General features: G+C 48.4%; 1 protein-coding gene across 1 annotated transcript; it reads right to left on the reverse strand.

Annotated features, from left to right (window-relative positions):
- Positions 1-28,624: 28,624 nt before the first annotated feature.
- On the reverse strand, positions 28,625-98,525 carry LOC147659619 (protein FEV-like). Its single transcript, XM_086951601.1, has 3 exons — positions 98,378-98,525; positions 94,525-94,599; positions 28,625-31,666 (listed from the first exon to the last, which is right to left on the reverse strand). Exons 1-3 carry the CDS (start codon positions 98,466-98,468, stop codon positions 31,131-31,133), a joined length of 702 nt encoding a protein of 233 aa, XP_086807727.1. The 5' UTR covers positions 98,469-98,525; the 3' UTR covers positions 28,625-31,130.
- Between the last annotated feature and the right edge of the window lie 45,654 nt (positions 98,526-144,179).

The following is a 144,179-nucleotide window of genomic DNA, read 5'->3' on the forward strand; positions in this document are numbered from 1 at the left end:
GGAAGTAATTACAGTGCATGGCCACCAAGTGGAAGTGATTGTAGTGCGTGGCCACTGAGTGGAAGTAATTACAGTGCATGGCCACCAAGTGGAAGTGGTAATAGTGCGTGGCCTCTGAGTGGAAGTAATTACAATGCATGGCCACCAAGTGGAAGTGATTGTAGTGCAAGGTCTCTGAGTGGAAGTAATTACAGTGCATGGCCACCAAGTGGAAGTGATTGTAGTGCGTGGCCACTGAGTGGAAGTAATTACAATGCATGGCCACCAAGTGGAAGTGATTGTAGTGCAAGGCCACTGAGTAGAAGTAATTACAGTGCATGTGCACCAAGTGGAAGTGATTGAAGTGCAAGGCCACTGAGTGGAAGTAATTACAGGGCATGGCCACCAAGTGGAAGTGATTGAAGTGCAAAGCCACTGAATGGAAGTAATTACAGTGCATGGCCACCAAGTGAAAGTGATTGTAGTGCAAGGCCACTGAGTGGAAGTAATTACAATGCATGGCCACCAAGTGGAAGTTATTGTAGTGCGTGGCCACTGAGTGGAAGTAATTACAGTGCATGGCCACCAAGTGGAAGTGATTGAAGTGCGTTGCCACTGAGTGGAAGTAATTACAGTGCATGGCCACCAAGTGGAAGTGATTGAAGTGCAAGGCCACTGAGTGGAAGTAATTACAGTGCATGGCCACCAAGTGGAAGTGATTGAAGTGCAAGGCCACTGAGTGGAAGTAATTACAGGGCATGGCCACCAAGTGGAAGTGATTGAAGTGCAAAGCCACTGAATGGAAGTAATTACAGTGCATGGCCACCAAGTGGAAGTGATTGTAGTGCAAGGCCACTGAGTGGAAGTAATTACAGTGCATGGCCACCAAGTGGAAGTGATTGTAGTGCGTGGCAACTGAGTGGAAGTAATTACAGTGCATGGCCACCAAGTGGAAGTGATTGAAGTGCAAAGCCACTGAATGGAAGTAATTACAGTGCATGGCCACCAAGTGGAAGTGATTGTAGTGCAAGGCCACTGAGTGGAAGTAATTACAATGCATGGCCACCAAGTGGAAGTTATTGTAGTGCGTGGCCACTGAGTGGAAGTAATTACAGTGCATGGCCACCAAGTGGAAGTGATTGAAGTGCGTGGCCACTGAGTGGAAGTAATTACAGTGCATGGCCACCAAGTGGAAGTGATTGAAGTGCAAGGCCACTGAGTGGAAGTAATTACAGGGCATGGCCACCAAGTGGAAGTGATTGAAGTGCAAAGCCACTGAATGGAAGTAATTACAGTGCATGGCCACCAAGTGGAAGTGATTGTAGTGCAAGGCCACTGAGTGGAAGTAATTACAGTGCATGGCCCCCAAGTGGAAGTGATTGTAGTGCGTGGCAACTGAGTGGAAGTAATTACAGTGCATGGCCACCAAGTGGAAGTGATTGTAGTGCAAGGCCACTGAGTGAAAGTAATTACAGTGCATGGCCACCAAGTGGAAGTGGTTGTAGTGCGTGGCCACTGAGTGGAAGTAATTACAGTGCATGGTCACCAAGTGGAAGTGATTGTAGTGCGTGGCCACTGAGTGGAAGTAATTACAGTGCATGGCCACCAAGTGGAAGTGGTTGTAGTGTGTGGCCACTGAGTGGAAGTAATTGCAGTGCATGGCCACCAAGTGGAAGTGGTTGTAGTGCAAGGCCACTGAGTGGAAGTAATTACAGTGCATGGCCACCAAGTGGAAGTGATTGTAGTGCAAGGCTACTGAGTGGAAGTAATTACAGTGCATGGCCACCAAGTGGAAGTGGTTGTAGTGCGTGGCCACTGAGTGGAAGTAATTACAGTGCATGACCACCAAGTGGAAGTGGTTGTAGTGCGTGGCCACTGAGTGGAAGTAATTACAGTGCATGGCCACCAAGTGGAAGTGGTTGTAGTGCGTGGCCACTGAGTGGAAGTAATTACAGTGCATGGCCACCAAGTGGAAGTGATTGTAGTGCAAGGTCACAGAGTGGAAGTAATTACAGTGCATGGCCACGAACTGGAAGTAATTGTAGTGTGTGACCACTGAGTGGAGCAGTGACATTGCAAAGGCCCCCGTAGCACCTGCATTGCGTGGGGAGCCCCGAGCTCCAGGGGGCCACTTCAGCACAGTGCCCTGGCCAGAAAGCTTCTGATTGAGTCTGGAGGGGGCCTCTGCAGGGAACTTGCAGGAGGGCCTTCTCAAGTTTCGCTACGCCTTTGGAGTGGAAGTAATTAGTGCATGGTCACCAAGTGGAAATAATTGTAGTGCATGCCCAGTGGAAGTAATTGTTGTGTGTGACCACTGAGTGAAATAACTGTAGTGTATGGTCACCAAATATAAATAATTATAATTCTTACTACCGAATGGAAGTAATTGCAGTTCATGGCCACAGAGTGGAAGTCATTGTAGTGCATGGCAACTAAGTGGAAGTAAATGCAGTTTGTGGCTACAAAGTAGAAGTAAAGTAGTGTGTCAACAGCGAGTGGAAGCAATTGTAGTCATTGGCCACCAAATGGAGGTAATTGTAGTGCATGGCGGCCAAGTGGAATTAATTGTAGCGCGTAGTGGACGTAACTGTAATGCGTGGCCACTGATTTGAAGCTTCCATCTCACAGCCCTGAATGAGAGTGCAAATGTTCTCCATCTGTCACGAGGGCTCCTTTCTATTCCCTCTTCCTGTTTTTTTTCCAAATTCTCAAACTTCACTCTTTGTGAAACTGGCAAAGTAAAAAAAATGCAAAGTTACAAAACACAGTTAAGTATGCCTCGGGGAACAATGGGTATGCCCAGACATAGGTCTCGTACATACTATGTCACTGGAACCAAGCTGTACCCAGCTGATGAGCCTATAACGTGGTTTACCCCAGCGCTTAATTCCAGCCGAAGGCTATGTAAGAAAGCCGAAAGAGCATGGAAAGCAAGCTATTCGGAACCTTTGAAGGAGGCCTATAGGTGCAGTATCAAGGCTTATCATAGGGAAATCTATCTCGGGAAAAAAGCCTACTTTTCCAGAAGGATTGAGGAGGCCATTTTTACCAGTAAAGAAATCTTTCTGGTGGTGAAGGAGTTTACTTCACCGGCTGCCATCACGCCTAAGTGCTCCTTTTCGGAACCATGGGTGTCCCAACTGGCAAGCTTCTTTGCGAATAAGATCAAAAGTATCCAGGAAACTTTCCCTGCTGCTGTGGTAGGGGGTGTGCTTAACCCAGGACCTCTCATTCCTGCGGCGGCCGTCGGGCAGCCCATTCTGTCATCTTTTCCCCCATGGAGCTTCAATTCTCTCTGGAAGTTCTGTCTAAAATGAGATCCGGCTCCCCACTCGATCCATGCCCCGCCAAGTTTCTAGCTAAAACGGCATACATCTTTAACCCTATTGTTAATCCGATTTTAAATCGGTCTTTGGAAATGGGAGTTGTGCCGCAAGCATGGAAACAGGCGATGGTTCTCCCCCTTTTAAAAAAAACGTCCCTGGACCCCAGTATCCATGCAAATTATCTGCCTATATCGCTGCTTCCGGTCCTGGCCAAGGTGGTCGAAAAACACGTGCATTCTGTCCTGGTTGACTTTGTAGAGTCACATGAGATCTTGCATTACACCCAGGCCGGTTTCAGGCAAACTTGAGTACTGAATCGGCACTGTTGGAGGTGTCAGAGACCATCAAGGAAGTTCTAGATAATGGAGGGAAAGCACTGCTTGTGTTATTAGATCTATCGGCTGCGTTTGACACCGTTCCCCATGACCGCCTCCTGGCCAGACTCTTGGAGATCGGTGTTCGGGGAACGGTGTTCAGATGGTTTGAGTCGTTTCTATCCAACCGACAACAGACACTCTAGGCGCCTCTGTACTCTGCTGCAGTGCAGCCTCTGGAGGTGGGAGTTCCTCAGGGGTCGATTTTGAGCCCCACTCTCTTTAACATCTACATGTCCCCTTTCGCGGCGCGGCAGAGTCTTTTGGCGCCCAGACCGTCTCATACGCAGATGACACCCAGCTTCTATTCACATGCGGACGGAACTCGGACTTTGATGGAAATAGCATTAAGAACTGCTTGGGTGCGGTATTTGCCTGGTTTCAACTTAACCAGTTGAAATGCAACTCCGATAAGTCTGAGCTCCTCTTCTTTGGGTGCCCTCCTGTCCCCGGATGGAAGGCCTGGTGGCCAGCTGGGATGTACCCACCCTCCACTGATTCCACGGTAGCGAAGAATCTTGGAATCAAGATGGACAACTGTCTCTCACTGAAACCACAGATTCTTGGTCTGGTCGGACAGTGTTTTGGGATACTAAAAATGTTAAGGAAATTCCTCCCTCTCCTTTCTATTGCCCACAGCAAAATAACGGTGCAAGCCTTGGTCGGATCGAGGCTGGATTACGCGAATGTACTCTACCTCGGCCTGCCGGAATATCTCTTATCTCGCCTGAAGGTAGTGCAGAACTCGGCGGCGCGAGCAATCTTTGGCCTTGGCCGCAGTTCTCATGCCACTGGACTGTTGAAGTCCCTTCACTGGTTGCCAATCCGGAAACGCATTTAGTTTAAGGCTCTTACCACAGCGTTTAATGCCCTCCATGGCTCTCTATTTGAGGAAGAGAGTTGGCTTTCACCATCCATCCAGAGCCTTACGTTCGGCCGCCTTGTCACTGGCCACGGTCCCGGCAATCAGACGTGCGCGGACCGGGGGTCGGTCCTTTAAATATCTGGTGCCGCGGGCCTGGAATGCTCTGCCACTCACTCTGAGAAAGAGCGAGAATTTAGCCTCTTTCAGGAAAGAGCTTAAAACGTGGCTGTTCTGTCTCTAATTCCTCCTCCGCCGCAGGGGTTATGCTGTGTTAGGTCTGATAGCGCCGGGACACTCTTGCCTGAGTAGCTGAGCGCTCAATAAAACTCCCGATAACATAACATAATATAACATATAACTAGGGCGAAACCAGTTCTTGGTTGCTTGTTTTCCGGTTCAAAGAGGAGCTGGCTTGGAAGTTCTGGCTGGATTGTTCCAAGAGGAGCATGGTCAAGACTGATTTGCATATAGCTAGTTTCACACCAAGGTGATTCAGTGTATAACAATGGATTGGGATGCTGCCTGAGTACATACCAGTAGCTGAGATTAATGAAAAGCCTTCCATTCCTCACTTTTTTGTATACTTTAGTGTATTGCCCTAAGTGGGGCGGGTATGACCAAATGTGGATCCTTGCACACTGTGTCACTGTCTGGAACCAAGCCGCACCTGGCTGATGAGCCCATAACCAGGGAAAGAATAGTCCTGGGTTGCTTGAGTTCATTTTAAGAAAGGACCTGGCGTGGCGGGTCAGGCTGGACTGTTCTGACTTGAGGAGGGTTGAGTCTGCTTTGCGTATAGCTCGGTCCAAACTGAGGTGACATGGTGCGCAAAATAACGATGGATTGGGATGTGGTCCGAGTAATTACCAGTGGCTCAGTTTAATTCAAATATTCCATCCATCACTTTTTGTATACTTTCTTGAGTGAGCAGCAGGCATGTGAGCCTGTTTTCTGCACTTTAGTATTGTAGGAGAAGGTGCAGACGCGTGTGCACCCTCTTCTGTAACACTGACAATACTGTGCGGATGCCGCATTTTTTGGCACTGATTGCTCTCTACTTTCATATCCTCTTCATCATTTGCTGCATTATTTTTTTAAATCTTGTATTTGAACCTCTGGTCTGCCTGTGAAGCTTCAGAAATGTCATGTTTAAGAAGTGGTTCGTGGTCAGAAGGTGGGGAGACTGTAAGTTCTTTGAGAAATTGTGGTTTCTTTGAGACTCTCACACTTCTCTTTCCCTTGTTTGTTACCAGAATCACCACTCATCACATTTCCTCTGACATTTTCCTCCTTTTCCTCCTTCACCTCGACCACACGTCCCAAAATTTACATTTGATGGTCCTCAGTTCTGACAGCATTCCCAAACACTTTGATAACTTTCAAGGGAGATGCATATATGTTCGAGGCATGTGGGCTGCTGAATTCATATCTGTGCATAGATCGCCGCCTAGTGTTGGGTCCGGATGATTGCACATTGTTGTCCTGGAAGAGTCTTCAAAGTATCACAAGATAGGTGGCTCCTCCCCTGGACTACAGTGCGCATGGGCATCGACTCCATCCCCAGATTGTTTTTTTCCGCCATTGGGTTCGGATGTGTTTCGGTTCCCTCTGTCGGAATCGATAATTGTTTAACTTTCTTTACTTGAGACCAAAAGGTCTGTAGGACTCGCGTCGGTATTGTCTATCGTTCGGGTTTGTTTGTTCATCGGCTCCGAACCATTACTACCCTTCGGCGTGCTTTCGGCACGGACGGGCCTACACGACGCTCCAGACTACTTCATCATGGAACGAAGTCCATTTAAGAGATGCCCGGTGTGTGCCTCAAAGTACCCGCATATCGACGTGAACCCAGTGTGCAATAAGTGCTTGTCACCGGACCACGACGAGGCCAAGTGTATGGCCTGCTCCAAGTTCCGGTCGAAGAAGACTCTCAAGCTCCGCCGGGCCGCAAGACTGCAGGCCCAGAGTTCGGCACCCCCTCCAGCGAACATCTTCGAGGAGGATGTAGACGACGACACCATCCAGAATATCTCAGACTCTAACCCGGCGTCGGAGGTCGAGGAGGACTACGACGCGGAAGACGAGGACTTCGAGGAAGTCGTCGAGGAGGTAGGGGACGACGACGGGGCCATTGCCACCGTAGAGGATAGCTCGGAGGATGAGCTTCCCCACACTGACTCGGGGGGCCAGCTCACATTCTAAGGCCCAGGCCAAGGGATCGCCTTCGGGCCTTACCCAAAGCCTTGATTCCCGTCCCACGGCTCCGCCTTCCGGCCCGGCCACGGACATTGGTACGGCACCACTCCCGGTGCAGAAACCGAAAGTGAAACCATCGGTGTCGACGCCACCCGTATCGAAACCGAAAGCGCAAGTCGCACTGGTCGGGTCGAAGACTTCGGAGGCCTCGGCGCCGAAGAAATCCAAGATGGCCGTCGAGCTCAAGAGCCACACCAAAATGGCCGATCTGAAGGCTACGGTGTCGAAGCCGAAGGCGAAGACGCCCGACGCGGCTGCGTCGGCGCCGAAGTTGGTCGACGCTCTGAAGAGTCGCATCGACACCAAGAAGGTCGACGGCCATAAGTAGGCCCCGAAGAAGCGGCAGGACGTCCCCAAGTCCCTAACTGCACCGCTTCCACTTGGCAAGGCAAAGGGGGGAGCTGCGTCGGCTCCGAAGACTGCGTCCTTGGTTGCCGACCCAAACCCGGCTTCGGAAGACTCTCTCGAGCCGGTCCGTCCCTCCGCCTCGTTCACCAAGAAGGTCATGGAGTCCCTTCAGAGTATTCGGGAGGGGGCCGCGGCGGTCGAGCCAAAGGACACTCTGCCGCCCAAGCCTCTACAGAAACCGGCAAAGGCGCAGACGCCGATTCTCTTCACGTTGCCGCCGAAGACGGCGCCGAAGGCTTTCACTGCGAAACCTGGGGCCGGAGTGCCCTTGAAGTTACCTTCGACGCCAAAGGCATCGTTGGTGGTTCCAAGCTCGCGACACCAACCACTGGCGGAGGAGGAGCGTCGAGAGGTGATCATCGACGCCAACACAGGCAAGCTCTCTCTCCTTAAACGGAAGATCACCCCGGAGCCAGCTTTGGAACATTTCCACATCCCACTTAAAAAGAAGTTGGACTCTGCGGGTGCATCTGCCCCTATGGAGCCTGCATCTCCACAAAGTCAGGAACTCTCACCCACTCATTATAATGTTGAGGAGGGCGATGGAAACGATGAGGATGAGTATGCTTATCCAGTTTACTCAGACCCAGAGGATGTGACTGAGCCATGGTCTGCCGGGGGCGACCCTGGGGACCCTCATTCGGGACAGGAGCCGCAACTTTTTGCAGCAAAGACTTCCCCAACAGAAGACTCTGCGGCCTTCAACACTCTAATTGAAAGAGCTGCAGCCAATCATGACGTCGATCTCCATGCAGACCCAGTTGACGTCGATTTTCTTTTTGACACCTTTTCAGTGGCTGAAAAAACTGTTAAGACATTGCCAATGCTCAAAGGGGTGTTAAAACATGCGCCAGAGGTTTTCAAGGAGCCCACCCAGGCAAGAGACATTAATCCTCGTATTGACAAGAAGTACAAGGCAGCGCCAACTGATCCAACATATATCAAAGGACAGTTGCCACTGGACTCTTTGGTTGTCTCCAATGCACGCAAAAGAGCCAACTCACAGACTACGGGTGATGCTCCTCCCCCAGACAAGGAATCAAAAGTATTTGAGGCTTCGGGGAAACGTATTGCTGCGCAGGCAGCCAATATGTGGCGCATATCCAACACGCAGGCGCTACTTGCACGCTACGACAGGGCACACTATGACACTCTAGAGACCCTTCTACAGCACTTACCAGATCAGTATAAGGAGGCAGCTGAAATGTTGATTCAGGAGGGGAAGCTTATCACCAATGCTTCAATTAAATGTGCTCTGGATGTGGCTGATACCGCCTCAAGAGCAATAAACACTGGCGTTCTACTGCGTAGACATGCATGGCTCAGAATATCAGGCTTTAAACCAGACATTCAAACTACCATCCTGAACCAAACTGTCAATCCAGACCACCTGTTTGGCCCAGAAGTGGATGCCACCCTCGAAAAAATGAAAAAAGACACTGACACTGCTAAATCTATGGGTGCCCTGCAGTCCCAGCAGTTTCGGGGTGGTTCCTTTCGCCGCTCCAATAACAGAGGCACCTCAAGGGGTCAAGCGTCACAATCCACACAATTCTATAAGAGTAACACCCAATCCTCATATACCAACAAGGGTCGGGTGGATACCGTGGCAACAACGTCAAAGGCAGAGGACGTGGAAATAACAGCTCCAGGTCCTCCACCGCCAGCAAACAGTGACGCCTCGTCACTGCCCCCCGACCACGCAACACCGGTCGGGGGGAGACTCCAGCAGTTCCTGCCCGTGTGGAAGTCACCACGGACAGGTGGGTCAGATCTCTTATCCAATACGGTTATTGTCTGGAGCTCACATCCACTCCACCCAACATACCCCCAAAAAGCCGTCCTATGTCCGGCGAGCACTTGCACTTGTTGCAGCAGGAAGTAAACGTCATGCTGCAAAAAGGAGCAATAGAGCTCGTTCCCCTGCAGGAAAGGGGTACAGGAGTTTACTCCCTGTACTTTCTAATTCCAAAGAAGGACGGATCCCTCAGGCCCATCCTAGACCTCAGACCTCTCAACTTTTAAATTCTGTCAGAACATTTCCATATGCTCACGCTGCAGCAGGTTCTCCCACTGCTTCGGCAAGGGGACTTCCTGGCGACTCTGGACCTCAAGGATGCGTACTTTCACATTCCCCTGCATCCTTCACACAGAAAGTACCTAAGGTTCACCATTCAAAACCAGCACTACCAGTTCAAGGTTCTGCCTTTTGGGGTCACCACAGCGCCCAGGGTCTTCACAAAGTGCCTAGCAACGGTGGCGGCGCATCTGAGACGTCAGAACATCCACGTCTACCCCTATCTGGACGACTGGCTCATTCAAGCAAAGTCGGCCCAGCAGTGCGCCGACCACGTGTCCCACACCATTCACCTTCTGCACGATCTGGGGTTCTCACTGAATTACCCAAAATCCCATCTCCAGCCCGCCCACATACGGCAGTATCTGGGTGCGACCATAAACACTCTGGCGGCCACTGCGCAGCCAAATTCAGTGAGAGTCGACAGCATTCACTGGTTAGAGGCGGCAGACCCGAGAGCAGAGGACGGCCCGGGACCAGGGTTCGATTCCCGGCGCAGCAGGTTTCTGGACCAGGGTCAGCGGACTCGATAATTCTCTCGCCTCGGTGCCCACTCTGATCAGCGATCACACTCTGCAACTCTGGGCATTAGCTTGCCTCATCTTCACTAACGGCCCCACCAGACCGCCGGGGATGCCTGGTCTCACCCTGGAGATACCCATTAAGGAACCATCTCTCAGGGAAGCCAGGAAGGGTTTCGCAGCGGTCGAAGCGCCTTGGGACCCTCCGGGTAAGTAGTGCGCTATATAAATGCCTTTACATGGTATACATGGTACATGATACATTCAGTCGCTGATCCAAAGATTCAGACCTCAGCACTCGCTTCCAGCAAGAGTGTTCATGCAGTTGATAGGCATGATGGCCTCCTGCATGTCCATAGTCCCACACGCGAGACTACATATGCGTCCGCTTCAGGAGTGCTTAGCACGTCAGTGGACTCAGGCTCACGGGCAATTGAAAGACCTAGTGTTGGTGAGCGGTCGGGCATACAACTCTCTGCATTGGTGGAATCCACAAAACCTTTGCAAGGGCCAACCGTTTCAAGCGCCTGTGCCTCAGATCATCCTGACGACGGACGCTTCTCTCCAGGGATGGGGAGCGCATGTACTCCAATACACAGTGCAGGGACTATGGACACTACAGCAGAAGAATATGCACATCAATGTGCTAGAACTGATGGCGATCTTCATGGCCTTAAAGGCATTCAAAGTACATCTGTGCACCAAGGTCGTGTTGATCCGGACGGACAACATGACGGCCATGTACTACATTCAGAAACAGGGGGGAACACACTCTCCGCAGCTGTCTCATCTGGCTCAGAGCATGTGGAAGTGGGCCATTCAGAGGAACATCTTCCTCATGGCAGAACACCTCCCAGGCAAAGACAATCAGATGGCGGACCTGCTCAGCAGGCACAGCCACCAAATGCACGAGTGGGAGATACATCCATCAGTACTCCAGCCGTACTTCCAAAGATGGGGTCATCCAGAGATAGACCTGTTCGCCACAAGGGAGAACGCAAAATGCCAAAGCTTCGCCGCCAGGTTCCCACACCCGCAATCGCAGGGCAATGCGATATGGATGAACTGGTCAGGCAGATTTGCGTACGCTTTTCCCCCAGCACCCCTGATACCGCTGGTGGCGCGCAAGCTCAGGCAGCACTTGATGACTCTCATCCTAGTTGCTCCAACGTGGGCTCGCCAACCATGGTACACCACGTTTCTAGAACTTTCCGTGGTACCGCATCAAAGGCTTCATCTCACACCCAGCCTTCTGACGCAGAGCCATGGCGACATTCAGCACCCAGATCCGCAACAGCTCAACCTGGCGATCTGGCTCCTGAGGTCCTAGTGTTTGGCTACCTTAACCTTCCTCCCAATTGCATGGACATCATTCGGGAGGCAAGAAAGCCCACTACTAGAGCATGTTATGCGGCCAAATGGAAGCGGTTTGTCATTTATTGCGCAAACCACAACATTAATCCACTAGATGCTTCCATTCAGAACATCATCTGTTACCTGTTCCATCTGTACCAGTGTAATTTGGCATATACTTCCATCCGCATTCACCTGTCTGCGATGGCCGCATACCTTCAGAATAGACAGCACCTTTCACTTTTCAAAGTGCCTGCTATCAAAGCTTTTCTGGAAGGACTCAAAAGGGTCATTCCACCACGGACTCCACCAGCTCCAGAATGGAACCTCAATGTGGTTCTTACAAGACTGATGGGTCCTCCCTTTGAGCCACTACATTCTTGCGAACTTCAGTTCTTGACTTGGAAAGTGGCTTTCTTAGTAGCAATTACATCACTACGGAGGGTTAGTGAGCTGCAGGCCCTCACAATCCAAGAGCCTTTCTTCCAGGTTCATGCTAACAGGGTAGTGCTCCGCACTAACCCTAAATTTCTACCCAAGGTTGTGTCTCAGTTCCACATAAACCAAACAATTGAGTTGCCGGTGTTTTTTCAAAATCCTGAGTCACTGGCGGAGCGGATGCTCCACACCCTTGACGTTAAAAGGGCCCTAATGTATTACATTGATAGGACCAAGGATTTTAGAAAGACTAAGCAGCTTTTCGTTGCCTTTGCGCCACACCACAAAGGTAACGCTATTTCCAAGGCTGGTATTGCTAGGTGGATCGTGAAATGTATTCAGATCTGCTATGCAAAGGCAAAACGCACTCTTACAATTCCACCAAGAGCCCACTCCACCAGAAAGTTGGGGGCCTCTATGGCCTTCCTTGGAAACATTCCCTTAGAGGATATATGTAGAGCAGCCACATGGTCTATCACACATACATTTACTAAACATTACTGTGTAGACGTGCACTCTAAACAGCAGGCAGCTGTAGGGCAGGCTGTTCTCAAGACTCTTTTCCAAATGGCTGCAGCTGGCACGGGCGGCCGCCGCTAATGGAGGGACTGCTATGTATTCTATGCACAGATATGAATTCAGCAGCCCACATGCCTCGAACTGCAAATGCTACTTACCAGTATGCATCTGTTCTTGGCATGTAGGGCTGCTGACATTCATATTGCCCGCCCTCCTCCCCGGTGCCTGTAGCAGCTGCAGTGTTTACATATCATTTCATGGCATGGTCATCATTCACTGAGTTCACTCCATCTCGGCCACAATGGCTAAAAAACAATCTGGGGATGGAGTCGATGCCCATGCGCACTGTAGTCCAGGGGAGGAGCCACCTATCTCGTGATACTTCGAAGACTCTTCCAGGACAACAATGTGCAATCATCCGGACCCAACACTAGGCGGCGATCTATGCACAGATATGAATGTCAGCAGCCCTACATGCCAAGAACAGATGCATACTGGTAAGTAGCATTTGCATTAGAAAATGTTTTAGCCATTTCTACGCGGGGATTGCTAATTTTCACCAAGTACTCATTTTTGAACCACATTTTTCTTCACAGCCTTAGGTGAATTAATCCACACCTTCCATTCAGACACTTTCTCACGTTCTCTTTGATCTTTTATTTAATCTTTTTGACTTATACAAAAGTTGTCACATACCTTGTCATTAACCCACCAAGGACATGCCAAGGTATTAGCCTTTCTTTCCTTAAATAGTTCAAATGGAGAAAACCCCATGGTGGAATGTGGAGTGACTTTATAATTTCTTATCTTGCATAACACTTCATTATTCCAGCATACATATTCAGGAATAACCCTCTGTATAATCTCTTTGAGAAGTTTGTTCAACCTTTCTTCCATACCATTAGTTTAAGGATAATAGAAGGCTGACGTTTTGTGCTTAGTACCCCTTTTACACAAACATTCCTCCATCTCACGTGAAACCAATTGCTCCCCATTATCGGGAAGTAATACCAAAGGAAATCCCTCTTTCTCAGACAACTACCCTAAAGACCCTATAACATCACGTGTTTCAATGGAATTAGTTATTGCAACTTCCGGCCACCTTGAATAAAAAATTTTTTTTGTGGTTTGTGATGCGTTTGGCTCATGCAGTCCTCGAGGCCGTGGGAACCGCACGATCATCAGTGTGTGTAAAAACGGCTATTTCAATTTTTGGGCAAATTTTTGAAAGAAGAAAGTCTCATAACTTTAAGTCACAAAGTTTAAGGGGCTTCCGAGTACTCACCCGAGATGGAAATGTAGGCTCAGTGGTGTCCAGGGATCCGTTGAGTGTTTTGTGTGTCCGTTGAATGCTTGGCTCTAGTTGCGTGTGAGTTGAAGTGTTGCGTCCTTTCTCCAAATGTGGATCCCCTAAGCACCAAGTTGTCAGCAATAAAATGAGGTATGGAGGCTCGGAGTAGTTGCACACATCAGCTCTTTATTAAAGATACATATCACTTCAGCAGCCACCACTCGCCGTTACTCGCCCCGACCAGGATGTCCAGTCGCAGCCGCTCCAGCTCACTATGGAATCTGGAGGTTCGCATTCCAACATTCTGCATAAGCCTAACAATGGCTGACACTACAGGGTACTACACCTCCATATACAGAGACAGTGTGTGGGAATCCCTACATCTGGAAGAGGTGCCTGTTGAATTAATTCCTGCAATGAAAGTGGTGGGTGTTCCATTTAAAAAAATGCAAGAAGGAGGAACCGTCTGACTTTGGAGCTGTCATAAGAAGTTTAGGCTTGTAGGATCTATGATGGAGATCCCATGGAGCAGCTGGTACAATATCAATCCAGAACAAGTATTTTGTTTTAGAGATGTCGAATTGCAAAGCCTTTAAGGGAGACTTGGCGACCTAGCTAGGGACAAGAGGACCATAAGTTCTGTTGTGTCCTACATTTGTCAACAGTTGGGAAGTATGATGAAAGTGGCATTCATGATACACCTCTGACTATTGGTCAGAAATAGGGTCATCAGTGTCAAATAGATGGCAGGGTTTAGCAGAAAGGAACATATCTTTGGTTGGGTGGTGATTCACCCAAGTTCAGCTTAAACTAGAGGGTGGGTTGCTGCCCAATTATCAACTGAGACAAACCTTCTATTTTGGGGATTTTCCAATCCCTAAACTGCCAAGCTAGTTCTCCTCAGTATCTGCAACAAGCATTGCACAAACTCCAGCTACTTTTGAGCGCTAACTGGATTGCAAAGTACCTCTTATTTAGACTTTGACTTTCTGAGGGAGCTCCCTCTTCTGGATGGTGGTAGAATGTTAACTTCAAGTGGCACATGTATCACTCACAATAAATCAAAGTGGAGGTGTTATTATGTTCTATTAAAACAAGAAATAATTATTTACATCTATTTATTACCAGTGTTATTTTTCTGCATCAGACATTTACCAAGAGCAATAGAGACAATGACACACAAAGCGGCAAGACAGAGGAAGAGAACAACGGAAATCTGTCGTAACGGGAGAAAGCAGGAGCTGCAGGAGTAATGTAAAGGGACAGGGAGTATCTGTTAGTGGATTAAAGAGGTATAAGGTGGGTTTAGGACTATGCAGCTTTAGTATTCGACTCACCGACATTAAATTGCACCTGCCGCGTACTTCTGCCCAGAGCTTGAGGCACCGGCACTCTTTCTTTTCCGCATTAAGCACTGCCCATAGTAATAACAATAAATAGCCCAAATCCTACCAGACTGATTGTAGGTACATTGGGCCTCATTTATGAGGCTGTGCGTCACTTTTACGCCGATGGTGCGTCACTTTTCGTGACGCACCAGTGGCGTAAAAAATGCGTCTTGTTGCACCCTATTTACAAAGTGACTTATCTAGGTAGATGTGTCACTTTGTAAACCCCTGCGCCACATTATACCTGCGCCAGGGATAATGTATGCAAGGGGGTGTTTTGGCGCAAGAAAGGGTCATGGAAGTGACGCAGTAACTCCTTGCAACATGATGCGTCACTTTTCATAAATGAGGCATATTGTATCATCCTTTGTTGTTCTGTAATAGAGGAATCTCTACATATTAAGAAATAGTCTTACACTGCAGTTCATAAAAAAACATATCCAAAGAACAGTGCACGTTTACCGAGGAGACAAATGGTAGCAACGTTCAATTCTTATTTAGTTTTTTTCTGGGCATGTGCTGCGTGGGTTTCGACCCCTGGCCTCACAGATTCAACTCTGCAGACCTCAGATGTTGTGGCTTTAGGTTCTTGGTTTGACAGGTTCTTGAGGTGATCATCCATAAGATGTTGTGGGCTTTCAGGAAGCAGCAAGGAGAGAAGGTGTGAAAGCGATCAAGCCTTATCGCGATACTGGCACTCTGACGTCCTCAGTCTTTGGGTTAATAGGATGCTCAAGGAAGGTACATTGTTCTGTAGCGGATGTTTGATTTCACACAAAAATCGAGAAGATCAGGTAGTGGATTGAAGGTTATTGGATTTACAAAGATGTCAGAATCAGAAATGACCATTGTTTCTGCAAATTGATGGAGTAATGGCCGGGGAGACAATCACTATCAATCAATCAATCAATCAATCAGTAAATTTGTAGAGCTCTACCTGTCACCCGTGAGGATATTCAGGTGTGGGTATCACAGGCCTCCAAGGTACCGCTGATAGCAGAACACTCTTGGGATGGTACATGCTTCTTGATCAGGAAAAGACAGAAGTTTGGGCACATCCCCCTCCCCCAAGCAAGCGGTAAAGAACAGAGGGGTTTGGTTGGACTCCTCTTTAACCTATCGAGTCCAAACCCAAAAAAACAGCAGGGTTCTGCTTTGGACTTCTACGGGGGCTCAGGCCACTGACAGGCTTCTTTGATGCCTCTATACGTCAGGTCATTATTCAAGCGATGGTCTTGTCCAGACCTAACTATGCCTGTTCCCTCTACTAGGGTCCAACAATGCAGAGATCCAGAGGCTGCAAAGGACACAAAATGCAGCAGCCAGAACACTTCTCGGCTTGCGCAAAGTCCTGCTCCGTGTCTAGTGCCATCAGTCACCTCCATTGGCTTCCGGTGGCCAAGCGCATTGAATTTAAGGCCTTATGTATCTCTTTTAAGGTTTTGAAATTTGCCACCCCCCCCCCACCCTATTTTGGCCAATCTTCTCTCGCCGTATGTTCCATCATGCCCTCTTCGGTCAGAAGGCCAGCATTTGGTGGTGGTCCCTCGGACTCGAAGAGTTCGGGCTGGTGGCCGCTCTTTTCGTTATAGAGCTGCCACGTTATGGAACACACTTCCTGTGCCGATTCGGGGTCTTAACAACTACCTGCAATTCAGAAAGGACATTTACCCTCTTCTTTTCTCCATTAACTAGCTGGGGTTGCTTAATGATATGTCAGCCTTCCTTCTAGCGCCAGGACGCCCTTTCGCTGGGGCAGCTGTCGCGCTATATAAGACACATTAACATAACATAACATGTCTGACGAACGTCACTCTATCAGTGCTCTGCCCCAATATCTTCTTACCTCTCTTGTCAAGGCACTGATACATATTCTGGGAGGGGCTGTGCAGCAGTCTCACACCCCAGTTTTGGCAGCACAAACTTTCTCATGGCAGCATGTGGAGCCACCAGACCTTTGGCATGGGGCAGAATCCATGCAGGGTCAGTGAACACAGACAGCCCGTCTCCTCCCTTCATTCAGGTGGCAGCAGAATCAAGTCTTTTTGACACCCTGGAGTCTGCTCTTAACTCCTTTAGGGAGGCAGCCAAGGTATCCAACTGGTCCACCATTTCTCTGCACAGGTGCATAAAGCTTATTTGATGTCAAAATGTAAAATGTGAATTTGCCAAGGGGGCCATCTTGAATTCAGATCACAGCTAAAGGTGTTAAGGGAGAACATCATTTTAAAGTTCTTTTTTTATAGATTTCATTTCAACCAGCTACCAAGGGTGAACGGTTATTCTGATTTCCCTTGGGGTGGCAGTATTCCAAAATATGCACTGAGATTGGTGGACTTGAGCCAGATTACCTCCGGCCAATCTAATCACTTGCTTTTCCAACAGCTCAGGACACAGAATGTGGTGGATGGACATGCAACCTATCTCCTTTGCGAAAGTGTGCAGTTGGTCCAAGCTCTTGCCACAGTCCTTCCTTCAGCTGTTGATGAAGCATGTGGGCGAAGACTGACCTGCTGGAACTGGCTTTCTTATCCACCCAGGTTATTTGCATCCAAACCAGGTACACACATTTAGCTTTGCTATATGGGGCAGTGGGATGAGAGCATTGGGGGGATGCATGGAATGGGAGATGCAGCTCGTACTAAACCTACATTTTATTAAGTACCCTACAACCTTAGCGGTCATATGCATGCAAGACATGCCACTTGAACCCAGGGAGCATTGGGAAGCACAGTTATGAGCAACTGCACAAAACCTACGCAGGGTGGACCAGTGAGCCATTGTCCCACTGAGGTGCCAGTAAAATGACCTGTCTTCTGTGGAGAAGTGTGGCTCAATGGTTAGAGCGTCAGACCCTGCTGCAGAGGTCTAGCCTGGGACCAGGGTTCAATTCCACGCCTCGGCGGGTCTTGGGCTCAATTTCCTCGGACCTGATAATTCTCACCTCGGTGCCTATTCTAATCATAGAGTCCCACTCTGCAACTCTGGGCAATAGCTTGCTTAATCTCCACAACAGCCCCCACAATGCTAAGGATGCCTGGCCTCCACCTGGGGGGTGCCCAGGAGTGGACGCCTCACAGGGAAAGCCAGGATGGGTTCCGCAGCGGTATTCGTACAAGCGCCTTGAGACCCTTGCGGGTGAGTAGTGCGCTATACAAGTATCAATTTATTTATTTATAAAAACATTTATAAAGCGCGAACGACGGCCCTTGGGCATCTCGGCGCTGAAGTATTTATTTACATTTTTCCCCCCATATAGACGAAGTGAAAACAACTGTTAGTCATGCCAAGGCATAGTCATGGGGATGTAAAATAAAATGTAAATCCGTATTTGTAAAGCGCGAACTACTCACCCTTATGGGTCTCAAGGCGCTGGCGGCCATCGTGAAAATTAAGTGTGCTATGCCCAGAGTCACACGGTGCTGAGCTGAGCTGCCGCCGGAGCCGGGGATCGAACCGTGAACCAAAGTCAGCTGTTCTGGCCGCTGCACCACACCTCTCCAGGTGGTAGTCACCCTCCATAAAAGAAGCACCTATTTGGGTGTAGCACTCTTTGGTGATTAATACTAAAAAATACGTAGAGCCGCACCTACCAGAAGAACCATGACATGAATCTCCCCAAAAGAACCCACCTTAAGAAACTACACAGGCTCATGATCAAGAAGAGATGTCAGTTCAAGATGCCGACCCATGCCTACAACACCCTGCATGATGAAGGACAGGCAAACATCAGCAAGCAACATCAGACCAGACACCTTACATCGGCTTCCCACTCCTTCGTAGACACTCGCTGGATCTGCTGAGCCAATAGTGGACGTCGCTCTTTCTTGCATTGGCCGGCCAAGACACCTCACGACAGCCCCGTCACTCCAGCAATTCAGCAAAGAGCTCAAGGCCTGGAGTTTGGATGAGCCAACCACCGCGCAGCAGCAAGCATCTCCAGCACCTCGAGACCCACACGGGCGATTTGCCGTGTTTTATACATTTTAGTTTGATTGGTTGATTATATTGAACAAGAAATGCACTGGGTTTATCAGAATGAGGAAATGAGGAACAGCATGTCATGGCTACTGAACCAGGAAGGTTTGGCCTAATACTAAGTGTGATCCAGCACCCATGATAACAGATCTTCTGATTTGCTGTCACGTCCTCTTTGGGTAGAGGCTGATAGAAGGATCCCTATTGATAGATTCCACCAGGTAAAGCCCCATTGGGGGGACAGCCATTGGCAGGAGCACAGGGGAAAGAGGCCCACTGATGGGAGGCCCATTGGAGCCCTCTCTAGAGAGGCCCATTTCCCATCAGGGACCCATTAGTCCAACCAAATGTAGCACTAATATGTCATGGAAAAGTATACTTATTTACTCAAAATAAAAATGGGAACAGTTCTCAAGGGTGCTTTAAGGCTGGGTTTAACATTTTCTATCATGTACATACATGTAGACTCTGTGATGGGTTCTAGTTTATAATAACGAAAAAAAGACTATCCTGTGCTCAAAGAAGAGGATGAGAGAATGTGCACTCACCGCTTACATCATCGAAATCTCAAAATGGCGCCACTAGCTAACGTGGATGCTGGATGTTTTTCATATCACATTAATATTCATTTTGAATGTATTCCTTTTGGTTTCTAACTGTAATAACTGTGAGAGGGTGAAATTAAAACATCTTTCTGTGCTGTAGGCAATTTAAAAACAATGTATACTAAGAAAATGCAAAGGCAGTAAGATTTCGATTCCCTTCTGTTATTGGTTGTGCTCACCATTTAGAAAGGTTTGGTTCATGTTAGTTTCTTTTCATGTTAACTTCTTTTAAAATTTAAAAGAAGTTAACATTTAAAATTTAAATGATTTCTTCTGTTTTTGCAATTTAGTGTTTATTAAATACTGCATTGCCATTCAACCTTATGTTTAGCTTTATAAAGTAAACACAAATATTAGAGGAAAATATCCAAGAACATGTTGCAAAATTAAATATTGAAATGGATCCTGGAAACAGAAGAAGAGGATTTAATTGGGTGAACAGCCACAGTAAACCATAAACTCACAGGACCGAGCTAAGAAGAGAAGCATTGAGTATTTACACATCACTTTACAGCGTTTTATGGTATATTATAATGAAATTGAACCATCCCCCGCCCCATCCCCTCTCTATGCATGCATCACCAACCTCTGGAATGTGTGTATGGGTGCAGAATATACCTATGGAAATGTTAGACCAGAGCCTGGCCGGGCCCTTCATTCTTTTGCCCTCTCTTCCTTCTCTCTCACACGCCCTACTTGCCTGTTTCCAGTTTACTTGTGCCATTCCTTCTTCCATATTCACCCTGCTCCTTTCTTGATTTGGTTTATTAAATATGTTTAGTTACACTTTGGGCGAAAGATAAACCGTGCATATTTTGTCGGTGTGCAGTGACGTCTGCCATCTACACATCATTACTTTCATTTATATTCACAGATCTCCTGTTTCATTATTAAAATGTAGAAATCACTGATCACATCCTGTATCTCACTCAGGCCCCTGTGACCTAATATGACTAACACCCCAATCCCCTTTCCGCAGCAGGAGTGGGTCAGCATACTTTCTTGTAGAGGCAGATGAGCCCGGGCATGGCGCCCAATCCTTGGCGATGGCTGCAGCATCGTCTTGCTTTGCGGATAGCCCTCAATGTCTTTGTTGTTCAATACGTTTTATTGATTTAAATGATGAAAGCAATACAGGGAGAATGAGGAGGGAGAAGAATAGATCGATCCTCCAACATCCGACAGCTACACGAGGTATACAATAATGTGGCCCATACAGACGCAAATGATACAGGCATGAAGTAAGAATATACATAAATCCAGAACATAAGAAGCAACAGAAGCAGTGGGTGCCTGGTTATGTGGATCAAATAGGACCGGGTGAAGTGAGACTGTCAGGTGTATACCTTCCGCGAATGTGCCAATAAGGGAATTGAGGAAAATGAGAGAAAGGTGGAAAGAGAAGGGAGTGGCGGGAGTAGTAATAGCCCTCAATGTCTGCCACTGAAAGTGGGAGCTGCACTATCTTTATTCAGAAGAGATCCTGGCAGAGGTTTCTTGAAAGTAAATTCGGATTGAACGTTGACACCACTGAGGCAGCAGGATTTAAGTGAAGGGGTGGGTGGTAAACTCCGCTCCGCTGGCGGAGCTTACAAAGTTTCTTCCACTTGGTGCTCCGCTTGGAGTGCGGAGTTTGGCAAAAAATGCTGCCGCCTACGTAGCATAGCAGAGTTTACCGGTGCCAGCCTCCAGCCCAATCCTAACATAAATGTATTTCCTACTTTTGTTATGTGAGGGATTTTTCCATTGATCTTCATGAATGAGGCACAGTCTGTTTTTTTTCAGTGTTTTGATAAGCCATAGGATAAACTTGTGATTCCATATCACCAAGTTTTCATCCTTGGTAGGGTGGCAACAGTAAAACCACAAGGAAGTAGGTTACTATTCTGGTTATTACATTTACCACCTCAATGCCCTCTGGGAATTGTAGTCTTGGTTTTGTCCAAATGCGCCGTGCGAGCCTAGATGGTACGCGATCCGTAAAAGGGAACTGAAAAGCATAGACTATCTGTCCACTGTGACTAGTGTACCCATCTCCGAACCCTGTTCAAGGGCTCTCATTTAAAAGGCAAATTGCATCATGGGTGTTGTGGTCTTGGGTCACTTTAAATAGCCATTTCACCCAACGTCCTGGCTCTGTTTGAAATTAAATTTTAGGTTTGGAACTTTGTCTCTGTTGAATTCTGCGAGTTTTGTTTTTTTCAGTATCTAAAAAAAACGAAATTGTGAATATAAAATAACAGTTTCTGCTTACCGGCTTTGTCTAGGGCACAGAAGCACTCAGTGAATCCAATCTGGACTCTGTCACCAGATGAAAGGCACCGCGACTTCTGCTTCCAGCTCAATGTTTACGGGGACAGTTAATTACCACCACCAAAGGAAACCACCGGAAAAGCGTTTTGGGTGGGTCATCCTTTGTCTCTCTTACTGTACTTTGGGGGTCAGAATGGGTAGTATTTCTGGTTCCAGGTTAGCAGAGGCAGCGCCAGTGACGATGCTGGAGAATCAGTCATATGACACAGTCTTCCCAACCCGCGGAGGAGGAAGGGTCCCTTCCCTGGCCCTGCAGTCATTTTCATTATCTGACCAGCGATTGGGCCTACAGACCGCTCGTGTTCACCAGTCCGAAGAGAGTCTGGGAATGTCTGCACATGCTGCTGCGGAGGGGGGCTCCTGCAAGGACCGACTAGAGAAGTGCAAGGGTCAGCCGTCTATCTTGGGGGGCATTCTGCATCTAAATGAACCCTTTACTCTTGGCCCACTTCTCCAGTCTCTCGAAGAGTCTCATTTGACCCACTTAGCCCATCACCCTAAGCTTCAACCTACTGAGGAGCTGCCAGGTAGACGGGAGCAAGCCCAGCAGTCCTGCTCCTGGCTCCAGCCTGGAGAGCCGACTGCCCCCCCTTCTGGTTTCATCCTGTTCGTGCGCACTCCCCCTCACCCACAGACCTTGCAGCTGCTGCATGGGGGGTGCAGGGAGCCTCAGGAGCGAGCTCAGCTTCCCAGTGCTGCTGCATTGTGCCTTCTTTCTCATCATCTGCTGTTGAGACGAGTGATGGTGTTCTGCCCTCTTATAACACCTTCGCTGCGGCAGCTATTCCGCCCAGCGCTAAGGGGGCGAGGCGGCTGCGTGGCGCGTCCATGCTGGTGACGGAACCGCTCCGTCACCAGCCTCGGTTGAGCTGTGCTCATGACGGAGCGGTTCCATCATGGCCCGCCCACTCAATGGAACGCCCAGCAAAGGCGCGGAATCTGCGCAGGCGCGGCGAGTGGGTCATGACGGAACAGCTCCGTCATCAGCACAGCACTACCGCAGCTGATGACAGAGCGGTTCCGTCATCAGCGCTGAAGGAGTTAAACAAGAAGTATGTAAACTTGCCTTCAAGCCCTGCTTCATATACACTAGCTAGGTGGAGCTGAACTACACATAATTCTATGGAGTTTTTATGCAACTCCGCGGAATTCCGCTGAATGCAACTCTGCAAACTCTGCCCACCCCTATTAAAGTACCATCACATTGACATTCTAGCAGAAAGTGAAATTCTTTCGTGCAGCACTAAAATTAGAATATAATTCATTTTGAGAAAGTGCTTTCAATGCAAGTTATATTTAAACTTCATGTGATAATTAGGATAAAAGCATAAACATTTTAGAATGCCCCCCTTGAAGTTTACTCGCTTTATCAGATAGAGGACTGCAGTAACTCTGCCCAGGCTGCTTTCAAGTTATGTCAAGGTGGGTCCTCTCTAATGTGGTTGGTGCCTCAACTTTACATGGCGTCTTCTCAATGTCGTCTGATGAATTGTCATGGAGTATATGGTAAGACTCAATACATTATTTGGTCACTTTTTCCAATATTTTAGTGATTTCACCTCCTTGAGCCCAATCAGGCGGGTTTCAGAGCTCACCACAGCACGGAATTGGTAATGCTGTCCGTGCTGGATGACCTGAAACTCAAGGCTGACAAAAAAAAAACCTGTGCCCTGGTCCTCCTGGACTTATCCGCGGCATTTGATACCGTTAATCACTGCCAACTCCTATCGCGGATAAAGGACCAGGGGATTCAGGGCACAGTCCTAGCCTGGCTGACGTCCTTCCTTGAAGATCGCTTGCAGCGAGTCCAACTTAAAGACCTTGTGTCAAAACCAGCTAAGCTAACTTGCGGTGTGCCCCAAGGGTCGGCTTTGTCACCCCTACTTTTTAATATATATCTTCAGCCTTTGATCACAGCATTGAACAGGATGGATTGTAGAGTTTATAATTACGCCGACGATACACAAATCCTGATCCAGATTGACGACACAGCTAAGGCTCACTTGAGAATGCAAAACATCCTCAAGTTTACAATCAGCTGGATGTCGGATAACTCTTTAAAAATAAATCCGGACAAGACGGAAGTCCTGGCAATTACGACAGCTGCCAATCCGTGGAGTGATGAGTTCCGGCTGGCCGAATTAGGGCCACTTCCAGAACCAGCATTGGCAGTAAAAAGCCTAGGCATTAAAATTGATGCCCTGCTATCCTTGACACAGCAGGTATCATCAGTAGTGGGCACCTGTGTTAGCTTATTACGCCAGTTGTGGAAACTCTCCCCTCTGCTGTCCTTTTCCACACTTAGGCTGGCGGTCTCCGCTTTGATTCTGGCACGGCTGGACTATGGCAATTCTTTATACTATGGCCTCCCAAAAAACCTTTTGGCCAGACTTCAGGTTGTAATGAACGATGCGGCCAGGCTCATTTTTAACAAACCTAGGCAAACCCGAGCTACGCCTCTTCTATGCAGCCTACATTGGCTGCCAATCGCTCAAAGAATGACATTCAAAAGGCTCTGCATCGCACATAAGGCAATCTATGGCTCAGCCCCCAAATACAACAAGGAACGGCTACTTAAGTACAGGCCAAGTAGGACCCTTCGGTCTGCTGAGGCATGTAACCTGATATGCCCACGGTTTAATCTTGCATCCAAGGGTGGCAGAGCTTTTTCTAGTACTACACCCCTGGCATGGAACTATCTCTCAGCAGAACTTAGGAAGGAAACCAATCTGCTAGTGTTTAGGAAGAAGCTGAAGACTGTGCTTTTCTGTGAGGCTTGGGGGCCCCTGTGATTTGGCAGTCTGGTGCCTACTGATGTTGTGTGTCCGCTGATAGCGCTTAGATACCTCTGGGTGATATAGCGCTCAACAAACTTTTAATAACATAACATAAGATAACTTTTTCCAATATTTTAGTGATTTAAGCCAAGTTGGACATTGGCTAGTAGATTGCAGGGTTATCTGGATTTTCCATGGGTTTCTTCAGGAGGGAGAAATAATTACATGTTCCAAATTTCAAGAATATTTCCCTTAGATTTGGATGACTTTATTACATGTGTGATGTCAGTCACAAGCAAAGAGTACAATAGCTGTAGGAAGTTGTCTTTATCTCTCCGTTATCTTTTCTTTTCTCTTCTTTCTCTTCTTCCTCTTCCCTCCCCATCGCCCCATCTTACTGTTTCAGCATCTTTCCAGCTAGCATGGGAATCCATGTGAAGCCTTGCCTCCCTTGTCCCCCACAATGAGGTACTTCTAGGTTATACTTTACCAAGGTTTCGTTTTTTTTGTTGGGGGGGAGGGATTTTATCCTAACAAACAGAACAGTTTTGGGAAATCTGAATGAGGACTGAAAATGTTGCCAGCCCTTAGATTGGACGAAGGTGATTCCTCAGGGATGTAACAGTGTGAAACAAGAAGGCCATGTGGTTCCTGGGGTCGCCTCAACATTGGTAATAAGGAGGAGATGTGTTGCATTGATACTGTCCTTTGCCAAAAAAAGGAAGATTTTCTTTAGACACAGAAGACTTCTGGAGACAAATACCAAAGTGTCTTTAGCGTTCGCTAGTAACACACTTACCTAGGAGTCCCATCAGACATGGACCAGAGGGCTACTTGAAGTTGAAGTTGAAGTTGAAATTGAAATGATTTGTAAAGCGCTCGGCCACCATGCGGTTTCTGGGCGCTATGGGTTGACAAAACGGGGGTGGGGGAGAACACCGGGAAGTTACTGCAATGGGTAGGCTTGAGTGAAGAGATGAGTTTTAAGGGTTTTAAAAAAGTCTAGATAGACCGTCATGGACCTGATGAAAGGAGGAAGGGTGTTCCAAAAGCGAGGGGCAAGGATGGAGAACCTCATGCCACCCAGCTTAGACCTCCGAAAGCGAGGGACATTCAGAAGAGCCTGAGTAGAGGAACGAAGGGTGCGGCTTGGAACGTAGGGGGAAATCATGGAGTTAATGAAAACTGGGGCCGAGCCAGCAGGAGCCATGAAAATCAGGCAACCCATCTTAAATAGGGTACACAGACAAAATATCGATTTTTACATATCGATATACAAAAATATCGAAGTTTAAATATCGATGGTACAAAATATCGAAGGTAAGTAATATCGACAGTCTTAATATCGATATTGGTATGATATCAGTAATATCGAAGTTGTAAATATCGATGTCAATAATATCGAAATTAATAACTTTGATGTTACTAATATCAATTTTTAAATAAATTTAGTGTATATTATATTGTATTTATTATGTTTTATTATTTATTTTTAATGTAATTTAATTAAATATTGTCTTTTACTACTGTAGCGGGTTGTGGGTTTATAGGGGAATAGGGTGGGAAGTAATTTAATTATGTTAAATTAATTTTTAATTAGTAGGAATTATTAATTAATTAATTGAGAAATAATTTTTAATTATTTTTAATTAATTGATTAATTGAGAAATATATTCTGTAGTGGGTTATGGGTTTATAGGGGAATAGGGTGGGAAGTAATTTAATATTAATTAATTAATTGATATATGTTTGTACATATTTTAATTAATAATTAATTGGTAATTAATTTCTATTAATTAGTTTAATAATTAATATAATTTTGTACATATTTATAATTATTAATTAGTTGGTAAATAATTAATATTAATTATTTAATTACATTAATTATAGTAATTTTTTTATATATAATTATTGTTATTATTAATTAATTAATTGGGGAAAATAATATTAATTATTAAATTAAATTAATTACAGCAAATGTGCTAATATATTTACTTTATTGTTATTGTTAATTAATAATTAATTGGTAATTAAATAATATTAATTAATTTTGGGTAAAGGAGTATTTTTAGGGTTCAGGGTCAGTTTTCAGTTTTTGGGTAAAGGGGTATTTTTAGGGTTCCTGGTCAGTTTTCCGTTTTTGGGTAAAGTGGTATTTTTAGGGTTCAGGGTCAGTTTTCAGTTCATGGGTAAAGGGGTATTTTTAGGGTTCAGGGTCAGTTTTCAGTTTTCTGGGTAAAGGGGTATTTTTAGGGTTCAGGGTCAGTTTTCAGTTTTGGGGTAAAGGGGTATTTTTAGGGTTCTGGGTCAGTTTTCAGTTTTTGGGTAAAGGGGTATTTTTAGGGTTCTGGGTCAGTTTTCAGTTCATGGGTAAAGGGGTATTTTTAGGGTTCAGGGTCAGTTTTCAGTTTTTGGGTAAAGGGGTATTTTTAGGGTTCTGGGTCAGTTTTCAGTTTTTGGGTAAAGGGGTATTTTTAGGGTTCAGGGTCAGTTTTCAGTTTTTGGGTAAAGCGGTATTTTTAGGGATAAGGGTCAGTTTTCAGTTTTTGGGTAAAGGGGTATTTTTAGGTTTCAGGGTCAGTTTTGGGTTTTTGGGGTACAGGGATATTTTTAGGGTTCAGGGTCAGTTTTGGGTTTTTGGGGTACAGGCGTACAGGGTAAAAACAAAAAAATATTACATTAAATCAAATAAATTACATGATAAAAATTAAAATTACATTAAATTATTAAGTGTTTTATTTATTTTAAATGTATATGTATTCGTTTTAATTTTGTATTAATATTTTTATTTAATATTTGTAAAATTATATGTATTTTAAAATTATTTTTACATTATTATTAAAACATTTTAAAAAACGATATTTTTGATTCCGATATTTTTGTACTACGATATTATTTTTTCGATATTTTTGTACTTACCTTAATGAAGATAGGATTCCGATATTTTTGCTGTCGATATTTTTGCTCCGATATTTTTGCATTTCGATATTCTGTCTGTCGATATTATGTCAGACATTCCTTAAATAGAGATCTCTGCAGGATGGGAAGCCAATAAAGAGACTTAAGCAGGGGAGTGGTGCGATGAAACTTGGGAAGCCGGTAAATGAGACGTGCAGCTTGGTCCTGAATTGATTGTAGGTGCCGAAGTTCATAGGCCGGGATGCCTACGTACAGACCATTTCCATAATCCAAGCGAGAAATGATCATGGCCAGGATGATGAGGTTAAGGGCATCACGGGAAAAGAAGTGGGAGGTCTTTCGTATGACTCTGAGGGACAGGAAACAGGATGATACGATGGAGCTGATTTGGGGGCGCATGGAAAGGTCTTGACTGATTTTAATGCCCAGGGCTTTAACAGAAGCGGACGGCGCCAGTGGGGGACCAAAGGCAGGTGGCCAAAAGGCGGGGGTCCAAGGGCTAGAGGAGCCGCAAGTTAGGACCAGCTCTGTCTTGTCAGGATTAAGTTTTAGATGGTTATAGTTCATCCAGTCATAGATAAAGACAAGAGTGGTCTGAAATTTAAGAATAGAGTCTGGGGAAGAGGAAAGATTAAAGACAAGCTGGAGGTCGTCAGCTTAGTTGAAGACAACGACCTCCATGTTTTGCAAAGAGACTATGAGGGGATAGATATAAAGATAAAAAAAAGGGGAGAGAGGGAAGAGCCATGGGGGACCCCACAGGAAACCGGACAAGTGGGGGCAGTAAAGCCTTCCAATTGAACCGCCTGCGTCTGACCCTGAAGGAAAGAGGCGAGCCAGGCAAGTGCAGTCCCCCGGATGCCCGCTGCTCCAACACGGTCGAGAAGATGGAATGGTCGACCGTGTCGAAAGCAGCGGACAAATCAAGGAGGACCAAGGCCTGGGAAGCATTGGTGTCGGCACTTCTCCTGAGCTCATCTGGGAAGGAAAGGACCACAGATTCCGTCGAGTGGGCTGGATGAAAACCGGCTTGGTGGGAGGCCAGAAGGTGGTTGTCCTCAATGAAAGCAGAGAGACAGGTATTGACATAGCTCTTAAGGATCTTACCCAGGAAAGGGAGCAAGGAGATAGGCCTGAAGTTAGCCAGAAGAGTGGGATCAGCCCCTGTTTTTTTTAAATGGGGATGACTGTGGATGATTTAAGGAAAGCTGGTACCATTCCCTGGATGATAGAAGTATTGAGAAGGATTAAGGGAGGGTCGCGACAGCTGGAGAACACTTCCCTCAGAATGTGAGCCGGACAGCAGTCGGAGGGAAGCCTGACTTAACCTTCTTTAGCAGAGTAAGAAAGGCCTCTTTGGAGATCAGGGGGAGTTGATCAAGAAAGATGGACGTAGGATGCAGAGGGGGAAAAGAGAAGGAAAGGGATGGCAGGGGAATGTTGCGCTTGATGGTGGCAATCTTCTCAATGAAATAGCCATTGAGGTAATTGCAGAGAGATTGAGAGGGATCAGGTTTACAATTGACTCTATTGGATGCAGCTAGGTTGTGTACAATGGAGAAGATCTCCTTGGGCTTGTTTGCCGCAAGGAGAATCTTCAGGGAGAAATATTCCGTTTTGACTGCCAAAATGGCTTTTTTGTAGTCATGAAGAAGGGCAGAGTATTGAGCCTTCAGAATAGGGCAGTAACTGCGCCTCCAGTGCCGTTCAGCCTGTCTAAGTGCCAATTTAAGGACTTTAAGGTCGTTGGTGAACCATCTATTGGCCTCATGAGAGCGACACGTCCTAACCAGTTTAAGGCGAGCAACAGAATCACAGGAGGCAGAGAGCCAGCTGTTGATGGTGGCCACCTGGAGGTTAAGAGGGACATCGACCATACAGGGGGGTGAGGCTGCCAGGGAAGAACAGAGTGCGCCCAGGTCTACGCGATTCCAATTCCGAGCCCAAACGTTCTTGGATGGGGGGGCTTGTTGGTAGCCTCAAGGTCAAGGGAGAAAGAAACCAAGGAATGATCGGACCATGAGCAAGGGAGATCTGTGAGGGAAAGAATAAGTAAATTGGCTGACCAGATATGCTCCAGAATGTGACCGTGCAAATGAGTGGGGAGGTGGATGTGAGAGATAAAGTTAAGGCAATGGAGAGTTTCAGAGGAGTCTTTAGAAGTCTGATCCTCCCTAGGGTCACCGGGCCAATAATTGAAGTCACCCAGAAGCAGGACGGAGGAGTTGTTGACCACCAGAGTGGCCAATAGTTCCTGTAGAGCTGGGATAAAGTGAGGCATGGCTTGGGGTGGACGATAAAAGAGCGCGTGGGTGAAGGGAGCCGCAAGGTTAACAGAGCGGACAACTAAGAAATCAACTTCCGTAATGGAAGGGTAAGAGAGGAGCTGAAACTGAAGATTGGAGCGGGCGATCACGGCCACTCCCCCTCCGGCCTTCCCGTCGGGGAGGTCGACTCGGAGAGCATAATAAGAGTCGGGGAGTGCCGCTAAGACATCAGGCAGTGGGTCTGAGGAAAACCATGTCTCAGTGAGGAACAGGGGGTCGGGTTTGACAGTGTCGAGAAAATTAAACAGTTCCAATTGGTGCTTAACCGCTGAGTGGGTGTTAAGGAGGTAAGCTGTGGCCACGGCAGGAGGGCAGGAGGGAGGCTGAGAGGGCAGCTCGAAGAGAGCAGTGGGCGACAGGGAAGGCTGGGGTTTAGGGAAGGGGAAGCTTGATGTCAAGCTTTGGCAACGCTGGGCTACGCTGGTGCAAATAAAAGTTTGCCAAAATGAGGACATCTTGTGGCATTTCTTATCCTCATAGGCCTATTTAAATCTGTTTCAATGAGCAGTTGTATGCTCTTTTTTGTAGCTGGAGGTCCGGATTTGTCTCTGTGATGCCAACATCCCTGTACAGACAGAGGAGCTCATTTTAGAGTGGGTTATTTAATACTTGACATCAGTTAGCGTCTTCCTCACAGAGACACCTCAGGGAGGGCAGGAAGCATCAAATCATGTGTCATTGGGAACTTCAAAAACAAACTCTGAAGTAAACATTGCCGGACTTTTTCTGCATAATGACAGAAAATAAATATAATCAATGATGGGCTCATATACAAAAGATCTACCTCATTGTCTCAATCAAGAAATACAACAGTGACACTATAAATGCAAAAACTATCACTTAGAACATTGGTCTGTTAGGAAATGTACCTATTTCACGTTGGCAAAATGTTTGTTTTCCTAAAAATCTCTTGCATTTTTACCCAAAACTGGTCTTAAAATGTACTAAGTTCCTATAAATCAGCCCCAAACAGCAACACATATCTGTTTAAAAACACACTTGTGGGACGTACATTTTTTCTTGTAAAATAATTGTCTTTCACTGTTTTAAAACACTCTACTGATTACACATCATGAACATCTAAGAAAAAACCTTGGAAAAAACTTTTTCTCCACCACTAAAGTGCACTGAAAATCAAAGGTGCGCAGCTTTTTTTACCTGCTCCTTAAAAGAATGATTTTAACAAACCAGGAAGTGGATAAGGTTGCACAGAAAGCAAATTGGAACCAGTGCACCAATGCTAAAGTCCAAAGAGGGATAAATAGGGCATTTTGATTATCTGCATTATTTAGGTTGCATTGCTTGTTTTGCCCTAGATGAGGAACAGAAAGCACTGCCCTCTGAAGAAATGTCCCCCATGGCTCAGTACACACTGTGTCTCACAAATGTCCATGAAATAGTCAATTGTGGCGCCCCCTAGTGGTAGTGGCTGCTCATGTTGCTGATGGAATTGATTGTGCCCAGGTGTGAGGCCGACACAGCGCTGAAGGGTGTTGACGGCTGAAGCCCATGACTGGGGTACAGAGCCGGTGCAGATCCTGTCCAATAGGAAAAGCTGGTGGGGGTCACACCGGAGGTCATCAGGTTCAGCTTGGAAATTCCAGAGAATGGCAGTGGGGCCAGGTTGCCTTGGAACTTGTAGAGAGCATGCTCAGTGGCGGCGGTGGTGGGCTGGCACACCTGCGCCAGGCCGTGGAAGTCAAACTTGTAGGCGTAGCGCTTGCCGTGAACCTTGGTCATGATGCTTTTGTCATAGTAGTAACGCAAAGCCCGGCTCAACTTGTCATAGTTCATGTTGGGCTTGCTCTTGCGCTCGCCCCAGCGGCGTGCCACCTCGTCGGGGTCAGTCAGCTTGAACTCGCCGTTTGTGCCCTCCCAGGTGATGCAGTTCATGTTGGCGCGATCAGAGAGAAGCTCCAGCAGGAACTGCCACAACTGGATCTGACCACTTCCTGCATGGAGAGAGAGAAGAGTTACATTGCTTTATGTAGTACTATGTATACCTGGGTGTCTGAGGACTGCAAAAAGTTACACAACTTCAGGGGGTGGTGGGTACTAGGGTGGACTTTAGATTGGAAACGGAGAAGAGGGAGGAAGAGGGGAGCTCAGTATGATGGGCTGGGTGAGGCAACACTCATTGCTAGCCAGTGCTTGTTTTTTTAACAGAGCCACAGATGCATGGGAGAGAAGGAGAGGGGCGGTGCGGAAGCATTAAGAATGGGATCTGTTACTGGGCTATGTCAGGTTCTTAGGTGGAGGGCTCTTAAAATGAAAGTTCTACTGGTAAAGTTTGGTGATGTTCACAACTTTTGCACATTTGAAAAATTGAAGCATCAAGATTTTCCTTCACAAGTAATTTCTGTGGGAGAACACTTACCCTACAAGAAGATTTTGCTTGTTTTCACCACAAAAAATCTCCCTTTAGCAGATTTTCAAGTTTGTGAAGCGCCACTGCATTAAGGAAGCTAAATTAAATTCTCGTATTTTACAATCCAACACATTTGAAGGGGTGTTGAAAATTTGCATTATTTTCTTTCACTTTGACACAAAATTATGCATAATTGAGCAAAATGCAATCTATAATTTTGAGAAATATTTTAGAGCGAAATACGGCTTTTTGTCAATTTTTGACTCAATGATGCAATAAGTTCAAAAAAAGTTCTAAAAACCAAAAGGGCTATAAACATCGAGTAATGGCATAGGTTTGGGAATTTTGCATAACGAGAGTAATGCAAATTTACCAAAATGACGCTAATTATGTTGTCATTTAGCCCCGATCTGTGCAGGTAACAGCGGTGGGGCTGGATGGGGGTGGGGGGGTTCGCATGTCGTGGGATGATACAGAGGAAAAATGAATTATTTATTTAATTTTCCCTCTGCATCGTCGCTCGAAACACATCCCTCCTCCCTCTCCCCCCCCCCCCCCCGCAACCCCACCCCACCGCACCACCACTGTTACCCTCACAGACAACAGGTGATAATTTTAGCTCGGCTTACTTTAGGGCAAACACACTCCCACTATCAGGAGTGTCCACAGGAGTCTGTCTTCTATTTTTCTCATGGGTTCCATGGTTACTAAACCCTACGGACTCAGGGGCATATTATCAGGAAAGGCGATAAAATTATCGCCGCTTTAGCGGCAGGAAACTGCCGCTAAAACGTCAATATTGGCCTTGATAATATGCCCTAGAGAATTCCCATAGCAGCCCAGGTTAACACGAGAACCTGAGCTGCTATGGGAATTCACAAGGACATATTATCAAGGCCATTATCGTCACTTTAGCGGCAGTTTCCTGCAGCTAAAGCAGCGATAATTTTACTGCCTTTCTTGATAATATGCCCCTCAGTTATGGTTGGGACAGCAATATTGTGCTACAAAAGTATTATAGTCAAAACATCAGACACCAAGAATAATATGAAGGTACTTATATATAGGTGAGTGTAGATTTACTATACTTAGTTCAACGTCTACGTTCTTCGACGATATGCCGCTCATCGGCGTCAATAGATGCAGAGTTGAGAATAGCACATCTATACTTACCCAACGGAACAGAAAGTACTTTTAGAGTGGAGGGAGGAGGCAGTACCGTCACCTCATTGTAGGGGCTTTGAAGAATTGTTTCATTACCCAGCGAATATGTGTAATAAGTCATTTGTGTGGTACAACGTGTGTAGAATAAATATTTGAGAAAAAGTCATTCATTTATGTGCGAAAGTGCTTTTTTGAAAATGATCAATCTAGCAGTAAATGGCAGCTGCTGTGCCCTGCAAAATAATGGACAAAAGATCAAATCAGGACCGGCCGTGGGGAAGCATTATTGGGGCAGCTGGAGGAAGTCATCGCGGGTAGTGAGCGAGGAAGCAATAGAGCAGCTTCAAGTGGGAAACAACGTTTACATCGCGGATTTTACCCCGCCATGCAAACACAACGCGGTTGTTACAACGACTGCGTTGTTACAACGCAGTGCCATTACTACACAAGTTGTTACTACGACGATATAGATGACGCTCTAGGATAAGGAATAGTATGATTTACTATTCCAACACTTTCACTAGTGTTGCAGACACTGGAGTTGGAATAGTAAATCATTCTATTCTAAAGTCCAGCGCGCCATCTAGCGCAAGTTGTTGTAACGACTTGAGTTGTAAAGGTAGTGCATTGTGACAACACAGTCGTTGTAACGACCGCGTTGTGTTTGCATCCTGGAGTAAAATCCGCGATGTAAAGAGATATATTCCTTCAAGTACGAGAGAGAGTAAAATAAAAATAAAAAACGAGCCGGGGTGAGGGAAACAATAGATAAGATTGGTCTAGGGAGAGGAGAGAGCTACATGGAGCATGCGCCGGTGGGCGTGTTTTTGAGGGACTAAGCAGCACCCAAGGAAGAGAGAGAAAAAACACATGCACTCTCACGGAGTGCTGAAAGAAAATGAAAAAAATTAGTTCCCTGGATGAGAACAGTGGAAGAATACGTCATCCAATCAAATTGTGCGGGAAGAGACAAAAAAAACGAGGAAGGAAAGCCATTGAATAAGAAGAAAGCAAATGAGATCAACAGAGCAGTAAATGGACGGTGCACAATTTGCTGGCACACAGCCCCATTACATGGACTGGCCGAAGCGGGCACCGGGCGCTTCCCGGTGGGCCGTCAGTGTGGGGGCGGGGGCGGTTTTGGGTCCCAGGGGGCCAATTTTGTTACCCGGGCCGGCAATATTGGCCCCCTGTAACAAAATCGGGCGAAACCGGCCCAAGTAAACAGCACTGCCGCGCCCCGCCCCTCCTCCATGGGGGGCTTGTTGAGCAGTTTGCAAGGGCCGATTTCGGTTTCCAGTCCGGCCCTGAAGTTTTGGTGCATTCCACAAAAGATCTTTTGGCAAAAGATACCTACAGTTGTGTTTAGTTGAGAGCCAAAAACATGTCAAGTAACGCCATGTCATGTCGCTGCGCTTTTAATTGATCCGCACTGTCATGGGCTGGGAGCTGTAGTTATTGATAGTAATGATGTGAAGATAATTACACTGCATGGCACCTCTCAGTGTTTCTGAAAGAAACTTCCCAGCTTTAATTGAGTCCCGCAGTGCTGGGCAATTAAATGTGAGTGCTGAATGAGGAGGAATCCTGTGTGTGACACCCACGCCAATTGCGGACCGGACTGTATGGCCACTTTTCATTTATTTCTCAAAGGGTGAACACAAGGTTAGCAAACTCATATGCTGCATTACAATCAAGGCCCGGCCCTCCAGCAATGACGGGGGCAAAATAAAACATGTGGGTTGACGCCTCCATCCGTCACTGTCGCAAAACACAATGGGCACTATTCACAAAGGTATCTTTATATGCGAGTAAATATCACCTTTGAGCCTCATGACGAGCTCAGCTCGTCATGAGCTAGGGTGCTCGTGTGCTGGGCAAATCCCCCTGCTGTGCGAGCGCACTAAAGAAACGGGCGTGGTCATGACAAGCTCAGCTCGTCATGAGCACACAACCACCGTGCATAAGAAATCCATCCGCATCTCTACCAGCTCCGACGCCAACCTCGCTAACTCCGAACACCTTCACTTCCAGATCCACATCGACCCCAAGACAACTCTCAGAGGCACCCTCCTCTACAGACCACCAGGACCCCGCGCAAAATTCAGTGAAGACATCACGGAATTCATCACCCCACACGCGCTCCCCTCCAAAGACTACATCCTTCTGGGAGACCTCAACTTCCACCTTGAAAAGGTCAACGACCGCAACACCGCCACCCTCTTAGACAACCTCGCCAACCTCGGACTTAAACAACTGGTCACTTCCCCCACCCACATCGCAGGTCACACACTCGACCCCATCTTCACCTCCAGCAACCATGTCTCCTTCAGCCACACTACGGATCTCCTCTGGACTGACCACAGCTGCGTTCACTTCACCTACAACAAGCCGAAACCCATCATCCACCTCCAACCAACTCTGCAAAGAAACTGGAACAAAATCACCACGGATCAGATCTCCACATCGCTCCTTCGAACCTCCCCAGCCCTCTCTTCTAACGCCAACGAAGCCGCCTCCAACCTCACCCTTTGGTTATCCAACACCGCCGACACCTTAGCACCACTGAAAAAACGTCAACACAAACTTGGCAACAAGAAGGCCTCATGGTTCAACGTTGATCTCAAGAAGTCCAAGAAACTGTGCCGCTCCCTTGAAAAGGCCTGGAAAAAAGACCCATCCACCAGCAACAAGGACGCCTTCAAAAGCGCCACCCGTACTCACCACCAACTGATCCGAAAAGCCAAGAAAACAGCATTCAAGGATCGACTTGACAACAACGCCCACAACAGCAAGGAACTTTTCAACATCGTCAAGGAATTTTCCAACCCCTCGGCCAACTCTAACGACATCACCCCCTCTCAAACCCTCTGCGACTCCCTAGCCTCTTTTTTCCACAACAAGATTGCTGACATCCACAACAGCTTTGACAACCAACCCGGAAGCCAACCCTCCCTACCATCTGCTGACCATCTTCCCCCCGTAAACACCCTTAACGCCTGGAACCCAATCTCCACTGAGGACACCATCCGCCTGATGAATTCCATCCACTCTGGATCCCCCACAGACCCATGCCCTCACCACATCTTCAACAAAGCAGACTCCGTCATAGCTCCGCACCTCTGAGACGTCATCAACTGCTCCTTCAACTCCGCTACCTTCCCAGAAGACTGGAAACACGCTGAACTCACCGCCCTTCTGAAAAAACCAACAGCAGACCCCACCGAACTCAAAAACTACCCCCCCATCTCGCTTCTTCCATTCCCGGCCAAAGTCATCGAGAAAGCCGTCAACAACCAGCTCGCCGCCTTCCTCGAAGCCAACAAATCACTCGACCCCTCACAATCTGGCTTCCGAGCCAAACACAGCACTGAGACCGCCCTCATCGCAGCAACAGACGACATTCGAACTCTACTGGACAATGGAGACACAGTCGCCCTCATCCTCCTCGACCTCTCTGCAGCCTTCGACACAGTCTGCCATAGCACCCTTTTACAACGCCTCAGAAACATCGGAATCCAAGGAAAAGCACTGGAATGGATCACCTCGTTCCTCACCGGAAGAACACAGAGAGTCCGCCTCCCACCATTCAAGTCCGAGGCCTCTGAAATCATCTGCGGCGTACCTCAAGGATCCTCACTCAGTCCCACCCTCTTCAACGTATACATGAGCCCCCTCGCGGCCATCGCCCGCCAACACAACCTCAACATCATCTCTTACGCGGACGACACTCAACTGATCCTTTCTCTCACCAAGGACCCCAGCACCGCCAAAACTAACCTACACGAAGGAATGAAAGAAGTCGCCGAATGGATGAAACAAAGCCGTCTGAAACTGAACTCAGATAAAACAGAAGTCCTCATCTTAGGTACTTCCCCCTCTGCATGGGACGACTCCTGGTGGCCGGAAGCCCTCGGAAAAGCACCCATCCCGACAGACCACGCACGGAACCTTGGCGTCATCCTGGATTCTTCACTCTCAATGAACAGACAAGTCAGCGCCGTATCCTCTTCCTGCTTTAAAATTCTTCGCATGCTCAGAAAAACATTTCGCTGGATCCCCTCTGAAACAAGGAAAACAGTCACCCACGCTCTAGTCACGAGCCGACTGGACTACGGAAACACCCTCTACGCAGGTACCACCGCTAAACTCCAGAAGAAACTACAACGAATCCAAAACGCCTCAGCCAGGCTCATATTAGACATCCCACGCAACGAACACATCTCTGGTCACCTTAAAGACCTCCACTGGCTACCCGTCAATAAGAGGATCACTTTCCGACTGCTTACCCACGCACACAAATCACTCTACGACATCGGACCAGATTGCCTCAACTCTCGACTGTCCTTCTACACCCCCTCCCGCCAACTTCGCTCTTCCAGCCAAGCCTTCGCCACTGTACCTCGCATCAACAAGACCACCATGGGAGGCAGATCCTTTTCATACCTGGCTGCCAAAACATGGAACTCACTCCCCGCTTACCTTCGCCTCACCCAGAATCACCTAGCGTTCAGAAAGCAGCTTAAAACGTGGATATTTGACAAATAATCCTCCTCCCCTTCCTAAGCGCCTTGAAACCCTCTGGGTATGTAGTGCGCTATACAAATTTTATGACTTGACTTGACTTGACTCATGACAAGCTGAGCTTGTCATGAGCACGGGGGCGTTAAGCGGGCCCCCGCACCCCAGCACAGCAGGGGAATTTGCCCAGCTGTGAAGGGGTTAAATGCATGGAAGTTTACTATTGCATCTTGCCGTACATTCTACTTTTGGCTAATCACCATTAAATAGTGTAAATCTACTGCAAAGTGTAGGTTAACTTGTTCCCAACCCCGGAATTCAAGAGGTGGAGCCTAATTTATGACTGTAAAGTTACTACAAGTAAATGTTCACACATAAGCGCACTGGGACGCTGATTTTCTGATAGTAAAGTGTAGAGGAAAGTTTAAAAGTTTCTTTAAAAAAACTATGGGGCAGATTTATGAGGCCGTTGCGCCTCTTTGCGCCGCAATTGCGTCACTTTATTTGACGTAACTGCGGCGCAAACAATGCGCCCTATTTACAACGTGACGCATCTCGGAGATGCGTCACGTTGTAAAGCACTGCGCCATAAGGAGGCGTTCCTGCGCAGGGGGGGCGTTCCTGCACAGGAACACCTCCTGAAAGTGGCTGAGTGAAATCTATGAGATTTCACTCGGTCACTTTCAGGGCAATGCTGCGTCAAAACCCTGCGCCTGCTTAAAGCAGGCGTAGGTCTTGACGCAGCATTAGTTGAATGGGGCAACCCCGAGCCTTGCTGGAGCTGCGTCGCGCTTGCGACGCAACTCCAGCAATGCGACACATTTCCGGCACAGATGCGTCACGCATCTGTGCCGTTTTTGCACCATGGTGCGCTGCATTGTAAATACAGTGCACCATGGGTGGCGGAGCAGTAGCGCACTGTGGCGCATGTTAACTGGCGCATCCCTCGGGATGCGCCAGTTAACATAAATCGTAAATTCATTTAACATATTTATTTTAAATGTAAAGCAAAAAAAAACTAAAACATTATTACCTTCATTGAAAATTAAATGTTTTGAATATATTAAACTAAGTTAAAATTATTTTCCTTAAGATTGAAATAAAAAAATCCTACCTAAAAATGTTATGTACAGAATTAATTTATTTTATGAAAAATTGAAATACATTATTGTTTTTTTTTTTTAAAGTATTACATACTAACATACAAGCTAATAATAATTGCATTATATATATTTTTCTTCAATGTTTAAGGCTTTTATTTTAAGTTCCTGCGATTGGTGGGTGTTACAGTACCCGTGGTTAGCATTCTGTTATGATGAACTTACAATAGCTCTGCTCTGGAGTACATTTATGACAGTTTTGGGTCTTTTTTTGGCTGTAGTAACTATAGAGGTGCAGTTTGTCGATAGGAACACGTAAGGGAACTTCTGGCATAACTCTGATGGCATGGAGGCATGGCCAAGTTGGCAGTCAGGACGGACACTCTGTAAAGGCCCAACCAAATCCTGCAGAAATATCAACCTCCCACAGCTCTTTGCACTGCTGAGGTTCAGGTTGATTATCTTGTACCCGGAACACCCAGCGGGGTCGGGGACTGACCAGGGGTAGCGTGGACACTGCGATCCGTTAACCGTGAAAAGAGACCGTGCATATTGTAACGTGAAGCCGGTGCAACCGGGGCCTGAGCTGCCCACCGCATCCCACGGAGGAGGGTCCCTGTGACGAGGCAAAGAGACGAAGCTGCGATGGGGTTAGATGACAAGAACTCCTTATCTCTCCCTTCTGACCTCCATAACAACCGAAACCACGCAGAATCACAAAAGACACTCCGCGAATACACCCACGCGGCTCCCGGGGAACTGGTGCGCACTGTGGAAGTAGAGCGGAAGCTCTTGGTACACTTTGGGAAGTACCAGCATTGGGCCCTGGACGCGATCGAGGCAGATGAGCGTCGGCGGATACGCTGACCCCGGGGGCGGATTGGAGAGCAAGTGACGCAGCCCATAGAACCGAAGGGGGTCAGCAATAAAATGACTTTAATGAAAATCGGATGACAACATAGTAAGGGGCGACTTTCCTGTTCACCTGGATCCTCGATCCTCCCTTCACCTCCTCCCTCATGCCTACCGAATTATGGTATCGGCAATAGCTGAAGAGGGATAAGCAAGAGGCTCTCAACTGGTAGCGGAATGCCCAAAAGACACTCAATAGGTACCAAAGAACCAAAGGAGCCTGACGCACAATTTGACTGAGAAGCCTTCAAAACCAACCCCTCTTCTACTCAGGCTCTCAAGCTACATTGTGGGTAGTAGAGGCGGGGGATTAGCGCCTCCAGACATAGTACAGACAACAGGGATATGGAGTAGACCCCCTGAAAGGGCAGGAGGAGGCAACCAGAATGGATCAATTAAGTAAACGAAGTTTCCCTGCAGACGACCACGTCAGCTAAGTGTAACCACGCAACGTGCCAACTTGTGAAGAGGGCATTACCCTAAACAGCAGGATCCCCAAGCAACACTATGCACAAGGTACGGATAATGTGCCCGAACTGACAGGGCTGCCGGACATCTGTTGTCTGACTCGCTCACTTCCCTCCTCCTAACACACCACAAAGGTCTGAGAAGTAAACTGATAGCAGCAGCTACAGATAAGCAACACAGAATGGTGAAACCAAAACCAGACAAGTTTCTGCGCCAAAAGGCGGTACACAGGGAACAACAACTCACCTTAATGACAACAATAAACCATTAGCGACCACACTATCACCACAGTCACGCAAATTTGGGGAACTACTCACAGCCATAATGGACATTAAGTCGATACTGGAAACAAAACTCAACTTGGTTTGCATTGAAATTGATATTCTCAAGGGAAGCCCTTAAGAAGCTGAAAGAATGGATGGAACAGTATGAATCCACTCATGAAACACTAACGTGAAGGAATCAGATCAACGTATTTGAGCACTACAATCAAAGGTGGCCCACCTGCTGGACCACCTTGAAGATCTTGAAGGGTGATCCTGGCAGGACAATGTGCACGTAGTGGGCATACCACAATGGGCGGAAGGCCACAACATGGAGCTCTTTTTAGAAGACGGTTCATTGGAACAATACTGCAAGGTAAACAATCTACCTTCTTCTAGGTGGAGAGAGCGCAAAGTGTCCCAGGTGGGCCTCCCAGGCCAGGCGCAGCTACAAGGACTGTGATCGCACACCTATTGAACCATAGGGATTAGAGACCTTATCCTCCAAGTCTCGAAAGCAAAAGGCCTGTGGATTGTTGAAAATGCTAATATGCAAATCTACCCTGATTACACCCTGTACGCCCAGAAATGCAGATCTTCCTTTATTGCGATGAAGAGGGTATTGTATGAGCACAAAATCAAATTTGTACTGCAGTTCCCAGCCACTTTATGAATCTGACATGACTGCATAACACAATTTTGAAAGACTCCAGTGGCAGCCTGGGATTGGTTAGAACAGAACGATTTGGCACCATTACAAGAAGCCAAATCGACCTCGACTCAAACATGACAATTCCAACAGAAGCAGAGGAAATGTGCAGAGCACCAATCTAAAGGCCCCACCAAAGTACAGGCTTCAAGGGAAAGGGCTAAAGTGGTATAAGATGTGAAAAACATGTACCGTCTTACTCTCCTACGGCCTTTGGCTCAGAGTTAGAGACACATCAGGATTAAATACTGATTGTTTCTGACACCCACAAAGCTGCAGCAATAGGCAATGGCCCAGTAGTCACACCACAAACAGCAGATGAATTGATGTGAAATCCTACCACAAGGATGGAGTGGACACGGGTGGCCGGGCGGGACATGATTACTTTTAACTTTATCATATTGTTGCACTGTCGCTTTGGAATGAGCACGGGGAGGCGTTGATTATTTTAAGGCCCCAGATCGACTGCCTGACAGCCACCCACCCCCAAATATCTGCGTAGACTATTATTTTCTAAAGTATAGAATTGTGTTGTTAAAAATGCATTTAAGTGCGAATCGCCAGTTGCCCGTTGGCACACTATCTAGGGTGTGGGAGTTGAGTATTATAATTGTTCAATTTGTGTTTCTTTAGTACAGGACCAATGTATACTCCCTAAATTCAGGCACGGAGAACCTGCCTAAAAAATATCTGGAAGGATATGATGGATGGGTGGCTGTGGAATTGCCACACATGGGGAAAATGCAGTTAGCCACTATGAAATACATCCACAGCTACATGGTTGTACCTCAACGATAACCATATTAACATGGAATATCCATGGCCTCGCAGGTTACATCGTATGCTATCGAGTTAATCGATATCTCAGAAGGCGGAAAGTCAACATAGTTCTGCTGCAAGAGTTGCATCTCACCACATAAACACTTGAGGGAATACCTAAACGCTAGAGGGGTAAATTGATAGGCACCACTTACTCTAGTTATGCCAGGGGGACACTGATATGGGTGGCAAAGGGGACACTATTGGAGGTCAGAAATACTCGTATTGATCCAGAGGGTAGATATGTGGTTTTAGAGGGACGACTAGATGGTCAGCCAATAACACAAGTATCGATCTATGCCCCTAATACAATCGTGTCTGAACTGGGGTGGCAGAGTGGGCTAAAGGACGGTGATGGATTAAACCCAGATCTGTTGGCTGGGTGTGAGTGTTTGATTGGTTGATTGAGTGGAGAAGTGTGGCACAATGGTTAGAGCGGCAGACCCTGATGCAGAGGTCTGGCCCGGGACCAGGGTTCAATTCCCCACCTCTGCGGGTCTTGAGCTCAAAAATTCCACGGACCTGATAATTCTTGCCTCGGTGCCTATTCCAATCATGGAGTCCCACTCTGCAACTCTGGGCAATAGCTTGCTTAATCTCCACAACGGCCCCCACAACGCTAAGGATGCCTGGCCTCCACCTTGGGGGTGCCCAGGAGTGGACGCCTAACAGGGAAAACCAGGATGGGTTCCACAGCGGTATTCATACAAGCGCCTTAAGACCCTTGCGGGTGAGTAGTGCGCTATACAAGTATCAATTTACATTTTATTGGTTCAGATGCTCCGTCCATCACCACCCCCTTTTGTACTAATACAAATCAGGCATCCTTCTTACATTCCTTATCCCCTATGTTACTGCAGAATACGGTGGCCCCTGCTTTCTGGGGAAGAGACTTCAACTGCACACAGAACTTGGACATGGACCGCTCCTGTCCCCCAAACCTTGATTCACAATTCATAGCATTAGCTCGAAGTCTACAAGCTTGGTTCTTGCGGATACAGAGCACTTGAAGGGGTCTGCATCCAGAGGGCAGGGAATACTCACACTATTTGGGTCTACATGACCTACATGCCAGATGAGACTTAATATACAGTTTACACGAAGCCCTTGCAAAGGTCTTTCAGGCGGAGTATCTCGCAGGCACATCATCAGACCATAGCCCTATACAGCTGTGGATGACTTGGGACAGAATAAGGTCTGCAATACCGGTGTGGCGACTACCTGTAGCCGCAATCAGAGATACAACCTTGCGCTCAACTATGTCAGAGACTACATCTTCCTACTTTCAGGAAAACGAAGGCTCCGCCTCAGAACTATGTATTGAATGAGATACATTCAAGGTAGTACTAAGAGAAAACATGGTTGAATCGGTTATAGGACCCAAATGTAAGCATGGGCGAATTTTGCGGATCTCGCGTTCGCGAATTTTGCGGATTTGCGAACTCGCAATCCGCAAAATCCGCGAATTCCCGCGAATTTGCGGATTTTTTTTTTTTGTGTTCGCCCGTGTTTCTGCCAGTTCGCGAGGGTTTTTACAATTTCGCAATTTGCGAACTTACCTGTCGGGTCGCAAGTTTTGCGAACTTGTTGTTTCTACGTGTCCAGCCTGTTTGGGACACTCTTCTTCATCACTGCCACTCTCTGTCACCACTGCCACTCTCTGACTACTCATGCCACCCTCTGGCCCACCCATGCCACCCTCTGTTTCATCACCACACCCTCTGGTTGTCCAGTGTACATTATTTTCGGCAAAGCAAAGCACACCTTCCCTGCCTCAAGTGACCTGAATTAATTTGGGGCTGATTAATGTGTCACAGAATATTTTTTTCGCTGGCACCTGCTTCCTTAGTGCGCCCTGATTAGTGATCTTTTGCACTTGCTAAGTGCTTTCATTGTTGCAAAATGAGTTACAACACCTGCCCTGCCCCAACTGACAATAATGAATTAGGGGCTGATTAATGGATTTTAACTTCCAGCCTGGCTCCTGCTTGTCTCCCTTAGCTGTAATTCAGGACCTTTGTGGCATATGTGTAACTATTCTGAGGTTCAGAGCAGGGTCACATAATAGTTGCAACTGGCAACTGAACTCTGGAGGGGCCCCTCAGGAAGCACTACAGGAAATGGCTACTAATGATGAGCCTGAACTTTTGAACCTGGTAAGTAGTTTCAGTTTTGCTAAGATCGTATATCTGCAATTTAGCACTTATTCGCGGGGCGCGAAGTTGTACTGGGAAGCCGCGCACTCACGCGAACAGTGCGAGCAGTGCGAGCAAAATCCGCTGCTCGCGGATTTGCGGATTTTGCGGGAGATTCGCGAATCTCGCGGATTGCGAATTTCCCGAAAATCCGCAAAATCCGCGAGCGGAACGGATTTTCCGCCCATACCTACCCAAATGGTCCTTCAGAAGGAAATAAATCAATTAGATGCAGAAATACGCCACCTAGAACAAAGGACTCCTGACTTGAACTTATGGGTGGGACGATAAACGGAGGCAAGATTAGCCCATAAAGAGGGTCTAGGCTGCTTGGGAACAATTATCTATGAGGTATTTATGGCCAAGCGACATGTAGAAGGTGACAAAGCAGGCAAAGTATTGGCACAGTTACTGCGCTCTGATGCGACAAGAAAAGCAATTCAGGCTATCAGAGAAGGAACGGGATATGTTGTCAACACGCAGAATGAAATAAACGCATCCTTTCTCTCCTATTACGCAGCCTTATACAATGCTCTGCAGCACATAGATACCATAGACCTGCAACAGTTCCTAGAGGACAGGACAGATGAATATATGACGTTACAACGCAAACAATTACAACACATGATTTAACAATGTGGTTTTTCCATCGCAACTACCATTACATTGCATGATTTTACAACGCATGCCATTACAACGCAATTTTAAGAACTTCCATCACAACGCATTCCACTACAACGCATACCATTACAATGCATTCCATTACAACATATAATACTTTTAGGGCAACAGTAGGGTAAGTTTTGGATAGTGTAGGGGAAAAAATTACTATTTCCACTCAATCAATCAATCAATCATTGCATTTATATAGCGCACTACTTACCCAGAGGGTCTCAAGGCGCTGGGGGAGGGGTGACGGGGGGGGGGTCTGCTACTGCTCGAACAACCAGGTCTTGAGTTGCTTCCTGAAGGCGAGGTGGTCCTTGGTCAGGCGGAGGTGGGTGGGGAGGGAGTTCCATGTCTTGGCGGCGAGGTAGGAGAAGGACCGTCCCCCTGTGGTGGCTCTACGGATGCGGGGGACGGCGGCGAGGGCGTGGCTGGTCGATCGAAGCTGGCGTTTGGGAGCGTAGAAGTTGAGGCGGCTGTTGAGGTATCCGGGGCCTTGGCTGTGTAGGGCTTTGAGTGCAATAGTAGGGTAAGTGTAGGAGAGTGTACAGGTTCAAATTACTATTCCTACTCCAGTGAGTGCAACAGTAGGCTAAGTGTTGGATAGTGTACAGGTAAAAATTACTATTCTCACTCCAGTGAGTGCAACAGTAGGGAAAGTGTTGGATAATGTGGGGTAAAAATTACAATTCCCATCTACCCCAAACCCATGCGCATCCTAAAAGTAAAAAATTTCTATTACTTACCTTATAATGCGTTGTAATGGTATGCGTTGTAGTGGTATACTTTGTAATGCCATGCATTCTAGTGACATGCTTTGTAATGGCATGCGTTGTAAAGGCATGCGAAGTAAAGGCAGTTGCGTTGTAACAGCTGCATTGTAAAAGTAGTGCGATGTAATATCTTCATTGTAATGGATGTTTCTCCCCACAGATACCACTAACAAGGTTCAAAGGTCTTGAATCCTCCATTGCAATAATTGAAATAGAGCACACTATACAACAAATTACAAGAGGAAAAACACCAGGAGCAGATGTACAGCCCCCAGAATTTTTATACAACTTTTCAAACCCAGCTAGCCCCACTTTTACACCCAATGTATATGGATACATGTGATATAGGCATCCTACCTGCCTCATTGTGGGAGGCGATACTGGTGGTATGCCCTAAGCCATGCAGGGAACTTATACTACTTGGCTCGTATCAACCCCTGCCCCTATTAAATACTGATTATAAGATTTTAGGTAGAGTACTAGCAAACAGATTAGTTGACCTAACACAAATATTAATGCACCAAGATCAGAACTGTTTTATAGCAAAGAGGAGCACGTTCTTGATTTTGCATAGGTTGTGTGTGCTAATGAATTGGGTGAAAACAAATGAGGTGCGTGTCTCGGTGGCATCACTAGTTATAGAGAAAGCGTTTGATACCCTGGGGTGGCGATACCTGCAAGAAGTGCTGTCATGATGTGAAATAGGGCCACACTTCCTGAAATAGGTGTTCTTGCCATACAACTCCCCAATTGCAAGTTCATACGGTCACAGTACTGGGTACTAAAGGTGCACAATGGGTGGCACATAGTGTAACTATACGCTGACGATGCGCAAATATATTTACGAGACAATGCAATGAACCTACCAGAGTTGATGAGAATATTAAAACGATTTGGTACAGTCTCAGACTTAAAAGTTGACAGGGACAAGCCACTCTTATTCCCACTGACTTACATTAATCCTGAACAGTGGAGGGCATTCCAATTCACTCCAATGCCTTGGAACTGTGATGCGTTCAAATACTTAGGCATTCAAGTATACCACTCACCCGCAGACCTAATGGATGAAAATCTCGGCAAAGCACTGACCAATGCCAAATCCTACCTACAGTGTTGGACAGGACTACCGTTATCCACTACACTCTGGTCCCTGAAACTGCTGTATTTCTTCACAGGCCTCCTGTTACAAATACCTCTGAACTTTTTTCAAGACTTGTAGTCACTACTTGCAGCGCTAATATGGGGCAAGGACAGGGACAAAACTGTACATACCACTATCTGAGGCAGGCCTGGGAGCCCCAAACTATGAAAACTGTTATGCAGCTGCACAATTACAGTGGCCAATGCGATGGATCGCATGTAAAAACATATCTGAATTGGGGCACTGGGAAAACGCAGCTCACTCAAATATGGTTCTACAATGACCCCTCAGTACGAAGACCGTGATGCGGAAAAGGCCAGGTAACCTACTGATGACTATGGCCAAGCTTTACTGGCACCAATATGTACATAAGATGTATCCTCCACTCCCATATTCAATGGCTTTACCACTCTGGGTTGCACTGGGCACGGTCATAGACCAGAAATGATAGAATGGACAACCGCAGGGCTTGCAATTTGGGGGACATGTTCATTGACTCTATACTTATTACATTTAAAACATTAGTAGATGAGTAAGGGATACCCCCAGGCTCTTTCTTACTGTATGCTACATTAACAAACTATAAGTGATATCGAAAAAAACACATGCGAAAACAGAAGTATCTAAACTCCTCCACACATGGCACAGCTTGCCGGACAATCACAATGCTCTACACCTCTCTACGCCAAGACAGGACACCTAAGTTGACGACTTTACAGACTTACTAGGATGAGGAAATATTACTAACACTGACAGACAAACAATGGGTACAATGCCTGACGAACCCTAAAACCATCTCAATTAACTCAAAGCTCAAGTATACCCAATTCAATTATTTACACCACACCTATCTTACACCCCATAGAATAGCTGGGATGTATTTAGGCTTCGTGGATACATGTCCCCGGTGTGACACCCCCATGATTACATCCATACACATGGTATGGTCATGCCAGAGAATAGTTGCATATTGGGAAGAAGTGGCAGAAACTCTGACTGAGGCCACAGAAACAACAGTGCAGGCACTTAGACAACATTTCCTGTTGGGGATCACTAAGCATTCATCTAAAGGCAAAGCACTGAACAAATTCCTGCACCATAGCTCTGCTCCTCCCAACTTATTGGTTCTGCAGAAAATGTTTCCAACAGGCGAAAGATTCTATGTAGTAGATGCTAACTTTTTAAAGCAGCCATGAATTATTAAAGTGAATCATGAGTGCATGATAATTTGTACAAAACATAGAAAAGTGTGTGCAGAGGTACTAACCTCTGTACGTGTGCTTGTTTTGCTGTAGAAGATGGGATATCTGTAAAGTTTTCTCCACAGTATGAAGCGTGCAGGTAGTATCATCTTTAGTACCATCAGATCTTGATTATTCTTAGTGTTTAGTGTCTTTTTTGACAATTGTTGCATAGAATATACACTCTTCCAAGTAGATTATTTTCAATACTCTGTATTGTATTTCTCATGAGAATTTGATAGTTTGCAAACACTGTGCTAGGAGTAAACTCCCTCCAAGAAGTAAAAACTGTTTACAGTTCTGAGTTCTCCACTGATATCAACTGCATTTCTTTATGTAACTTTGGTGTGTGTCAGCGGTTTTATACAGATAAAAGCCGTCCATAGTAGGGCATTTGTTTTTGAATTGGCATTCTCTATTTTGGCTTTCTCTGAACAGTTGTATACAGATTCAACACCGTACTCAATGAGGGCTTACCATATAGCTGTGGTTGATTGTTAATATGAACTGTGCTAGCTGTAAAGGGTATGGAATACAGTCAAGGTTGCATAAAATACGCATGCTTTCTATAGCTAAGGGAGTTGCATCTGTGATGGTAGCATTGATGGCTGATCTTCTTAGCTGTTTTTTACTCACTGTCAGGCCTCTCATACAATAGTAATTTATAGACCAATATGCGGTAAAGTGACATTTGGATGAATTAATAGTGTAGTTCCTATTTTCCCAATAGGCCCTGTGCATTGGAATAACATAAACAGTAGTATCGACGTAGAAGTGCGGATCTTCCAGGTCTCAAATGACTATGCTAAACTTAATTGGGTTTGTTACCAACTAGCTCAGAGGTCACTGGAAACTTTCTTGACTGAATAGGAAGTGATCAGCTTCCCTGGCACAGCCAAGAAGGGATTCAGTTTTCCAACAACCGTGCAACATGACAACTTTGCTCCTCAGATAAGAGTCAATCTCTAGAGTCGTGTGAAACAATAGACAGTTATTTTACTCAGTCAGTTCTTGTGCAGATTACTTTCACAATACGTAGAGAACAGAGAGACGGGCGTTTTCAATAAAAGGTATTATTTATTGAACAGTCTTCCTTCTCATGCAAGAGAAATGAATTGCCACAATTGCAAGACTTGTTATTATAAAAAGTGCGTACAGTAAAATGAGTATTGCGAAATAATACTGTAAAAGCATTGATATGGTTTCTTAGCCATACAATGCTTTAAAATGAATAAAACATATATACATTCATATATACATTAGGCTAACGTACTCAACTGGTGCTTCTAACTACGCCTACCCCAGTGTACCTGACCTAAGCCTAACACGTGGAAGGGAGTAAGTAGCTTAAGTTAAGTTGGTTTTGCCAAGGTTTGCTTCAAGAATTCTCTCTAAGGGTTTAGTCAACACCATACCTCTAGAATAGAATGTTGGAGGTCTGGTATCTCCTTCCAGGGACTCGATATCCCAGTCACTCGCAAGAGTAGGCTGGAAATGCCGGAGCTGGATTTCTCGGCAGGAGAAAAGACAGCGTCTTTCTCAGCTCGTCAAAGAGGAGGAGGAGGGGCAGCGTCCGTGGGCTGGTTGCATCTGCTGGGCTCTGCAAGGGACGGCTGTTCAGCTCCTTTGTTCACCACACCATCGTTCGCTCGTTCGCAGCGATAGCATCAGCAGCGATAACGGCAGCGATGTTTATGAGGCAGCTAGCATTTGCTTAAGACAATGTTGGTAATATTTATACCTGAAAGGTGCCTTGTTTGACGTAAGTTTTTGGACATAAGACGTCAATAAAGATGTCACTAGGAAGTGATCGTCTCTCAGTGCTCATTAGAGTTCTATTACTAATCAAAACATAGCAAGTGGGGCTTTCCCAGGTTGCTGAGTTTTTATCTTGTTGAAGAACTCGGAGTGTTAATCTAGGAATCTTAGATAGTGGCTTCTGCTGTGTCATTTGCACTAATGAGCTGCAAAGGAAGTTGTAGAGGAAGCGATTCTGAAATGTGGCTCTGTTCGTGTGAGGCCAGAGACGAGTTTCTGAATATTGCATTTGATCGGTTATGCCAATATAGGGGAATAAATGGATTATAGCTGTATAGGGGCATAAGGTCACAGTATCGATCAGGGTCCTAGATTAGAACGCGACAGTGCATTGCTGTGGCATAAGTTATAGTTAGCTAAGGTGAATATAACTGCTGAATTTCCATGAATCTGAGCCTAACTATAACGTCTCTGTAACCTTTAGTTTTTTCAGTGAATTTCTAAGGGTTTTTAAATCTATTTCCTAACTATAATGTCCCTGCAACCTTTGTTTTTTTCAATGAATTTCTAAAGTTTTTAAAAATTCAATTTTCTAACTATAATGTCCTTGTAACCTTTGGTTTTATCGAGGGAATTTCTACGATTTTTTACATTCTATTTCCTGATTGTAATGCCCCTGTAACCATTGTTTTTTTAAGTGATTTTCTAAGGTTTTACAAATTCTATTTCCTGATTGTAACGTTCCTGTAACCTTTGTTTTTTTATGAGAATTTCTAAGGTTTTTTAATTGTATTTCCTAACTATAACATGTAACCTTTAATACTGAGTGCAGGAGTTTCTCAGTGGGCGTGTGAATGAGTACGTGAGTGTCTCAATATGTGTAAGTGGGTGTGTGAGTGTCTGAATGGGCCTGGGATTGGCAGCATAATTGTCTCACTGGGTGTGTCTGTCTCAGTGGGCCTGTGAGTGGGTGTGAGAGTGTCGGAGTGGGTTTGTGAGTGTCTCCATGTGTGTGAGAGCATGAGTGTCTAAATGGGTTTGGAGTGGGTGAGTGAGTGTCTCACTGGGTGTGTGATGGGAGTGTGAGTCTCAGAGTGGGTATGTGAGTGTCTAAGTGGGTCTGTGAGTGAGTGTGAGAGCATATGAGTGGCTTTGTGAGTACCTCCATGGGTGTGTCAGTCTGTGAGTGATTGAATGAGTATCTTAGTGGATCTGTGAGTGGGTGCATGAGTCTCTAAGTTGGTATTTGAGTGGGTGTGTGAGCCTCAGGGTAGGTCTGTGAGTTTAGTTGTGAGTCTCTGAGTAGATCAGTGAGTAGGTGAGAAAGAGTATGAGTGATTCTGTAAGTGGGTGTATGGGTGAATTGCTGAGTCTGTGAGCAAGGGTGAGAAGTGTCTTAGTTGTTCAGTGAGTGGGTGTATGAGTGCCTGAGTGAGTTCTGCTCATTATCTTATGATTTACTGGCTTTTTTCTGCTCACTTCAGACATTTATTTGTCTCTCTTCTCTTGTTTCTAACCTTTATCCTGCCTCTGACTGCTCATTGAATATCTTTATTTGAGCTCTTTCTGCTCAGTGCTGATCTCTATTTTGCCTCTTTCTGTTCATTGCTGGAATTTATTTTGCCTCCTTCTGCTCATTTCTGGCCTTTCTTTTAAATCTTTCTCTTCTTCCTCCAGGGAACCCTCATGGCCCTTTTTGGTTCCAGCCAGCTCCTGACTCCTGCAGGTGCCAGCATTGGTTCCGCGAGCAGAGATTTGCATGAAATAGCCCTTCTTACAAGACCAATGTTTTGATCTGTATCCCAGTACGCATACTTGTGAGTAAGGAAACATAAAAAATCCACTTTCTGCAAGCCAGAGTTGTTTGACAGCTCTGGCTTGCAGAAAGCGGAGTTATGTTTGCTTTTGCTTGGTAGGAATTTCAGACGAGTCCCAAGATGGCTGCCAGCTCATTCTGGTTGAAGTGTTGACAGCACATTTCAGCATGGAGACTGTCGGATTCTCAGAGGATCCGCATCCCTATGTATACAAATTTGTATTTCCCTTAATATTTCCCAAATTACTGAACAGATGTATGTCAATTTACGAAAAGGTCACTCTCTAGACTAACAGCTACCTTTCTGCCAAATTTGGTGTAATTCCATATCTAAAATCACTATAGGAATTAGCATGGGAAAACGAGTTTTGGGCCCCCCCCCCTTTTTCTCAGTCCCCACTTGACAGATTGGCATGAAACTTTCAAGATAGCAGCTAAAGCGAGAATTGAATTAGTTTTGAAAACTTTGCAAGGAATCATCAAACGACATGCAAGTTATTGACAAAACAAAAAATACTCTTTCTATGGAAACTAGGTCCTAATTATAATTACCTATATATAATACCTACTGGGGGTCACTGACAGCCATCAGTGGGTAGGTATAGTTAGGACCTAGTTTCCATAGGAAAAACATTTTTTGACTTGGCTATAACTTTGTCATCGTTTGAACAATCTTCATGAAATTTTACCAAAAAAGTATCAAGGTTAGCTCTATTGTTATGGAAAGTTTGGGGGTGATCCGCACAGTGGGGACCAGGAATTTGGGATGTGAAATAAGGTTGCATTTGGAATGTCATTTCCTTAGGAACCTTTAGACACTACCGTAGGCCAAACCGCTGAATGGACTTACACAAAATTTGGCAGGGAGGTAGATGTTAGTTTAAGGAAGTGTTGTTTGCCTATTTTGTGTAAATCTGTTTAGTAGTTGTTGAGAAATGTAGGTTTAAAATAATAGTCATATCCCTGGCCATGGATATTTCGCAAAGGTTTCATGATAAATCGCGAATGCACACACCAATGGAAACACTCTGATTGGCTGGATACAACCTGAACAGATAGTTGTGGCTGCCATTCTATCTATTCATAACAGTTTCAGGGGATGAACAGTTCTGAAAAAAGTCATATAAGGGGTCAGAGTAGAGGTACTCTGTCCCCAGGCTTGAGAAATGGAGGTGTCAGTGACCAAAGTTATGTGTCTACAATTTTTATAATTACACGCGATATTCGCAATGACGACGTGGACCTCCCGTGTATCGCCACTCATCGTCATCGCGGATATTGGTGAAACTATTAAAAAAAATAGTGAATCCATAATATGCTTTGTTATAGAGATATTGAGATTTTGATAAATGTTTTTATAGTTATTTATATATTGAGTTATATAGTGTGATGGTTCGAATTAATTAGTTATAATTTTTGGATGTGTTGGTGGCCATTTTATGTTATGTTATGTTATGTTATGTTAAATGGGCTTGTATAGCGCATGGCTGCCCCAGCAACGGGGCGTCCCAGCGCTTGCAGACAACCAGACAGAAAGAGCGATAGAGTACAGCAGAGCGGCCTAAGAATTGGACCCCAGGGTAGAAGCAAACTATGTCTGCTTTTGTTTTCCGTTTTCGCAACGTCTCCGCAGGGATTGCGATTACCGACATCATCGCGGTCTCCTGAGTCACCACAAAAATGGAAAATAGGTTTCAGAGACGGTTGTTCTAGAAATACACTAGACAAGCATGAGTTTGAAGTACACAGTGATAAACCCCTAGTGTGTAAAATACTATAATATATGTGGTTATATGAATTTTCACTTTATGGAAAAGGCGCAATCGTTGTGGTTAACGATGTCATTGCGACATCTCAAATAACCCCAAAAACTGAAAATAGGTCTGAAAATGTGTTTTTTAAAGAAACTTAGAACAAATATATAAGTTTACACATGCTTTGAAAGAAGTATGTATATAGTAATATGTGTGGGGCAATTTTCAGAATGGATTTTTTACATATTTTGGGGGGATGTGTTGGTGGTCATTGAATGTCTGCTTTTATTTTCTGATTCTGCAACCTATCCAGGGGGATTGCAATGACCGGCATCATCACGACTTCCGCTGTCTCAGCGAAAGCAGAAAATAGTGTTGGAAGATGATTTTTCTGGAGACTCACTACAAAAATATGGGTTTGAAAAGTACACTAATAAAGTTATACCTTTAAATATACTGTAGAATATGTCTATATATATATATCTTTTATACTTTGTACAAACCGCAGGCTCTCTGTGACTACCGATGTCACCACGATGACGTCGGTAGTCATAAACATACTTTTTTTTAGTAAATTAGGTCTTCTCCTAAATTGATCTCTGAAAGAAAACTTACAATAATATCCTAATAAATATTTAAACTTAAACTTAATTTAAAATGTCTTTAAGTGTATTTTTAAGTATGAGAAATACACTTACTGATCACAGATTCTCCACAGTAAATTCAACATTATTTTGCCAACTCACAAAATTGTTAAAAATAAAGCCAGTAATTAATGTACTTTCTGATAAACACATACCAAATCAAAAAATGAGTAATATATAATATGAATATAATACACAATATCCAATTATAAAAAGAAAATACAAAAATCTTCGATGTTCTCTTTAAAAAAATGGATGTCACAATTAAGAAATAGAATTTAAAGACCCTTAAAAATTCACTGCAAAAAACAAGGGTTACAGAGATGTTTTAGTTAGGAATTAGCATTTAAAAAAGCTTAGAAAGTCACTGAAAAAACAAAGCTTACAGGGATGTTATACTTAGGAAATGTAATTTTAAAAAACCTTAGCAATTCACTGGAAAAACCTATGGTTACAGGAAAGTTATAGTTAGACTGAGATTTCACACCTACAAAACCAGAGAAATTCAGCAGGTATAGTTAGCTGAGCTAACTATAACTTGCACCCCCGCAATGCACTGCGTATGACCTCACATATTACATCACTCAGGACCTGGAAGGTGACATCACTGATGAAGTCTCGAATGATATCACTGATGACATAACTGGTGACATCATCCACAGAATCTCTGACACACCCACTCACACCCCAACATAACTTTCATACCCCCACTCCAAATTCCACACTAGCATTCTCAAAACCTTTGAAACAACCATACCCGTATTTACATACCCAGCCACTGTTTCATAGGACTACACACACATCTAGTCAGTCACCCATACAACCACAAATACACCAACTCACTCACTAATACAGCCACTGATGTATCCACTCATAAACCCATACAGCCACTCACTCACTGTCAGTCACCCTCAGAGCTACTCACACAACCAGTCACTCACTCATAATGTAATGTCAATCACATTGCAACTTACTCACCTATACAGTAATACACACACCCACTCACCTATTCATACCGATACCAGTACATACTCACCTATACAGCCATTCATACCCAACTCACTGACCAATAGAGCCCCTAATATATCCACTTATACACCTATACAGCCATTCACACACTTGCAGTCACCCATAGAGCTACTCACACACCTAGTCACTCACCCATAGAGTCATTTACAGAGCCACTCCCCTTACTCATCTATACAGTTATTCACATACCCACTCACTTATTCATACAGAGACTAACACATACTCACTCACCTATACAGTCAGAGACACAAGCACACACTCACCCATATGCAACTCTCACAATTACTCAGTCACACATACAGTCTCTCATATACTCCCAACACTCACCTATACTGCCTTTCGCATATACAGTTCCTTACCTATATATCGCTGACAAATCCATTTGCTCACTGACACATCCATACTAACACACATACAGCCCCAACTAACCCATATCGTCACTGACTCACTCACTCATCCATGCAGTCACACAACCGCTCACTCACACAGACACTAATACAGGTACAGGAATATGCACATAAACCATCAGTAATGGCGTTTTGTAACTTCTATGTGTGCTACAGAGTGCAGCACACATAAAAGTTGCAACATGTCATTTTTTTATGATTAAGTGCAGGACGGAGTACCTTCCTATACATAAACAATCAATGGCATTTTTCTGTTTCTATGTGTTGTTTCTATGTGTGCAAAACGCAGCACAGATAGAAACAGCACAAACAAGGAAAAAGAACACATTTTTCCTAATTTTGCCAGGTAAAGACCAGGTTTCCCGTGGTCCTAATTTTAGCATATCCACATATTTATGCCTCCCTTGTAAATATGGGGCAGCATCAAACTCAAAGGGTGTTGTGGTCGAGCGCCCCCGCAACACCCGTTGCACACCACTTTCACCCTAAGTGTAGCGTGAAAGGGGCCTTATTCACAGGATGGAGTTAAGCTGCGTTAAGTGGCTTAACACTGTCTTGTGAATAAGGTGAAGCCCTAACCGCCACAGAAACGTTTTTAACAATGAGATTACTGCGGCGATAGTGACTTGTAAATATGACCCACTGTCCTTATTGTATCTGACTCCAGAGTCCCCACCACTCCGCTCACTGCCCCATCCTGCAGATACTCTTCCATCATTAGTACTAGAACCACACACTGCCCGACCTCAAACCGCTTCCATCGCTCCCCCTGGTGCCACATAAGTGGCCCTGCCAGGAGCTGTACCGGTGCAAACTCCAGATCCACTAATAACTTTACTCTCTACCACACTGCACCCCCAAACTTGTCTCTGATGTAACTCGGCATATGTTCCGATCACCTCCACCCCAAAAGGTTCTAAGCTTATTGACCAGAGACCCACAGCAGTTCTTACTTACTTTGAATTCTTTAATTGGTTTATCAAAATATTTAAGCACTCCAGGCGATACATTTCATCAATTTAATTTTTAAAAAGCACAGCATAAAAAACAATATATAGATTGCATATCTAGGGCCCGATGTAGGTGGCCAATACCGGTCGGAAACGGCCGAATTCGGCCGTTTCCGACCGGTATTTGGCCTTTTGAGATGTGGGGGACCTTTTTTTGTCCGATTCGGTATTTTACCAATTCGGTAAAATTACCAAATCGGAAAAATACAGAATCGGTAAGTTTACCGATTTTAAAAATTCGGGATGTAGGTGGGACTACTTTCAGTCCCACAGCCCCTTCAGATTCGGTATTTTAACATCTAATCCAATTGGGTGTTAAAATACCGAATCCAGGTGTGCATGCACATGTGTGCATGCACACCTATGCCATGTGACAGACAGACATACCCTTAGGGCATGTCTGTGTGCCACATGGCACACAAGCCAGTATTGGGGGTGCTAGAGGGTGTCAAAGTGACACCCCTGCACCCTTGCAGAAATCGGTAATTACCGAATAGGTAAATACCGATTCGTTAATGCCCATTGATTCCTATGGGCTTCAATGCCCATAGGAATCAATGGGCATTACCGATTCGGTATTTACCGAATCGGTAAATACCGATTCCTTCCGATTCGGTAATTTTTAAAATAAAATTACCTACATCTGCCCTTCTCTTTTTTACCACTTCTTAAATACCGATTCGGTATGAATCGGTATTTATGAAGTGGTAAAAAAGATTTACCTACATCGGGCCCCTATGTCTTTGTTTTCCACATGCCTTAAACCTTTTCAACACTTTTGGCATGCACTGATACGAATGCCTTCCATTCAGCCTTAAGGGTTACACAGATCATATGTTCACAGGTTTCTGCCAACCGCGTTCAGCGCCGGATGCTACAATGTCCACAGCTAACAAGAAATATCTTAAGGACTCTTGTTATATCGGAATCCAGATAAAACTCACAATACTTGGGCAATGTTAATCTTCTAGGTGGATTGAATACATGGCCTATGTTAGTTTCTGTTTTCAAGAGTCAAGTGTTTTCAGAGCGGCGTGAAGTTAGAGTTGTTTTCTTGGAGGTATTCACCAGGCCACATGTCCCCAGAACTAACACCATCCCATTGAATGTTGCAAGAGTTCATTTTCAGATCTTTTGCAAATAGCTGTAATAAATGATCATTGTGGGCACCCTCAGATTGGCCCTGTAAGCGAAGCACTCCTGAAAAACTCCGGTTTTAGCAGAACGAGAGCCTAGAACACTTAAATTGGTCTATAATCACTAACCCTTGGCAAAGCACTACGCTACGCTCGCGAAGTTTGTGCTACTTCGCACTACGCGAACTGCATGTAGCACAGTGCAAACACCCGTAGCGTAGTGCAGCGGTCATTTTTTGCTTGCTCGCGGTCCTCAACATCAGGTTGGCGACCGCAAGCATGCAAAATGACATCCTGGCGAGACTTTTTCCTCGTTCGCGATCAGCAACATCAAGTAGCCAATTGGAGCGTGGAAAATAAACCTCCCAGTGAGATTCTCAATGCGGGGAGGTTAGGTTTCTCATTTCAAGTGGTCGCGTATGCCCGCGACCGCTCGCGATGAGAAACTACCAGTCCACGTTGAGAAAGCTGCTGCTCGAGTAAAAATCTACTGGAGCAGCAGAAAACTACAGCTCGCACTGTGCAAGATGCCGTTTTCAATGATTGCACAGTGCTGGATGCTTGTCCACACTGTGCAGCCATTGAAAATGGCATCTTGCACAGTGCGACCAGGATACTACGCAATTCGCATAGTGCTATGCATAGCACGCGTAGTGCGAAGTGCACTTTGCATAGCTATGCATAGCACTACATTGCGAACTACGCCCACCCTAATTAATCACGCAGGCCTGTGGACTTGGGGCCAGATTTACCAATTTCTCATGCAGAGCAGTGCAGTGAGAAGGAGAGAGCAGGAGAGCACCAAATGTACTGAAATATGGCACCCTCCTCCTCTCCCTTAGCGCTGGTGCTGCAGTTAGCTGCCATGCAGCACAGAGACACCTTTGTGCGATAGTGCATGGGTGTGTCTGTGAGTCAAGCATAGGTTTTGTACTAGAAGGATACCCTTTGAGTAAAAAATATATGCTGTGACTAATTTAAAAAAATTCTCACTTGCATGTGTGCTGTACAGCGCAGCACACATGCAAAGTCGGAAAATAAAGGAGAAACAAAGCATTTCTCCTTCATAGTACCTGGTTGAACAATGCTCTATTTTCTGACGCTAAACACTGTCTACTTTATTTAGCAAATTCGGTTTAGCATCAGAAATTTTGGGTAGTTGTATGGGTACGCCCATGCACCACCTATGGTAGTGGAGAAGTGTGGCTCACTGGTTAGAAGGGCTGACCCTGATGCAGAGGTCGGCCCGGGACCAGGGTTCAATTCCCATCGCGGCAGGGTCTTGGGCTCAGTGTCCACGTACTCGATAATTCTTGCCTCGGTGCCTACTCTAATCATGGGTCCCACTCTGCAACTCTGCAATCTCCACAACAGCCCCGAAAGCGCTGGGATGCCTGGCTTCACCTTGGGGGTGCCCAGTAGGGGGCATCTCACAGGGAAAGCTGGGAAGGGTTCCACAGCAGTATACAGCGCCAGGATGCCTGAAAGGTGATAGTGCGCTTTACAAGTATACATACATTTACATTTACATGGTATGTCCCCTGGCGCTAAGTAATGATATCACGCTTTGCGTTACTTCCACGTTATTTTCATTGCTAAACAAGTTTAGAGCTAATAAGAAAATCAGAGGGGCGTGGCCAACTGCTGACGGGAATGGTCGCAGGGTAGCCGAGCTCTGCTGCGCCACTCCCGAAAAAACCCTGTCTAACTTTATCCGCCCTGGTCGAAATCTTCTCCTGAGGGGACTACGGCAGCTCATGGTGTGTGGTCTGGCTGTAGACGAAGTTTGGGCACCTTCAGAGAAGGCAGATAGAAGCTACATTCAGGCTCTGACTGTTGGGGCCGAGCCGAAAGAACATGTCGCCTCCCGGCGAATAGACTTCGCGCGAGGCCGCGGCTGCGGCCTGGATCGGGATCACCCGGCAAGTGTGCGCAGGTAGCGCAACCGTCCCTAAAGATGTGTTGAGCGGGTGCCACATGGGACCCTGATCACGGAGGGTGCCGCAAGGAGTGAGTGGGGCCCTGATACGGGCTGAGACAGATCCCCACTCCATTATGACCGGGACTCCGACATTGCGGCTGACTTCATCTGGGCCTTTCCTCCTTGCTGTTGGTCTTCGCCGGAAGGCCCGTTGAGTGACGTGTGCGGTCCGGAGGACCTGTGAGATTACCGGGCACCCGCTGGCTGGATTGGGTGACTCCCGTGGAAATGAGCGGACCTTAAGAGGAGCATGTGTGACACTGAGATGTATGGAGGCCTCGTGGGAGCCGCAGGGCCCGTCTGTGGGCCCGGACAGAGTTGTTCCCCCCTGCGGGTGTTGGACTGGGGGACCTGAGAATTTGGACCCATTTTGAATCCAGTGGTGGGAACCCACAGGCGACCATTCCCGACCCATGAGAAGAGGGGGAATCAGAAGTGGCCTCAAAAGTACTGTTGAATCGTGTGGGCTCCTTTCAGCCACAACCCAAGCTGCTGCTCTGGTCTGTCCTGTGCCATTCCGTCAAATAGTCTCTAACACACCTGACAAGAGGTGACTACATCCGGCCCTGGGCATACAACACCATCCTGAGCCTCCCGACGCTCGCCTGGTGATCATTCTGGATCACTTGCACCTAACTTGGACACCACCGTGAGTGGCATTGGTTAAACGATTGGGGTTGCACCTGCCAAACCCGACAGGCCGGGTAGAGGATCTCACTGCAGGCAGCGGAGAGTAGTGCGTGTAGCTTGATTCCCCCCCTGTTACCCGGTGTGAGAGCCAACATGGCGACGGGCGGCAGTGGGTGAACTGAGACACAGGCCAAGCTAGACAAGTTCGCTTGGCAGAAACAACAGGGTGATGACCACGGAGCGGCTGTGGCCCACAATGAAATAACCGAACCCACGAACAAAGACCTCCTGCAGCGATCACCGCAGTGCGTACCTCCCTAGAGACTCGAATCGATACAGTCGCCAGAGAGGTGACCCTGATAAGGGAGGACATGAGGCGGATAGCGGAGCATGTAAGCAATGTGGAGGCTACTTCGGCTGAACTGGGGACTGACACCACCCTCCTGAAAAAGCAGATTTCTGAACTGCGCACCTCTCATGATGTCATGGCCCTACATCTAGATGACTACGAAGGGAGGATCAGGCATACCAAGGTCCATATTCTTGGAATTCCGGAGCGGGCAGAGGGGCAAGCAGTGGACCCCTTCGTAGAGGAACTCATCTTGCAACAGCTTCAGCCACGTGGTCTGTCCAAGTGCTTCTCCATCAAACGTGCACATCGTGTAACTGGGGGAAGGCTGAAACTGGGTGCTCCCCTGTAGAGATACGCTCTAGTTGATGCACGTCACGTTAGGACGTGACGTGCGGCGGCCATGTTGGCGGCGGTGCGCGCGCATCGCCATTAGCGCGCCGAGAGAGAGACGAGACGGCAGCGCCGGCCGGCGCTCCTTGAGTTATAGCCAATTAAGATAATAAAGAAACGTTTAAGCACCTACCAGCTGTCAATCATTATTGCCGACCTACTTTACAGTGGCGACGAGGTCGGGATGTGACCAGCCAGGACCACACTATAAAAAATTTTGTTTAAAAAACGGACCCACGTGGGCAGCAGCAAGGGAAGCAGCCAACAGGCCCAAGCCACACCTGGGACACAGCGCAGCGACCCTGCACAACCCAGCCAACGCGACGGCCCAGAGGGACACAGCAGGACACACTCAAGTTGCAGCAGACTCGAGGAGCGTGGCAGAGCCACAGCCACCCACGGAGGCGGCGAAGAGGTCGGAGTGGCGGCACAGATACCCCGCAGCAGCCAGGATAAGCGCGTGACATTCCTGTTATGCAACGCCAGGTAGGAACAGCGCTGGCTACTAAAGAGGAGGAAGAGGGGACCAACACCAAGAGCCCCCAGAGAGAAAAGAGCACAGGGTTCAAGGACAGCACCCCAGGCAGCCCCACCGGCAAGGACACCAACATATCAGGCGCCAGGGAGGTGAAAATGAGCACACCGGCGGGGTATGCAAAAGCACCGGTACAATTCCTACCGAAACCCGGAGAACCACTGATGAAGTGGGAGGACTGGAAAGAATACATAGATAATTTCATAGGGGTCCTGGAGGACGAAAATGAAGAAAAATTCACCCCCCAAAGAAAGAAACGCATTCTGTTGCTGAATCTGGGACCGGAGGGACTCAGAATTTACAAGAGTCTGGTGCCCAAAAAGAGAGAAGACACCGACGACGATGTGTATGCGCATGCAGTGGAAGACCTAGATGAACGTTATCGTCCCACCATCTGCGTATCAGTGGACAGATATAATTTCCAGCAAAGGAAACAAAGGGCGGGAGAAACTATTGAAGAATATGTAGCGGCCCTGAGGAAGCTGGTGGCCACGTGTAAATACGCACTGTGGGAAGATGAGTTCATCAAAGATCAGATTGTGATGCACACCACGAGCGCAAATGTACAAGACAAACTGTGGGCAAGCGGCGACACCACACTCAAAGACGTGTTGGTCATCGTGAAGAGGGCGGAACTCGCACGGAGGTGCGCAGACGCAACCAAGAAAGGCGTGGCCACCCCAACCATGGTGAACAGAATACAAGAAGAGGAACACCGCAAAGACCAGAGAGGCAAGCACCCAGGGACCAAAGGAACCAACAGGTGGCAAGGGAAGCAGGCGAGCAATGAGAGCAAGAAAACGTGCTACAGGTGCGGAAGTTGGTCCCATGAAGCACATGATAGAAGATGTCCGGCGTTCCGGGCCAAATGCCTACACTGTGGCATCATAGGCCACTATGAGAAAGTGTGTCGGAAGAAACAGCAGAAGGGAGTGGTGAAATATGTCGACCAAGGTGAAGAAGATCTGGAAGAAGTCACAGAAGAAGAGGTGGTCACCGTCTTATGCATATACGACCAGGTACTGAGCGTGGATGGGAAGAGGTCAACTAAACCTGTCCTAGACATGCCCATGGGCAGGATCACCATCACAGTGGTGGCAGACACAGGATCTCCATTTACCATTGTACAACGGGCAGTATGGGAAGTAGAGTTCCAACCCAAGTTGGGCCCAGAATTGGAGAAACTAGACATTCGGCCGGTCACCTACAATGGCGACCGCATTCCCATGGTGGGATTCCGACGCCTGTTGTTCGAGTTTAGAGGCCGATCAGCTTGGTGCAAACTATACATTGCAGAGAAAGGACCCTCCGTCCTAGGATGGCTAGACCAGGGCGACCTGGGAATAAAACTAGATCCAGGAGGGAAGGAGCAAATACTACTCACAGAGCAGGAGGAATATGAACAAATGGAAGGAGAACTACCCAAAGGTGTTTGGAGGCACAGTGGGGAGAATGGAGAAATTCCAACACAAGATCGTGCTCAAGGAAGGAGCCATCCCAGTAGCCCACAAAGTGAGAAATGTACCAATTGCGGTGAGAGAGGCAGTCCAGATGGAACTCCAAGAATTGGAGAGGAAGGGTATAATAGAACCAATCACCTGCGCTGAATGGCTGGTGCCCTTAGTGGTCGTAATGAAGCCCAACGGGAAGGTCAGGCTCTGTGTGGACCTGAGAGAACTGAATAAAAACATTGTAATGGAGAAATTTCCCCTCCCCAGAATCGAGGAGATGTTGGCCAAGACCAGAGGAGTAAGGTGGTACTCCACTATTGACTTGACCTCGGCCTACCACCAAATAGCACTGCATCCGGACAGCAAAAGCCTCACATCCTTCATCACCCAGTTCGGGTGCTACCAGTTCTGTCGCATGCCGTTCGGGCTGGCCTCGGCGGCTGCAGTCTTTCAGAAAATGATGCACCAACTGTTCAGAGACTGCAAGGGCGTCCAGTACTTCCAGGATGACATCCTGGTGATGGGGTGTGACAGGCTGGATCACGATCGGAAGTTAGAAAAGGTGCTACAAACATTGGAAAACAAGGGCCTTACAGCGGAGTGGACAAAGAGCCGGTTGGGCCTGCAATCGGTGACGTACCTAGGCCACGAAATCGGACAACAGGGCGTCACACCAAAGGCGGAGAACGTAAAGGCCATCGCTGAAGCACCGCCTCCCAAGAACAAAGAAGAAGTCAGGTCGTTCTTGGGAATGGCGGAGTACTATAGTAAGTTCGTAGTACACATTGCCTCAAAGACCCACAACATGAGGTTGCTGACCAGGGAGAGCACTGCGTTCCAGTGGACACCGGAAGCCCAAGCAGAGTTCGAAACCATTAAAAGGGATGTCATAGGAGCCATAACGCTCAAGGGTTACGATCCACAGGGCACCACCGTGCTCACGACCGACGCCAGCGACAAGGGTCTGGGCGCTGTGCTCATGCAAGACCGAGGAAGAGGGGACATGGAGACAATCAGCTTTGCATCCAGGGCATTGACGGATACCGAAAGCAAATACAGCGTGATCGAGAAGGAGATGCTGGCGGTGGTGTGGGCCATGGCGAGGTTCCGGCAATTCCTTTGGGGTACCCGATTTCTACTCAAAACAGACCACAAGCCGTTGGTAAAAGTACTAACATCGAGCGGACACGCCAGCGCCACAACCAGGATATCCAAAATGTCCTTAAAGTTGCTCGAGTTCAGGTATGATGTGGAATACATCCCAGGGAACCGGAACTGAGTAGCGGACTACCTGAGTAGAGCAGCTGCCATGGAGCCCGGAGAGGAAGATCCTGCAGGCAAAGGGGAGTTGGTGGCTCTCATAGAAGACCAGGAGAAATTAATCAGCCAACAAGAATGGACTGAGGCATATGAGGAGGACACCGACATAAAGGAAGTGAAGACGCACATCGTGCAAGGATGGCCAGACAAGAAAAACGTGAAAATGAACCTTAGGCCATATTACGAAGTGAGGGAAGAACTGTCAGTAGGAGACAAGGGGATATTCATTTACAGAGGAGACAAGGTGATCCCCCCAAGGAACCTCATCACCAAGCTATTGGACTTGCTACATGAAGGTCATTTAGGCATAGGAAAACTCAAGGCCAGATCGAAACAAAATTATTGGTGGCCAGGGATGGACCTAAGAGCGGAGAGGCATGTTAGGGAGTGTCCGCAATGCCAAGGAGCTGACAAAACCTTAAAACCCCTGCGTCCAGCTCTCGGAAAGTTCGATTCTCCCTCCAATCAGTGGGAAGAGCTGTCCATAGACATCTTGGGACCCGTGCTAGACGACCAGGGCACGCAGAAGTACGTGTGCGTCCTAATAGATCGATACTCTAAGTGGCCGGAGTTGAAGGTGGACGAGTCCATGGACACTGAGAATATCTTGAAGTTTCTGTCCGAAACTTTCACAAGGGAAGGAATCCCTAAATCCATTTTAAGCGACAATGGCCCACAGTTCACGTCGGAGAGATGGAACCAATTCATGCTAAGGAATGGCATCATCATCAAACACACCGCGATCTACCATCCCGCTGGGAACGGCTTAGTGGAGCGGTTCAACAGGGTAGTGATGGGAGCCATACAAGCCGCCATCTCCAGCAACAAAGACTGGGAGAAAGCACTAGAGAACATGGTGTGGGCCTACAGAATAACGCCCACCAGTACGGGGTACAGCCCCTTCCAAATATTGAGAGGACGTGAACCCTTCACGCATGATAACAGGATCTGGAAGGAAAAGGTCATCACAAGTGAGTGGTCTCCCGCAGTGGTCCGAGCCAATTTGGAAAGGGCACAAACCATCTACACCAACCATTACAACAAATGAAGGAACGTGAAAGAAACAGGTCTGGAGAAGGGTGAGTGGGTTAGAGTAAAACTTGCCACCCTGCAGAGGAAAGGAGACAGTAAATATAGCAGTCCCATGCAAGTCAAGGAAGTGTATGAGCGAGCAGCACTGTTAAGTGATGGGAACGTGTGGTCCCAGGACCACATGGCCAGGTGCAACAAGATATTGAGCTGGAAACAACCTGGAAGGGCATGGGAAGAGATGGGTGATCCAAATGTCGAAGCAGGACAAGGCGTAAGTGAACAAGGCGATGGAGTAAGTACAGAGACGGTGCGAGAAGGGGAAAGAGTGAGCGAGAGTCAAGGAGCAGAGAGGGACTGGACAGAGAGAGGCATGAATGAAGGTGGAACGGCAAGTGAAGAAACGGAAGGAACTGATATGCAAAATCATGGGACTCAGGAGAACCCCACCCGGGTTACCAGATGCGGAAGGCAGGTGGTGAGACCCTCCAGATTTAGAGACTTTGAATTAGACAATGGGGTGTAAGTGTTTGCTTATTGTTCATTAAAAGGGGGAGATATGTAGAGATACGCTCTAGTTGATGCACGTCACGTTAGGACGTGACGTGCGGCGGCCATGTTGGCAGCGGTGCGCGCGCATCGCCATTAGCGCGCCGAGAGAGAGACGAGACGGCAGCGCCGGCCGGCGCTCCTTGAGTTATAGCCAATTAAGATAATAAAGAAACGTTTAAGCACCTACCAGCTGTCAATCATTATTGCCGACCTACTTTACATCCCCCTCGACTGCTTTTGGCTCGCGTATTTAATTTTCGTAATCGAGATGTGATTCTCCACACCGCTTGAGCGGCCCCCCATTGACAATCGAAAACAGCCGGGTCACATTCTTTCCGGAATTCACATTGAGGGTCCAGAAGCAAAGGCACAGCTTCTTGAAGGTGAAACGGGCCCTCAGAGATCAGGCGAGTAAATACGCCATGATGTTCCCAGCTAAAGTCTGGGTTGCACCTGAGGGTAAGCTGTGGTTCTTCACAAAGCCGGAGGACGCCCGGGACTGGCTCGAAGGCTGGCGGACCATGGCAAGAAACAGCTCAAGTCTCCGCCTGCAGCAACTGGAAATGGTGATTGGCGGCAACAGCGGCGTTCCCCTCCGCACTCGGATTCAGACTCCCAGGGACCCGTGCAGTGACTATGAACATTGGTTTGTGATAATAATCTGATTGATGGCCTGCTTGTTCTTCCTGCTGCATTGGGACTTATTGTGGCTTTGATTGTATTAAGTTAGGCACTTGTGCATGTCTGGGCCCTCTAAGGACCCCATGATTTTGAGCTGTCGATAGCATAGTTTATATATGGTTTTGACTTAAAAATTGCAATATGTGCCCCATAACCATTAATTACTAAAGTGATGCCCAAAGGGCCTAGAGGCTGGGGCAGATTCTTGATTTTGAGCAAAGTGGTTTCTGGGAATGGGGTTGCTCACGTTCCCGATGTTGACAAGTGTGGGCGACAGGCACTCTGCAAGTTGGGGGGGCGGGCGGTTTTAGGCTCACTGTGCAGGGAGGCAGTGTGGGGGGGTTCCAGTTTGGATTCTTAAAACTTGCTTGTTTACTCTTTAGTGGTTGGTAAAAGTCTAGGGTCTGTTTCTTTGTGTCTGACAGCCTTTTCTCCACAGCGCCGGGACACGCCGAGATGGCGTAACCAAGCGCTTTACAAATGTCTTTATTATTATTATTATTTTGGATGGGGAGGGGGGTTTGTTTCATGTTTTTTGCATTGGTGCATCATATCTCTTGGCATTCTAATATCATACCTGTTCCTACAATCTGCTATACATGTAGACGTTATTGGCGCTGCCCTAGGCAAACTGTTCATCCGTGTTGTGCCTGGCGGGGAATTCCCTGCTGTCCTTTCTGGGTTGGTCTATCCAAAAGTGTGATCTCTTCATCGCAAGTGTTTTATGGCGCCTGGTATAGGACTTAGAGTGGCCACTTGGAATGTGAATGGACTGGGGACAAGCCCAAACGGGGTATTGTTTTGCGCTATGTTAAAAGACAAGAACTGGATTTGGTAATGTTGCAAGAGACTCATTTGGTTGGAAATTCATGCACGGCCCTGAATAGGAAGGGATACAATATGGTGGTACACTAGGGGTTTTCATCGGGATCCAGAGAAGTGGGGGTTCTTCTTCGAAGGGGTTGCCCATACATTACACATAATACATGGACCAACACTCTGGGCAGGTATTCAGCCGTTACAGGCACATGGGAAGGACGCACCCAGAATATAGTCTCCGTCTAGGCCCCTCCAGGTCTACATCGATCAACACTATCTGACGTTGGGACGCTATTAATGGAACTGCCCATGGGAACATTGATACTGGGAGGTGACTTTAATTTAACGATGGATGGCACTAGGGATCGTCTCCCACCCTGAGATGACCCGGCACGAGGCTCGCAGATCCAGGAGTTTGCCAACGCCCTGGGTGTGGTAGACATATGGAGGTGGCTGAACCCCACGTACAGCCACTACTTCCTTTCAATCAGGAGCGCATGGAAGTCAATCCTGCATTGATTACATTTTCACCCAAGACATACATACTTTCAACGAGGCCCACTGTCTGGCACGAGGAATCTCTGATCACTCACCTCTTTTAACGACTTTTGGCTTATCACGAGCCAGGCAACCGGGCTCTATCAAGATACAGCTGTGGGCGCTTAAAATACCTCACATTAGGGATACCCTCTTGCAAGACACTGCCTATTATTTTGAAGAAAACGTAGGGTTGGTGACCTCGGCAGTGACGCTCTGGGGGCGTTTGGAGTGGTAATTAAGGGCAGAGCACTATCATTGACAGTGGGGCATCAAACTGAATGCTCCAGAAAGGTGGTCGAAATAGAAACAGACATACTAACCCTAGAGGCAACCCTTCCGCAGGCCCCTGATCCTGTTCTACAACACACTCTCAAAATCAAGGGGCAAGATTATAGACAGCTCCTTTTGGAGGAAGCCACAATGCGTTCCTTGACTACCAGGCACCTAATTTATGAACAGGGCGAGCGTACATGCAAGCTCCTGGCTAGGATGGAACGTAAAGAGCAGGCGACACGTTGGGTTCATGCGATAGCTGGCCCCAATCAGGTGCTCCTTACCGGTCCTCAGGAAATCAAAACCTATAAACGTCTTCAATACTATGCTCACAACCCACTGCATATGTCACTGTAAATAATCATAGCTCTGCCACTTTCCCCTTCCATCGGGACACAAGGCAAGGTTGCCCGCTGTCCCCACTTCTCTTTGTCCTGGTATTGGAGCCACTTGCAGTTTGGATCAGGGGGGACCCGGGTGTGCGAGGATTCAAATCGACACACGATCACAAAGACCGCTTTTCCCTATACGTAGACGATATCCTTCTTTATCTAACTTCTCCATCACGTTCGCTGCGGAGAGGTCTCCTTATATTCCATATATTCGGAGCGCATTCTGGTTATCAGATAAACTGGTCCAAATCCCAGATGTACATACTGTGGGGCAAGCCCTCACCCAGCCCAAGGGGATTCGAGATACTAGTTGCCACTCAAGGCTTTCGATATTTGGGAGTTTTTGTAACCACAGATATTAAACTCTTTTTCAAGCGAAATCTATTGGAGCCTTTTCAACGTCTAAAATCAGGCGCCTGACATTGGCGTTCTCTCCCTCTCACCCTTTTGGGACATGCAACCCTGTTTATGATGCTCGCGTTTCCGCGTTTTCTTTATGCACTTCAAAATGCTCCATATCCAACCCCAGACTCATATTTTGCCCAAATCGACAGTGTGGTGCGGGGATTACTCTAGGAGGACGGTCCACCTCGGATTGCTATGAAAAAACTCACCATTGGATGGTACGACAGGGGGATAGGATTGCCTGACATACGGCTTTAATACCAGGCATCCCAACTGACAGCAATTAATAGTTGGGTGTTCAGCCCACACACCGATCCAAATTTCCGAACCGACCACTGGCTCATGGGAAGAGGGGGATATAACAGGGCATTGTATACCAAGCCCCATAGACTTAACTTGACAGGCCCCACGGCTCGCACCATTGAAATATGGCATGAAATTATGAGGAGACTGGGGTGGCATAACCGCCTAACGAAAGCAACTCCGTTATGGGAACCAGATATCCTGGATTGTCTCAGTAAATGCCCTGGGTTTGATAAGTAGGACACTATTGGGATCTCTACTGTTGGGGACCTGTGGGTGAAGGGTAAACTGGCCACATTCGCCGACCTCCAGACTAAATAGCACCTCGCGCCCTCTGAGACTTTTAGATATCTCCAAATCAGGCACGCTGTCCCTCTAAACTGTTTTTATTAATGAGAAAATGCATCAGTACAAATAACATATAGTCGTATTGACATGTCCAGTGAGGAAAAGCCAGAATTAGGCATCAAAACATGACATTCAGGGGCAAATGCATCATTGCACCCGTTTGCGATTCCTAAATAGCGAAAATTAAGGAATCGCAATTTAGAAATCGCAAATGGCAATCCATGATTAAATCGCAAATATTTTTGCGAATTCTTAATTTTCCTTAATTGCGATTCACATTTTGCGAATCGCAATTAAGTAAAACCTTCCTATTGATTCCTATGGGCCAAAAGGTCCATAGGAATCAATGGGAAGGCAATAACATTTTGCGATTTTCATTTTGCGAATCGCAATTTGTTAATGCATTTCAAGGGTGCTGAGGGGGGTCCAAAGCACCCTTGAAATGCTATTTTAAGTGCAAGTTTTACACACACATGTCCAAAGGACATGTGTGTGTGTAACAAGACACTTTCAAAAATGCTTTTTTGAGCATATTTGAGCATACTGTCCCTCTGCTGCAGGCACCCTTCGCTCCTTACTACCCCAACACCCACAGCCCCCCTCTTCCTGGTACCCACCCTGCAGAGCTCCTGCAGATGCCTTTCCTGAAACATCCATTAATGCTCACTTTAAAGTTCCCCCACTGCGGACACCCCACTCCTCTTACTGCCCAGGACGTGTAACCAGCCCCACTAGCCCTACTACTGTATTTAGAGGACTCCCTCCTCCTGGTACCCCCCCCCCCCCCATCTTATAGAGCCTCTGCTACTGCCTTTGATGAACCCCTAAATACATCAATACTAACTTTACTGTCGCTCCTCTGTGGACGCACACTGCCCCTACTGCCCACACGCAGAACCAGCCCTGCAAACCTTACTACCTACATAAGCACTCCCTTCCCGAGTGCCCCCTTCACAGAGCGCCCCTCGCGAATGTTAATGTGAGAACCTACCATGGCCCTGTGACCACTCTTAATGGCCACTGTGAGGGGAGGTAGAAAGCTCATGGCTGACTGAAGTTGTGCAGTGGGCATCCCTTCAGCCAGCTTCCCAAGTCTGCAATTCCTACAGTGACCCCTATGATTGGTAAGAGATAATCACTAGGGGGTAACCTGGTAAGAAAGATGGAGGGAGGTTAAGGAAACTTCCAGAGAAAGAGAGGGAAAATCAAGGAATGTTCAACAGTGGTATAAGAGGCCTCTGGGGGCAAGAATACAATACATTCTAAAGGTAGATACCCACCAAACTCCGCATATTAGGGTCGTGATTCTGAACCCTTGGTTGGATCCAATAATACTTCCTTAATCCATGCATGAAGCGCTCCACTGTTCTTCCTAAAGCTGCAATCCCAAAGGAAAACGCGGCCCTCAGTGAGTCGACCCCTTAGTAGATCCAGACTCTTAAGTGTTTTTGCTAAGATTTAAATATTGAGGAGTATTTCCTCAACGGACCTGGCACGGGTTAGTTCCAGGAAGGTTGAAGGGGAAGAACTGACCAGTGCACTGCGTGCTTCTGATGAGGTGAAGAGCTTAGTGGAAGCTTCCGGTTCAGCCATGGTGGCAAATGGCATTGATCTCTGAGAAGGAAGTGAGGCAATGCTTGAAACTGTTGGCAAACCCGGGGAGGGCTATTACAGCCAAACAACCCCATTTTATGTGAACATAGAGGGTTAAAACATAATCAGATGTTCCTTGCTAGGCCCCTGGGTGCAGGACAGAGAACAGGTCTTGGACATACCTGGTGGGACGAGATGGGTCAATGGAAAGGATAGTTACTGTAGCGTTCCATAATAACAGAGCCCTAGACCTGAGTGCTCTGTCACATCCACCCTCCCACCCCCCTGAGTTCTATGAGATCCGGAGGGAAATGGTCCATAGTAGTCAGAGATATATCCCTGGTGAATAGAGAGGCACATGCAAAAAGAACAATTGATGGACGGAATGCAGAACAATGTCATACATTCACCCCAGTACAGAGATCTGGGACTAAATCCATCGTTTTTTTGCACACCATGCCATTCCAGTTTGGATCCAGTCATATGCAAATCAGTCTTGACTCTGCGTCCAATGGGAATAATCCAGCCCGAACTGCCAATTCAGGTCCTCCCTGGACTGGAAACAAGCATCCTAGGACCGGTTTCTGACTATCAGCCGTCATCAGCCAGGATAGCTAGATTCCAGTGGCATGGAGAGCACGGGACCCACGTCTGGGCATACCCGTCCCACTCAGGGTGGCAATGGAAGTCACTCCTTTAACCCCTTGCATGCTTGTGACGGAACCATTCTGTCACAAGCCTCGGGTGTGCTGTGCTTGTGATGGAACGGTTCCGTCACGGCCCGCTCGCCGCGCCTGCGCGGCGCAAATTCCACGCCTGCGCTGAGCGTTCTATTGGGCGGACGGGGCCGTGATGGAACCGTTCCGTCACAAGCACAGCGCGCCCGAGGCTCGTGACGGAGCGGTTCCGTCACGAGCACGGGAGCGCCGTGCGGCCGCCCCGCCCCCTTAGCACTGCGGCGGAATAGCCGCCGCAGTGAAGGGGTTAAAGACATCCATGATCGCTCTGTTCCTCCCTGGAGTGGTGGTGGTGCTGAGGAAATCGACTGGTAGAAGTCAGGGCATCCACTGCCAGGTTGTGTCCTGGTAGGGAACATACCGGGTTTTAAATCATTTATAGAAATGGAAAACCATAGAGACATCTTTAAAAATGACCCAGTACTGTTCCGCCAGGAAACCTGGTTTTTGGAGTGCAATGTAGTGGGGGGTTGGTTGCTAGAGTCCAACATGCCAAGGCCCCATCAGGAGGTTGAGCAGGGGGTGGATTGCTAATATTGCTAACATTGGTATCTGTCTGCTGTGGGAGGAAGGTAACGAGGCTTCAAACTACCTTACTTGCCTCATTGATGTGTTCACTAATGCTGAGGGGTAAAGCTAATGGTCTGTCTTAATGTGCACGTTCCTCGGATTCACCTCCTGCCTGAGTGTGAACTGCTGAGTCTGTCATTGATCTGAAAAACAATTGATATGTGATGATCCAGAGGCTCTGCTGGTGGTTGGGGTGTGGAGGGTTAATGAAAAATCAGCTTTCAAAGAGTTTGACGTGGCTTTAAAAGAGCTGGGGCAGCATTCAACATTCCCAACCATATTTTTATGGAAATTCCAAGGGAAGGAGCGGTGAAGGTTCGGCCTGCTGAGTCAAACTGAATCTGATCAATGTAAACGGACACTGTAATGACAATACTTCCGTAGCGAGAACCTTTAAATATGGTAACAGCAATTTACTCATCGACTATGTGCTGGTTTCAATACGCCAATTCTATTGGGTGAAAAACTTTACAGTTCTTGGTATGAGGCCTAGTGACCGCCTGGCCTTTAGTTTGGAGTTTAAAGATGGTTTTTTGCCTTATCCTAGGGCCACCTTGTCTCTTGATGTAGTCTATCAAGAGAGAATTCGAGTTCTGATTACTACAGATGCACTGCCGGCTCTTTCTTCACTTGAACTTGAGCCTTTAGAACCGGAAGCAGGGCAGGATGCTCCGGATTCGTATTATAGCTTAAGAAACCAATTATTATCCCACTTCAAGCTGGCAAAGAGGGGCCCTCTCCCTACCAGTAGTACCAGAGGTAAGGGGAATAGTTGGTTTGATGATGATTATCAGGAGAGCGGAAGAGCACTAGACAGGAGTCATCAACACTGTAAATGAAATCCAAGTGATGTCAGTTTAAGAACAGCCATGGTGGCTTCGGGAATCCCCTCTCAAAATCTGCGTGCCCACAAAAAGAGAATTAAGTGGTTGAATTGGGAGTTAATGCTAGCTGCCTGTTGGACAGGCCACATGAAGGGCCGCTCTCCCCCGGCCCAACCAGGCCTGAGTACCGTCACGCAAGTACCACACATCATCATTGCACGTCTTCCGCCCTCTCAGGGCCCCTGCCCGCGAGCACGCTAACCTCGTGGGTCCGATCCACTGCCGGCCCACGCTCCCAGCCCGGGCCGCCATCTTGGACACTTCACCACGAGGCCGCCTGGCCCCCGATCGACCTCAACCCAGGGCCTAGCCCGGCCTCAGACATTCCGGCACCACCCTCCACCCAGGAGGTGAGCGGGCTACTTGGCAAGTCAATGGGAGAAAGAGGTGCCGATGGCTCTCCCCCGCCAAGTGCCGCTCGCCCATCGCCTCCCCGGGCGCTGGCTCCACCCCCCTGCTGGGTGTCTGGACTCCCTCATCCCGGACCTCCCGACCTCCAAGTGCGAGGGTCCGGACATCAAAGCACACCAGCCCTATAACTGGGGCAGCTCCAGAGCAGGAAGGCAGTTGTATCTTGGAGTCGAGAGACGTAAAGAGGAACTCATCCTGGACGGACTACTGGCGCTGCCGTAGCTCTGTCCTGTGCACCATCGTCCTGCCTGTTGGCGCTGCCACAGCTGTCGTAAACCTTCATCCTTCATCGTCGTCGGGACCTGCTGGCGTGGCCGCGGACCGTTGTAACCGTCATCTTTCACCGGGACCTGCAGGCTCCGCCGCGGACCGTCATCCTTCCTCCATCCATCTCGGGACCTGCTTGGCTCCTCCACGGCCCGATCATCTAGAACGCCGAGCTCGAGGATTGAGAGCTATTTCTTTACTCATTGGTAACTAAGACTGTCCCGCTACCCCTTTCCTCAGCCAAAGACTAGAATCGAGGGGACCCCTGAGTCCAGACCTCCTTGTATCATACCAACGTAACCTAAGAATTGCATATAAAGTCTCGTTAACCTTCAATCTTGTGTGGTGTCCGTCTGTGGGGGGGAAGTTACTTGTCTGTACAGTCGTTGGAGACGGCTCTCCCTGGAGACCTCTCCCCGTAATCTCGGCCGACCCTCCAGGTCCGTCTAACATTGGTGGCCAGCGGCGCGATCCGAATCACCGCATAACGTACAGAGAGTAGCTCACCCCACAACGAATCACAATGACAACTAAGGAAAGCGGATCAACCGAGAAGTTCCAAATGGAAAAGCTAGAGGAATACAGCCATCGTGAACTAAAGCAGTTCTGCATCGAACTAGGTATCGCTACCACCGGACTAAGCACCAAGGACGATTTTAAGCATGCCCTAGAATCTTGGGCAGAGACCGGGGATGCCGAAGCCCCTGAGCAAAGCACCGCGAAAAAAACCACCACGGCCCCTGAAGGGCAAAGAACGGGTCTCTCGCAAGACGAGATCCAGGAAAGAGAAAGAACCAGACTACACGAGCTGGAAATGGCCCGACTCAAGATGGACGTAGAACTCAAGTTGGCCGAACAAAAAATCAACTTAGAGCACCTGCGTCTCCGAGAAGAAAGAGAAGAGAAACAGAGACAAAGGGAGCTCGAGGAAAAGAAACTGGCGTATGAGCACGAACGGAACCTAGCCGAGATCAACCTGCGCAAGCAGAATAAAGAGTTAGGGGTGCCCGAGCAACCCCACACCCCAGGGACCACGGAGAGAAAGGTACACATCCCCAAGGATGTTGTCCGAGAATATTTCCGAGAGGACGACATCCAGCAATGGTTTAAGGCCTATGAAATCGCTATGACTGCGCACCGGATCGATAGAAGCGATTGGGGGGCCGGTCTATGGGGCAGATTCCTCAATGAGGGCCGCGATACCCTACTACAGCTCCCGGACCACCAGATGACCTCCTACGACCATATGAAAGCGGCCCTCCTCACCCGCTATGGCCTCACGCCCGAGATGTACCGTCAGAGGTTCCGAGACTGCACACGCATCCCGGGTACAACTTGGGTGGACTATGTAACGTACTTTAGCCGAGCTTTCGAAGGCTGGATCAGAGGGAACAACGTCACAACCTACGAGCAGCTGTTCAATCTGATGGTATGGGAGCATCTGTCCAACAATTGCTTCATTGAACTACGCCAACACCTCCTCGACAGCAAGTTAACCGATCCCCGGCAGCTCGCAGCCGAAGCTGACCGGTGGGAGATCACCAGAGTGGGCCGGAATGGGTCCTACGAGCAGAACAGGAACAACAATGGTCACCACCGACCCAGAGGAGGAGGAGGGGGCCCAGGACGAGGAAGAGACAACACTCCGGCCACCCCCGTTACCAGCACCACCCCCCCGGCCAACCGGGGCAGCACCCCGGCGCGACCGGGGTACAGAGCCAATGTCACGTGTCACCGATGCCAACGAGTCGGCCACTATGCAAACGACCCAAGCTGCCCGCAGTATCAGAGTCCAAAACCCCGCCATGTGGCCGCCGCGGCACTAGGGGAAGAACAGACCTCCGAGGAACAAGAAACAGACGAGCAAGAGTATCAAGAGTGGGAGCCAACCGCCATGACTCTCGCGTGCTTAGGGGGAAGAGACATGGTCCCGCGGATCCCCCTACCCGCTAACACCCAGAAGTACAGCCAATGGGTGAGCATTAATGGACAACGGGCCGAAGCCCTTCGGGACACCGGGGCCAGTGTGACAGCCGTCCGCTGTCACCTGGTGACCCCAGAACAATATCTACCGAACATTCTCTGCCCTGTGCGATCAGCCGACAACTCGGAAAGTCTGTGTCGGATGGCCTGCGTCCCCTTTGAGTGGGGAGGGGTCTCCGGCATGTTGAAGGTGACGGTCCGAGACGACGCCCCCGTGGACTGCCTCCTCGGAAATGACCTGGAGAGCTCCCCGTGGGCAGCCGTGGAGCGAAAAGAACACTTGGGGATGTTGGGCGTCCCGGACTGGGCGTGCGTCACCACCCGGTCCATGGCCGCCCGTGCCAACCATCACCCGGAAGAACCAGAATGGCCGGCGCCACCGCCTCCGGTCGCCCCAGCCGAGACCCCCGACCATGACACCCCCCTCGAACCTGCTCAACCTTCCGACCTCGCTAACCTTGACCAGTGGGCCCAAGAGGGGGGACCCACCCAAGAACAATTTCGCCAGGAACAGAAGACCTGTCCCTCCCTCGAGGGACTCCGCCAACAAGCGCTCGCCCAAAGCGCAGGGGATACCTCCGGAACTCATTGGGTCTACTGGGACAATGATCTGTTGTACAGCGAGCAACGACTCGCCGAGCTGGGGGCCAACCGAGTACTAGTAGTGCCCCTCCGCTTTAGAGACTTCCTGCTAAACCTGGCCCACGATGTCCCCCTGGCAGGACACCTGGGACAAGATAAAACCTACAGTCGCCTGGTGACCCACTTCTTCTGGCCCAAAATGAGAAACGATGTGCACCAGCATTGTCGATCTTGCCCCACGTGCCAAGCCAGTGGGAAGAGCGGCCGCAAACTAAAGGCCCCCTTGCAACCTTTTCCAGTAGTCACGACCCCATTTGAGAGGGTCGGAATAGACATTGTGGGACCCCTGGACCCGCGTACAAAACAAGGCCATCGCTTCATTCTGGTGCTAGTGGACCACGCCACCCGCTACCCTGAGGCTGTTCCTCTCCGGACCGTGACAGCCCCAGTGGTCGGCCGGGCCTTGATGGGGATCTTCTCCCGTGTGGGGTTCCCCCGAGAAGTCGTCAGCGACAGAGGCACGAACTTTATCTCTAAATACATGAAATCCCTCTGGCAACAGTGTGGGGTCACCTACCGATTCACGACCCCCTATCACCCCCAAGGAAACGGACTTGTTGAGCGGTTCAACCGCACGCTAAAAGGGATGATCGGGGGATTGGAAGAGCCCCTCCGTCGCCAGTGGGATGTGCTGCTGCCGTGCCTCCTCTTCGCCTACCGAGAGGTCCCACAGAAATCCCTAGGCTTCAGCCCATTCGAACTGCTATACGGGCACCCAGTGCGGGGGCCGCTCAGCCTGATCAAAGAAGGCTGGGAGATGCCTCCGGCCAAGAGCCCTCCAGATGTCTTCCGGTACCTCCTCGCCCTCCGCAACCAGTCCCGGCGGTTCAGAGACCTAGCAAAAGCCAACCTAGAGGCCAGTCAAGAGGACATGAAAAAATGGTATGACCAGAACGCCTCATCCATTGAATTCGAGCCGGGGCAACAGGTATGGGTAATGTCCCCCACGGAGCCAGGCGCTCTCCAAGACAAATGGACGGGACCCTTCAAGGTAATCGAGCGCAAGGGTCCTGCCACCTATCTGATCGATATGGAGTCCTCCCGGAACCCACTCCGAGTCCTCCACACCAACAGACTGAAACCCCACTTTGCACGAACAGAACTCAGCCTACTGATGGCCACAGACAATGGGGTTGAAGACGACTCCGAGCCTCTCCCTGACCTCCTGCGGACCCAGGAGCAAGACGGCTCCGTGGATGGGGTCCGACTCTCGGAGACCCTCACCAGAGAACAACGCCAAGAGTGCCAAGCCCTCCTGTCACAGTTCGCCAGTCTGTTCTCCCTCACCCCAGGTGTCACTTCCTGGTGTGTGCACGATGTGGACACCGGAGACAGCCCTCCTATCCGCCACCGGGCCTACCGCGTACCTGATCGGGTACGGGCCTGCATCCAGGCGGAAGTGGCTAAGATGCTCACGCTCGGGGTCATCGAGCCCTCAGACAGTCCATGGGCCAGCCCGGTCGTACTGGTCCCCAAAGCAGCCGCCCCCGGAACCACACCAGAACTCCGGTTCTGCGTCGACTACCGGGGCCTGAATGAAGTCACCAGAACGGACGCACATCCCATCCCCCGGGCAGATGAACTGGTCGACCGCATGGGAGCTGCCCGCTACCTCAGCATCTTCGACCTGACCGCAGGTTATTGGCAGATCGGCCTCACACCCCGAGCACAAGAACGTTCTGCCTTCTCCACCCCCGATGGGCACTACCATTTTACGGTCATGCCCTTCGGCATGAAAAATGCCCCAGCGACTTTCCAACGGCTCGTCAATCAGGTCCTGGCGGGGCTCGAGGGGTTCAGCGCCGCCTACCTAGACGACATCGCTGTGTACAGCCACCATTGGACCGAGCACCTCCACCACCTCCGAGCAGTGCTGCAAGCCCTTCAGCGAGCTGGCCTCACGATCAAGGCCAGCAAGTGTCAAATTGGACAAGGGTCTGTGACCTACCTCGGACACCAGGTGGGAAGCGGCCTAGTGGCCCCTCTACAGCTGAAAATTGCCGCCATCCAGGACTGGCAGCCCCCTATCACCCAAACCGAGGTACGAGCCTTCCTGGGCCTCACGGGCTATTACCGAAGGTTCGTGAAAGACTATGGTACCATAGTGGGGCCTCTCACCGAACTCACGTCAAAGAATCAGCCCAAGAAGGTGAACTGGACCCCAGAGTGTCAAGCGGCTTTCGAACAGTTGAAGGCCGCCATGTGTTCCGCTCCTGTGCTCCAGGCCCCAGACTACAGCCGGGAGTTCGTCGTCCAGACGGACGCCTCCGACCAGGGCATTGGGGCGGTCCTGTCTCAAGTGAACACCGAAGGCCTTGATCAACCGGTGGCCTTCATCAGCCGGAGACTCCTACCACGGGAGCAACGCTGGAGCACCATAGAGAGGGAAGCCTTCGCTGTAGTATGGGCCCTCAAGAAGCTCCGGCCCTACCTTTTCGGCACCCACTTTCGGGTGCAGACCGACCACCGACCCCTGCAGTGGCTGATGCATATGCGGGGGGAAAACCCAAAGTTGCTACGCTGGTCCATCTCCTTGCAAGGTATGGACTTCACAGTCGAACACCGGCCTGGGTCGGACCACGCCAACGCAGATGGCCTGTCCCGGTTTTTCCGCCTCGACGAGGAGAGTCCCCAAGAGGATGGGTAACTCTCCCCGCCTTCAGCTGGGGGGGACGCATGTTGGACAGGCCACATGAAGGGCCGCTCTCCCCCGGCCCAACCAGGCCTGAGTACCGTCACGCAAGTACCACACATCATCATTGCACGTCTTCCGCCCTCTCAGGGCCCCTGCCCGCGAGCACGCTAACCTCGTGGGTCCGATCCACTGCCGGCCCACGCTCCCAGCCCGGGCCGCCATCTTGGACACTTCACCACGAGGCCGCCTGGCCCCCGATCGACCTCAACCCAGGGCCTAGCCCGGCCTCAGACATTCCGGCACCACCCTCCACCCAGGAGGTGAGCGGGCTACTTGGCAAGTCAATGGGAGAAAGAGGTGCCGATGGCTCTCCCCCGCCAAGTGCCGCTCGCCCATCGCCTCCCCGGGCGCTGGCTCCACCCCCCTGCTGGGTGTCTGGACTCCCTCATCCCGGACCTCCCGACCTCCAAGTGCGAGGGTCCGGACATCAAAGCACACCAGCCCTATAACTGGGGCAGCTCCAGAGCAGGAAGGCAGTTGTATCTTGGAGTCGAGAGACGTAAAGAGGAACTCATCCTGGACGGACTACTGGCGCTGCCGTAGCTCTGTCCTGTGCACCATCGTCCTGCCTGTTGGCGCTGCCACAGCTGTCGTAAACCTTCATCCTTCATCGTCGTCGGGACCTGCTGGCGTGGCCGCGGACCGTTGTAACCGTCATCTTTCACCGGGACCTGCAGGCTCCGCCGCGGACCGTCATCCTTCCTCCATCCATCTCGGGACCTGCTTGGCTCCTCCACGGCCCGATCATCTAGAACGCCGAGCTCGAGGATTGAGAGCTATTTCTTTACTCATTGGTAACTAAGACTGTCCCGCTACCCCTTTCCTCAGCCAAAGACTAGAATCGAGGGGACCCCTGAGTCCAGACCTCCTTGTATCATACCAACGTAACCTAAGAATTGCATATAAAGTCTCGTTAACCTTCAATCTTGTGTGGTGTCCGTCTGTGGGGGGGAAGTTACTTGTCTGTACAGTCGTTGGAGACGGCTCTCCCTGGAGACCTCTCCCCGTAATCTCGGCCGACCCTCCAGGTCCGTCTAACACTGCCATTGTCAATATCAATAGTAAATGCGTCTGGCAGCTATTGAACTCTGTAACTCTGTCATCACTATCTTCCCTTGAGGTCCGATAAGTGAGAAAGATTAGTATACCTTCATTTACCATCTATACAGTGGTGGAAAGTCTGAGACGGGCCAGCTCTGAAGTGGAGGCAGAAGTTATTGCAAACACTCAGATGGCAGTAATGCTGTCCGAAATAATCAGGAAAAGAAAAACCTCTAGTCCTGGCAGCCCAGATTGTCTCCCATCTGTGCTATTTAAGAGACCCTAGATAATGGGGACTCATTTTGAGTGGGTTCTTCCATGCTTAACATACACAGGCCTCCGCCCAGACTCATGGAAAGCAGCCGCACTGAAGCCCATTCATACAAAAGGGCACAATGGATCGGCATGTTAACAATTGTCTGATTTCCCTCCTCAATTTTCCCTCTAAGTTCTTGCTTCAAAAACTATTGAAACGCTCAGCTGCCGGGGCTTTGACACTGGACTGATCCATGGAGGCTTCAGACCAAAGCATTCGACGATGGGCCACTATCTCGCGCTGTGGGGAGTCGCAATGAATCAATGGAGTTGGCGGGGGGCCTCTGCGCCGCTTTGATGACTTCCGAGCGAGAGCTTGACAGAGAGCACAGAGGTGCGCTTTGGTGAAACCTCCAGCAGTAGAATATATCTGGAGCCTGTTAGGTCTTGTGATGAAGCCTCATAGCTAGAATTGGGTCCTAGTCGACCTGGATGATCCAGGCAGCCTGTCAGGGAAAATCCCGGTAGAGAACGGCTTATAGCAGAGGTGTGTTGTAGCACCCCTGCTGTTTAGGCTGTTGGCTTCCCCACCTTGCACGCACCCCAGCTTTCATTACTGCCCCACCCTGCACGCACCCCAGCTTTCCTTACTGCCCCACCCTGCACACACCCCAGCTTTCCTTACTGCCCCACCCCCTGCACACACCCCAGCTTTCATTACTGCCCCACCCTGCACGCACCCCAGCTTTCCTTCCTGCCCCACCCTGCACGCACCCCAGCTTTCCTTACTGCCCCACCCTGCACACACCCCAGCTTTCCTTACTGCCCCACCCCCTGCACACACCCCAGCTTTCATTACTGCCCCACCCTGCACGCACCCCAGCTTTCCTTCCTGCCCCACCCTGCACGCACCCCAGCTTTCCTTACTGCCCCACCCTACACACACCCCAGCATTCCTTACTGCCCCACCCTACACACACCCCAGCTTTCCTTACTGCCCCACCCTACACGCACCCCAGCTTTCCTTACTGCCCCACCCTGCACACACCCCAGCTTTCCTTCCTGCCCCACCCTGCACGCACCCCAGCTTTCCTTACTGCCCCACCCTACACACACCCCAGCATTCCTTACTGCCCCACCCTGCACACACCCCAGCTTTCCTTACTGCCCTGCCCTGCACACACCCCAGCGTTCATTACTGACCCACCTTACACGCACCCCAGCTTTCCTTACTGCCCCACCCTACACGCACCCCAGCTTTCCTTACTGCCCCACCCTGCACGCACCCCAGCTTTCCTTATTGCCCAACCTTACACGCACCCCAGCTTTCCTTACTGCCCCACCCTACACGCACCCCAGCTTTCCTTACTGCCCCGCCCTACACACACCCCAGCATTCCTTACTGCCCCACCCTACACACACCCCTGCTTTCCTTACTGCCCCACCCTACACACACCCCAGCATTCCTTACTGCCCCACCCTACACACACCCCTGCTTTCCTTACTGCCCCACCCTGCACACACCCCAGCTTTCCTTACTGCCCTGCCCTGCACACACCCCAGCGTTCATTACTGACCCACCTTACACGCACCCCAGCTTTCCTTACTGCCCCACCCTACACGCACCCCAGCTTTCCTTACTGCCCCACCCTGCACGCACCCCAGCTTTCCTTATTGCCCAACCTTACACGCACCCCAGCTTTCCTTACTGCCCCGCCCTACACACACCCCAGCATTCCTTACTGCCCCACCCTACACACACCCCTGCTTTCCTTACTGCCCCACCCTACACACACCCCAGCATTCCTTACTGCCCCACCCTACACACACCCCTGCTTTCCTTACTGCCCCACCCTGCACACACCCCAGCTTTCCTTACTGCCCTGCCCTGCACACACCCCAGCGTTCATTACTGACCCACCTTACACGCACCCCAGCTTTCCTTACTGCCCCACCCTACACGCACCCCAGCTTTCCTTACTGCCCCACCCTGCACGCACCCCAGCTTTCCTTATTGCCCAACCTTACACGCACCCCAGCTTTCCTTACTGCCCCACCCTACACGCACCCCAGCTTTCCTTACTGCCCCGCCCTACACGCACCCCAGCTTTCCTTACTGCCCCACCCTACACGCACCCCAGCTTTCCTTACTGCCCCACCCTACACGCACCCCAGCTTTCCAGCTTTCCTTACTGCCCCACCCTACACGCACCCCAGCTTTCCTTACTGCCCCACCCTACACGCACCCCAGCTTTCCTTACTGCCCCACCCTACACACACCCCAGCTTTCCTTACTGCCCACCCCCCTGCACTCGCCCCAGCGTTCCTTACTGCCTCACCCTACACACACCCCAGCTTTCCTTACTGCCCCACCTTGCACGCACCCCAGCTTTCCTTACTGCCCCACCCTGCACGTACCCCAGCTTTCCTTACTGCCCCACCTTGCACGCACCCCAGCTTTCCTTACTGCCTCACCCTACACACACCCCAGCTTTCATTACTGCCTCACCCTACACACACCCCAGCTTTCCTTACTGCCCCACCCCACACGAAACCCCAGCTTTCCTTACTGCCCCACCTTGCACGCACCCCTGCTTTCCTTACTGCCCCACCCTGCACACAACCCAGCTTTCGTAACTGCCCCACCCTACACACACCCCAGCTTTCCAACCTGCCCCACCCTACACGCACCCCAGCTTTCCTTACTGCCCCACCCTACACGCACCCCAGCTTTCCTTACTGCCCCACCCTACACACACCCCAGCTTTCGTAACTGCCCCACCCTACACACACCCCAGCTTTCCAACCTGCCCCACCCTACACGCACCCCAGCTTTCCTTACTGCCCCACCCTACACGCACCCCAGCTTTCCTTACTGCCCCACCCTGCACACAACCCAGCTTTCGTAACTGCCCCACCCTACACACACCCCAGCTTTCCAACCTGCCCCACCCTACACGCACCCCAGCTTTCGTTACTGCCCCACCCTAAACGCACCCCAGCTTTCCTTACTGCCACACCCTACACACACCCTAGCTTTCCTTACTGCCCCACCCTACACACACCCCAGCTTTCCAACCTGCCCCACCCTACACGCACCCCAGCTTTCCTTACTGCCCCACCCTACACGCACCCCAGCTTTCCTTACTGCCCCACCCTACACACACCCCAGCTTTAATTATTGCCCCACCCTACACGAAACCCCAGCTTTCCTTACTGCCCCATACTACACGCACCCCAGTTTCCTTACTGCCCCACCCTACACACACCCTAGCTTTCCTTACTGCACCACCCTACACACACCCCAGCTTTCCAACCTGCCCCACCCTACACGCACCCCAGCTTTCCTTACTGCCCCACCCTACACGCACCCCAGCTTTCCTTACTGCCCCACCCTACACACACCCCAGCTTTAATTATTGCCCCACCCTACACGAAACCACAGCTTTCCTTACTGCCCCATACTACACGCACGCCAGCTTTCCTTACTGCCTCACCCTGCACACACCCCAGCTTTCCTTACTGCCCTGCCCTACACACACCCCAGCTTTCCTTACTGTCCCACCCTACACGAAACCCCAGCTTTCCTTACTGCCCCACCCTACACACACCCCAGCTTTCCTTACTGCCCCACCCTACACACACCCCAGCTTTCATTATTGCCCCACCCTACACGCACGCCAGCTTTCCTTACTGCCTCACCCTGCACACACCCCAGCTTTCCTTACTGGCCCACCTTACACGAAACCCCAGCTTTCCTTACTGCCTCACCCTGCACACACCCCAGCTTTCCTTACTGCCCTGCCCTACACACACCCCAGCTTTCATTACTGCCCCACCCTACACACACTCCAGCTTTCCTTACTGCCTCACCCTACACGCACCCCAGCTTTCCTTACTGCCCTACCCCCTGCACGCACCCCAGCTTTCCTTACTGCCCTGCCCTACACACACCCCAGCTTTCCTTACTGCCCCACCCTACACGAAACCCCAGCTTTCCTTACTGCCCCTACACGCACGCCAGCTTTCCTTACTGCCTCACCCTGCACACACCCCAGCTTTCCTTACTGCCCTGCCCTACACACACCCCAGCTTTCCTTACTGCCCCACCCTACACGAAACCCCAGCTTTCCTTACTGCCCCACCCTACACACACCCCAGCTTTCCTTACTGCCCCAACTTGCACGCACCCCAGCTTTCCTTACAGCCAAACCCTACACACACCCCAGCTTTCCTTGCCGCCCCACGCTATACATACCCCAGCGTTCCTTACTGCCCCACCTTGCACACAGACCAGCTTTCCTTACTGCCCCACCCTACACGCACCCCAGCTTTCCTTACTGCCCAACCCGGCACACACCCCAGCTTTCCTTACTGCCCCACCCTGCACGCACCCCAGCTTTCATTACTGCCTCACCCTACACACACCCCAGCTTTCCTTACTGCCTCACCCTACAAACACCCCAGCTTTCCTTACTGCCTCACCCTACACGCACCCAGCGTTTCTTACTGCCTCACCCTGCACACACCCCAGCTTTCCTTACTGCCCCGCCCTGCACTCACCCCAGCTTTCCTTACTGCCTCACCCTGCACGCACCCCAGCTTTCCTTACTGCCCCACCTTGCACGCACCCCAGCTTTCCTTACTGCCCCGCCCTGCACTCACCCCAGCTTTCCTTACTGCCTCACCCTACACACACCCCAGCTTTCCTTACTGCCCCACCCTACACGAAACCCCAGCTTCCCTTACTGCCCCGCCCTGCACTCACCCCAGCTTTCCTTACTGCCTCACCCTGCACGCACCCCAGCTTTCCTTACTGCCCCACCTTGCACACACCCCAGCTTTCCTTACTGCCCCGCCCTGCACTCACCCCAGCTTTCCTTACTGCCTCACCCTACACACACCACAGCTTTCCTTACTGCCCACCCTACACGAAACCCCAGCTTTCCTTACAGTCCCACCCTGCACGCACCCCAGCTTTCCTTACTGCCCCACCCTGCACACATCCCAGCTTTCCTTACTGCCCCACCCTACACGTACCCCAGCTTTCCTTACTGCCCCACCCTACACACACCCCAGCTTCAATTATTGCCCCACCCTACACGAAACCCCAGCTTTCCTTACTGCCCCATACTACACGCACGCCAGCTTTCCTTACTGCCTCACCCTGCACACACCCCAGCTTTCCTTACTGCCCTGCCCTACACACACCCCAGCTTTCCTTACTGTCCCACCCTACACGAAACCCCAGCTTTCCTTACTGCCCCACCCTACACACACCCCAGCTTTCCTTACTGCCCCACCCTACACACACCCCAGCTTTCATTATTGCCCCACCCTACACGCACGCCAGCTTTCCTTACTGCCTCACCCTGCACACACCCCAGCTTTCCTTACTGGCCCACCTTACACGAAACCCCAGCTTTCCTTACTGCCTCATACTGCACACACCCCAGCTTTCCTTACTGCCCTGCCCTACACACACCCCAGCTTTCATTACTGCCCCACCCTACACACACTCCAGCTTTCCTTACTGCCTCACCCTACACGCACCCCAGCTTTCCTTACTGCCCTACCCCCTGCACGCACCCCAGCTTTCCTTACTGCCCTGCCCTACACACACCCCAGCTTTCCTTACTGCCCCACCCTACACGAAACCCCAGCTTTCCTTACTGCCCCTACACGCACGCCAGCTTTCCTTACTGCCTCACCCTGCACACACCCCAGCTTTCCTTACTGCCCTGCCCTACACACACCCCAGCTTTCCTTACTGCCCCACCCTACACGAAACCCCAGCTTTCCTTACTGCCCCACCCTACACACACCCCAGCTTTCCTTACTGCCCCAACTTGCACGCACCCCAGCTTTCCTTACAGCCAAACCCTACACACACCCCAGCTTTCCTTGCCGCCCCACGCTATACATACCCCAGCGTTCCTTACTGCCCCACCTTGCACACAGACCAGCTTTCCTTACTGCCCCACCCTACACGCACCCCAGCTTTCCTTACTGCCCAACCCGGCACACACCCCAGCTTTCCTTACTGCCCCACCCTGCACGCACCCCAGCTTTCATTACTGCCTCACCCTACACACACCCCAGCTTTCCTTACTGCCTCACCCTACAAACACCCCAGCTTTCCTTACTGCCTCACCCTACATGCACCCAGCGTTTCTTACTGCCTCACCCTGCACACACCCCAGCTTTCCTTACTGCCCCGCCCTGCACTCACCCCAGCTTTCCTTACTGCCTCACCCTGCACGCACCCCAGCTTTCCTTACTGCCCCACCTTGCACGCACCCCAGCTTTCCTTACTGCCCCGCCCTGCACTCACCCCAGCTTTCCTTACTGCCTCACCCTACACACACCCCAGCTTTCCTTACTGCCCCACCCTACACGAAACCCCAGCATCCCTTACTGCCCCGCCCTGCACTCACCCCAGCTTTCCTTACTGCCTCACCCTGCACGCACCCCAGCTTTCCTTACTGCCCCACCTTGCACACACCCCAGCTTTCCTTACTGCCCCGCCCTGCACTCACCCCAGCTTTCCTTACTGCCTCACCCTACACACACCACAGCTTTCCTTACTGCCCACCCTACACGAAACCCCAGCTTTCCTTACAGTCCCACCCTGCACGCACCCCAGCTTTCCTTACTGCCCCACCCTGCACACATCCCAGCTTTCCTTACTGCCCCACCCTACACGTACCCCAGCTTTCCTTACTGCCCCACCCTGCACGCACCCCAGCTTTCCTTACTGCCTCACCCTACACACACCCCAGTTTCCTTACTGCCCCACCTTGCACGCACCCCAGCTTTCCTTACTGCACCACCCTACACGCATGCCATCTTTCATTACTGCCCCACCCTACACGCACGCCAGCTTTCATTACTGCCCCACCCTACACGCACTCCAGCTTTCATTACTGCCCCACCCTACACACACCCCAGCTTTCCTTACTGCTCCTTCTGCACACACCCCAGCTTTCCTTACTGCCCCACCCTACACACACCCCAGCTTTCCTTACTGCCCCACCCTACACGCACCCTAGCTTTCATTACTGCCCCACCCTACACACACCCCAGCTTTCATTACTGCCCCACCCTACACATACCCCAGCTTTCCTTACTGCCCCTCCCTACACGAAACCCCAGCTTTCCTTACTGCCCCACCCTGCACACACCCCAGCTTTCCTTACTGCCCCACCCTGCACACACCCCAGCTTTCCTTACTGCCCCACCCTACACACACCCCAGCTTTCCTTACTGCCCCAACTTACACGCACCCCAGCTTTCATTACTGCCTCACCCTACACACACCCCAGCTTTTCTTACTGCCTCACCCTGCACACACCCCAGCTTTCCTTACTGCCCACCCCCCTGCACTCGCCCCAGCTTTCCTTACTGTCTCACCCTGCACACATCCCAGCTTTCCTTACTGCCCCACCCTACACATACCCCAACTTTCCTTACTGCCCCACCTTGCACGCACCCCAGCTTTCCTTACTGCCCCACCCTGCACACACTCCAGCTTTCTTTGCTGCCCCACCCTGCACACTCCCCAGCTTTCCTTACTGCCCCACCTTACACGCACCCCAGCTTTCCTTACTGCCCCACCCTGCACACACCCCAGCTTTCTTTGCTGCCCCACCCTGCACACTCCCCAGCTTTCCTTACTGCCCCACCCTACACGCACCCCAGCTTTCCTTACTGCCCCACCCTACATGCACCCCAGCTTTCCTTACTACCCCACCCCACACGAAACCCCAGCTTTCCTTACAGTCCCACCCTGCACGCACCCCAGCTTTCCTTACTGCCCAACCCTGCACACAACCCAGCTTTCGTAACTGCCCCACCCTACACGCACCCCAGCTTTCCTTACTGCCCCACCCTACACGTACCCCAGCTTTCATTACTGCCCCACCCTACACGCACCCCAGCTTTCCTTACTGCCTCACCCTGCACATACCCCAGCTTTCCTTACTGCCCCTCCCTACACGAAACCCCAGCTTTCCTTACTGCCCCACCCTGCACACACCCCAGCTTTCCTTACTGCCCCAACTTACACGCACCCCAGCTTTCATTACTGCCTCACCCTACACACACCCCAGCTTTTCTTACTGCCTCACCCTGCACACACCCCAGCTTTCCTTACAGCCCACCCCCCTGCACTCGCCCCAGCTTTCCTTACTGCCTCACCCTGCACACATCCCAGCTTTCTTTGCTGCCCCACCCTGCACACTCCCCAGCTTTCCTTACTGCCCCACCTTACACGCACCCCAGCTTTCCTTACTGCCCCACCCTGCACACACCCCAGCTTTCTTTGCTGCCCCACCCTGCACACTCCCCAGCTTTCCTTACTGCCCCACCCTACACGTACCCCAGCTTTCCTTACTGCCCCACCTTACACGCACCCCAGCTTTCCTTACTGCCCCACCCTACATGCACCCCAGCTTTCCTTACTGCCCCACCCCACACGAAACCCCAGCTTTCCTTACAGTCCCACCCTGCACGCACCCCAGCTTTCCTTACTGCCCCACCCTGCACACTCCCCAGATTTCGCAACTGCCCCACCCTACACGCACCCCAGCTTTCCTTACTGCCCCACCCTACACGTACCCCAGCTTTCATTACTGCCTCACCCTACACGCACCCCAGCTTTCCTTACTACCCCACCCTACACGTACCCCAGCTTTCATTACTGCCCCACCCTACACGCACCCCAGCTTTCCTTACTGCCCCTTCTGCACACACCCCAGCTTTCCTTACTGCCCCTTCTGCACACACCCAGCTTTCCTTACTGCCCCACCCTACACACACCCCAGCTTTCCTTACTGCCCCACCCTACTCGCACCCCAGCTTTCCTTACTGCCTCACCCGGCACACACCCCAGCTTTCATTACTGCCCCACCCTACACACACCCCAGCTTTCCTTACTGCCTCACCCTACACGCACCCCAGCTTTCCTTACTGCTTCACCTTACACACACCCCAGCTTTCCTTACTGCCCCACCCTACTCGCACCCCAGCTTTCCTTACTGCCTCACCCGGCACACACCCCAGCTTTCATTACTGCCTCACCCTACACACACCCCAGCTTTCCTTACTGCCCTGCCCTACACACACCCCAGCTTTCCTTACTGCCCCACCCTACACGCACCCCAGCTTTCCTTACTGCCTCACCCTGCACGCACCCCAGCTTTCCTTACTGCCCCACCCTACAAACACCCCAGCTTTCCTTACTGCCCCACCCTACACACACCCCTGCTTTCCTTACTGCCCCACCCTACACACACCCCAGCTTTCCTTACTGCCCCACCCTACAAACACCCCAGCTTTCCTTACTGCCCCACCCTACACACACCCCTGCTTTCCTTACTGCCCCACCCTACACACACCCCAGCTTTCCTTACTGCCCCACCCTGCACACATCCCAGCTTTCCTTACTGCCCCACCCTGCTCGCACCCCAGCTTTCATTACTGCCCCACCCTACACGCACCCCAGCTCTCCTTACTGCCCCACCCTGCACGCACCCCAGCTCTCCTTACTGCCCCACCCTACACGCACCCCAGCCTTCCTTACCACTCCACCCTGCACGCACCCCCAGCTTTCCTTACTGCCCACCCTACACACACCCCAGCTTTCCTTACTGCCCCACCATGCACACACCCCAGCTTTCCTTAATGCCCCACCCTACACACACCCCAGCTTTCCTTACTGCCCCACCCTTCACACGACCGAGCCTTCCTTACTGCCCCACCCTACACACACCCCAGATTTCCTTACTGCCCCACCCTGCACACACCCCAGCTTTTATTACTGCCCCACCCTACACGCACCCCAGCTTTCCCTACTGCCCCACCCTACACACACCCCAGTTTTCCTTACTGCCCCCCCTGGACGCACGCCAGCTTTCCTTACTGCCCCACCCTGCACGCACCCCCAGCTTTCCTTACTGCCCCACCCTGCATGCACGCCAGCTTTCCTTACTGCCCCACCCTACACGCACCCCAGCTTTCCTTACTGCCCCACCCTGCATGCACGCCAGCTTTCCTTACTGCCCCACCCTACACGCACCCCAGCCTTCCTTACTGCCCCACCCGGCACGCACCCCCAGCTTTCCTTACTGCCCCACCCTGCACGCACGCCAGCTTTCCTTACTGCCCCACCCTACACGCACCCCAGCTTTCCTTACTGCCCCCCCTGCACGCACGCCAGCTTTCCTTATTGCCCCACTCAGCACACACCCCTACTTTCCTTACTGCCCCACCCTGCACACACCCCAGCTTTCCTTACTGCCCCATCCTACACACCCCAGCTTTCCTTACTGCCCCACCCTGCATCCACCCCAGCTTTCGAGCTTTCCTTCCTGCCCCACCCTACACGCACCCCAGCTTTCCTTACTGCCCCAACCTACACGCACCCCAGCATTCCTTACTGACCCAACATGCACGCACCCCAGCTTTCCCTACTGCCCCACTTTGCATGCACCCCAGCTTTCCTTACTGCCCCACCCTGCACGCACCCCAGCTTTCCTTACTGCCCCACCTTGCACGCACCCCAGCTTTCCTTACTGCCCCACCCTACACGCACCCCAGCTTTCCTTACTGCCCCATCCTACACACCCCAGCTTTCCTTACTGCCCCACCCTGCATCCACCCCAGCTTTCGAGCTTTCCTTCCTGCCCCACCCTACACGCACCCCAGCTTTCCTTACTGCCCCAACCTACACGCACCCCAGCATTCCTTACTGACCCAACATGCACGCACCCCAGCTTTCCCTACTGCCCCACTTTGCATGCACCCCAGCTTTCCTTACTGCCCCACCCTGCACGCACCCCAGCTTTCCTTACTGCCCCACCTTGCACGCACCCCTACTTTCCTTACTGCCCCACCCTGCACACACCCCAGCTTTCCTTACTGCCCCATCCTACACACCCCAGCTTTCCTTACTGCCCCACCCTGCATCCACCCCAGCTTTCGAGCTTTCCTTCCTGCCCCACCCTACACGCACCCCAGCTTTCCTTACTGCCCCAACCTACACGCACCCCAGCATTCCTTACTGACCCAACATGCACGCACCCCAGCTTTCCCTACTGCCCCACTTTGCATGCACCCCAGCTTTCCTTACTGCCCCACCCTGCACGCACCCCAGCTTTCCTTACTGCCCCACCTTGCACGCACCCCAGCTTTCCTTACTGCCCCACCCTACACGCACCCCAGCTTTCCTTACTTTCCCACCCTACATGCACCCCAGCTTTCCTTACTGCCCCACCTTACACGCACCCCAGCTTTCCTTACTTCCCCACCCTACACGCACGCCAGCTTTCCTTACTGCCCCACCCTACACGCACCCCAGCTTTCCTTACTGCCCCACCTTACACGCACCCCAGCTTTCCTTACTTCCCCACCCTACATGCACCCCAGCTTTCCTTACTGCCCCACCTTACACGCACCCCAGCTTTCCTTACTTCCCCACCCTACACGCACCCCAGCTTTCCTTACTGCCCCACCCTACACGCACCCCAGCTTTCCTTACTGCCCCACCCTACACACACCCCAGCTTTCCTCACTGCCCCACCCTACACACACCCCAGCTTTCCTTACTGCCTCACCCTACACACACCCCAGCTTTCCTTACTGCCTCACCCTACACACACCCCAGCTTTTCTTACTGCCCCACCCTGCACGCACCCCAGCTTTCCTTACAGCCCCACCCTGCACGCACCCCAGCTTTCCTTACTTCCCCACCCTACACGCACCCCAGCTTTCCTTACTGCCTCACCCTACACACACCCCAGCTTTCCTTACTGCCTCACCCTACACACACCCCAGCTTTTCTTACTGCCCCACCCTACACGCACCCCAGCTTTCCTTACTGCCCCACCCTACACACACCCCAGCTTTCCTTACTGCCTCACCCTACACACACCCCAGCTTTCCTTACTGCCTCACCCTACACACACCCCAGCTTTTCTTACTGCCCCACCCTGCACGCACCCCAGCTTTCCTTACTGTCCCACCCTGCATACACCCCAGCTTTCCTTACTGCCCCACCCTGCATGCAAAGCAGCTTTCCTTACTGTCCCACCCAGCACACACCCCAGCTGTCCTTACTGCCCCACCCTGCATACACCCCAGCTTTCCTTACTGCCCCACCCTGCATGCAAAGCAGCTTTCCTTACTGTCCCACCCAGCACACACCCCAGCTGTCCTTACTGCCCCACCCTACACACACCACAGCTTCCTTTGCTGCTCCACCCTGCACACTCCCCAGCTTTCCTTACTGCCCCACCCTGCATACACCCCAGCTTTCCTTACTGCCCCACCCTGCATGCAAAGCAGCTTTCCTTACTGTCCCACCCAGCACACACCCCAGCTGTCCTTACTGCCCCACCCTGCATACACCCCAGCTTTCCTTACTGCCCCACCCTGCATGCAAAGCAGCTTTCCTTACTGTCCCACCGAGCACACACCCCAGCTGTCCTTACTGCCCCACCCTACACACACCACAGCTTCCTTTGCTGCCCCACCCTGCACGCACCCCAGCTTTCCTTACTGCCCCACCCTGCATACACCCCAGCTTTCCTTACTGCCCCACCCTGCATGCAAAGCAGCTTTCCTTACTGTCCCACCCAGCACACACCCCAGCTGTCCTTACTGCCCCACCCTACACACACCACAGCTTCCTTTGCTGCCCCACCCTGCATACACCCCAGCTTTCCTTACTGCCCCACCCTGCATGCAAAGCAGCTTTCCTTACTGTCCCACCCAGCACACACCCCAGCTGTCCTTACTGCCCCACCCTGCATACACCCCAGCTTTCCTTACTGCCCCACCCTGCATGCAAAGCAGCTTTCCTTACTGTCCCACCCAGCACACACCCCAGCTGTCCTTACTGCCCCACCCTACACACACCACAGCTTCCTTTGCTGCTCCACCCTGCACAGTCCCCAGCTTTCCTTACTGCCCCACCCTGCATACACCCCAGCTTTCCTTACTGCCCCACCCTGCATGCAAAGCAGCTTTCCTTACTGTCCCACCCAGCACACACCCCAGCTGTCCTTACTGCCCCACCCTGCATACACCCCAGCTTTCCTTACTGCCCCACCCTGCATGCAAAGCAGCTTTCCTTACTGTCCCACCCAGCACACACCCCAGCTGTCCTTACTGCCCCACCCTGCATACACCCCAGCTTTCCTTACTGCCCCACCCTGCATGCAAAGCAGCTTTCCTTACTGTCCCACCCAGCACACACCCCAGCTGTCCTTACTGCCCCACCCTACACACACCACAGCTTCCTTTGCTGCCCCACCCTACACGCACCCCAGCTTTCCTTACTGCCCCACCCTGCATACACCCCAGCTTTCCTTACTGCCCCACCCTGCATGCAAAGCAGCTTTCCTTACTGTCCCACCCAGCACACACCCCAGCTGTCCTTACTGCCCCACCCTACACACACCACAGCTTCCTTTGCTGCTCCACCCTACACACACCTGTTTTCCTTACTTCTCCACCGTACATAGTCCCAGCTTTCGTTCTTGCCCCACATATTCCAACTGTCCACTCCCCCCAAGTAGAGCCCCTACTGGTCTTATTATTTCTACCCGTTTGAGCTCTCAATGCCCTCCTCACAGTAGTTAAGACAAACCTCCCACTCCACCTATCTCCGAGCCTCTATTGCCCCCTCAAAACACCCCTTGACCCCCACAGTTCTCACAACCAGACTCTCCAGAGCCCCCCCCCCACCAACCTCACTGCAGCCCCCCTCCCCCCCTCTCCCCCCCCCCCCCCCTCCCCACAGGCCCATCTACATAACCACTGCGGCGATCCTCACCTTTCTGCACCCCGGGGCTGAGGCCCCCCCAGGACTGCTGCTTCCCTTCCTTCAGCAGAGTCTCACCGACGGGGTCTGCAACGAAACACGAAACACAGCAAAGGTCAAAACCGCACATTCACTCCATGAAGGTAGTCCCAGGCCAGCCTCAGCTGCGCGCAGCGCCGAGAGTCCGCGGAGGAGGCAGCAGGCGCTATACAACCACCGGCTACTATTGCGAGTCTGGTTAGTGTGAGGATGCGGCTTGTTCTCGGCACTCGGGTCCGGCTGTCGGTGTGGGGCTGGTTTATGAGTGAAATCGCTTTTAGGATTATTGGTGTAAACTACCCTCTAGTTATGATTATTAATAATATAATTATCATCGCTGTTGTTCTTATTGCTTTTGTTATTGTTGTTACTATGTTCACCTTGTGTCTTACCTAAACGAATTATAGTACACCCAACCCCCCTCCACCCTGCTGCCCTCTGCCCCTGTGTTCATGTCCCGCATTTCTTCTTTAATAAAAACATTATCCCGGGCAGTCCCGGCTCGGTTTATTTTTTGCACCTTTTTTTCTGACCGGGATGAACACAAAAGGAAAAATATGTAGTAAAACCATCAGAATGAAACACAACAATTCCAGAGTCGATTTTTTTCTTGAATTATTTGATGTCTGCAAATTAAATATGTTTTAAATCGAGTTGTGTCTGTCCTGAACTTTCACGAAGCCATCGAGGTCTTGTTATTATCGGCAGAAATCATTATTTCGGCGAACGAAATATGATCGACTTTTCCGCATTTGCACTTCAGCTTCGTTTGTTATAATTTAGTCGCAATATGAATCGAGGTAAATCGAGAAGTAAAAATAAGCATTCGGGAAAACAATGATAATAATGTAAAAAAATATTGCAGGGGATATAAACGGTGTGAAGTTAAACGAGAACAAAAAATAGAAAACAGAAAAACGAAATGCCGCTTTTTTCCCATTTTGTGGAAAGTAACTCGGGACGATTGCCGTCCTATAATATTATCTGGGTGGATTTTTTTTTTTAGTTGTTTTAATTTTTTTTTCTCTTTAAAGAGGGATTGCGTTGATTTAACTGGTCTGTGCTGATTTAAGGTTGGAAGTCGGGGAGATGTATTTTAATGCTATTTTGCGCTCTTGTTTTATCCTCCAGCCCTCGGCTTCTGAAGCCAGGAAACGCGTCCAGGAAAAAGGAAATCCGACTTCCGACAGAGCCGAGAGGGGAGAGCTTTAAAGGGGGGCAGGAGGGCAGGGGCGTCAGAGCCGGGAGTGGGGAGACTAGAAGAAGAGGTAAGAGATGGAGAAGAGAGAAGGAAAGAAGAGGAGGAGAGGAGGAGAGGAGAAGATCCAGAAAGACTAAGAAACAAAGGTGAGAGAAAGGAGAGAAGAAGAAAGAAAAGACAAGAGAGTGAGAAAATGAGGGGGAAGAAAGAAAGAAGGAGAGATACGGGAGAAGAGAGGGAACAAGAAACGAAAAAAGGGGAGGGAGAAGCGTAGAAGAGAGGGGGAGAAAAGAAAGAACAATGAAGAAGAGGTAAGACCTGTCCCCCTTTTGAGGGGGAGAGGTGAGCAGGGACGTCAGGGCCGGGAGCAGGGAGGCGGGAACTAAGAGATGGAGAAGAAAGAAGGGAAGAAGTGGAGGAGAGGAGAAGATTCAGAAAGACTAAGAAACAAAGATGAGAGGAGAGAAGAAGGATGAAGAAAAGGAAAGAGAATGAGAAAATGTGGTAGAAGGACGAAAGAAAGAAGGAGAGATACGGGAGATGAGAGGGAACAAGAAACGAGAAAAAGGGGAGTGAGAAGCATAGAAGAGAGGGGGAGAAAAGAAAGAACAAAGAAGAAGAGGGAGAAGGAAAGACGGGATGATAGAGAAAGAAAGAAGGGAAGAAGGAGAGATAGAGGAGAAGACAGGAAACAAAGAACGACAAAAAGGAGAGAGGGAGGGAGAAGCATAAAAGAGAGGGGGAGAAAAGAAAGAAACAATGAAGAAGAGGTGAGAGGGAGAAGGAAAGACGGGATGATAGAGAAAGAAAGAAGGGGAGAAAGAGAGATAGAGAAGACAGGCAACAAAGAACGACAAAAAGGAGAGAGGGAGGGAGAAGCATAGAAGAGAGAGAGGAGAAAAGAAAGAACCGATGATGAAGAGGTGGGAGGGAGCAGGAAAGATGGGTGGTAGAGGAAGGAAGAAGAGAAGAAGGGATTCAGAAAAGAGAAGAACACAGGGTAGACAATGGGAGGAGGGGAGAGAATGGAAGGAGTGAAGAAAAGAGATACAAGAAGAGAAGCGAAGCTTTGGGGGAAATAAGGTAAAGAAACCAAGCGATGAGAAAGATGATGGGAAGAGAGAGGTGACAAAAAAAGAGTTGGAGGAAGGATGGACCAGAAGTAGAGATTTAAGAGGTGACAGAAGATGGAGAGAGGCAAAGGAAAGACTGAGAAGTGGGAGAGAGGAAGAAGAGAGGGAGGGAAGAAGCGAGAAACAGAGAGAAGAATACGAGGTTTATAGGGGATCAGGGCAGCAGAGCGCAGAGACGGGTAACGGGGGGAGGGAATAGAGAGAGAAAGAAAGGGACAGGGGATGAAAGAGAGAGAGAGAGACAAGGAAGAAGATGGAGACAGATGGGAAAGGAAAGAGGAGATTATGGTGATTTAAGGTGATCCAAGAGTTCAGAGTGACAGGATAGGGGAACGAGCTGTGAGATGGGAGAGAGAGAGAGAGGAGAGGGTAAAAAAGAGAGGGGGTTGAGAAGAGAGGTGAGAGGCGAACATGAAAAGGAGAAGTGGCGGAGGTTAAGAGAAGAGTGCACGGAGAGGGCACGAGCAGAGAGACAGATGAGAAAAAAAGAGAAAGAGAGGGGCAGAGGAGACGGAAGATGAGGAGCGGGGACTGGGTAAGAGGAGATGGAAGTCAGATGGGAAGAGAGGAGACGGTCAGAGAGAGGGAGACAAGAGAAGAGAGCGCAAGGGGAAAGGATGTGAAAGGAGAGGGAGGAAGGGGGTGGCAAAAGACAAAGGGGATGGGTAGAAAAGAGAATGGACAGTGGTGGCAAGAGGGTGTGTTTGATGAGACATCGGGGAAGGAAGGAAGGAGGGAAGGGAAGGGAAGGGAACGGAAGGGGGGAAGCAAGCCTCCTCCATCACAGGAAGGTGTATTTAGAGGGGAACAGAAGGAAGGCTGAGAAAAACCCTATCCTACAAAAAAACGGAAGAAAAGTTTGCTCTAGAGGGTAGAAGCATCAAGCAAAGAAACAAGACGACAAAGGGGAACAGACACTCATACGGTGGGAACCGCGCAGGGGTCGCAGGGAACACGCACAGGGTCCCTTCAACCCACACACATCACACGCACCAGAAAGCACCTTCTCTAGGCACACGTGGCCTCAAGCGCAGCGCCGGGTCACCCCCTCCCGCACCTGTCGGGGCTCCCTGGGTGTGAGGGGGAAAGGGACGCAGGGAGCCGGCTCTACCTGACAGGTACACCCCCTCCCGCACCTGTCGGGGCTCCCTGGGTGTGAGGGGGAAAGGGACGCAGGGAGCCGGCTCTACCTGACAGGTACACCCCCTCCCGCACCGGACCTGTCGGGGCTCCCTGGGCTGTGAGGGGGAAATGGAGGGAGCCGGCTCTACCTGACAGGCACACCCCCTCCCGCACCGCACCTGTCGGGGCTCCCCGGGCAGTGAGGGGCAAAGGGCCGCATCCGGCTCTACCTGACAGGCACACCCCCTCCCGCACCTGTCGGGGCTCCCTGGGCTGTGAGACGAAAGGGACGGAGCCGGGTCTACCTGACAGGCACACCCCCTCCCGCACCGCACCTGAGGGGAGCCCCTGTGAGGGGAAAAGGCTCTACCTGACAGGTACATGTTGAGCAGGAGGTGGGACCCTCTGGACTCGCGCATCTCCGGGAGGAACTGGCCCAGGAAGGGCCCCGCCGCCTTCATCTCTCCTCGAGCAGCCGTCCCCCTCTCCTGCCTCGCCGGCCCGCCAAAATAATACACTTTATCAAGGAAGATAGGGGCGACAGGGAGACAGAGTGACACGGGGGGGGGGGGGGGGGCGGTCTCCCAGCAACCTGTGGAGATGTCAGGGGGGGGGGGGGGGGCTCCTCCCAGCAATATCCTTTACCGCCGCATCCTTTTTAATTAAAGTTCTGATCTGATTGCGTGGCCGCCTCCTGCCTGCGCCATAAAGCCCGCTGCCCCCTCCCCCCCCGTACCCCCTTATCTCAGCACCATCGCACTTTTAATAACAGTCCCCCGCCTCGGATCGGAGTTTCCAGGCAGGGACGGAGAGGGCCGCTGAACTCGCCACCAGACCGATTTTCCGCCCGTTTAACTCTTTGCAAACACCAGCCGCCCAGAGCGGGCCCTGGGCAGACCTAATATTGATTCTGGGGCCTTTAAACGCGCTCCACCGACTTTGGGAAAACAAGTTAGGCCGGGGCGGCGCGCGCCGCAGATAATGAGGCCCTAATCTCAAAAGAAGAGGCCGTCTCCGTGCGCTTCTCTCTCTTTTATTGCAGGCCCTGGCTGCTCTTCCGTTTTGTTGCCTAATTGCTGATTAAACAACGATTTCCACCTCCCTCCACCCCGCAGCTCGTCCCAGGCAATGACCATGGACACGGGTGGAGGGCTGGGTGGAAAGTTCCTGCGGCCTCCAGCCCCCCGTCCACCTTCAAAACAGGGGTAGGAGAGTCGGACGATCTGTGAAAATAACACCTATTATTTAAAGTGCCTGGAGGCTTCTGGGTTGATAGTTGCACCAGGAGTACATGCTAAGGGAGTGAGTTCATGGACCCGCTGTGCTATCCTACTGAGACTGAATGTACGCTTTGTAGGTGCACACACACATCTGTACAATACAGGAGTAAAGCTGCTGGGCTGTGTTGCAGGAATGCACATGTGCAGGTTTCAGGTCACATGTTTGTTTCAGCAGGTGCATTAACCGAATGAGATATGTTGCTGACGTTCAAACGTATGTCCTGCACATGGGCGTCGGCAGAAATTTTTCCAGGGGGGGGCAAAATGTTAACATCACCATCCTCCGACATGATCTGTGCCAGGTGGGGCACACGAAACACTGGGGCGCAGAACTGGGATAGACTCAATTAAATGCCAGGAATCCAGGACATATGACTGACCCTGCCACAGGCCAACAAACACCACCTCTAGGGAAAACGCTAAACTTTCTGACAACCTGCTTTATCTCTGTCTGCTTGGTGTGCAGACTTCCGGGTCCTCGATCCAACATCAATCAAGGCTGTCTTCAGCGCGATTCGATTTTTATCAGAATACTTTAAAACAGCCTATGATTAAAGCACCAGATTAAATATACTGTATGCACCTTGTATGTTAGGGATTATTTGTAGCACACATATTTACCAATATTGGCTTCTTGGTGCTAGAATTCATGATAACTCAAACATATCAAAAGTTATTATAAAATGTGACTTGTGTTGCTGCGGAGTGGATGGATGGCCTATTGTAAAGGTTGACTGGGCACCTTTCTCACTGCTGTGTTTGTATGTTACACTGGTACTAATAAGGCAAAATCTTTCCAGAGACTGTTAGCATGTGTACACACGTTAAAATAAAAAAAATCTGAAAATATACTGCATTACGCTGCAGCATAATTTAGTCAACACTACGGCATAATGTTGTCATCCTTTGCTGCATAATTAATTCCAGTCGGCCCCACAGCAGGCAGCACATGTTAAAAGTGCTTGTGAATGAAGCAGGGAGACTGTGAAGTTTGCGAACTTAGTTTGGTGTGCGTGCAAGTCCGGCATTGCCAATCCCTGGTGAATTGCAGCTACTGCTGCTGAAACAAGGCCAATGGAGGTACCTATGGGTGAGGCAGACTGGCCTCAAGGGCTGGGCCAGCCGTAGCACTGTTGGTGTCCTGTGCATTAATGTTTGTTAGTGCCCCCCAATGACCACCTCTGCCATGGATTCCCTCACTGCCACCCTTTAACTGTGCCCCCCAAGTTTCCATAACCACTCTCTCTCAGATGCATTTAATTTGATTCACAGCGCCACTCATACCATTGTAGGTGTCAGAGCACTTTACATCACACACATTACACAGAGACAATCAATATGTGTGTAAATCACTGTATAGAAAATGTTACATAAGACTAAGGACTACAAGGTCACATGACAACCATACTAGTAGCCCGTATAGTTTCATAGTGATTGGTCTGGAGAAACACAATACCCGGAATTCAAAACGTAATACCATGGTTGGGGGTTCTCCTTAATATTCAGAATTGATTTCTGTCCAAAAGAACACTTTTTGGGACATTAGGATAATCAAAGACTGGGGGGGGAGGGAGGAGGGAGGGGGGGGACATAACGCTCTCATTTATACCTTGCAGTTTGTATGCAGCTCTTAGATGACAGTTAATAGCTCACTGTTCTAAGTTAGGATTTTAACTTATAAACTGCAAGTAACAAAAGGATCTCTGACAAAAGCAGGAGCCCACTGACCTTTACATTATGTGCACTTTATGTGCACTTTGTGATCTGCATGGCGCATGTTCTTTGCAGCCAGTACATTAACCCTCTGAGCTACCTTTCCATGAGTCAAAACTTCCACTAGACAAAATTCTGATCTCCCTCTAGGAAGAACATTAATCACCAGAGTCATCATGTCATTTTTATTGTTGCCGAAAATTGCTGGAGGCCAGGAAGGAGGATCCCTCCAACTTTCCAAACTAGCAGGTACGCGGAAGGAATACCAAAACAGAAGAAACCTCTCAAATTTTTTAATCCTCGCCCTGGGTACATCTCTTCAACCTGACGCGTAGACAGCGATATGCACGAAGAAAGACTCAACTACATTGTTAAAGTCGGACATAAATGAAGCGTCCTTTGAAAAATCACAGTTCATAACAGAATACTAAAAGGAAGAAAGAAAGAGCTTCCGCAGTAACTGGGGCGGTCTGAGTGGCTCCTTCGTTCCTTCGTCAATTGCAAACTGCACCGTATTTGATACCGCCAGTGTTAGACGGGACCTGGAGGATCGGCTGAGGACAAGGGGAGAGGTCTCCGGGGAGAGCCGTCTCCAGCGATCGTACAGACAAGTAACTTCCCCCCCACAGATGGACACCACACAAAGATAAGGTTTAAAGTTCTTTATAAGCAATCTTGAAGTACGGTAGAATGGTACAAGGAGGTCTGGACTCAGGGGTCCCCTCGATTCTAGTCTCTTGGTTGGGAAAGGGGGTAGCGGGACAGTCTTGTTACCAATCTGGTAGATGCGATGAAAAGATGGGTAGCTCACAATCCTCGAGCTCGGCGTTCTAGGAGGACGGGCCGCGGCAGCGCCAGCAGGTCCCGAGATGATCGTAGGTAGCAACGGTCCGCGGCAGCGCCAGCAGGTCCCGACGAAGGTGGTAGTTACAAAGGTCCGCGGCAGCGCCAGCAGGTCCCGACGAGGATGGAGGTTGCAGAAGGTTGCGGCAGCGCCAGCAGGCAGGACGATAGTTCACAAGGCAGGGCTGCGGCAGCGCCAGCAGTCCGTCAAGGATGAGTTCTTCACGGTGTCTCTCGACTCCAGGATACAACTGCCTTCCTGCTCTGGAGCTGCTCCAGTTATAGGTCTGGCGCCCTTTGATGTCCGGACCCTCGCACTTGGAGGTCGGGTGGTCCGGGATGAGGGAGTCCAGACACCCAGCAGGGGGGTGGAGCCAGCACCCGGGGAGGCTGGGGGCGATCGGCACCTGGCGGGGGAGAGCCATCGACACTTCTTTCTCCCATTGTCCTGCCAAGTGGTCCGTTCACCTCCTGGGTGGATGGTGGTGCCGGGATGTCGCCCGGGGAGGCTGGGGGCGATCGGCACCTGGCGGGGGAGAGCCATCGACACTTCTTTCTCCCATTGTCCTGCCAAGTGGTCCGTTCACCTCCTGGGTGGATGGTGGTGCCGGGATGTCGGGGCCTGGCCAGGCCCAGGGTTAGGGTCGAGCTGAGGCCACGCGGCCTCGTGGTGCAGCGTCCAAGATGGCGGCCGGGCCGGGCAATGGAACCGACAGTGGCCCGACCCAATGATACAGAGATGTCCGGGGGCAGGAGTCCCATAGGGGACGGGGTGCGGGTTGCTTCTGCGGGTAACACCTGGAGGGCCGGTGTCCGGGCCTTGTCATGCGGGGAGGGAGCGAGCCCTTCATGTGGCCTGTCCAACATGCGTCCCCCCCAGCTGAAGGCGGGGAGAGTCACCCATCCTCTTGGGGACTCTCCTCGTCGAGGCGGAAAAAGCGTGACAGGCCATCCGCGTTGGCGTGGTCCTGGCCAGGTCGGTGCTCCACAGTGAAGTCCATCCCCTGCAGGGAGATGGACCAACGCAATAGTTTGGGATTTTCCCCCGCATCTGCATTAGCCATTGCAGGGGCCGATGATCTGTTTGCACCCGGAAGTGGGTACCGAAGAGGTAGGGCCGGAGTTTCTTGAGGGCCCACACTACTGCGAAGGCCTCCCTCTCGATGGTGCTCCAGCGCTGTTCTCGGGCCAGTAGGCGTCTGCTGATGAAGGCCACCGGTTGGTCAAGTCCATCGGGGTTCAGCTGGGAGAGGACAGCCCCGATGCCATGGTCGGAGGCATCAGTCTGTACGATGAATTCCCGGCTGTAGTCGGGAGCCTGGAGCACAGGGGCGGTGCACATGGCGGCCTTCAGTTTCTCGAAGGCCGCTTGACAGTCTGGAGTCCAGTTGACCTTTTTCGGGTGTTTCTTTGATGTGAGCTCTGTGAGGGGCCCCACAATGCTGCCATAGTCCTTCACAAACCGCCGGTAGTATCCGGTGAGCCCCAAGAAGGCTCGGAAGAGGGGCCACCAGACCGCTTCCCACTTGGTGCCCGAGGTAGGTCACGGACCCTGACCAATTTGGCACTTGCTGGCCTTGATTGTGAGGCCGGCCCGTTGGAGGGCCTGCAGGACCTCTCGGAGGTGGCGGAGGTGGTCTGACCAGTGGCGGCTGTACACAGCGATATCGTCCAGGTAGGCGGCGCTGAACTCTTCGAGACCCGCCAATACCTGGTTCACCAGTCGCTGAAAAGTAGCTGGAGCGTTCTTCATGCCGAATGGCATGACTTTGAAATGGTAGTGGCCATCGGGGGTGGAGAAAGCGGATCGTTCTTGAGCCCGGGGGGTGAGGCCGATCTGCCAGTAGCCCGCTGTCAGGTCGAAGATGCTGATGTAGCGGGCGGCCCCCATGCGGTCGATCAGTTCATCTGCTCGGGGGATAGGATGAGCGTCGGTTCTGGTGACAGCGTTCAGACCCCGATAGTCGACGCAGAATCGGAGCTCAGGAGTGGTGCCCGGGGCAGCAGCTTTGGGAACCAGCACGACCGGGCTGGCCCAGGGGCTGTCTGAGGGCTCGATGACCCCGAGCGTGAGCATTTTTGACACTTCTTCTTGGATGCAGGCACGTACCCGATCTGGTACGCGGTATGCCCGATGTCTGATAGGGGGACTGTCCCCAGTGTCCACGTCGTGCAAGCACCAGGGGGTGACCCCTGGGGTGAGGGAAAACAGGGTCGCAAATTGCAGCAGGAGGCCCCGACAGTCTTGGCACTGTTCCGGGGTTAGGACACCTGAGAGTCGGACCCCGTCCACTGAACCATCTTTCTCACGGGTCCTTAGTAGGTCAGGGAGGGGCTCAGAGTCTTCTTCGGCTCCACTGTCGGTAGCCATCAGTAGGCTGAGCTCTGAGCGCACAAAGTGGGGTTTGAGTCTGTTGGCGTGGAGAACCCGGAGGGGGTTCCGGGGAGATTCCATGTCGATGAGATAGGTGACGGGGCTCTTGCGCTCGATCACCTTGAAGGGCCCCGTCCACTTATCCTGCAAGGCACAAGGTTCGGTGGGGGACATCACCCATACTTGCTGGCCAGGTACGAACTCTATGGAGGAGGCGTTCTGATCGTACCATTTCTTCATGTCCTCCTGACTGGCTTCAAGATTGGCTTTGGCGATCTCTCGGAATCGTCGGGTCTGATTGCGGAGGGTCAGGAGGTACTTGTAGACGTCCGGAGGAGTTTTCAGGGGGGCCATCTCCCAACCTTCCTTGACTAGGCTGAGGGGCCCTCGAACAGGGTGTCCGTACAAGAGTTCGAAGGGGCTGAAGCCGAGGGACTTCTGAGGGACTTCTCGGTAGGCGAAGAGGAGGCACGGGAGTAGCACATCCCACTGGCGGCGGAGGGGCTCTTCCAACCCCATAATCATTCCCTTGAGTGTGCGGTTGAACCGCTCAACCAGTCCGTTTCCTTGCGGGTGATAGTGGGTTGTGAATCGGTAGGTGACCCCGCACTGCTGCCAGAGGGATTTCATGTATTTTGAAATAAAGTTCGTGCCTCGGTCGCTGACGACTTCCCGGGGGAAGCCCACCCGGGAGAAGATCCCCATTAAGGCTCGGCCGACCACCGGTGCTGTTACAGTTCGAAGGGGGATGGCCTCGGGATAGCGGGTGGCGAGGTCCACCAGTACCAGGATGAATCGATGCCCTTGCGCTGTTCGGGGGTCCAGGGGCCCCACAATGTCTATTCCCACCTTTTCGAACGGAGTGGTAACCACCGGGAAGGGCTGCAGGGGTGCCTTGAGTTTGCGGCCGCTCTTCCCGCTGGCCTGACAAGTGGGACAGGACCGGCAGTGGTTGAGTACGTCATTTCTCATTTTTGGCCAGTAAAAGTGGGTCACTAGGCGGTTGTAGGTTTTGTCCTGACCCAAGTGTCCGGCCAGGGGGACGTCGTGGGCCAAGTTCAACAGGAAGTCTCTAAAACGGAGGGGCACCACCAACACTCGACTGGCCCCCAACTCGGCGATTCTTTGTTCGCTGTACAATAGATCATTGTCCCAATAGATCCAGTGGGCCCCGGTGGTATCTCCCGTGCTCTGGGCGAGTGCTTGCTGTCGTAGTCCCTCGAGGGAGGGACATGTCTTCTGCTCCTGACGGAATTGTTCTGGGGTGGGTCCCCCTTCTTGACGCCACTGAGCCAGGTCTGGGAGGTCCTGGGGCTGAGCGAGTTCTTCTTGGGTTTGTTCCGCGGGGTCGGCGGGGTCAGCGTCCCCCACTGGAGCGATCGGGGGAGGAGGTGCTGGCCATTCGGGTTCTTCTGGTCGGGGGATGGCGCGGGCCGCCATGGACCGGGTGGTTACGCACGCCCAGTCCGGGAGGCCCAACATCCCCAGGTGCTCTTTTCTTTCCACGGCGGCCCACGGGGAACTCTTGAGATCGTTCCCCAGGAGACAGTCCACGGGGGCATCATCGCGGACTGTCACCTTCAGCATGCCGGATACTCCTCCCCACTCGAAGGGGACGCAGGCCATCCGACACATGCTCTCCGAATTGTCGGCTGAACGGACGGGGCAGAGAACGTTTGGTATTATTTGATCTGGGGTCTCCAGGTGACAGCGGACGGCCGTCACACTGGCCCCCGTGTCACGTAGGGCTTCAGCCTTGCGCCCATTTATGTTCACCAACTGACTGTATTTTCTGGTGTTGGCGGGTAGGGGAGCCCGCGGGATCATGTCTCTTCCCCCTAGGCACGCCAGGACCATGGCGGCCGGTTCCCATTCTTGTTGCTCTTGTTCGTATTCCTCCTGCTCCTGAACCCCGGGCGCATCGGGGGGTTGCCCCGGCCGGCCGGGGGCGGGGTGCTGGTAGCAGGAGCGGCCGGGACGGTGTCTTTCCCCCGGCCCTGGCCTCCTCCTCCTCCTCGGGGACGGCGATGACCTTGGTTGTTTCTGTTCTGTTCGTTGGGCCCACTCCGGCCCACTCGGGTGCTCTCCCATCGGTCAGCCTCGGCGGCGAGCTGCCGTGGATCAGTCAATTTACTATCGAGGAGGTGCTGCCTGAGCTCGATGAAGCAGTTGTTGGAGAGGTGCTCCCACACGACGAGGTTAAAAAGCTGCTCGTAGGTCGTTACGTTGCTCCCCTTGATCCATCCCTCAAGGGCTCGGCTGAAATAGTTCACATATTCCACCCAAGTTGTACCCGGGATTCGGGTGCAGTCGCGGAACCTCTGGCGGTACATTTCGGGTGTCAGCCCATATCGAGTGAGGAGGGCGGCCTTCATGTGATCATAGGACGTCATTTGATGATCCAGGAGCTGTAACAGGGCATCACGGCCTTCATTGACGAACCTCCCCCATAGACCAGCTCCCCAGTCACTTCGATCGATCCGGTGAGAGGACATGGCGATCTCGTAGGCCTTGAACCACTGCTGTATGGCGTCGTTTCGGTAGTACTCTCGGACGACATCTTTGGGAATGTGGACCTTTGGTTCGGTAGCTCCTGGGGTGCGCGGTTGCTCGGGCACCCCCAGGTCCTTGCCTTGCTTACGTAGTTCTATTTCTGCTAGTTTGCGCTCGTGTTCGTATGCCAGTCTTTTTTCTTCGAGCTCTCTTTGTCTTTGTTTTTCTTCCCGCTCTTCTCGGAGCCGTAAGTGTTCTAGGTTCAATTTTTGTTCCGCTAGTTTTAGTTCTCCATCCATTTTGAGCCGTGCCAACTCTAATTCATGCAGTCTGCTTTTTTCTCTCTCTTGGATCTCTTCCCGGGAGAGACCCGTTCTCCTTTCTTCGGAAGGAGCGGTGCTAGTCTCTGGTGCTTCGATGCGTTGGTCCCGGGGACCGGCGGTATTTGCTTCTGCCCACGATTCTAGGGCGTGTTTAAAGTCATCTTTTGTGCTCAGACCGGTGGTAGCAATGCCCAGTTCCATACAAAATTGTTTCAACTCTCGATGGTTGTACTCCTCCAGCTTGTCCATTTGGAATTTTTCCGTAGACCCGCTCTCTTGGGTCGACATTGTGGTTTAGTCGTGGGGTGAGTTGCTTTCTGTACGATTACGCGTTGGTTCGGATCGCGCCGCTGGCCACCAATGTTAGACGGGACCTGGAGGGTCGGCCGAGGACAAGGGGAGAGGTCTCCGGGGAGAGCCGTCTCCTGCGATCGTACAGACAAGTAACTTCCCCCCCACAGATGGACACCACACAAAGATAAGGTTTAACGTTCTTTATAAGCAATCTTGAAGTACGGTAGAATGGTACAAGGAGGTCTGGACTCAGGGGTCCCCTCGATTCTAGTCTCTTGGTTGGGAAAGGGGGTAGCGGGACAGTCTTGTTACCAATCTGGTAGATGCGATGAAAAGATGGGTAGCTCACAATCCTCGAGCTCGGCGTTCTAGGAGGACGGGCCGCGGCAGCGCCAGCAGGTCCCGAGATGATCGTAGGTAGCAACGGTCCGCGGCAGCGCCAGCAGGTCCCAACGAAGGTGGTAGTTACAAAGGTCCGCGGCAGCGCCAGCAGGTCCCGACGAGGATGGAGGTTGCAGAAGGTTGCGGCAGCGCCAGCAGGCAGGACGATAGTTCACAAGGCAGGGCTGCGGCAGCGCCAGCAGTCCGTCAAGGATGAGTTCTTCACGGTGTCTCTCGACTCCAGGATACAACTGCCTTCCTGCTCTGGAGCTGCCCCAGTTATAGGTCTGGCGCCCTTTGATGTCCGGACCCTCGCACTTGGAGGCCGGGAGGTCATCGACACTTCTTTCTCCTTTTGTCCTGCCAAGTGGTCCGTTCACCTCCTGGGTGGATGGTGGTGCCGGGATGTCGGGGCCTGGCCAGGCCCAGGGTTAGGGTCGAGCTGAGGCCACGCGGCCTCGTGGTGCAGCGTCCAAGATGGCGGCCGGGCCGGGCAATGGAACCGACAGTGGCCCGGCCCAATGATACAGAGATGTCCGGGGGCAGGAGTCCCGTAGGGGACGGGGTGCGGGTTGCTTCTGCGGGTAACACCTGGAGGGCCGGTGTCCGGGCCCTGTCATGCGGGGAGGGAGCGAGCCCTTCATGTGGCCTGTCCAACAGCCAGGCAGTGAAAGAATTATCGAGGCAGGTTCTGGTTTTTAATGGGAAATAAAGTTCACAAATTCCAGAAAATGAAGAGTGGGATGTGAGCGTTGAGATCCCCAATAAAAGATTTCACATACCAAAACAAGATTGTTAAAGGTGCCTCACTCTTCGTGTATTCTTGTGAAGATTTAAAATCCCGGAAAAAAAAGCCGCACCAGGTTTGATAAATTTTCGATTGACTGTTTCAACCTGCAAGCATAGAAGTCACAAGAATTCTGGTTATTGAGGGTTCATCCTATAATTTGAAAAAATTGGCAGAAAAATATATTGTCCTGAGGAAGACACTACAACGTGTCGAAACGCGTTGACAGACTACAGCCGTGCCAACAATATACAGGACAACAATATTGTCCCTTGAATGTCTTTTAGAAAAAATGTTTTATTTTTGATTACCAACAAAGAATTTTTAACTGTATCAATTATCGTGTATACAAGATATATGTGTTTAAATTTCTTTTTTTATCAAAATAATTAAAAATCCTTTTTTATCAGTATTAATGTTTGTGTTATAGTTTTGCAAAATATAGCCAGTGTTTTTTCTGTGAAAGTTGGCCTGGGTTTGATACCTTCGCATTTGGCCAGGAAGGAGGCAGCAAGCGTTTTTAAAATCATAATATACTTGCAAACATGATGCCTCCACCTAAAGTCAGCACCCGGTGCGGTCACGCTGGTTGCACCACCCTAGAGCTGGCCCTTCTCAAGGGTCCTGTGACCTCAGTGACTGTTGTTCTAGGGCCTGCTGCTTCATAGGCCTGCCCGCAAGACTGGAGGTGAACTTCAGTATGGATAGTGGTGGACAAGCCTTGAAGGTTTACCTACACTTGTCATGCTAGGGTCCACCTGCTGGTGCGAAGACACCAGGACTTCTAAGGTGTTGCGAAGCCTTCTAAGGTCTAGCATGTGATTGTGCTCTCGCAGGAGAGTGGTCTGGTGGGCTGGTTATTAAGGCTGAACCTGGTTCCCAGGTCCAAATTCAGCAGCTCTGACCATAGTGCCACATCCTCTCCCCCACTGAACACCGCACTGCCCCACTGAGAAAAACTCCCACTGTCTTCAACTACAACCTAATTGTTGCCCGCTATAAACACCTGGATGCGGCTCAATTTAAATTACGCACTAGACACAAGCAATATGCGGCCTACAAAAAAAAAAGTTACAACATCCGGGAAAAAGCAAACACTTATAGGGAATGCAAAATTTAGCAAACCATGGGAAATGTAAGCAGGAACAACATGGTTACCTTAATGCTTTTACACTCACTATTCAGAAATCAGTGAGTGCTTTTGCCTGAAAAGTTAAGGACACGAATACAGGGACCTGAATGGACCCATTTCAATATCCATTGCTTATACCCTTACAAAACGTAAGCAGTATGGTAAAAAGACTACATCCCTGAACGCAGAGCCGTAGTACACATTTTGTTTTCCAATCCACACATTGCAGTACCTCCAGGATTGGTGCACTAGTGCCAAGTCCAGGGAAAACAAAGACAAGAAAATAAAAATAGCGCTTCACTGGCAAACTCTGTAAAAGTGGCGCTAATGTATTTCAGTGTGAATAAAATTAGTTTGGCCAGTTTGCTACCACTCTGTCTTACTTTCTCTAGTTATTTATCTATTTTTCATATTTTTAGCCTTTTATTCCCAATGCTGCACTTTGGAATTAAAATGTCAGAAAAATATGACATTTCCAGCAAAAGCGGCTTTCTTTTTTGGATCCATTTCACAGGGAAGCAAATTAAAGAAAGGAAGAGAAAAGAGAGTGAGAACCCCGTCTTGAAGTCACAGTTTTCATGGGCATCCACAGGGGGGGTCAAGGAGGGTCGCTCCAGGGGGCGGGGGGGCAAGCGCCCCTCCTTGCCTCCCCCTGCTGACACCCATGAGAACAACAATGACGCCAACTCCGCCACCCCGATCGACAACCTCACCAACCTGGGCCTCAGACAACTCGTCACTGCACCCACCCATGCCGCCGGCGACACGCTGGATCCCGTCTTCTCCACAGGCTTCGACCACCACTGCATCCATTTCACCTTCAGAACCAACCACGCACCACCCCACCCAACAGCTGCCTAGCAGCTGCTGGAGCAAAGTCACTGAAGACCAGCTGATCACTTCCCTCACCAAGAACCCACCCACCGACCCCACCAACCCAGACGCCGCAGCCCAAAACCTCAGACAGTGGATCGATGACTGCACCAACACCCTCGCCCCGCTCAAGAAACCCTTAGAGCCACGCCAATAAGAGAGCCACCTAGTTCACCTTCGAGCTCCAGACCTCTAAACGCGCATGCCGGAAACTGGAGAAGACATGGCTCCACAAACGCACACTGGACAACCACACAGCCCACAAGGACGCCACCTGCAGACACCACCACCTCATCAGATAAGCCAAGAGATGTTAATGTTAATGTTAATTTTATGGAGCATTTGTACAAGCGCGCGGCTACTCCAAGGGGTGTCTCGGCGCTAGAAAAAAGAAATAGGAAAGAAAGGAGACCCTGGAAAGAGCAACTCCGATAATTCACCACTCCTACCTAAATCACGTTATTGCTGAAACAGCCAGGTCTTAAGTTGGCATCTAAAGCTCAAGATCTCAGTTTCTTGTCTCAAGGTTAGAGGTAGCGAGTTCCATAGGCTACTCACTACCACCTGGAAGGAGCGCCCCCCCTTCCTTACCCTACAGAATTTAGGTATTAACAACAAATGTTAGGTAGATGACTTCAAGATCCTAGCTGGAATGTAAGGAATAATAATTTTTCTGATGTACTTTGCTCCATTGTTGTGCAACGCCTTAAAGGCTAACACCAGCGATTTGAAATCAACTCTGTTTTTTACCGATAGCCAGTGCAGTGATCTCAAGTGGCTCGTCATGTGTGTTTTAGGTCCAACCATCGAAATTTGTCTGGCGGCCGAATTCTGGACAACCTGGAGTCGGTTCAATAAGTACTTTGGGATTCCTAAATAAAGCACATTCACATAGTCCAGCCTCGACATAATCAAGGCCTGGACCACTGTCTTTCTGTGGGCCAGTGGCAGTAATGGGAGGAAATTTCTTATCATTTTTAACAGCCTGAAGCATGTACCAGCCACAGCCTGCACCTGTGACTTCATAGAAAGATCAGAATCCAGCATAACTCCAAGATTTTTAACAGTGGTGACAGGGCTGGAAGGGGCCGGTTGGTCCTGAGGCCACCACTTCCGCCATTCATCATCCAGGCTATGTCCGAAAAACATAATTTCGGTCTTGGCGGAGTTGCAAGATAATTGATTCCGCCGAAACCAGTCAAACACAGTCTTCAGACATAAATGTATCTGGCCTTCATTAAACGGCACACCTTTTTCATAAGTAAACAGCAGTTGTGTATCGTCCGCTTAGGTCAAAAGCTTGGCCCCAAGATTCTCTGCTACAACAGCCAAAGGTGCCATATAAATATTAAAAAGAGTGGGGCTCAAAACTGAGCCCTGAGGTGCTCCAACTTTTAGCAGAGAAATGTCAGCTGAGTAGGGTGGCTCCCCAGACAGATTGTTGACGGATTGTTGACGGCCTTCCAAAAAGGAAGTAAACCACTTTAAGACCGTGCCCCCAGGCCGCATTCCCCCAGCCTTTGAAGGAGTCGCCCATGGGGCACGGTATCAAAGGCCGCCGAAAGATCTAATAATACTAAAACTACCTTGCCTCCTCTATCCAGGATGTCTTTGATACTTTCTGAGACCTCGAGTAGGGCAGTCTCTGTACTATAATTTGCCCTGAAGCCTGACTGGCTCGGGTGGAGGGCATTGGAGGCTTCAATAAAATCTGAGGTGACCTTATTTACATGCTTCTCCAAAGTCTTAGCAAAAAAGGGAGCAATGTAATTGGCCTGTAGTTCCTGGCTACGGTAGGGTCCGATGAAGGTTTCTTCAAGAGGGGTAAGATTTTGCCCTGTTTCCATCTGGTCGGGACCTGCCCAAATGACATGGAAAGGTTCAGGACTTTATTTATGGTAGGGTTTAGAGCTTCCGCAACAGATGCTAATATTTTAGCTTGGCATGAATCCACAGGGAATTGATGTCCAGTGACATCGGAGGGAACTCCAACAGAGAGGCCCCCATCCAATCCTCCCTCAGAGAGCACCCCTCATTCTGATTCAGAGAGACAGGCATAGCAAAGGTTTCCTGAATTGTCTTCATCTTATCATAGAAAAAATCAGCAATCTGAGTGGTCCATTCAAGCGTGGGGACAAAAGAACTCGGGATCGCTTTGGGAGAGGAAAAATCCTTTACAATCCTAAAGAGTTCCCTGCTACTATTTTTGGCCAATTTTAGTGGTCAGATATCTTTTTTTTTCATCAAGTACCTTATGATAATGTACTTTCAGTGCCTGTTTATATATATGTTTACTCTTCAGGTCAAAACTCCTTCTCCATACGCGTTCCAAACATTTACAAGCACTCTTGCTTTTTCTCAGTTTATCTGTAAACCAGGGGGCAGAAATAGTTTCTCGCGAGGCCCGGCATGGCTTTAAAGGAGCAAGATGCAATGCCCACTTCTGCAGCAAACTTTCAAGGGCAGAAACATCGTCTTCCAGAAACCCCTCTCCAGGTATGGGGTAGTGACCTAATATTTCAGTCAGGGACTAATGGTAATAAGCTTAAAGGATCTAAATTCTTTTGTTTTATCCCTGCTCTTAGATCGAGTCTCAATCAGATCTTTCTCCAACCAAAACGTGATCAAAAAATGGTCGGACCATATAATAGGGAGGGGATTGGACAGAACGATACGGCTTGCAGAGAAAATCTGATCCAAAGTGTGACCTTTCTCATGGGTAGGAGAAGTTACAAAGGGCAGCAAACTGAAAATATCCAGGCATTCACATAGCTTCTTAGAGTTAGTGGCCTCCTTTTGATCTAAGTGAAGGTTAAAATCTCCAAGAACCATACACTGGCTAATCTGGTCACAATTGGTTCTATGGCATGGCGGATGGTTTCCAGAAAACGGCCAGGTGGCCCCGGTGGTCTATAAATGATTACCCCGGCAACTGACTGGTGGGTGGAGACTGATATCAAAAAACCTAAGCCTTCTGCATCCTCAAGACCAGAAATAGATATAATTGAGCATTTGAGGGAGCTCTTAAATATAATTGCAACTCCACCTCCTCTGCTACCAGATCTATCTTTCCTAATAATCCTATATTCTGGGGGTATTGCATTCACCAGAATGGAATTAGAGCCCTCATGCAGCTAGGTCTCAGTAATAAACAGGACATCCGGCTTGGCATCTGAGAGTAAGTCATAGATTTGATCTTCATGCTTCTTTATGGATCTAGCGTTAATGAGAATAACCTTAAGCTTGTCCCCAGTCATATCCGTTTGGGCGAATTGTGATATGGGAGTAAGGTCATTTTCAGCTGCGACCTTTTCCTCTTTCCCACTGCAAGTCCCCCTCCAATTGCACGTGTTACAACGCAGATGCACCAAGTCCACCAATAGCTTCATTGGAAAATGACATCTGCTTTGGTTACCAATATTCATAAGACTATCCCTGCTATATTTAATTCTTGATGTATTCTTACCACTGTGACCACCCAGTATATGGGCAGCATCTCGTGCTCCGGGCGCTACCGGGGCGCGGACGGGTGCAGACTTGCTTGCTAGGCGAGACTTTGGCGCGCCTGCTGCGCGCGCCCGCTGCGCGCTAGCGCAGCATGCCTTTTTATTTCCTCCAGAACTACTAAACTTCCCCACAGGAGGAAAAATGGCGGCTCGGGAATATAAATCAGGCAGTGAAAGCCCGGTTCGAGTCCCCGCCTGCCCAGCGTTTTACTCCACCCCCAAACCGAATTCCCACACAATTCAAAATACAGTGTCACCACAAAAAGCCTCGCAAATTATTGTATTTTAAAAGCGCATTCAGCAAAATTAAAAATCGGGTATTTTCAAAGCACATTCAGCAAAATGTAAAATAGGGCCTGAAAGAGCAGGAAAGAAACATCTGCTCGTACCAAGGGTCGGGCGCGCTGGTGCAGCGTGCCCTTTCATCTCCTCCGGAGCGACTAGACCGCCCAACAGGAGGAAAAATGGTGGCTCGGGAATATAAATCAGGCAGTGAAAGCCCGGTTCGAGTCCCCGCCTGCCCAGAGTTTTACACCACCCCCAAACCGAATTCCCACACAATTCAAAGTACAGTATCACCACAAAAAGGCTTGCAAATAATTGTATTTTAAAAGCGCATTCCGCAAAATTAAAAATCGGGTATTTTCAAAGCACATTCAGCAAAATGTAAAATCGGGCCTGAAAGAGCAGGAAAGAGACGTCTGCTCGTAACAAGGGTCCTCCTTCAAAGACCACTTGGATAACAACGCACACAACAGCAAAGAGCTCTTCAGCATCGTAAAGGAACTCTCCAATCCCAGCGCCAATGCCAACGTCATCCCACCCTCACAAGAACTGTGCGACTCACTAGCCATCTTCTTCCACCGCAAGATCGCTGACATCCTCGACAGCTTCAACACCACGACCGCCCCGACTACGCCAGACTCCACCTCCCCTGTGAACACCACCAGCGCCAACCGTCTGACCTCCTGGTCCAACGTCAACGACGACGAGATACGCAAGGTCATGAACTCCGTTCACTCAGGATCTCCGTCGAACCCCTGCCCACACCACGTATTCAACAAAGCAGGCGCAGCCATCGCACCCCAACTAGGAAGGTCATCAACATCTTCTTTGAAACAGCAACATTCCTGGAAAGCTGGAAGCACGCAGAAATCATCCATCGATATTCTGTACTTGATATTCTTGTAGGTGGATATTAGGTCCGTCGATATTCTGTCAGTGACCCGACCATTCCATAGGAATCCATTGCGACACAGATAAAGTGCCTGGAACTGTTGAAGGTCTGCTTCTCCTGAAAAGTTAACTGATCTTGAGGACCTTGCTAGTACCCCTGACTAACTCCCTGCCAGAGTTGGTCAGGAGCTAGTACTTCTAACCCTCTACATTGACACTTACCTAAGGTTTCCTCAAAAGAGTTTCTGTGTCCAATTCACTGATTTTGCAAAGGCTTGTTTGTGGTTGCATGAAATTGCTTTGATTTACTATTGCTTGTAAAATTTATATCTCTGGAACTCTCTGGTGGATCTTTTTCATTCTAGTGTCTAAATTCTTATAAAGATACAGACTATTTTTACAAATTGGTGTTGGATTTCTTTAGTGTCATGTCAATTTCTTCTTCAATCATATTGGTACTGTTTACATGTTTAACACGTGTTCCTCTGTGTTAGCATTGCTACCTGAGTCCGTCCGATATCGGGCAGGAGCTGTAACCGACCGACCTGCTGTCGCCGGTTACAACCCTGTTAGTACGATGCGACCGAACAGGGTTCGGTCGCATTTATATACCTTACAATGCAAGCCTGCTTTCCGACCGGAAAGCATGCTTGCAATGTAGAAAGCAGGGGTGCAGTTCATCCCTGCACCCTCAGGCTGGCACCCCAAGGTGTCTGCCACCGGGTGCAGGGATCAACAGAGGGGCACCATCTGGCAGCCTCACACCCATGGGGGCCCTGCTGGGGGCCCTCAGAGACAGCTTCCGACTGCCTTTTTCGTGCCGGACAGACCAGCCAGAAAAGGCAGTGAAAAGCTGCCATCGTACTCCCTCGGTCGGCAAGAGGCGACTGGGGGAGTACTGGAGGATTTTCGGACTGCGGACAGGCGCTCTGAGCCTGTCGTCCGCAATCCGGAAATCTGAGTTGGATTCCTTTGCGACTGAGCCCATCGGAATAGCTCAGTCGGAAAGGAATCTGGCCGGCAGTGACCGATTCGGTCGGTTCGGAGCCCTTCCGGACGAAATCGGAATCGGCCCCTTTATGTCACAGCTACCAATGGGTAGCAATGAGGGTTTGATGGACGAAACTCAAGCGTCCTAAAGGGGCTGGTAAGTGTAATACACAGCATATAATACATCCCATTTGCACACAACCAGGCAGACTAAAACATTGGCAACAAAGCAAATGCCGACAGAGGGCTGATCCAATGCCCAGTTGTATGTAACCTGTTCTAAAGTGCTGGGCTAATGTGTGAATGACACTCTTTCTGATGAAAAGCTGAAGAGGATGTAACTAAGGCCTAGTTTCTGTATGCAAGAATAGGTATTATTTTGGGGAAAACATGAGGCTGGTGAGGCAGTTAAAACAGTCTTTCGATCAGACCTAAAACAGACAGAAATAGAGCACATAGAGCAGGAGTGCAGCGGGTCCTTGGCTCACATGCATAAGACATACAGCATTGTTCAAGAGCATTATAATATTCCCTGAAAGATATGGAACAAGAGTGATACTGCAGGACCAGTGCAACAATCCTTCAAAGAAATGGAACAAGTGTGGCACTGTAAAGCCAGTGCAAGCTTCTTTCTTTCAAAGACATTGCACAAGTGTGGCACTTTAGGGCCAGTGCAAGCTTCTTTCTTTCAAAGACATTGAACAAGTGTGGCACTGTAAGGCCAGTGCAAGCTTCTTTCTTTCAAAGACATTGAACAAGTGTGGCACTTTAGGGCCAGTGCAAGCTTCTTTCTTTCAAAGACATTGAACAAGTGTGGCACTGTAAGGCCAGTGCAAGCTTCTTTCTTTCAAAGTCATTGAACAAGTGTGGCTCTGTAGGGCCAGTGCAAGCTTCTTTCTTTCAAAGACATTGAACAAGTGTGGCACTGTAGGGCCAGTGCAAGCTTCTTTCTTTCAAAGACTTTGAACAAGTGTGGCTCTGTAGGGCCAGTGCAAGCTTCTTTCTTTCAAAGTCATTGAACAAGTGTGGCTCTGTAGAGCCAGTGCAAGCTTCTTTCTTTCAAAGACATTGAACAAGTGTGGCTCTGTAGGGCCAGTGCAAGCTTCTTTCTTTCAAAGACATTGAACAAGTGTGGCACTGTAGGGCCAGTGCAAGCTTCTTTCTTTCAAAAACATTGAACAAGTGTGACACTGTAGGGCCAGTGCAAGCTTCTTTCTTTCAAAGACATTGAACAAGTGTGGCTCTGTAGGGCCAGTGCAAGCTTCTTTCTTTCAAAGACATTGAACAAGTGTGGCACTGTAGAGCCAGTGCAAGCTTCTTTCTTTCAAAGACATTGAACAAGTGTGGCTCTGTAGGGCCAGTGCAAGCTTCTTTCTTTCAAAGACATTGAACAAGTGTGGCACTGTAGGGCCAGTGCAAGCTTCTTTCTTTCAAAGACATTGAAGAAGTGTGGCACTGTAGGGCCAGTGCAAGCTTCTTTCTTTCAAAGACATTGAACAAGTGTGGCACTGTAGGGCCAGTGCAAGCTTCTTTCTTTCAAAGACATTGAACAAGTGTGGCTCTGTAGGGCCAGTGCAAGCTTCTTTCTTTCAAAGACATTGAACAAGTGTGGCTCTGTAGGGCCAGTGCAAGCTTCTTTCTTTCAAAGACATTGAACAAGTGTGGCTCTGTAGGGCCAGTGCAAGCTTCTTTCTTTCAAAGACATTGAACAAGTGTGGCACTGTAGGGCCAGTGCAAGCTTCTTTCTTTCAAAGACATTGAACAAGTGTGGCACTGTAGAGCCAGTGCAAGCTTCTTTCTTTCAAAGACATTGAACAAGAGTGGCTCTGTAGGGCCAGTGCAAGCTTCTTGCTTTCAAATGCATTGAACAAGTGTGGCTCTGTAGGGCCAGTGCAAGCTTCTTTCTTTCAAAGACATTGAACAAGTGTGGCTCTGTAGGGCCTGTGCAAGCTTCTTTCTTTCAAAGACATTGAACAAGTGTGGCTCTGTAGGGCCAGTGCAAGCTTCCTTCTTTCAAAGACATTGAACAAGTGTGGCACTGCAGAGCCAGTGCAAGCTTCTTTCTTTCAAAGACATTGAACAAGTGTGGCTCTGTAGGGCCAGTGCAAGCTTCTTTCTTTCAAAGACATTGAACAAGTGTGGCACAGTAGGGCCAGTGCAAGCTTCTTTCTTTCAAAGACTTTGAACAAGTGTTGTACTGAAGGACAATACAAGCTTCCTTCAAAGACATTGAACAAGTTTGCTACTGCAGGGCCAGCCAGTGCAAGCTTGCTTCAAAGACACGGAACAAGTGTGGCACTGCACTTGAAGTTGGTGGTAATTACCTATTTCTTACGGCTTAAAAGCACTCCTTAGTGAGCTTCCTACAATGCATTTAAGGAATCAGTATTACCGATTTCTCAAATGCAAGAGAAATAAGGAATCGGTATTAAGGAATCAGTATTTACCGATTCCTTATTTACCGATTCCTTACCTACATTAGGAATGGCTAACGCTGAAATTTACCGAATTTCAGAGCTCCCGACCGGTATTTAGCCACCTACATCTAGGTCTAAGTGGCTTTGCCAAGCATTGTGTTGTCTAGCACTAGGTATGTGGATCACTATTTTGGAACAATGGGCCTCACTTTTGTGAATTAGTACTAAATATCAGAATGATTTTTTTTCTCATTTTGTTCCACACATGCCACTCACAGTGTTAATATAGAGCTGTAAACGGGGTGTGTGTTGTATATTATATCTGTTCCCGGACTTTTGATTGACAGATAGCAGGCTTGACCCCTGCAGATGATTTTTGGGGTACTCCCCTTGTTAAGCACTGAGCTAAGGTATCGCAGTGTTGCACTTTATATCCAAATGAGAGTGGCTGTCCTTAAAGTCAGACGTGCCTGTAAGGTATGTATACTCACCCCCTCTAAAACCCAAGTCATCAACACACTTAGGGCTGTTTGCAGAGGAGTGTCACTCTTTTCAACTACCTTTATGTGGTTCAGCTATGGGATTTATTTTGAAGTCACTGTTGGGGCACTTTAACAACAGCCTGCCTGTACCTACCTCACTGTCACCAGTAAAAATTGGGCACTGTTAGTAAACCAAGCAATGTTCTTAATGCCTAAAAAAGCAACTCACATGAAATGTGACCGGCTGATGAATGTACTTTCTGATGTTTGTAACCTCGCAGCTTGTGTGCTGCATGGCTAAACACTTATAAGATCCCAAAGGCGAGACCTATTGACTATGCCAATGCTTGTTACTCCTCATTCTGTGTATAACGCATTCCAAAGTTATCTTATGATAGCACTCGGTGAGTTTACAAAACATAGAAATAATATCTATATAGGGCCTGCTTCTAACCGGTCTAAGATGCTAGCTGCGAGGGAAATCTGTTGTGTGAGGGAGCACTTTCCAGTGAGCATAATTCTTCACTCTTTTGCCTGCGACATTCCCTCTCAGCCTGTGGAGCGCCATCATTCCAGTGGAGTCAACCACTGTGGGGGCTGAGCCACTGCCATGTTTTAGGAGCAGCCCCTTGGGACTACAAAGCCCAGAATCCCCTGCCGGTCAACAAGCTGTGGGTCATTACACCTACTTTCAGCCAAAGTCCAGCTGCGTAAGGCACATGGGGGACAAGCATGGACCAAGGGCGGGCCCGTCCCTGCCCGTCATTGCCAAGAAGAGTCAGGGCAGGGGTTGTATCCTGCTTCTCCCTGCTCTCCTTGTCCACTGTCAGTCACCTTGGAGGCTGAGCAGCAGGGCAGCTGCTCCCGGTGGGGCATTTATCTTAACCTTTACTGGAACTTGGATTACTACCTTATCTAAATGCTGTACTTGATTATTTGATTACCAAGAATAAACATACATCCTGACACAGCAAATAAGAAGTCATCTTTCATTTACCGGATGTTACACTGGGAACGATTTAAAGAAAGAAACCACGCATAATCAAAAAGATACTGCAAAAGAAACTAGAAGAAACTAACTGAACATCGTGCCCAATCCCTTGATTGCCCTACCGGTGTCTACAACAACAGACAGCCAGAAGTAAGTTGGGTTTGGTACATGTTAAATTAATCCTAAACGTTGGATGTTCAAGTTGTCAACTGCTGCCTGAAATCTGTCACTACATTTCTTTGTGCAGCTTGACATTTCAAACTGACCAACTCACAGACACCTTACTGAACTTACTTTGGAATACTTTTGAATGATTTGGAACTTGTCTACTTTGTGTCTACAAAAACATTGAATGTCTGAACTCTGCGCAGCCTACGGATGCTTTATTCTGCCTTCTACCAACTTTCATGTGACTGAAAATGAGTAGATAGTTTATTCTAAACGTTGCTGCCATAAGAGTTTTGAAATAATCTATTTTGTTGTGCTGTGACAATTAGCAATTTTGGCTGTGCATCTGAGATGAGGCGGAGAGTCTGTGAACCCTGCTAAGATTACTTGGTGTACTTTAAAGAAAATTCCTGCCTTCACAATGGGGTCGTTCTTTGCCCTACTTTGGGAAAAAGGTGACTTTTATGGACTTTTGGTGCGCTTTACCATTGGCATTGGCATTTTCGTTGTTGCAATGCCATTTAACTGTGTTAACCTTTAAACTGAGCACGAGCCGACTTTTCAAAATATCTCCACTCCTGCTTCAACACACGCACTCTTACCTGTCACAACGTGGACTCCTGAAGTTCCTTCGTAGCTTCTCCTGTGACGTTCTGGCATTGTTGAATCCCTCTAACTGCAGACAGACGCTATGCTGCAAAAGTGTGCCATGAGCCACTTGGCGCTGCGTCAATAGCGTGATGTCATTTTGTGGTTGGTCGTGGCTCAGTCTGCAGGCTGGTGCAAGTCTTCAGTTTGCCAACCAGGTTCATTGTGTGGGTTTTCCTTTGGCAACTGCATCAAGGCACTTTCAGAAAAGTTTCTGGTAGATATTTTCTTTTCTGCCTGGATCGGTTGGTGGATTTTTGCGGTGGTGAGGTGATACTTTGTGGAGACAGCTTTGGGTTCGGGTGTGATGTCGCTCACCATATCTTCTTCAGTGTGGACTTGGTTGTGCTTACAATCTTTTTGCAGTTGGCGACAGTCTCTATATGGTAAAGATTACCGGCGTTTTCAGAAAGCTGCCTCCGAAAATCAGACAACGGTGACTACATTTATTATTTTAATTTGTTATGTTTAAAATATTGCTAATTGCATTTTGCATTTCAATTAATTTACGAACTGTGCTATTGGTCTGATGATTTACAGTTTATTGTAATTCATTACGTGTTATGTGATACTTTATGCAAGCCATTTTATGCAGGCCTGTTCACAATTTTGACACTCAATGCTTTCTATGTTCACGTGTACTGAAATGAACCTTTTGATGCTTAATTTATTTGAGGAGTTCAATTCCATTTGTATTTTCTGAAGGGTATTTGTAGGGATTTGAATTCTGCTAGGTTTGTTGGAGCCATTTATTTGCTCAATATCTATTGAGGTGCTCCATTCTGATTATGTTTATTGGTGATGGGCCACAGAGGGCTCATTATTTATGATGAGCCATAGGGGTGCTCAGTTTTATACATATTGCTACTGAGCCATTTATTTGCTCGACCTATGTTGAGTTGCTCAGTGTTATCTATACCTAACTCTATTTTGTTAGAAGTGTTGATATTACATTTTCATGCTCAGTGTTTGTGAGGGGCCGTAGATGTGCTCAGTTATATTTATGCTTACATTTTATGAACCACTTTGGTGCTCTACTTTGCTAGAGGTGTTTTATTCGTATTGAGATTCTCAGTTCTAGTTATTATAACTGGTGATGAGCCTAGGGCTCAATTCTGTTTGTGCTTATGTACGCTGAACCACTTTGGGGCTCTGTTTTTTTTAGAGATATTCAGATTTCATTTATGATTGACGGTACTGTATCTTTATTGCTCAAATTTTCATGGTTTACCATAATCACTTTTATTCTTGTGAGCTCATGGTGTTGGTACAATGTTGCTATCCTCGCCCTTACTTCTTCTCTCCACCATTCTGAAGAGGGTGTTTATTTTTGTGTGTTTTATGTTGTGCCTTTATTCTATGGTTGTAATTTAGCTGCGATTAGGTTTAGAATTAGCAGAAGGCCTCTTGTATTTAGAGACTATCTTGTCCGTTGTGTGGAATCTAATTTGTATTTCTGGCAGCCATTTTGTTTGCCATGTGCTCGCTACGTGCTCTGTCCTACCTTCCTGTTAACTGCTCTTGAAATTAGCCTAGAGACGAGATATATTTAGCCTCTTCTGCTTCGCACATGCTCAGTTGAGCTTACAGCTGTCCTCAACTTGTAACTGTCAGGATGTGTCCACCAGAATTAGCTAACTGTCAGCCCCTCCCACTTGTTGCCAGCACACTCTCTGTATGACCTTATATGTATTTAAAACCAGCCTTCTGTACTTGTACCGCCTTCATTTGAGCCCCTGTATGGGTATAAAAGGACCAAGCTCCTTCCAATCAGTGTGCTACTTCATACATTACCGAAGGGTGCTGTGTGAATGTAGTACCACCTCATGAGGTTTAATAAACTTTGTACTTTCTAGTCCAGTTTCTGTGCCAACTTCTTCCTATTGGTCTGAGGACTCTGTGCAGAGAAGGGCAAATCCCTTGCACTGGTAGGCCTTGCTAAAGCTCACCACCACAAATTGGCGCACATCGTGGGGCTCATCTGCGACTCGGATGCCCGAAGGACTGGTCGAGAAAAAGCATTGGAATCTCGCTTTGGACACGATTGCTACCTGAGTAGACCCGAGTCTTGGCACCCACGGCGTTTTTCTTTTCTTTCTGATCTGACCATCCAGGTGGAGCCGGTCCTCGACTGAGATCTCTTCTGTTGATTCGCCTTGCAGTGACCATTTGGTCGATTTGAGAACTTGGCCGTTGGAACCTGGACACCATTTGATTGGTAAGAGCCGTTCTGCTGCACTTGCTGTTGTTTTTTTTATGCCTTTGACTGGTAAGGTAGTTTAGTAACACTTACTGCTGCTTTTTGTTTGTAAGATTGGCCAATATTAGTATTTGTTTGAATTATATATGCATTGCAATTCATATAGACAGGTAATGAGAAGATTTTTCTCTATTTGACTTTGTTTGAACGGCGCAACATACGAAGAGTACTTTAAGCGCTACTTTGATTTTATACTGCATATTCTGCACTATTTTTGGCATGCCTGTTTCCAGCACACTTCGTAGGATGTGTTGCTTTTGTAGTGGTACCAGTTTGAAACTCAACGAAGCACAGCCCCCCCCCCCCCCCCCCCCCGGAGTCGACGCCTAATAGGGACATGTATTTTAAGTATGGTATTTCTTCCATAATGTACAGCACGTTATGGAATAACGGTGGGCTTCTTCAGGAGGGCGCTGATCTCTGCATGTTTCCAGCTTTCTGGGAAGGTGGCGGATGCGAAGGAGGAGTTAATGATGTTCCGGAGTTGGGGTGCGATGATGGAGTCAGCTTTTTTTGTAGATGTGGTGTGGACAGGGGTTGGCTGGCGAGCTAAAGTGGATGGTGTTCATCACGTGGGTGGTGTCTTCAGTGCTGACGGGGGTCCAGGTGCGGAGGGTGGTGGTAGGGGGTGTTGGTTCGGTGGATGGGAGCGTGGTGTGGGCGCCGAAGCTGTTGTGTATGTCAACGATCTTGCGGGGGAAGAATGAGGCGAGTGAGTCGCAGAGGTCTTGCGAGGGCGTGATGTCGTTGTTATTGGCTCTTGGATTGGAGAGTATTGCCACTGCTTCTGAACTTTTAGATAGTATAAAAGATTGGCAGGAAAGGGAGCTAATATATTTTACCGATACATTTGCTGCAGAGATTATCGAACGGTTTAGAAAATATTCGGTAGAACAGCTGATTGTAAAAAACTACGAGAAGGACTTTTTGTCTTCTCCCATGTGGCTGACACGATTAGACGCTTGGTTAAACTACGTGTTGAAGCAGCCCGTTTGCGAGAGGAAAAAAAGGCAGCAGACGCTGTTGCACAAACATCCCAAATCAGTATGGCACAAACTTCTACTCCTGAAACAGATAAAAATGTTGTAATCAATGTGACACCCAAGCGGCAAGCAGCGCCTTTATATGTTCCTCCTAAAGGAACGGGTACAAGTGATGATAAGACTTCTATTGATGCTAAAGGAAATTTTATTTATATTTGGGTTTACACTCCTTGGACTAAAGCAGATGTTATGGCCCATAAAAATGCATTGCCTGATCCGCGTAAAAATCCAGCTGCTTGTTATGAGTAAGTTGAGGGTGCTATCAGCTCTTGTACTATAACTTTGCCTGACATTGATTTATTTTTCGGATTGATATTGCCGCCTGATATGTGGAGAACTGTTTGTAAAATTGATGATCGTGCAGCTTTTGGGGCGTTATGGAAAGACTTAGAGCAAATGGATGTAGAAAGGGAACCAGCGCAGAAGCCATGTCAGTTAATTTTAGATCTTCCTGCAGCTATATTAGTTAAGTTAAAAACGATTATTCCCCCTAAAAAGATAGATTGGACAGTGTTAGAGTCTTGCAAGCAAAAGGTAGATGAATCAGTTTCTGACTTCTTCACACGCTTTGAAGAAGCATTCCACGATTTTAGTGACCAGTCATTGACAGATGACATGGGTAGACATCTGTTTGTCGATAAATATGTCGCAAAGCTTTTGCCAGGAATAGCTAGTTGCCAGAAGTCCAGTGAGAGTCTGGCTTAACCATTACATCGAAAGGTTTCGATAGAACACCTTCCCTTAGCCCATTGTCACAACCACTTGCATTCCATGTTGATAAGTTTACTGCTCCATGTCTGTTTTTACTCTCTCCAAACACACCAGATAATTTTGTGGGTCTTGATATGCTCCAATATTTCAGGGCTACAATACGATGTTCTCCGGAATTTTGAATGACAACTACCCTGTGATTGAGAGATCCTGTATTGTTAAAGAGGACATTACATTAGCTTCACTCCCTAGTACTTTGTGGGCTACTTCAGACACTGCTGTAGGGTGAATGAATATTCCGCCAGTGCATATTAGTGTCAAGGAGGGTGCTTCTTGGCCGAGACTGCCTCAGTATAAAATTTCTAAAGAAGGAGAAGAAGCACTTACACGCATTGTTCATGATTTGATTAAAGTGGGGGTTGTGGAAGAAGTTCCTTACAATGTTTGTAATAGTCTGATTCTTTCCATTTTGAAAAAAGATACTGATACTAGGATTTATAGATTTATCATTGATTTAAGAGAAGTCAACAAGATTGTAGTACCGCAGTACCCTTTGGTTTCTGACATAACAACATTACTTACCCTGGTCCCTCTGACAGCAACTACATTTTCTGTAATCGATTTGAATAATGCTTTCTTCTCGATTCCTATTCATCCTGATAGCCAATATTTTTTCGGTTTTACTCGGAATAATCGATCATACAGATTTTGTAGCGTTCCTCAAGGGTACACTGAGAGTCCGAGTATTTATAGTCAAGCCTTAAAACGACAACTCGATTCCTTTACTTTGTCTGAATGAGTGACTCTCATACCATATGTCGGTGACATCTTGTTGGCAGCTGATACGCCTGAGCAGTGTGAAAGATGTACTTTGTCTTTGCTTTCTTTTCTTGCTACACACCACCATAAAGTATCATGAAAGAAATTGCAATATTGTAGACCGAAGGTAACCTACTTAGGTCACCTTCTGTCTAAGGAGGGTCGTGCATTGACACCAGATCACACTCAAGCAATTTTAGACACCCCAGTACCTTCCACACAGAAAGATGTCTGTGTGTTCATTGGATTGACTTCGTTTTGTATGCAATGGATATTGGGCTTTTCACACATTGTTAAACCCCTGCTAGCGCTTTTGACTAAAAACACTCCGATCCACCTTCCATGGACAGATGAATGTCAAAACGCTTTTTGTAAGTTAAGACAAGCTCTTTGCTCTGCACCAGTGTTAGGCACACCAGATTATACGAAGGCTTTTTTACTCTATGTACACGAGAAAGATGGGTGTGCATTGTCAGTTTTAGTACAGACACACGGGGACAAGCAGCGTCCTTGCGCATACTTTTCTGCAGTTCTTGATCCTGTTGCTTGTGCGCTGCCTTGGTGCTTCCGCTCAGTTGCAGCGACAGCTGTGTCCATACGTCAGAGTGAAGGGATAGTTTTGTCACACAAACTGTTGATGCTAGTACCCCATGCGGTTGATGCCCTTTTAAATCAGACAAAGACGCAGCATTTAACTATAGCTCATCTGACAGATATGAATTGACATTGTTGGCCCCTCACATTACACTGAAGAGATGCACAACATTAAACCCAGCCACGTTGTTGCCATACCTAGTGACTCAGTCTCAGTCAAAGGAGCCTCATGATTGTATATTCCTTACTGAAGAACAGACAAAGGGTCGCATTGACTTACAAGATATGCCCCTTCCAGATGTAGATGGGGAACTGTGGGTTGATGGGTCCTGTTTGAAGTTACCAGATGGCACAACTTCATCTGCTTATGCAATCACCACGCTTGAGACAGTAGTGGAAACAGCTCGCATACCTCAGAAGTCGGCTCAAGCAGCTGAACTAATAGCTTTGACACGAGCGTGTGAACTAAGCACTGACTTGTATGTGAACATTTACACGGATAGCCGCTGTGCTTTTGGAGTGGTTCATGATTTTGGACTACTCTGGAAGGAAAGAGGCTTTCTTACATCCCATGGGATGCAGATAATGCACGGAGAATTAGTGCATAATCTCTTAACTGCAATTACATACCCGAAGAAAGTTGCTATTATGAAGTGTAGTGCACACAAGAAAATAATTGAAAAATTAGGACAAGGCAATGCCTTTGCAGATCGGGTAGCTCGTGAGACTGCGATGCAGTGAAGCACTACATCCATGTATGTAGTGAAGTCTCAAGCTGAGGGTTGGCATGACGCTAGAGAGGAAGTATTGGATATACGGAGATCTGCCTCTGTAGGAGAGCTTGGAAATGGTCTAAAGAAGGACTGTTAGACGATGAGGGCTGTTGGCGTAACAAAGAAATGAATAAGTGGAAATTACCTGCAGCCTATTTACAACCTATGGTTCAAATGGCACATGGGCTGGCACATGTTGGAGCTCTAGCAATAACTAAATTGCTTACGCACGTTTGGGAGCATCCTGAAATTGCCATCACAGCTAAAGGAGTGGTACAGTCCTGTTTGATCTGTTGGTAGTATAATCTTGGAAAAGGGACACAGACTCCTACAGGAGGGTTTGCTACACTAACCGCACCTTTTGAAGTTTTGCAGATGGATTACATCAAAATTGAACACTGCAATAATCTCAAATATGTCCTAGTGTCTTCCATATAACCTATATATATGGTTATTTTCATTCATTGTCCTAGGGTCTTCAGTACACATAAGAACATTTCGTCCTGAAAATGGTCTTGTAGATGTTAGCACGAGACAAGACCAAAACGGCAACAATCCTACCCATTTTCATTTGAAAATGTTTCTTTGGAATTTTTCATTGTATTATCAATGATGCTTTCCTCATTTGTAAATATTTTAAATGGGTGATAACAAAAGTGTTTATGAGTGAATGATTGCTGTAAGAAAAATTGATCTCACTTTTTGTTGTATTCTTGTGTATGGTATTTCATACCCTTTTTTGTAATAACATTTTCTACATAAATTTGTGCTCTAAAAGTATACACCTGCATTTGCACTGTTTTTGGTGTGTCTATGTTGATTAATTCACCTTGAATAAATGTAATTAATTTTGTCACTTGATTTGCTATAAGACACTAATAAGGGCATTCTAAATGAATTGGGTTGATTTTAAAAGACTGTTTTGGTTAAAAAAATCCTTTGTAGGCACTTTTACCGATTATAATCTATCTAGAAATGGCACCTGAGGCGGTAGTTTCTGTACTGACCACCTCTGTTCAGACAAGCCCGCTTGCTTAGTTGCTACGATAATCGATGTACACGAAACACACCAGCCCCCTAGTAGCGTTTCATCAATCTGCCCTCCACTTAACACTTGATTAATTTCTTGGAATGTAGCTGGTCTCAAATCTAAGTTATTGCTTCCAACTTGGGGCCAGTTTATTGACAAATTGGACATCTGTTTTTTTCAAGAATCCTGCTGAACAGTTCCGGTATGTAGACTGGGTTACCTAACATATTTTATCCCCACAAAGTCAGACAAAGTTGAGAGACCAGCTGGTGGGCTGATAACATGGGTTAAGTCCTCTATGAACTGTAAAGTACTACAAGTAAATATAGCGAATGTCAACATACTTGGCATTGAAGTTAGTTTGGATAGAAAGCCCACTATGCTATTCCTTAATATCTATGTGAGAGGGGAAATTAGCAGAGCTAGATCAGTAAAAATTGACTCCCTTGAGACCCTGTTGGACAGGCAGTACACTGGGGCCCATTTGATTCTTGCCGGAGATTTTAATATCACTTTTAAGCCCCTTTATAGGATTGATTTTGGAATCACAATTGAGGAAGACGAAAGGTGGGGAATTCCACAATTGGAGATTGCCCCAGGTAAAATGTGGACTCGGGAGGCTTTAAGACACTCACCACCGAATTTGACATATGAACCATAAATGGGAGGTCTAAATCGGAAAAACAAGGGGCATATACATTTTCCAATAACAGATCTAAAAGTTGCATTGATTATATAATGGTCTGGTTGAAATTGTGGCAGTTTGCAGACAATTTGATCATATTGGAATGGGAGGAGAGTAATCACAACCTCTTATGCCTCACAATGGTACACTTATTCAATAATTCTGGAAGTGACTGTACAATTTCAATTAGTACCAGAAATATTGAACATACTGCGGATAGACACAAAATAGAGGCAAATTAGTGGGAAACCCACACTTTTAACATCTGTTACAAAAGATGTAATTGATTTCTTGCTCAAATTGTTGGATTGCCGGGAGGTAAACAAAGACAAACTTGAAGTCATTGAAATGCATTCAAACTTCCTTAACTACATTGCTGCCTACTGTATAGTCCCATATACAGGAAACAAACTGACCAAGTCTGGAGGTGGGAGTTGGTCCAGAAGAGACTGTAGAATGGCAAGGAGATCATTGGCCAAGTCTATGAAAGTGAAAAATCTCTCCATGATTACCTCCTCTAGGAAATTGTCCAAGCTGGTGCTGGTTAAAGCCAAAAAAGATTGGGACAGTGAAAGGTGGCGGGACTTATTGGAATCTTGTTCATCGAAAGATGATTCTCTGTTCTGGAGGCTAGTGGCCAGAGGTGAGCATACTGCTATAATGAAGCCTCATAATTTTGTCCTGCCGGGAGAATGATTTACCCATTTTTCAGCCTTATATCAGGAAGAGGCCCCGCTTCTGGAAATCCACCTTTCTGCATACTGGAAGTCATAAGTTCGCTGGCAACTTTTCTTCTGGGAGAGCAGCTGGCCCTGAATGTATGCCTTTATATATTTTCCTGTACAATACAAATGTGTGAGTGTTAGAAATGGGGGTCTCTAGTTGGCAGAGGTAGGTACGTTTGTCCAAATAGAGACCCTTACTTCTAGTCAGGGAAAGGGGGCTACACTCCTAAAATACCCCCTGCTCACCCCCTTGGTAGCTTGGCACGAGCAGCAGTGTGTAAAGCATTTGTGTACACATACAGTAATACAATGAAAACACTACAAATGGACTCCACACCAGTTTAGAAAAAAAGGTAATGTCTATCTAAACCAAAATAAGACCAAACGAAAAAAATCCACAATACAGTATTAAAAATAAGGCTTTTAAATGGTAAAAATAGTTCAGTTCAGTGGAAGTTGTAAATGTGACACTTTTCTCATGAACTACCTTGGAGGCATCACGCAAAACAAACAAAATGAGCTCAGGGAAGGTGATGCTTTGGTTCCTTACATGCAGAGAAGGCGATGCATCAGGTTCCTTGCTTCAGGGGCAGTAAAGTGCAGGTTCCTTACTGCAGCGCTGGGGAGTTGATGTGTTGATTCCTTACCAGAGAGGAGGTGATGTGTTGGTTTCTTACTGCATGGGGAGGTGATGCGTCAGTTTCTTACAGCTTCCCCCAACGATGCAACAGTCTTGGTGCCGCGATGCATTGATCCGTTACAATGCATGGTTTTGTGCAGCTGCGCAACAGGCTTGCGTCAGGATTGGTGCAGTGACCTGGGACTTCGAAGATGGTTGCACCAGATGCATCGTGCAGCAATTTCTCGAGCCACGGCAGGCGCCGCGACGGTTTCTTCAGCGATGCATCAGAAACAGGTGTGGATGTGACACACTTCTTCGATGTTGCATCGATTTTCCTGCTCCCAGCGACAAACAGTCTCTAGATGTCCTAAATAGCAGCAGACGCCTCTTTGCAGGTTGGAATTCCCAGCAATGAAATTCAGGGGAGCTGGTGGTGAAGTCTTTGTGTCCCTGAGAGGGACATGCTTTGGGACCCTGAAAACCTTGAAGAAATTTCTTCCTCTTCTGCCAGTCAGTTCTAAGGAGGCCGTGGTTTGGGCATTGATCTTATCCCGCCTGGACTACGCCAACGTTCTCCTGATGGGTACTCCTGCTTATCTGACTAGGAAATTGCAAGTGGTCCAAAATGCGGCCGCTAGACTGCTATTGGGACTGCCTTCTAATCAGAGTGTTCCTATCGTTCTATCAAGGCACGTAAAAGTATGTTATTTTAGGAATGCTGCCTGTATTTTAATGACACCTTTTTATATATGTTCTGTATTATGTAATTTTGATATTATATATGTTTTGCGCTCTTATGGTCATTTTTTTATGTGCCGAATAAAGCTTCATGAATTGAATTGAGTGTTCGTATCCACTTACGCACCCTGCATTGGCTGCCTATGGAGTCGCGTTTTAAATTTAAAATGCTATCCATTGTTCAGCGCGCGCTGTATGGGCTCAGTTCTAGTTATTTACAAAAGAGATGTGCCTTTTATAAACCATCGCGGCACCCGCAGTCTTCGGATCAGTTGCTTATGCAGAACTCCCGGCTCAATCGCCAGAGGCTAGGCAGAAATTATTTCGCCCGCAACGCTGGTTTGGCCTGGAATCAGTTACCGTTGGCTCTGAGGAGTGTCTCTGACCCACTGCTTTTTAAAAAACAACTAAAAATGCTGCTCTTTTAAGATTGATTCGGAGTGTGATTAATTGGACTTTCGTGAGTTAGCGCCGGGACACTTTTAGTAGCTGTGCGCTGTACAAATGAAATATAACATAACATAACATAACATAACATAACATAACTTCAGGACAGGAGGCCAGCTCAGTTACAAGTCCTTTTAACATCCTCTTGCAAGCAGGTGACAAAGCAAATAGCAAAGTTCTTTTTCTCCTTTCTTTGGCAACAAGCAGCCACTGCAGGCCAACCCCAGACAGCAAAAAGCACAGGGGCAGTACTCCTTCTCAGCTTCTTCAGCTCTTCTCCTTGACAAAGGTTTATCTTGATAACCGGAATTGATCTAAAAGTCTGGGGTCTGGGCCCCTCTTTTTATACACAAAAATCCTTTCTTCTCTGAAGCCAGAAAGTGTCCGTACCCAGCCAAAACCAGTTCCGTCCTCACTGGTGCAGCTTCCTGGCAGGAGGTGGAGACAGCATATTTGCAGGCAGACCAGGCCCAATCAGGTGAAAGAAAATCTCCTCCCCCTACTCTAAATGCAGCCCAGGTCTATTCAGCTCATCCCTGACTCATCTGATTTCTGGAGCCTCTGCCCCTCTCCAGCGCTGTCATCCAAAAGCGAAACATTCAATACACAAACCCAGCAGAGGCACATTGGATGGTTAGGCAAGAAAATGCCTACTTACTAAAAGTGGTACTTTCCAAAACAGAATGTAAAAATCATCCTCACTAAAAGATGCATTTTAACATACTGAGGTCAGGCATACTAAACTTTATTTTTCTACCTTGTTCCCAGGCCCAGTTATGTTTATAAGATGCTATAAACAATCTCACCACTCTATCCTATGGGAACAGGTAGTCTTGCAATAGTGAAAAACAAAATTGGCAGTATTTCACTATCAGGACACGCCACACACCAGGGCATGTCCTACCTTTCACATACAATGCACCCTGCCCACAGGGGTACATTGGCCTACCTTGGGATTGACTAATATGTAGAAAAGGGGCAGTTTAGGGACTGCCAAGTGTGCGCACTTGGCAGTCCCTAAACTGTCAGTCAGTCAGTCTTAAACTGCACACAGGCCCTGCAATGGCCAACCAGGCCCTGCAATGGCCAACCAGAGTTACATTTTACAGGCTGCTTCTGTGGGTGGCACAATCAGTGCTGCAGCCCACTAGCAGCGTTTGATTTACAGGCCCTGGGCACACACAGTGCACTGCACTAGGGTCTGACAAGTAAATCAAAAATGCCAATCATGGAGTCACTAATCCATAACAGCAATTTACAAAGGGAGCAGTTGCACTTTGGCACCGAACAGCAGTGGCAAAGTGCCCAAAGCATATAGACCAGTAAAACACAGTCCAACACACAGCAAAAACACAGAAGGCAAAGGCAAAAATGCAGGGTAGACTCATGCCAATGGTTCCAGGTCTAACAGTGGGGCTAATATATACTGGTTATAGCGAATGACAAAGCCCTGGGTGGCTCTATTCCTGGATCGTGCCAGGGGGCGGAGGTGGTCCCTGTCTACAAAAAAGGAGACAAGACTTTGCTACTAATTACTAGCTGATTATTCTAATTGATTGCCTACAGAAGGTTTTTGATGTATGGTCTTGACTAAAATGATGCACTGGGTGGATTGCAATGATATAATAAGCCATCCTCAGGCAGGGTACAGACCTAAGACCTTGGTGATTGACTAGGTCTTTTGCTTTGCTAATAATTTTTGGAAGACTCTCTTGATCGGAAAAGGTGACCTTTATGTCACCTTTGTCAATCTAAAATCGACTTTTGATCTTGTACCACAAGGCAAGCTGTGGGTGACTTTAGAGGAAATGGGTGTCTCCTCTGATATATTATCTCTGTTGGTCAGACTCCACAAAAATACCCTTGCCAGAGTACGATGGGGCTCCCAGGGACAATTGACAGCAAAAAAAAATAGTATTGAAGAGTGTCTGTCAGGAATATGTCCTGTCTCCCACAATATTTTTTTTATATGTGAATGGGCTGCACATCATCTTTTAAATGTTGGGGCTGATGCGCCAAGTTTGGCAAATGGTAAAGTGCTGTTGCTGTTTGCGGATGACACTCTGCTAATAAAAAAAAATGAGCGGCCTTCAAAAACTTCTGGCTAGCTTTACTTATTTTGTCTGGAGAAGGGCTTGCAGATTAATGTTGACAAGATTAAATGTATGACCTTTAGTCACTGTAAAAAAATTAAGGGAAAACTATCTCTATGCAGTGAACATTTGGAACAGTTCGACTCTTTTCCCTACCTAGGGATTAAACGTACATCTAGCTTATCTTGGGGTCAACAGATTGACGTTGCTACGCTAAAACACAAACAAAGAGCGGGAGTTATTTTAAAAGAACTGGATGCTAGTTTCATTAGGCCAATATCCCCAGCCCTAACAATCTATGAATGAAAGGCTTTGGGGGTTGCACTGTATGGGGCTGAGCTGTGAGGTTGCGGTAACACAATGGGGGTTGCAAAATCTGAGTGTAAATTTCCTAGGGAGATGGCTGTGTTCCCTGTGAGTCCCCCGCTGCTGCCCTTACTTATGGATTTGGGCATTAAAAAGGTAACCCTGAAGGCTCAGCTGCATTTCTATTATATTGGCGTAGGATTTGGGTAACCCCTGAGCTAGCGCAATATGCCTGAACTGAATAGATTTGACAAATCAAACAAAGTGCCATGGCTGATCTCTGTAAGGCAGTTATTGACGGCGATCGGCCTTGGTGGGCTCCGCCTCCACCCAGTGGTTGACAAAATTCCACCAAATGTGGTAATGAAAAAATATTTGTGTGCCTATGTCCTGCAGAAAGAAGAGGAGGGAGCCAGGAATGCCTCACTTACCAGTGAATTTTTTAACTTTAAGTTTTCCCACAGGTGTGAGCAGTATTGGGATTGAATAACTGTCCCACTTGACAGAAAACTCTACCATCACTCTAGAGTGGGCGCACTTGCTGTAAGTGCATTCACTGTGAAATAGAAGGGTGGTTATAAGCTGGACTCTCCATTCTGTGAAGGACAAAAAGAGACAATTCCCGCTCTACGTTTGCGCCCCTGCCACATTGTTCGGTTTGATATGGGTGACAAGGAGGGCCACTATTGCTGCTAATAATGCTAAAGTTTCTTGAAGGCTTTAATTGGTTGTGTAGACTTTTATTATGGGGGGCGTGGCTCGAACGCCGTTCAGGATGGCGGCTTAGCTGCGGAGCTCCGCCAGTCGTACACCGGAGCCAGCGACTTTCTTCGTCCATACCGGACCTACGGATGCGCAAATGATACCTACCGTCGTCGGAACGTGAGGTGAGCGGAATTTGCTGTCCTGCGCTCCTCTGTTCCGACGATATGTGCAGTTTTCGCCGGTGACGCATTTCACCACTAGGCGGCCGCCATTTTCCTACGCACCTCAGCGGACCTCTCAGTCACCGGGCGCCGCTCTCATGCTTCTGCGTCTGCGTGTGTAACACGGTAATTGCACGCATAAGCTACACGCTTTAATGAATCCAGCTCCTGCAGCAATACCCTTATAATGTGACTTTGTTTAGCGGTTTTTATACGAATTTACCGCTCTTTGTCTCTTCACTTTCCTCAGCATTGTCCCTCATGCCTCAAGCATTTCTCCCCACACGTTGGAAGCACGCTATTCTATATATAGCCTCTTGAATCCTGTCAAGCTACTTTCAATATTTCAATCATTTGAGGACATGTGGTGATAATTACATTTACACAGACATTATGGCTAATTCTCCTTGAGGAAATGTTATCTGTTTTGTAACTGCTATTAGGTCACTTCTCAAAACCCCTTGTTGCAGTTACTTACGCTTCTTATCATTTTTTCTTCATAAACCGTACCTCCTACTGCATATTTGTCACAGCTTCCTCTTCCTGAATTTGTGGAGTCTTTGCTATTCTGTATTTTGCCATCTATGGGGAAGCTTCGCACCCTTAAACTCACAGCATCCAAAACAAAGCCACAAGCTTCTTCAGACTCGGACTCCACAACACCTAATACAATGGAGGAACCTGCTCTCCTCAAACCAAACGCCGCCCACGGCGCAATTCCCAAAACTACGCCACCCAGTAAACTTCTACAACCTGGTTCAACGAAGCGTTTGAAAAAAGACCCCCCATCTCCAGGCTCCTCATCACACTCTGCCTCAATGGATCTTATTCTAGAGGAACTCCGTGCACTCAAACCCTTCATGGCTGAAACCACTAAAACCTTACAATTTCTCCATGACAAGTGGTCTACGCTGGAATCAAGGGTCCTTTTGGTAGAACAATCTACAGAGAATCTTCATGCCTCATGTGCAAAAATCTCGCTCTTGGAAAAAGATGTCTCTCTCCTCAAACGTCAGGCGGAGGAGTTGGAAAATCGCAACCGGAGGAACAACCTTCGCCTTTATAATCTTCCGGAACTTACAGAAGGATCCAACCCAACAACATTCTTCCAAACCTTTCTACCAAAAATCTTGGACCTTCCTTCTTCCACATCTCTGAATATCCAGCGTGCACATAGACTTGGCCCGAAAGTTTCCAACAAGCCTCGCGGAGTCATCATGCTGTTCCTTCAATACACGGATCTCCTCCAAGTTCTTTCGGCAGTGAAGGCTAAAAAACAAGTTATGTGGGAGGGCCGCAGATTATACCTCTCTCAAGATGTTGCTAAGGTCACAGCCGACCGTCGGAAGCAGTTCCTGGATTTGAGACCGCGTTTGAGAGCACTTGACGCCAGATATGGACTACTACATCCCTGCCTCTTCAAAGTGACATATAAAGACAGGACGACTACATTTGAAGATCCACTCGTCCTTGAAGAGTTCCTGCGTCGCCATGAAGCCGAAAACATGGACACTGCAAGATCCGTCTAACCGTTTTGTTTGTTTATGATTGACGTGTTTCCTCATTTGTCTGCTTATACGTTTCTCTATCATTCTTTGTTTCTGATCCCTGTATATGACCACATGTCCTCCACCCCTGTATATCTTACTTCTTTTTATATGATGTTCTAGTGCTATTTTTTGTCTCATTTATCATATGTATTTTTAATGTTCTTATCTACTTATCTACTTTTTTACCTTTTCACAGATCCTTTTCCCCGTGTTTCTTCATCCCGGTGTATCCGTACTTCCCTCCATCCCGTTTCTTCGCTGGTTCCCCAGGTGTTCGACGATGTGAGTCTCTGTTGTTGATGTCGTCTTCTTCTGACGTCCTCATCCCTCAGTTCTTTTTGATCTCTCTTATCTGTTATGATATTCCTACTCTCTACATGCTTTGTTCTCTCTTTTCTACTGTTCTCTTTCTCTATCCCTTTCTTCAACTCTCTCACTTCTATCTCTTTACTACACTCTTTTTATTCACTTTTGATCTCTTCCCTTTTACATTTCTTATTTCTTGCATTTCTTATTACTTTTATCTCTTTTTTCCTATTCACTTTTCAATATATCCTCTCTCATATGATTCTACTGACCTTCCAAATTCCGAGTAGTTACTTGGAATGTTAAAGGGTTAAATAACCCTATTAAACGTCAACGTGTCTTAACCCACTTGACGCGACTCAAAGCTGATGTAGCTCTCCCCAAGAATCCCACCTTTCAGACAAGGAGGCTAGCAAACTTAAACGTTGCTGGGTGGGACATGTATTTCATTCTCCTGCTTTGGGTAAGAAAAATGGTACTGTTATTTTATGTCATAAAAAGTTAAATGTTTCAGTTGTATCCCATGAAAATGATGATAATGGTCGTTGGGTTATTACTAATCTTCTTATTGATAAAATTCCTATTGTTATTTTCAATGTTTATGCTCCTACAGGTATTGATAAATTATTTTGGCCTGCTATTTCTGACAAATTAGTTACAATTAATGAGAAATATGTTATTTTTGGTGGTGATTGCAATCAAGTTCTAGACCCCTTTCTTGACAGGAATTCCAAGGTTAAGTTTATTCCCTCCAAAATGCACTCCCAGTTTATTACTTCCATTCGAAATTATGCTTTAGTAGACATTTGGAGACTATGTAACCCTGACCTTAAAGAATACACGTTCTATTCCCCCACCCATCACTCCCAATCTCGAATTGATTACCTTTTCCTTAGCAAACCCTTAGCACAATTAGCCACTCATTCAGACATCGGTTCCATTTTAATCTCAGATCATGCCCCCGTTTTTGTTGACATTGACCTTATTCCCTTCTCTCCTCATTCAGGGCGTTGGAGATTTAATAACTCTTTACTCCTAGATCCCATATTCTCCACTAAATTTACAGCTTTCACTTCTGAATTCTTTACACTAAATCATCTCCCTGGATCTTCCTTTGTCACGGTGTGGGATTCCTTCAAAGCAGCTGCTAGAGGTTTTATCATTGACTTTGTTTCCCAAAAGAAAAAACAATCAATCACCAAATCAACTCAATTATTGGATAAAATAAAGAAACTTGAATATACATACTATAACTCTTCCTCTGAATCCTCTCTTCGCGACCTTATTTCAGCCAAAATTGAGTTCAATAAATTTACCACTAACGCAGCATCAAACTCTCTCCTTAAGTGTAATTCCCGTTATTATGGAGGACAAAACAAAATGGGCAAGCTTCTAGCTAATTATCTTAAAATACGCAAAGAGAAAACAAAGATCGAATCGTTACAAGGTCCAACTGGTATTTCCCTCTTCAAAGATAAAGATATATTAGCTCAATTTGTCTCTTTCTACCAAACTCTATACACTCCCGAATCTATCCCTGATCCTGATGATCTTCTTGCTTATTTTCGAGATATTCCTTCCCCGCAATCTTCACATGTAGATTTTCAAACGCTAAATTTAGATATTTCCCCGTCTGAAATCTCTCATGCCGTCTCAATCCTACGTAAAGGAAAAGCCCCTGGACCAGACGGTTTCACCATTGAATTCTATAATCATTTCTCTTCCCTTCTCCTCCCTAAACTTTTCCTGTTATTTCAGTCCTTTGTTGATTCTGGTTCCTCTCGGGGGACCTTCCAAGAAGCATTAATCTGCTTAATACCCAAACCAGACAAAGATCATACTTTATGTAAAAACTATCGCCCGATCTCCCTGGTCAATACAGATTATAAAATTTTTGCCAAAATTATAGCTCTTAGATTAGACCCTCTACTACCAGACCTTATCGGTCCGGAACAATCTGGTTTCGTTAAAGGTCGTTTGTCATCAGATAATTCTCGTGTTTTCTTTAACATTTTGAGTAGAGCCTCTTCTCTTACTTCCCCATTAGCCGCCATTTCTCTCGATGCCGAGAAGGCTTTTGATAGAATAGGCTGGGATTTTATGTTCCAAGCTCTTCGTTGGTTCGGTTTCCCACCTAAATTCATTTCCCTTATCTCTCTACTTTACTCTAGTCCCCATGCTTCTATTTTTGCTAACGGCATCACTTCTGATTATTTCCCCCTCCAAAGAGGAGTTCGTCAAGGTTGTCCTCTATCTCCCCTTTTGTTTATTTTGGCTTTAGAACCCTTTTTAACCAAAATTAGACGCGACGAAAATATTTCCGGTTTTCAATATGGTTCCCAACAACAACAAGTAAAATTATCGGTATACGCTGACGATATTTTATTTTACTGCTCAGACCCTCAAATAACCCTTCCTTCCTTCCTAAACCAAGTCTCCGCTTTTTCTAATGTCTCTGGGTACAGACTTAACACGGACAAATGTGAAATACTACCCCTGAATTCCCTTTGTCTAAAACATCTATTCGACTCCTCTGGATTCTCCTGGCAACCCTCTAAGATTAAATATCTAGGGGTTTGGTTTGCCCCTCGTCTCTATGACACCCTCAAATTTAACTTTGAATCCCTTTCCACTAAGCTCACTTCTTCCATCAACCGCTGGAACCCTCTCTTTCTTTCCTGGTGGGGTCGCCTGGACTCCATAAAAATGATGCTAGCTCCTTTGGTTCTATACACTATTTCTATGATTCCCATTCGTATCCCCAATCATCATTTCAAATCAATAGATTCTATTTTATTGAAGTTTTTATGGAAAAACAAGAAATCCAGAATAGCCCTCTCTGCTTTAAAGAAGGAAAAATCTCTGGGTGGAGTTAAATTTCCTAATTTTCAATCTTATCATAATGCCTTTTCTTTAAAACAAGCCTTACGTTGGATTTCTTCGGATCTTCCGTATTATCCTCCACTTTGGCTCACACTCGAATCATCTTTCCTTCACCCTTATGAATTCAATGAAGTTCTCTCCTTCTCCTCTAACGTCACCTCTCTCCGTTCTCCCATCATCTCCCACTCACGTTCTCTTCTTCAACCATACTTAATATCCACTTACCCTTCTGCATCTTCTACTTCTACCCAACCCATTTGGCATAATAAACTCATTAAAATTCGAAATCGTTCAATCTATTGGAAATCCTGGCATTCCCGTGGTTTAAAATGGGTTTCTCAACTTGTTACTGACTCTTGTCCTCTCCCATTCCACCTACTCCAAACCCAATTCTCGTTACCCTCCTCTTCTCGCAAACAATACTTATCTCTACTTCCCTCCCTTACTCAATATCTTTCCTCTCTCCCTGCCACCAACACTATTCCTACACTTCACCTTTCCATCTCAAATGCTCTTGACCAATCCCCTTCTGCATCTTTTCTTTATAAATCCCTTCAAACATCTATTGAGCGTACTAAATCTAAAATTGAGTTGGCTTGGGAGGATGATTTGTCTCAAAATTGGCCTCCTATGTTTTGGGATAAAATTTGGTCTAAAATTCAAAGCACATCTAGAGCTGCCAACACTACGCAAACCTTATTTTTTCTGTATAACCGTACGCTATACACCCCTGCAACCTTATCCTCTTTCTCTCCAGACACTTTTCCCACCTGTTGGTCCTGTCCCTGCCCACTAGCTGACTTGAAACATATGCTCTTTGAATGTCCTCCCATTCTTCATTTCTGGCATTTAGTTTGGTCTCAAATACAAAAACTCTTTAATCTCACTCTCCCCTTGACATTCCTTCATGTTTTCCTAGGCTCCCTTTCCCCTGATCTTTCTGGACCCCACCATAAACACAAACTACTTGATCTCCTGATAGCCATTGCTTTCCATCACATTACATCACATTGGAAACAGGCCAAAGATGTTTCTTTTTCTGCATGGTGGAATGCGGTTTGTTTCAATCACCGTCTAGACACCAATTTTGTCTCCCCTATTTCTCTAGCAATTAAACGCGACCTTCTATGGCTTCCCCTCACCGAATATTTATCTAGAATTGCCAGGCCATCTCCCAATCCTCCACCACGTACTGTTGAAGTTCAAAAACCACCGTGAATTGTTTTATCTTAGTATATGTAAAATTATTAATGCATCCTAATTTTATCTTCCAATGTTTTTACTTCACATTATTTCTTGGATCAATACCATTCTGTCGTAAGTGATTTTTTGTTTCTATAACTGCTGATTGTTTCTTCATGCACTGTCTTTTCTTCTTTATGCCTTAATAAACTTCAAACTTAAAAAAAAAGACTTTTATTATGAATTTTAACTACATTTAATCGATAATATTGTTTGTAATTGGTTTTGCTTTCAGTTAATTTAATTGTTGCATAAAATGGACTCAAATAAGCTCCTTAATTTGACTGTTTGTTAATACTGTGGTATTGTGTGTGTGTGTGTAACATGTATTATTTATTGTCTACTTTTGTGGCTATGCTGAAATAAAGTTATTTATGATGATAATTATACAGGGCCTGATTCTCACAGCAACTTCTGTGTAAATCTGAACTGCACGCGCACATAGGCTTATGCACGGATGCAAAGCCACTCTTGGAACTTGGAAACGTGGATTTCGCATTTCTAAATTAATTTACTCACATGAAGGAGCAGAGAGTGAGGGTTTCCAGGGAGAGGGGGTTTCAGGGCAGGAATGCATGGAAGTTTGAAAACACTCACACACCTCTTTATTTGTAAATATCCACCTGCTCCTCTTGGACCCTCTCCTAAAATATCGATTTACTGCGGGCAAATGCAGCGGTTTGTCAATGTACACACAAATCTGTACAACGTCCCCCATGTTTACTCATTACTTAGTCACAGCTTATAAGCAGACACCAGTTGCCTCATGTTTTCCTTGTTTAATATCAGCATAATACATCTTTGCCGAAACTAATTATAAAATGGCCCTCACACAACATCGCTGCCCTTGCATTCATGTGCTTTACCTTCTGCATATTTCTATTTCACTCTCAGCTCCGCCCGGAAAGAACTCCCTGTACCTGATGGCCCTGGAGCACCTCCATCCTTGGAGCAGCGTTCAGGTGCGTGTTTCACTGAGCCCTGCAGGGTGATGGGGTGTGAAGGCTGGCCCGCTCCATCACAGCTTTCTCATTAAAAACAGGTCACATTCAGCAAAGGAAAGCACGGCCCCCACCTGTGGCAGGCAGCGTCCGCCTCCGCACTGCTGTCTTCACCCTTCTATCTGTGGGGCGCCTCGAGGCCATGGTGCGTAAAAATAATTCACCCACTTTAGGCTGCGCTGTCCATGGTACTGAACTTTCGGGCAATGGCTATCAGAGTGACATGCATAGGGCGTGAAAGAACCACTGACCGCTGATAGGGTGCACTCTCAGCCTGTTTCCGTACACGATATCCCTTAATATCTTCATTCCCCATGAATGGGCCTTACCATTTCTCCTAGCGGGTCTGTTTCTCTTAGGGAATGTGTAGGAGAGTAGGGTCTGCTATCCTATGGTCACCCCACTTTTTGCTTTTTGCTTCACTGGTTTTCGACTTAATGTGGCTGTGGGCCTGCTAATCAGACCCACAGCCCAGCTGCTCTCTCTCTAAATTCACTACAATGGTAATGCACCTAAAGTACATTGTATTGTATTGTATTGTATTGTATTGTAAGGAGAACTTGTAAAGCGCACTGACACCAGGAAACCCATGGTGTCAGTGCGCTTTACAAGTTCCCCTTACAATACAATACAATGCAATACAATACAATGTACTTTAGGTGCATTACCAATTGGATACTGGGTCACCTTATGAGCCCCTGTACAGTGTACTATAGGTACCCAGGGCATAGGTGCATCCAAGGCCTACCAGGGGCTGCAGCATGTATTTTGCCACCCCTGACAAGCCATCCACATTGACACAACTGGCTGATCACTCAGCTGGGGCAAGGTCATGTAATCACCCCTTTGTTAGATATAGTATACCTATATCTAACCTTATATCTAGACACATATACACCTATAAGTCACTCCTATGGCAGGCCTTAACAATCCTGGAGGCAGAGTGCTTGGTTTTATGTGAGATGGTGCTCTAGCATGAGCTGAGCCTGTCTGCAGCTTTCGGAACCATGTCCTTATAGCTGTTCTAGGATATTGCCATACCATATACTATTAAGTGCATGATGAACTTCGTGGTTAAATGCTAACTCTGGTTTGGCTTTATCAAAACATGTCGAGTAAGGTGTCATACGATTTGGAATACTACCCCCTCTCCAGTTCTGGTGACGGGGGTAGCATTCCACCCTTCTAGAGGGAGAAGACATGTTGTTGTTCCTACTATTCCCGGTTAAAGTTAACCAGAGCCTCAGCATCACAAAATGGATGCTGCTGCCACAGACACAAGTCTGACCTCCTGCTGCTGCAAAAACAACACTCAAGCTATCCTGGCTGAAGACGGCTGATAGCCAGAAACCGGTGCTAGGATGCTTGATTCCGGTCCAGTGAAGACATGGCCTGGCAGTTCGGGCTGCACTGTTCAAATGAGGCACAGGGTCAGACTGATTTACATATGGGCATGTCTGAACTGGGGTGGCTTGGTGAGCAAAATAACGATGGATTAAACCCAGATCTGTGACTGGGATTGAATGTTTTGCCATTGTGCAACATTCCGTCTATCATCTTGTGCGTTTTGCCATAATACACACATGGCATCATGCCATGGAGTCCCACATTTTGCCAAGCATTAGCAACAACATTATTTCAAAATAATCATTGTGCTTGGGATTAGCCGTAGCTTGCCACGGATGCCACATCACACCGGGAATCTCCACTATTAGTCCAAGGACTATCACCGTTACGCAAAGGCAGTGGTGGCTCCTTCACTAAGGCGGGGGAGCGTTGCCCCACTGCAGTGACACTAAAGGAAACGTAAAATGATAATAACTGAACGTGATTATCATTTTTTTTGTTCCTGCGGCTGGGGCAGGCGAGGCTGTTCCGATGAGAGAGCAGGGTAAAGGAGGCGTGGTTTGCCCACTCCTAAGGGCACATGCCTGTTTGGCCAGCCCTCTTGGGGCAAATCATCAAGGATGTAATTTAACATAGCAGATGTGATGAACTATGTGAGGTTATAGTGGCAGTGCCTGGGGAAGGAACAAGTTATAGTAAGCTCAGTAAACTATTGAACTAAAGTGAATTAAAGTATTCATTTTGTTTTTTAGGCATAAGCTTTCATCTTTTATCAACCCTAACTATAACATCACTTTAACCTTTGTGTTTTTTCAGAGAATTTCATTTTGTTTCTTGTTATTTAAAAAAAAAGTACGCTAAGATTTTGTATAAGATGTATACACAGTTTAAACTGAGGTATGGTTCTGTCTCAAATGTGTAAAACCACTGAAAATTACTATTCCCGGTGCAAACCATAACTATCACCTCCACTTTCTATTGCAAATGTCATCAAACACAACATCATTGTTGGCATTAGTGACATCATTGATGACATCACTCGTGCCTTCAACAGTGACATCACTGCATTAAAAAAAGAATATAAACATATTTATGGTAAAAAAAAGTATAAATAAAAAATAGCATTTGTAGAGCACATTTGAGACTCGTGAGAACATACAAGAACACAAATTCACAGTGCAACAACTACTTATATACATC

Source organism: Lissotriton vulgaris, unplaced genomic scaffold (genome assembly GCF_964263255.1).
Source record: "Lissotriton vulgaris unplaced genomic scaffold, aLisVul1.2 SCAFFOLD_283, whole genome shotgun sequence".
Lineage (NCBI taxonomy): Eukaryota > Metazoa > Chordata > Amphibia > Caudata > Salamandridae > Lissotriton > Lissotriton vulgaris.

Excerpts from the sequence above, each read along its gene's own strand:
- LOC147659619 (XM_086951601.1), bottom strand. The coding sequence starts at position 98,468 with ATGAAGGCGGCGGGGCCCTTCCTGGGCCAGTTCCTCCCGGAGATGCGC. Across the intron at positions 94,600-98,377 it reads GCTCAACATGTACCTGTCAG|ACCCCGTCGGTGAGACTCTG; the intron begins GTAGAGCCTTTT and ends GTTTCGTTGCAG. Across the intron at positions 31,667-94,524 it reads CAGCCCCGGGGTGCAGAAAG|GAAGTGGTCAGATCCAGTTG; the intron begins GTGAGGATCGCC and ends CTCTCCATGCAG.